At 39.1% G+C, this 144,179-nt stretch overlaps 2 protein-coding genes across 2 annotated transcripts; one reads left to right on the top strand and one right to left on the bottom strand.

The window, feature by feature from the left end:
• Positions 1-102,546: 102,546 nt before the first annotated feature.
• On the top strand, positions 102,547-131,659 carry BOD1L1 (biorientation of chromosomes in cell division 1 like 1). The gene is made up of 29 exons (XM_053458291.1): positions 102,547-102,710; positions 103,887-104,011; positions 106,613-106,803; positions 107,499-108,110; positions 108,550-108,699; positions 108,956-109,122; positions 109,910-110,024; positions 110,414-110,531; positions 110,721-110,793; positions 111,354-117,528; positions 117,917-117,984; positions 118,402-118,444; positions 119,733-119,770; positions 119,949-120,003; positions 120,376-120,431; positions 120,637-120,688; positions 121,155-121,216; positions 122,265-122,310; positions 125,897-125,943; positions 126,198-126,270; positions 126,678-126,742; positions 127,515-127,599; positions 127,693-127,739; positions 128,672-128,702; positions 129,118-129,164; positions 129,285-129,363; positions 129,502-129,646; positions 130,544-130,675; positions 131,517-131,659. The coding sequence occupies exons 1-29, from the start codon at positions 102,594-102,596 to the stop codon at positions 131,635-131,637; spliced, it is 9,135 nt and encodes a 3,044-aa protein (XP_053314266.1). The 5' UTR covers positions 102,547-102,593; the 3' UTR covers positions 131,638-131,659.
• Positions 131,660-134,196: 2,537 nt separating this feature from the next.
• LOC128476939 (uncharacterized) lies at positions 134,197-142,254 on the bottom strand. Its single transcript, XM_053458040.1, has 8 exons — positions 142,062-142,254; positions 140,698-140,799; positions 140,235-140,309; positions 139,203-139,226; positions 137,266-137,463; positions 136,538-136,795; positions 135,676-135,704; positions 134,197-134,610 (listed from the first exon to the last, which is right to left on the bottom strand). The coding sequence occupies exons 1-7, from the start codon at positions 142,252-142,254 to the stop codon at positions 135,694-135,696; spliced, it is 861 nt and encodes a 286-aa protein (XP_053314015.1). The 3' UTR covers positions 134,197-134,610; positions 135,676-135,693.
• Between the last annotated feature and the right edge of the window lie 1,925 nt (positions 142,255-144,179).

Here is a 144,179-nt window from a genome sequence, read left to right as displayed (position 1 = left end):
TGTTTTCTGTCCAGGAAAGACTCTTTCAGTTCCTGTTTCACCCATGTGTCTGTGAATACATTAATGTTAGACAGATTGCTTTGATATATAACAGTGTTTTTATTTTACTGCCCGGAGTTTGGCCTGGAGGCTGCAGGAGTCCCAGCCAATAACTGGAACCTCTGGGGTTGGGTTTGCTGTTTTGGCTCCACCCACACCCTGTCCCAGTTTGATCAGTCCCTGTGCTCAGCCAGCTCTGCCTCTCAACATGGCGCCATTGCTCTCTTCCCCAGTAAGGACAGAGGTGTGATACTTCCAGGACACCAGACCAGGGAGATTCCCAAGTATGATCATTTTTGTGACAATTACTGCCTTGTACCCACCCAACGGCTGCATCCTGACTCATACCCTCAACATTTTAGGTTGCCAAATCTTGGCACTATTGTATCACTTGTGGGCATAATTGGAGGTGGGCGGGGACGGTCAGAAGTGGGCAGGGGTTGGGTTAGAGGCAGGGAGGGACCACAGACTTATCTTAGTAACTTGTATCACATTGACGTAGGACACTATGATATCTATGATGTCATAGCTTCTATGCACCACAAGGAGCACTTAATAGCTTTTACAGAGTAAGGGGAAACTTCTTCTCAAACACAAGACAAACTCTCAAACTACATAAGGCTCTTAGAGCGTGTGAAAAATGGGCAGTACGGATGGGCACAACAATTATTTTTCATTATACTAAATCATCAATTTGTGACATTTACACAAGTTACATATAAAGTCTGGAAAATGCCCCATCCACTAGCCACACCTGTAACAACACCTCTTAAAATGAAAGTGTCTCTCTGGCTATTTGCGATTTTGGGAGGTAAAGGAATCTGAACACTTGGGGGCTATAGATTCTAAATTCCTCCTCACATCAGCTCTTGACACATAAGTGAACATTATGATCGCTTTGCAAGGAATCCCGTACACTTCTTTCATTTAGGAAGTAAAAGAAAACTTTCCCTAAATCGGCCACTTCCTGCCGCCGTTTACTAAACACAAGACCCTTTTAGACATTTCTTTCTATAAAGAGATCATTTACTGCACTTCATAATGCGTTCATTCACAGCAGGTGTCTCTCAATTTACAGTTTTTCTTTGAATGATTTCTAGAACAATTCCAGAATACTAACTACTAAAATAAAACCATAGAAATTTAAAAATTACCAAATTTAATTTTAAGTTCCTAATTTAGTTTCAATGTTAATATGCCAATTAAATAGCTTTCAAATGTATTAAAGACATACCTCCATTAGTCCAATGTATCATTCTGAAACGTAACATTTTATTTAAAAACAGAGCCATCCAAAGACGTACAGAGATCTACATTGTCCTTAGAGAGCCTGAACAAAGCAAATCTGTTTTTTTTTTCTAGAACCAGAATGTCATCCTGACCCCAATTTCTTTAGCAAAGTAAATTTAATTCCATTTGCCCGAGAGCAGATGTCTGGGAGGATCCTTGGAAAGACACTTAGCCTAAATTATAATCCAAATATTACCTTTTCAATTTTTTTTCTATAATTACAGTTTATTTTTTAATAAAATACAGCCACAGATAGGAAAGCAACACATATATCACAGTTTATACACCCTGACGAAAATATGACCGCTATAAATTTGCAGTCATTACATTTTTAAGAATTTAAAAGATCATACAAAGTATTATGACAAACTTTGCAAAGAACGATGAACCCATTTGATTATCGCAATAAAACGAAGTATATATCTACTGTATATGATACTATATTGTTACTAGAATGTCAGGCGGTGAATATCTGGAATAAAAAGCATTCCCATGTTTCACCTATGGGACTCTTATAGTATTATGTATGACTTCAAGGTGCGGTCTGCGTGAGATTTCCCGGTGGGCCGGCTGGTCCGTGGGCCGGCAGACCATCATTCAAAGCGACTGCACAGCTGCTGCTTTGAACTTCGCATCTGGGCGAAGTGTAAGACCGATTGGTAAATAGGTTGATACCTACGGATTTCCGCTCCCGTTAACCCCTGCAATGCTGCGTAGATAACAGGAGCGGAAATCCGTGGGTTGATGCCAGAGAAGGCTCCTGCAGGCAACCAATAGAGTTGCTCGTACGGCTCCTATGGAGCACCGGAAGGTCATGTGATGCTGGCATAGAAGCCCCAGAGGAAGCGCCAGCAGCAGCGGAGGTTGTCTGCGCAGATCGCACAGATGTCCACTGGCTGCTAGAGAGGAGGATCCAGGTCCCCTGCAGCGCTGCAGGGGATCTGGATCTTAGTCTAGTAGTCAGACCTCTATTTGATCTAATCTGATTATAAGACAACGTTGAATACACAGGAGGACGAGGAATATTTTTCAGAGCATTGGCTCTGAAGAAAACCTCATCTTATAATCGAGCAAATACGTTATTTGTAGGGGTAATATTTTACCTATACATTGTGCTAACCATTTGGCTAGGAAATGAATGAGTGAAAGCTAATTTATAATTAACTACTCCCATTACCTGTATGCTTGTTTATGACAGCACACAGCTCAAAACAAGAAACATGGCCACTGGGCAGAAAGCTGTGAGTGAAAGTCCTGGATTACAGTTTGGGTCAATGTGCATGGGCACACAATGGAATGAACTAGGAAACTGCACCATGCAGATAGGGGCATAACTAGAAACCAGAGGGCCCAGTGCAAACAATATGACGTCATTTCCGGCGCTCAGCAGTGAAGCAGTGTGCACCGTGGCAGAGCAGGGAGATTCTCGCCACAGGACTGCTGGAAGGTAAGTGAAGTATAAAGGGGGGGAGATAGGGTAGATAATGAGAAGGTAGGGAGACGAAGAGTAGATAATGAGCAGTGGTGTCGGCAGGGGGGCAGCATTTCAAACTTCGCCCCAGGCGGCACTATGTCTTGGGCCGGCCCTGGCTGGCACCATTCAGCTCAGGGGACCTGCTCCAGATGGCTGCGACACTAACAATGGTAGAGTGTTGGCAAGGTTGGTATGTTTCTTAGTGTTGGTCAGCCGCTTAAATGTCAGCCAGACTTCAAATCTCTACCACTGACAAACCCACATGAGTATGCCCTAATATATATAAGATAATGGGGCAAAAAATTACCCAAGATCCTAAACTATCAGAAGAAGTCATGCTTCACCTGGAAGCTGCAGATGACTTATGAAGTGCGAAGCACATATGAACCCATGGCCCTTTTCAGATATCCAGTAATCTTCTTGTCACATAACAATAATGATGAGTTATATAAGAAATTCAGTTAAATGTGTAATTGTGTATAAGGAGCTTGTGATGATTCACTAACAGTGGAAATATCTAGTGATAAATGATAAGGAACATGTTAAGGAACCTGGCAGCCTAATCTACCAGATGGTAAAAAAAATTACATTTACTCTTTTAGAGTAAAAATTAGATGTTTCATGATTCAATATTTGTAAAGTCAAAACAAAAAAAATATCTATCTATCTTTCTATCTATCTATCTATCTATCTATCTATCTATCTATCTATATACAAACAATACAACATATTTACATCTTTCTTTCTAATTGATACATACTTATTTTACCCTCTAGATGTGGGTGATATATACAAAATAATTTACTACGAATGTAAGTACCGTAACTAAGAAATAAACAGTTTTATTTTATTTTGGAATTATGGGGCTTTTTCAAGCAGAGACATAAACAGTAACTTAAAACCATATTGTAATTATATAAACAGTATGTATAGCCTTTAGATGTAGCATATTATAGAATTGCATTTTGCTTAATTTGACACGTCATGATTTTCATAAGGTCCGCTATTAGAACCATATGGTTACCATCATTACTGAGTCACGACAACAGAATCTTTCTGATTGGCTGTGATAAAGTTAGTAGCTGAAGAATCTCAGAGTCAGTTCATTCAGAAAGATTCCAGGTATGGCTACATAATAACTACATATTACATACATTTGCTTCTTATAGGGGTTAATTTATTAACATTCAAACTATCAACCGCGTGTCATTTGAAACCCAGAGGAATCACCTTGATTACATTACATTACATTTATTTATAAAGTGCTGGCAGATTCCGTAGCGCTGTTACAATCAGTAGGACAAATTAGAATCACACACAATACCAAACTGGTACAAAAGAGAAGAGGGCCCTACTTTTGCATAAGTGAATCTTGGATATTTGTAAACACTTGAGTTATTCTGTGTTTTCAATTTTTGCAACTAGCCCATGTTTTCTTGAAATGTAGGTACTAGGGTACGGTGGAGTAGGTCTACTATTAGGCAATAGATGTCCCAGTGCACCTCTGTTTAATAAAACCATTGCAGAGGGTGCGTAACTGGTTAATTTACACTATAGAGGTCTGAGTCTACCCAGCACAGCCTCCATATCCATAGTAGCTTTTTCCATCTGAGAGGGAGCACTAGAACATGGGTGGGAGGCCGTATAAGGCTGTGTTTCTGCTTCCCCTGGGTGGTAAAGAGAATTTGTTCACAGCATAGATCAATTTGCAGTTCAGGTAAGAGGGTGGAGGAGGGTGTATGAATGAATATGTGATTGAGTGAATGAATTAGTGTCTGAATGAGGGAGTATTTGTGAATGAGTACCTGTGAATGATTGAATTAATATTTGTGAATAAGTGAATGAATGAATATGTGTATGATAGCATGGATGTGTAAGTGGGGGTGGGGAGCATGGCATAGGCAAAGCCTGTTTCCTCTGCTTTCAACATCGATTGAGACAATGAAGCTATGGGCCGGAACTCTAATACTAAGCAATCCTGCAGCTAAGTTCACAATGTGGTGCAATCACCATGGAAACCAATGACGTACACATTTATAACATCACACACCTCACCAAGGAGAAGCAGTTCCATCCATCACATTAGGGGTGAGTTAATTAAATGTTTGACAAAATATGGCAGGCTAATTTTTAAGTTGATCATTTTGTATGGCCTGCAAATTATGTTATAAATATCCAAATGGCCCTTGGTTATCTTTGTGACACCATATAACCACTTTGTACATTTTGAATGAAATAATAAAACTATTTATTGGTTTCCACAAATGTAAGTGTGCTTATTCCATTATATGTATAAATATTTGGAAGTTTAACGTTCCATTTCTTGCATTGAACCTTATCTCCCATTTATGTGCCCATTTCTATTCCATTCTTCTTCAGTGAGATATCTTGCTGAAATATTTTTTACTGTTGATGATCCCTCTGCATTCAACCATTCTATCCAGCTATGAATACATTCTCCTAGAACTGTATGCTTTCATTTATATTGAACCCTACTGTGTACCATGGTTACATTTCGGGAAAAAAAATCATAGAGTGCCAGAAAATGAAGTTGACATGATAATTTAATCATCAAATCATTTTGATTCCCAGTTCACACTAATAATATTTCATGCAAGCAAGTTTTTGAATATTCCCCCTTGGTGATCCTTCTTTCATTATGTATTTCAAAAAAATGCAAATACATTACTTTGTCATCACATTTATGTCTAAGAACATGCTGATGCAGCCAAAAAAAATATGTATAGACAAATCCATGGATGCTGTCCCCTAACAATCCATGAAATAGCTTTTCCATTATAATGATGATGTTCTATGTCTATAAATGCAGTGGCATAATATGGTAATTACCCAGATTTAGAACATTGCCAGAGAACTGCTTTTTACGAACGTACCCTCCTAACATGCATGCAGGTCAGTATGTACAGCCACTTTATTTAGCAGTAGAACACCCAAATTGTGTCCCATTGGTAATCATCACAATCAGCTGTCATACTAGAGAACTCTAAGGGAACTGTTGGGTACTTCACCCCATTGCTGCAATGTTTCTATTCCTTTTATCCCCATGATTGGTAGATAAAAGTCCCTCTAGTCCCTCCCCAAGTCTATGTCTTTTTTCCAACCAACCAAAGACCAACCTCTAAGAAGATCTACAGCTGCTCAGCTCTCAAAAAGGGAAAGGGGAGCTGTGTGCAGTGGTGTATGTAGGGTGGACACATCACGAGGGTGGCCCTGCAAGTGCAATATATGTACATTCAAGCCCATTGCTATAAAGCAGATCTCCCCTCTGTCAGAAGGAGCAAGCGACTCCTTCCTAGCAGATACAACATAGCAGTGCATGCACCGAGTCCTATTACACCGAGAGCCCTCTAAATGCTGAACTTTTGTTTGGCCACCCCTTTTTGAACACTACAGCACATTTTTAATGATATCCCATTGAGTCGTTTAGAAATGTTTTCACTTTATGCTAATGTATTTATGTCTGTACTAAGAATATGTTTAGACTGTAACATTTAGATATAAAAATCATGTAAACCTTGATTTCATTTATCTGGTAAGAATCATACATATCATATGCTACATATCTGGTTTCAAAAGAGGATTACTCTGTACATTGCCTGGAGGAGGCAAATTGGTAAATAATGAGAGCTCATAATTAACCATGCGATCCTCTTTTTGTTTTGGGAGCAGATGTTACCGATTACATGATGCTTGTCAAACATTAACTAGACAGACTACCAACCCCATAACCTTGTAACAAGCGTCACAGTCAGTTTGTAAAATGATGCAGCACAATAATCAGCAGGTGTTTTTAATGAAACAGAAATTATTTTAGATTTTTATAGAGCCAGCAGATTCTGTAGCCATGCACACGAATACCCTGACCCATCAAGGCATGGACTCCACTAGACCTCTGAAGATGTTAGCAGCAGATCCTTTAAGTCCTGTAGGTTGCGAGGTGCAGCCTCCATGGATGCATCCTGGTGCCGTGTGTTCTCCAGGCAAGCGACGCACCCAACCATCCACGTGATGTTAAATATAACGTATTCATCGGTCTGGCTTCTTTCATCACTGCCTTCTCCCATTGCTCCGTGGTCCAGTTCTTATGCTCACGTGCCTATTGTAGGCGCTTTTGGCAGTGGACAGGGGTCAGCATGGGCACCCTGACTGGTCTGCGGCTACGCAACCCTATATGCACAGACAATATGTTCATTTGCTGCCTAATATATTCCACCCACTGACAGGTGCCATGATAAGATTATCACTGTGTATACATTGGATTGTTATACACTGGGCTGTCTTACAATTTGGGGGGGCTCCAGGCATTGGTATATTCTGCCTAGACAGATACGAATTGGGACCCACATTTCTGTGCGACTGTTTCATCTCTGGATATCCCTCCTTTCTAGGAGTGCAGAGTGTGTATCACAGTGATCCTCGGCCCTAAAAGTGGTAATATTTAGATAAAATAGCAAGATCAAGCAGATAATGTGTCAGTAAATGAAAACGTGTAAACAACTAAACACCCAATAATTTGGTGAAAACATAACGCTAAAATGACTGGCCCTGGTCATACGCGATGAGACTGCATCTCAATTAATAAAGAATGTAAAGTGTTGCCGGATGGTCAACAGCCAATGAGGATGAATCTAGAAACATATTTCTTTACCTTCATCAGGCAGAAGCTGTGCTGATTATACCAACATTGTTATAAAACGCAACTAAGACAATTCAAATTTTATTAACCCCTTAAGGACAATGGGTGGTCCCTAATCCCATTGAAAACAATGCATTTTGAGCCCGTACATGTACGGGCTTTGTCATTAAGGGGTTAAAAGTAATATACCCGTCACAGCTTGTTGGCTTGATAATGACACTGGCTACATCTGTTGTCCATAAATAAATGAAACATTTGTTTTTTAATGCTCCGATTATGGGTAAAGATTCAATTCAGCAAACATGGCTATAGTGCATAGTGGGTGTGAAGCACATCGGGCTTTATGAACGTATCAAGTGGACCATTGTTTGGAGTATTAGGAAGCGAGAACAAGTAGATAATGCAGGTTTCCATACATTGCGTAAATTACAGGCACTACTGAATGTAATTAAACGGATCAAATATCCATGCTAATACTATACTACAGAGTATATCATATTTGCTTCAGATGAAAGCAAATTTGTATGTAGGATCTAATTATGCGTCTAGTATAATTAAACATAGTATCTTATAATGCAAGAATCCAATATATCAGTGTATTGTATATCACTTTTATGATTATATTGAACTGGCATATACCGGTATATCGAATTGTTACATAGGAGAAATCATTATATAATTGCTACATACTGATGTTTTTATTTAAGCTGTACACGGTGTACAGTAGATATCTACTGAAGTTAAACAAAGGAATAATTAAAGGCAAATTGTTACTGCCACAGCTTTGGACATAACTACATTACTTATGTATAATACTCATATTTTCCTTTTTTTTTTAGAATATTTACAGAGAGGGTACGCAAGTACAAAATAATATTATCCTTCTGAAAAGTTTTACATGAACATGTACTTTAAAATGTATTATTCAAGAATTTGTATTCTACCCATGAAAAGTTTAAAAACTTTGCATCTAAGTATCAGCGTTATCTGATCAATTTCCTTTTCTAACGTTCTCCACATGCTCCTCACTCAACTTTAACTAAGCCTGCCCAACTAAGTTTGCTGGATTGTTTAATCACTGTATATTATGAAGCACCATCTCTAGCAAATGGATCCAGCATCCAGGGCAGAGCTAGCCCTGTATAATGTATAATTCAGTATGTGAGAAGACATTGAAGAAACCTCATTAATTATACATTATACCGTGTCAGCCAAGCTTCCCCTGCGGCAGAAGCACACAAGTTGACTTTTAATATAGTGAAGACAAGGAGCTGAAACACAACTCTCCCCTTAGAGAATAGACCCCAGAGCCTCACTGACTTCTTGCATGGTCTGTTTTTATACAGTGTTTCCCGGTGGACGGTTTTTGCACCTCACAGTTGACTCACAGAGAAAGCTATAAGACAGGAATTTATTGCATTTTGCTTGGTGGCATAACATTTTTTATTAAGTTTGATTGCGTTAGTTCTTGCTATTCTTTTCAGAGCTAGTACCTAGGTTATTTTACTTGCATACTAATTTATTAATAATTTAGAACTCATTTCTTAATTGTTTTCTTAATTATTAGAATCTCTGGTCAGGCCTCACCTATAGTAATGTGTACAGTTCTGGAGACCCCCATCTCCAGAAGGATATTGATACATTGGAGAGAGTTCAGAGGAGACTACAAAAATGGTAAGTAGTTTGCACGACAAAAATTATCAGGAAAGATTAAAGGATCTTAATATGTATAGTTTGGAGGAAAGGAAAGAGAGAGAGGATGTAGTAGAAACATTGGCATTAAACAAGCTTAAACGGTGTTGCTGTAATGCCTCCATTTTGAGGCATTCAGCAACACTGAGATCAGTGGGCCCGTGACGTCACCATCAGGGGAACCATCCAATTCCAACAAAATGTAAAAGAAAAGTCCAAAAATAAAAAATGTTTTATTTATTATTATTTAAGTGCTAAAATTATCGCTGTATCCTGACATAGAAAGAGTTAAAATACTAGCATTTCAAATATCTACTAAATTGAATTGCCTAGGTTCAAAGATGTCTGAAATAGGGCATAGATGCAGGCTGACCAGATGTCAAAATGGAAAAAAAAGTATAGCCTTTTAGCATGCATGGGTGGTATCACTGTACTCGGGAGATGTTGCGGAACAAATATTGAGGTATTATTCGACAGTGACATATACCAAGGGCTGTAAATTCATACCTAAAGTGCAATGTGTGTAAAAATAAAACACAAAACATGACTACCACAAACTTTGACAGAGGCTGATGGTAGAATTTGTCCATGTAAAGAGTTAAAATACTACCATTTGAAATACCCTGGGGTGTCTAGCTTTCAAAAATATATGGTTTGATGGGGTTAATTGCATTGTCTGGCTTAAAAGATGTCCTAAATAGCACATGTCCAGGTTTTTTTAAGAATGCTACTTTTTGCACAATAACCTGCAATAGCTTTTGTAGCTGAGTAAAAGGTTTTTCAAAAAAAAGTGAGAAAAAGTGCTTTTGTTTCCATTTATTTTTATAGGAAATTAGATGATATAATCAAAAAAGGTATCTTCTTTTCTTCTTGTTCTGAAAAACAAAAAAACAATATATAACTTGTGTGTGTACAGTAACTGAGAGAGGAGAAAATTACAGCTAAACATTAGCACCGCAAAAGTATTAAAACAGCCTTGGTCACGGAGGATACAATAAATAAAAAAAACAGCCTGGTCCTTAAGGGGTTAAGGGATTTAATAAGGTGCAGGAATCATGCTTCTTTGAAAGGAGGAGCAATGTTAGAACAAGAGGTCATAGTCTAAAACTAGAGGGTCAGATGCTTAGGTGTGACATAAGGAAGTTCTACGAGAGAGTAGATAAGTTGTACTACTTAGAAAGTAGTAGATAGATGGAACAGTCTCCCGCAGAAGTAGTGGAGGCTAATACAGTGAGGAAATTGAAGCCAGCATGGGAAAGACATAAAGCTATCTTCACTTTAGGACCTGACCAAGGACTGATCGCCCATTTTCTTTGTTTCTGTTACCTGTGCCAGGATGCTTATGGTCTTTTCTTTAGAGATCTACACAAATAGATGGATAGTACATGTACCTGCTGGCTCTGGGGAGGCAAAATGCATACATTTGGTTTCATCAATCTTGAACAGGTTGTATAATTAATACCCTCGAATTTAACACTTTAAAGTTCACTGTGCTAGAAGGGTCAAGACTTCTAAAGTTCTTCTCCCGTGGGATGCCTGTTAGAAGACAGGTCAGGGCAACCTCTATTACATATATAATCTGGAATTTAGTGATTACCGTATTTGCTCGATTATAAAACGAGGTTTTTTCCAGAGCAAATGCTCTGAAAAATAACCCTCGTCTTATAATCAGGGTCGTCTTATATTCAGACCTCAAATAGGTCTGATTATGAGACTAAGATTCAGATCCCCCGCAGCGATGCAGGGGACCTGGATCCTCCTGTGTTAACCCCCCCCAACTTACCGGTGCTTCTGAGTCCCCGGTGCTTAGTCTGGGCTGCGTGTAGAGCTCTACGCGATACAATCGCGTAGAGCTCTACACGCTTCCCGGACTAAGCACTGGGGACCCAGATGCAGGGGACCTGGATCCTCCTGTGTTAACCCCCGACCCAATTTACCGGTGCATCTGAGTCCCCGGTGCTTAGTCCGGGCTGTGTGTAGAGCTCTACGCGATATAATCGCGTAGAGCTCTACACGATACAATCGCGTAGCGCTCTACACGATACAATCGCGTAGCGCTCTACACGATACAATCGCGTAGAGCTCTACACGATACAATCGCGTAGAACTCTACACGCTGCCCGGACCTGCGTCCTCCTGTGTTATGCCCCCTCCAACTTACCGGTGCTTCTGAGTCCCCAGTGCTTAGTCCGGGCAGCGTGTAGAGCTCTACGCGATTCGCGTGGAGCTCTACATGCTGCCCGGACTAAGCACCTGGGGCTCAGATGCAGGGGACCTGGACCCTCCCGTGTTATGCGCCCCCCCCAACTCAGAAGCACCGGTAAGTTTAGAGGAGGGAGAGGGAGTGTTAAATGGGGGGTGTAAGGCATTTCTAGAGGCAGAGTGCTCTGTGAAATGCCTTTTAACCCCTTTAATGCCACTCTGCCTCCTGAAATGCCTTAAACCTCCCTATATGCCACTCTTCCCCATAATATGCCTTTTAACCCTCTAAGTGCCAGAGTGGCATATAGGGTTAAAAGGCATATCATGGGGCACAGTGGCATATAGGGTTAAAAGGCATATCATGGGGCACAGTGGCATTTAGAGGGTTAAAAGGCATATCATGGGGCACAGTGGCATATAGGGGATATAAGGCACTTCTGGGGCAGATGTGCATAACTGGGGGGGCAGGTTGGAAAATAGAAGGAAATAAAACCGAAATATTTTTCTCAAGCATAGCTTTTATTAAAAAAATTGTTTAAATGAATTAACATTTACTGGTAAAACTTTTTTCCTATAGGGTCGTCTTATATTCAGGCTTTTTCTTTTTTTCCTAAATTAATATTAAGATTTGGGGGTCGTCTTATAATCAGGGTCGTCTTATAATCGAGCAAATACGGTATATGGGTTTAGCTCTAAACGAGAATAATATGAGCCACCTGTCTATAATAAAATGTAACAACTTTCCTGCACAAAGTCACAATTTCACGTGACAGGAGGTGAGTATTATCCCTCTCTTTTATCCACCCATGGTACTAAATTTGTTGTCACATATTTTTTCAAGCGTAACTTCAGATGGAATGATGCCCATCTTTTTTTGTATTGGTATTCAATTGTAAAATATCCATCATTATCATATAAATCGGTTAATTATGTTACATAGTTTCCTTTAAACAACAGCTTCTTGTTATTTCTTCTTGTTTTTTTAAATCAGATTTGCAAAGAAAAAAGAATATTTCTATTGGAGCAGGGACTTCGTGGAGTTGATGCTTTCTGATTGTTGGGTAGAATAATAGATATAGTAACCCCCTCCGTTGAAATGTTTGTATTTTTACTGTGAAAATGAGCAATTTTAGTCTTGTGAATGGTTAGAATATTATTACGCAAATAATATAGATTCCCTGAAATTATGATAGTATTTTTTCTAAAATGAATTTACTGAAGCAGAAGAGATGACTTTAACTGCTATTCAGACTTTCCCCACTGGGTGGCAGACAAAATCTCAACGTAAGACCCATCCATGTTCTCTAGTATCGTTACAAACACAAAGAAAGAGAATATTTTAAATGTATCCTATAATTTATTAAAAATATTTTTGTAATTACCTGCTTATATTATGCCAAATGTCTGCTTGCTTTCTGTTAATAATTACATTATCAATTTGTTCTAGTTAGCCTGGACCCGATTTTCCCTTTAATCTGGAATGATTATTAACAGGCCCGGACTGGCCATCTGGCACACCGGGCAAATGCCTAGTTAGCCACTGCACAACATTACTCTATACACACCCGATGTGCCGCTTCAATGGCAGATTAGTTGCTACAGTGTGTGGCCACCAGCTGGATACGCCAGACTGCACATGAGCGTAAAAACATAATGTGCGGCCTGTCATATCCAGGCACCGGCCATTCTTAAATCTTTAGGCAGCTGCTGCCTTAAAGTGCCAGAACTGCCTCATTATCCCCAATCTGGCCCTGATTATTAAAGTGCATCGTGCAGGGCTGCAGTGACTTTATCACAACGGTAACTTATACATTTTCAACAGTAATCCCTTTATCGAGCCACTGCCGCTCATCCCTCATTTACAGTCGGGCAATGCATTGGAAGTGGCTTCATTAAGCTTGAACAACCTGAAAAATAAGAGTTTGTGCCAAAGTGCTGACTGTCACAATATTGTGTAAAAGACCAACTGAATAAAAATACTAAATGTTTGAAGAAAAAAAAAACTGCTAGTACTATGTCTGCATGAATCAAAGAAACCCAAAATGATGACATCCTCATTTTTGTTGAAATTCTCTATTAAAGCTACTGAGAAAACTTCCCCACGACACGGAGCTCTGCTCCTAAGCGCTTTCATCAAGCCCATATTCTGTTCTCCATTTCTGTTGATATTAATGAGACTAAAGTCGGTACCAGTCGCTGAAGCTGGGGGTTGTTTAGCAGAGAGTAAGCTTGCAGTAACTCGTGAGTTACCCATGATCTTTAGTGTTGGTAAGATCAGAGTTTAGAAGCACAAAATTGTGTTTATCCACAGTCAGTTTTGATTTATGTTCAATTTCTCTTTTTTGAGGGAAAAATATATAATTTACATTTGCATAAATGTTAGTAAACCATGCCTATCTGGCAAATGGTTTGTCTGTTAATAGATGAAAAGACATACAGTGTACTCACACAAAGCATAATGGTTTAATCGTTAGTTGTGGAGCTCAGATAATAGATCACCTGTTAAAGGGCAGGTCTGGTGATCTTACTTTCCTGAAAGAGAACTAAATCATTATTATCAATACATTTTGTATAATAGGTTTTAACGCAAAGTGTCATGGTCTACACATGTTTTCCTGATATTCATGAAGAATGGTAAGGGAATCCCATGACACCTGTCATGCACTGGCAGCCAACCTCTGCATTATTTTAGTGTTATACCTTCAGCCCACCAGTAGGTGTCGCAACTATCGCATCTCTATTACCATCAAATAAATGCTTAACCACACCCATTACCCTGATGGAATTACCATTCCTCCAATTAAAGGCACATGGGGACGCATGATAATAATCATTAGAGATCTTCATTTACATAGTTGGATTTATAGTTATGAGATATTTTGTGTTTTTTCATACATACATTTGATGTGCTACATATTCATATCTGAAACTGTCATCTTTCTATAGGGTAGAGTGGAGACAAGTCAGGATATTACATGTACATTCTAGACAGGTGTGATGAGCATCTACAGGAAGTGATACTAGGGACCATTTAAACAGGAAACCACAAGGGTAACTGTTATTATAATTAATTAGGGACTGAATTCTATTTAATTACTCATGCTTACCTTGCCAGTCTAAGTGCTTATACTAGGTAGCTGTTTACTGATGCTGATGCCAGATCCCCAGTTAGCTCCTGAAATCTGTACCCAGGTAATATCGATAGGCGCGTGGATTTGCAAAATTATCTAAACTTTGATATAATTCCTTAGATGCAAAATATAGTCTTGTCTACGTTACGTTTAACAATAATTTCATTATTAATACAATTCTGCCAAATGGTGGCACAACCAGATATTAGGGGACAATAACTTTTTCACATTGGTGATATAGGTTTTGATAACTCTTTACCTTCAATAAATAAAATCATTACTTAAAAGCTGCCTTTTATGTTGACTCACATTGTCTTTGTTTTATATTAAAATTAGTTGGATGATCTGAAACATTTAAATGTTTTAAATAATTAGCAATAGAAGAAATCTGCAAGGGGGAAATACTTTTTCACAGCACTGTATTTGCATCCTATATATTATTATTATTATTATCATCTTGTATTTATATACCGACAACAATTTACACAGCGCTTAATACAATACATATATTCAAGGGGTATGACAAGACGAGAATTGACAGACTAAGACAAACCGATACATTAGGTGGAGAGAGCCCGGCTCGCAAGCTGACAATCTTGAGGTAATAGGGTTACAAACATAAGGCACAGAGAAAGGGTGAGAGGTAGTGTGGTGTTTGTATCGATGACAAGGAAGTTCTAGCAGTTAAGATGGTGCGGCTTCTCTGAAGAAGGGGGTTTTGAGATGTTTCTTGAATGTTGGGAGGGAGGGTGAATGCTGAAGGTTCGGTGAAAGTAGATTCCAGAGATATGGGGCAGCTCGAGTGAAATCTTGTAGACGGGAAAAGGAAGAGGTGATGAGTGAGGAGGAGAGCCTTAGCCCATGGGAGGAACGTAGGGATCGAGTAGGAGAGTATTTGCTTATGAGGGCAGAAATGTATGGAGGGGCAGTGTTATGGAGGGCCTTATATGTTAGTACCAGAATTTTAAATTTAATTCTAAAGGTAAAGGGAGCCATCATGTCTACTCATCGAACAGATGATTTAAATGAAACATTAAGTTAATGCCACTGTTTTCATTAATTATGTTAATCTCTTTTTACACATAAGGGACAGTAAGGGATAACATTTAAGCCTTCACACCCAGGCCTTCCAAGAACGTCAGATAATCGCTCAAAACAAGATCAATAATACATCAGAGTTCCTGAATTTGTTTACAGATAACATATATTTTCTACAGGCTTAGAAAACGTGCAAGCTTTGATAATATGCCAGCTACTAAAAGACCTAAATACCCAATAATCCCGTAGAAAATATGTCACGCCATCCGCTCGGTTTTATTTTGAAAAACACATAATATGTGGATATAGGAGAGAGAGAATACATATGCAACATTACTGTTCTATTGGTAGCATTTAATGTCATAAACAGAACGTTTTAGTATTTATAGACGGAGGCTATCACAGCTGCGATCAATTAAAATTCCCTTGGCATTGGCTGTAATTACTATAATTACTACCCCCGACATGCTTCTTTGATACATTTTATTCTGTAACATCATAAATTGCATAATTCCAAACGATATACCAAAATAAATCACATTTATTTAACAAACAAAGTGTTTCTCGTGCTCATATGAGATTTCTGAAAACCAACAACCATTCAGATGTGAGATGTGTTTTGTTACAGGATTGCCAGCGAAAAAGGGAAGACGGCCACGAGAGAATAAACAGAATCCATTTTGGAAGCGACCTGCATCTGCAGGGAAGCTACTGCCAGCGCGATTCAGTTTGCCTCAGTAACAGTCCTCGTTTTTCATTTACAGGAACATTTTACTTCTAGCCACATGGTGCCAGCGTCCTACATTACCATACTAACAGGAGAAAATGTTCAATAAACTATAGCTATTTCCTGTAGATAGTTTAATAATTTAGGACGGTTTGGTATAGGGCCAGGTTTGGACAGGATAGATTGGCCATATTTGTAAAGGAAGGTTCTAATTATGGAACAAAAAAGGAATGTTCCTTCTGATTGCTCTATGTTTAGCAACAAAATTAACCTCTATGGTCCCGATTACCTGTAGAACAAGTAGATACTAATCTGCTGAGACTTATCACAATATTATAATGAACGACAATAACATATAGACGTTTCACTTATATATTGGGTTACCGGAATATAGAATACTGTAGAGCTCTGGGCAGATACCAGTGAGTATATAGTGATAAGTATATATATTTATATATATATAGATATAGATATATATATACATATATCTATATCTATATATATATATATATATATATATATATATATATGCATTTATTTAAATAGTTATCAACTTGATAATATTGGAAAACCAAAAAACCCTTCTGAAGAGATTGACCTATTGCCTTATTAGTTGTTAAACTTGTTTTCGAGGCAGCCAACCACTGACTGTTGGTGTTCTCTTACAGTCATAAGTATCCATAGTTTGGGGCATATTAGTGAAGGGATTGGGTCTTGCAATTGACTAATAAGGATTGACAAGTTATATAGTCGCTCATTATTGTTACATTTTAGTGACAGCAGCAACAAAAGTTTAGCTATAAAATCTTAATGGGTACATCTCTGTAGAAGACTTTATATACTTTTTCAGAATTAGATATTACCCTAAAAAACCATTTTTTTTTAAATTTAAAAAATCTCTTCTGACACTACTAATAGTTCATTGATCCATGAACTATTAGTAATACTTCCTGACATGACAGTGGTGTATTTTGGGGTAAATATTCTATGTTTAGAGAACATGTATAAATCAATCTGATATTATATATCAGCATAGAGAAGTGTTTTAACTTGTAGTTTTGGGTGTCACATATTCAAATAGGATAATTATAACATTCCCTATCCCATAAAATGTTGTTTCTAAAAGTACAATTTGCTATGTGATGCATATGTCTTATGTCCTGTTTGCCCAGTGTACAGTGCTGCGAAATATGATGGCGTTATCCCAATAATAAAAATAATAATAATAATAATAAACTCCACAACTACTCTCTAGATTTCTCTAACATCCAATTATTAGGGATTTTTCCCAATTCTTTCAAGAACTCATGTTAAAAAAGATTTAATAAGAAGTAATATTAATATTTAATTAATTTAAAAATGGAACATTGTTATAAATTTAAGGCATACTTGCATGAACCATATTCCCCTTTTTTGTGGGCCCCATGGATCAAGCTGTGTCTATTAGCCCCAAATATGTCCATTTCCACAAACCCCTGTTATATTCTTTTTATCAACATTTCTTTGAGTAGGTCAGGGGGCACATGTAGCATTTGTATGTAACGATGCATATCATGTAAATCAGTTATTTTTCAATAGCTTCAAATTGTTATCTAAGCATTATGTACAATGCAATCCTCATTCAATTTTAGAGGTGGGGGGGATTTGTCATCCCCTAATGACCTAGACCACGATTCCTCTGTTTGATGTACCTACATAATAACTATTAGTGCTAATATGTAAAAAAACCCTATACTTAAATAGCAAAAAGTGCACATTTTTGCTTAGGATTTCTTTACGTAGTAGATATCCTTGCTAAACAATGAACCAATTAATGCTTGGCAGCATAAGTAATATCTCAGATACATAGAGAGCCATATTATTTTTTTACATTTACCCTGTATTGTATCTTTTTAAAACTACTGGCTTAAGGGGTATACATACACATTTTTTTTACTTGTAGTGGTAATATTGGTGTACTTTTTTTTAAAAAAAATATATTTTCCATTTTATCTTTTTTTGCAGTGTTCCCGGTGCAATATGGATAGAGGATGATGTTACAGTAATATAATGAGCTCTCTACAAACTTTATGTATTTATTAATTTTCCTTTTTTATTCATATTTTCATTTTATTTATTTATTTACGTTTTTCCATTTCCCCTTCTGATCTCCCCTGCACTGTGTGTGCTCAGCCAGCAGAGGGAGCAATCAGAGATCCCAGCAGGGTCAAGACAAACCTGAAAGACTGATGGGTCTTTTCTCTCATCCAAATACCTTCTGATGGTGTTAGCATTGACATCTACTGGAAGGAAATGCCCAATCATGCGGTCAGGCATTCATATTGTAGCAGTGTACAGGTGCGCATTATGGATGCAGTTACACCCAATCTCTGGGCAGATCTTTATCATTGGGAAAAGAAAAAATGTCGGTGCGCTAAGCTAGTCTCAGGCTCAAATAATACAAATGTGTAATTCGAGGCCTACCAAACAGGTGTAAGCATGCTGCAAGAAACAGTGTATTGGCTGTACAATGTATACAAGAAACAAAAACTGTCTGCGCTTCTTACCCTAATAAAGTTGGCAACAAATATATAAACATAATATAAATGAGAGGTTTTGGTTATATGAATTGGCCAAAGCATAATTAAGCTCACCCGCCACGTCAAGGCACACTCTCAATAGGGTGAGAACCTACTCTCACCTCCTACATAGTGGGCACACAAAGCAGTTTATACTGCTACCAAAACCAAAACAAAAGATCTTTATCATTAGACAGCCTGATCTCTCATGGAGCAGTACTGGTGCTGCAAAAGTCATGATGTACAGGTACTTCCTAAGGGAGATCCTGCCACCTTCCTATGGATGTATCATTATGGCAATAAGGGCTTTAAGGGTAATTAAACAGCTGCTGGGAGAAGTCCTAAATTCTAATTAACAAATGATAATTCTTGGAGAAATATTTTAGGCTGTTCTTAAATATGAAATACATTAGTAAGCTGTATTATTTAATTGCAACAATAACATCTGATGTGCATTTCAATTAGTATTAACAGTGGGTGAAGAATGCAACTTTTAATCAGAGGATTAACAAGACCATTGCAGAGAAACTACAAACCATATGATATTTTCCTTTGCAAACATTTTATGAGGATTTGCGATAGAAGATTGAGTTTCAGCTTATGATTAAATAAATAAGACATATTGGAATGACAAAATGGGTAAATAGAATAGTATATAAAATGAAATGCAAATTGGATTTAGGAAAACACTTTCATATAGACCTCCTGTCAAACCTTATCACACTGCTTCAAATTCCCACTGTGATTCTAGCTTTCAGACCTATTACATGTTGCTACTCAAGGGCATTGATGTTTTTTTTCCCTTTCTCTGGAAATGCATTTGCATTTAAATGATTTGAAATAATCATAAAAGCCAAGTGCTATGAAGTTTGAAATTAGTTACTGTCTATAAATTGCGATGCCATTAAGAAATGATTTTGAGGAGCTTCTGTCTTGTATGCGCGCAGATTAAAATTTTACAAAATGTACACCTTGTTACAAAACTGTAGAGAGAGAACTGACTCACAGTAAAATTGATTAATTTGTCTGGTAGCGCCTAAAATACACTATGGCTATTTGTTTAGGAAAAAAAAGAACGTGAAAACAGATTGTAAGGTTTCGGCATACTAGAGAAGGTTATGCTGTGCACTGGCGCACCAACAGTTAACTATTGTGCATTGGATTGTATAATATCTGAAGATGGCAAATTCAGAGATAACATTCTCTGCATCACTAATAAATTGGCACTAATGGTATATTGCTACCAATGCATGGGTTTTACATTGCTTCAATGCGACTGATTGAACAGAAATCATAATATTTGGCTTGTATAATATATTATGTATTCCATCATTAAGCACATCTGTGTCTTTTTTACCGTTTGTGTTATTCAGATGTTTTCTAGTATTTGTAGTGTTTTTTATTGGTCCCCTACAATAAAATTTACCTAATCATGTTTGCAAATGAAGGTAAGCAGGTAATGCGACAATGCATCTCACCAAAATTATAATACTAAAATGTGCAAAGATAGAATTTTCCTGCTCTAAAAATAAGTGAAATGATTTCCCTGCTCCAAATATAAGTGCAATAATGACTGAATAAATAATTAATAAATTAATGGATTAATCAATACAATATACAAATGTATCCATCTAAATAAGATAAGCAACATATACGTGATATAAATAACTAAGTCAATAAATATAGAAACAGATAAGTGCATAAGTATGTAAATAGATAAATAATATATAAATCAATAAAAAATATTCCATCAAACTCTGGGTATCTCCCCTAAAGCAATCCAGTTCAAAAAGGTAGCATCAAAAGAAATGTCTTGCACTAAATGAGGTATAAATATGAAGTGCACTAGGGTTGCAGGGCTGTATAGCTAGAGGGATTAGTATCAGAAAAAGGGAGATGGTTATGGCAAATCACAGATTTCTGGTCGGACTTCACCTAGAGTATTATGTATAGTTCTAGACACCCCATCTCCAGAAGGACATTGACATTCTGTAGAGAGTTCAGAGGAGGGCGACTAAAATGGGGAATGGTTTGCAGGAAAAAATAATCAGTAAAGACTACAGGATCTTAACCCCTTCATGCCCCGTGACGTACCAGGTATGTTATGCCAGGTGGGCTTATTGGTTCTGTGACATACCTGGTACGTCATGCCCCAAAAATGCCTACACCTCGTCACAATCGTGATCGCGGGAGCACTGCTGCCCCTGTCTGCACTGAACTGGAAGTCAAGGGGGCTTCCAGGTCAATTGCTGTGAGTTCAGGATCTGCTGTAGTTCAAACCAATTAAAAGTAGGCTGATGGTGATCAGATCAATCCTGACCAATAGGAGTGATCTGATCACAATGGCAGACACTGAATGACCCTGCCCTTGAAAAAGAGAGGGGTAATCTAAGGTAATAACCCCCCCACAAAATTATTAATAAAAAATGTGATACATAATTATTACCTGGCATTTTAGGTCAATAATTATTGATCGGTCTTACTGGTTGATGTCAGTGGCCTAAACTTGTCACCTACAAGTGATCTGTTAGCTATACATATAAAAAATTTACAATATATATGTAACCTAATAAAATGCTATGTGACTACTGATTAATGACCTTTTTGGTAACTAATCATTGATCACTCTCACTTCAATAGCCAGTGACCTAACACTATACAGTACTGTAACCTAACGTCTCACCGTACCTATAACTATCCACCAATAGGATACTAGTGTAACCCCCTTATGCTATCAGCTAACTCCTAACCTAACCCCTAGGTATTTTCACTAGTTTTATCAGGTTAAATTGACATTTGGGACCACAACTGGTCCCAATTAAGTGACCTGTCAAAATTCCACATTTAAAACTGAAATGTTGCCCCTAGTATAATGCTTTGGGGTGTCAACTTCCAAAAAAATATATACTTTTGTTCAGCAGTTTTTCTTTTTCTGGTTGCTATTGGGGCACAACTCACAGCATTTCACATTTTTAAAAAATCATGTTTAGAAACAGCCATGTGCATCAATCATATTTAACCTTGTAAGTGCCAAAATAAATAAAAATACCAGGCATATGAGGTGTTTCCAAAAACAGGAAACCATGAAAATGTTGCCTTTTTTCCTAATTTCCCCTAATTTCACCCACATTTTTAGATATTTTTCATACTAAATGTATATGTATATAATTATTATTTCAACCTACTACTGAAAAAAACAATGAGTTAGTGGACAATCACAGTTGAATAAAACACAAAAACTGCTCTGGTCATTTAGCGCAAACATGGTAAAAAAAACCCTGGTCCGGAAGGGGTTAATATGTCTAGCTCACAGTAGAGTGACCATGTGTCCTAGATAGCCCGGGCATTTTGAGGCACTGTCCTGGGTCTCAGACACCTTCATTCTTTGAAAATGTAGCATCCTGGAATGTGCTTGGTCAGTGTGCACAGGGATGAATAAGCTTTTGTTAGGCAGCAAGCGGATGTTGTGTCAGCAGGTATAATAGAGAATGAGTGACACAGTGCAGGAAGTCCTAGTCTAGTAGTACTGCCGATGGTTGGCTGGTTGGCACTAGGCAGCTAAGCCTCCGGTTGGCTGGTTGGCAGGTAGCAGAGCTGCATTGAACCACCTATGCTGAGTCAGCCCCTGTGTTCTGGAGCCAAAGTGTTACTCCAGTAAATGTCCCAGTATATCGCTAAACGTATAACAATACACAAATATTGATTAGCCTGTCTTTGGAATTCAAATTGTACTTTTGGTATGCCTGCCAACTTACCTGTTTTTGGATTATATTAGTATTATATTTTCGATATCTGTTACTTATTCATTAATACGCATTAAAATATTTATGGTTAGTAATTTATACATGTTTTTTATTATTGCTTCTTGTTTTCTTTTTCTCACAAGATCTCTAACATGTACATTATAGAAGTACAACCTTTTTAAGTAGCCAGTGATTGGTTGAGCAATAATTGAAAAATGCGCTGGCGGATACGTTTTTGCCAGTCTCAAGCATTAACTGTGAAAATAAGTGAGAAGGTAAGGGTCCCTAAATGGCAGTGCAGTTGTTTTGGTATTGCTTGATATTTACAAATTAGAAATAGTGTGCAAAATATGTTAATGAACTTTTACTACCTAGATTCTTTTTTGTACCTCTTTTAATATTTTTCTTTTTCTTTGGATGTATGAGAGAGCAAGTAAAGGAAAAATGAATTGTTCTTAAGGATGCATTATTCTTTTTAAAAAAAGTCTGAAGAGGTATTTTGACAGTCTTTCTAGGATTTATACACTAATCTTCAAGATTGAAAAGATATCCTTTGTCAGCCAATTCTTCTTCTACTACTCTTCCAGAAAGCTCAAAAGGCTTAGTTACTGTTAGATATGTGTTTTAGTATCCCACATAATTTGGGACAGAACTACCAGACCCATTAGGAAACACCATAATTCTTTTACCACTCATACCAGGTGAAGCCTTTTCTATACTGCAATAAAAGTCTGCCCCAAACAACCATATAAAACTTTTTTTTTTTTATATTTTCCTTGTGTCTTTGGTTATCTGGAAGGCTACTTCGATTTCCTATTACTCCAATTTGTCTTCGTCACCTCTCCCATCTGCACAGTAGGGCAAGTTCATCTATTATACCTAGGTCAGTAATAAAGGCTGACTACTGAATATTCAAATGCATTATTACCCTGCCCAATAATTGACTTAAACAAAGGAATGTATGGCCACATAAAAATCACCTTCTAATAAAAGTAATAAGCATTTCCAGTAAATATATAAATATATTTAATATAAAAATGACCTTAACAATAAATTAAGGACTGTTACTCACACAATAGTTACTTAGAAACTTTAAACTTAGTTTTCAGCCACTTGAATACAACCATGGAATAATTTTATCATGCCTGAAACTCATTTCTTCTCACAAAGCAAAGAGGGCAAGAAGTTAACAGGAGTGCAGGTTGATATAAAGATTGTTATATGAATTATTCTCAGAAATATGAATGACTAACACCTTTGCTGATCCCAGTTGCTACAAATACAGAAATCATTTCTTTAATATTTTAATACAATTTTTCATTCTGCACTATAAGCTTGAGACAGAGGGATATGGTCTATGGTCTGTGGTCTAGGTTTGTATTCATGTCTCAAAATGTATATTATGTGCCAACTGTGCATATCAACTACCGTATTTGCTCGATTATAAGACGACCCTGATTATAAGACTTAGGAAAAAAAAGAAAAAGCCTGAATATAAGACGACCCCAAAGGAAAAAAGTTTTACCAGTAAACGTTAATTCATGTAAACTATTTTTTTAATAAAAGCTATGATTGAGAAAAATATTTTTTTTGTTTTTATTTCTTGTATTTTCCAACCTGTCCCCCAGTTACGCACATCTGCCCCCAGGCTTGCCACTCCAATATGGCACTGTGGCCCATGATATGCCTTTTAACCCTCTATATGCCACTGTGCCCCATGGTATGCCTTTTGACCCCCTATGTGCCACTCTGCCTCCAGAAATGCCTTATACCCCTATATCCCATTCTGGCATTTAGGGGGTTAAATGCATATTATGGGGCAGAGTGGCATATAGGGAGGTATAAGGCATTTCAGGAGGCAGAGTGGCATTAAGGGAGTTAAAAGGCATTGTATAGAGCACTCTGCCTCCAGAAATTCCTTATACCCCTATATGCCACTCTGGCATTTAGGAGGTTAAAAGGCATATTATGGGGAAGAGTGGCATATAGGGAGGTATAAGGCATTTCAGGAGGCAGAGTGCTCTATTAAATGCCCCCTTAACGCCACTCCAGAAATGCCCTATGCTCCCATTTAACACACACACACACCCTATACCCCCATTTAACTAACACACACACACACTCTCTCTCTCCCCCCCCTTCCCCCTCTCTCACCCCTCTCTCCCCTCTCAGCCCTCTCTTACCGGTGCTTCCAGCCGGGGCAGCGGGTTGACGTCGCCTTCCGCTGCAGCCGGAAGGAGGAGGAGTTGGCAGCGGGGGTTTGTATGCGTCCGTCGCGTATGCTTCCCCCGGCTGTCAGAGATCATAGTTCCCCGCACCGGTGCGGCACCAGTGCAGGGAACTCTGATCTCTGACAGTCGGGGAAGGTCTACGCGACGGACGCAGACAACCCCCGCTGCTAGCCACACCTCCTTCCGGCTGCAGCGGACGTTGTCTACACGGATCGCGTAGACGTCAACCCGCTGCCCCGGCAATACAGCAGGAAGCACCGGTAAGTGTGTGTATGATGGGGGGGGGGTGAGACAGGAGGATCCAGGTCCCCTGCAGCGGTGCGGGGGATCTGGATCTTAGTCTCCTAATCAGACCTCTATTTGAGGTCTGATTAGAAGATGACCCCGATTAGAAGACGAGGGGTATTTTTCAGAGCATTTGCTCTGAAAAAAACCTCGTCTTATAATCGAGCAAATACGGTATTTGCCTGTTAAATGCTTGCATACGTTGATTAACAACGAGTATATTCTCGAGTAGAAAACTTTCCTCTCATCTTCTTCTGACTCCTAAAGTGGGTGACCCACAAGAATTAATGGCAATAAGGCATCATGTGCCCCATATGATATAATTAATGTTCCCACACATATATGTTAGTTATTCAGGAGCCTCAGGATTATTCTGTGAAACCCGACAAAGTGGAAATGTCACTGTGCACACCTGTCACTCAAAGTGAATGCAGTATACTCTGTAAATATAGTATATATTTGGCCTCATGAAGTTTCATATCAGTATCTTCCCAAAGAAGGTTCTGGGCATGCTTTTCGCTGAAAGCGTCCCCAGTGTGAACTGTTTTCACGGCTGAAAATTGTGTGAGTATTGTCAACCCAGGATGTTATTTACTTATCCGCTAAAAACACAGATCTTTCCGGCTGTGATAATTAGAAACATCTTCAACGATCTTCTATGCAATGCATTTAGTCTTCTGGCACAGCATTCTAGGTGTTTAACAGAAGCTGATGCAGCTCTTTTAGATGATGATGTATTGATAAAATCAGAGATGGGAAGCATTGGAGGTTACAGGTTACAACGTGTGCGTTGATGTTATGGCTTGACTGCAGTTTTGATACCTTTTTCTCTACTTTTGAAGCCTTACCCGAATCTCTACTGCATTACTGCTGCTTTGTCTGCTCCCAGCAGAGTTACACAGCTCACCATGGTTACCTCGGGAACTCCTTGGACCAGCCCATTTTCCAGCCCACAGCCAGCCATTTAAACTGCAAGGTGCACTTCCTCTTTGCTTCCTGCTACCATACACATTCCATTGTTCCTGAGTTCCTGTGTATGATCCAGCTTCGTCTGACTACCCTCCTGGCTCCTGATTCCTGGCATTCGTACCCTTACTTTGTTGACTTCCGTATTCCTGACTCCGGCTTGTCTGACTACCCGCTTTGGTTTTTGCCTCTGGCTTGTTTACTGGTTTACAATTTTGGATCACGATTTCATACTTTATATTCCTGTCTCTGGTTCATGTCCCTAACATCTGACAGAAGAACTCAGATACTCTAACCAAAGTTACTCTATTGTCTGTAAGTCATAGAATGAGGGGTAGCAGTATAGTTAGAAATTTGGTTTGGTAAAGACTTGAAAAAGTCATTACTATTGAAAACCAGCAGAAAGTAAAACCTGCTGATATACTGGAAAGGGACCTGGTGATGGCAACGGTGGCTGCATCTGGTTTAATAGCATTGTTTAAGGATGATCCTTGGAGCCCACCTTGTTTGTGGATAGATATTCTATGAAATCAGTCATTTATTGCTAATATACCTGAATACAAACAAATCGTTATATCTTCAACAGCCACTTTGTACAACTTTACAGAAATTAAATATTCTTTGTGTTTCAACTAAAAAAACAGAAGCTCTGATGGAATGTGAATGTTACTCTTTTCTTAATTCTAATATAATTATGGTTTTGGTATGTACAAGGATAATAAACTTTCAAGACTATGTCGACAAAATGACGAGCTTGTCTTTCCTACATCTGAAGCTGAACCCTTAGGCTGTCAGTGTTTTAAACCTTTTTTTACGATAGTTGTTTAGTTATCTGTCCATGATTAAGATGGACAGATTTTTATACTGATTGAATAAAATAAATGAATAAAATAAATGAAGTTTGAGGTTTAAACCAATGGCTTGGGTAAACCCGTCTTGCAAAGTAGCTTGGAGAGTTTTTCCCATATCTCCATTGTCTAGCAATGAGCTACATACTTTATTATTCCTTTACCCTACTTGCTGGTGGTCTTGATGTGTTGGTTTACATCTGAAATACATGGGCTCACATTTACTCTCACACACACACACTCTCACTCTCTCAAGCTCGCATTCTTGTTCACTCTCTGTCATGCTCTCTAAATGTTTCCCTACCTTCTCTGCCAAATACTTTTGCGTCTGCCTTCCACTTCCGCTTATGCATCTTCTTCTTCTTCATATTCTATCTTTCATCCGCATCTCCCGGAGATAACCCAGCGGGAACTTTCTCACCAAAATGGCGTCTCTCTCCGATGCTCTAACTGGGGGAGAGGACGTCACCAAAATCTGCTTCATTCTGCCCTATGTTGAACTTGGCAATATGGCAGCGCTTCAAAGTTGTATGTGACTTTGAAAAAAGATAATAACTTATGCTTGTATTGTTGCCCTTTATGTATCGTTTCAGGAACTATATACTTTTAGTTATTTATCTGGACACCTTATACCACATTGACCATGCCATTTACTTTTTTGCTTTTTTATAAAAAAATAAAATACAATTTTGTGTTATTACCAATTTTTTGTACAAGTTTACAAAAATATTAAATCTCCACATATTTACTAAACATATTTTTTAAATATGTTTTAAACTCTCCAAACCTCTCCTTCCTTCCCACATTCAAAGTTTTCATTGACACTTTGCTACTCTTTCATGTTACATGGTAATACATGGAACTAATGAATTTTTTTATTCACAGGAACAATTTATGAATATCGGAACAAAATAACAAATTTACAGAAATTTTTTTTAAAGAAGCAACATAATTTTATTAAAAGAAAAAAAGTAATCTTATGGTTTACAACTTGACTTACGTTTTTCAAAAAATATATGATATAGGGTGTATTGTGGTTTCAAATAAGATGGCAGCCTACAACAATGAAATATTATATTAAACACAATGTTTGTAAATAACTATGCGAAAGTGGAAATAAATATATGTTCAGTGAAACATGTAATAAATCGTAATCAATAATGCAAATTAGACATGGTTTAAAAAACTGCAAAGAAATAAAAATGTATTTAATGGATAAATCTTTTTCATCTTTTTATATACATGATAGGTTACAATCAATGCAACCCTCTAGTATAGAGATAGATATACTGTAATAATAAGTATATTTCTATATTTACTACCAATTAAGATGTCCTGCAGATGCTATTGTACTTAATGTAATCCAATGACCCCTTTTAGTCCTATTAGATCCCTTTTTTATTTTAAACCATATTTTAAATGCAATGAATTTGCTCTCAGTGTTTCCATCTACTCAGAAGTAAAGAAAGGATGTTTCAATTAAAGCATGTGTTTGTAGAAGAATAGTAAAACTGCAATTTAATATTTAGCTTTTCTTTGATTTTCAACATTTTAGTCTTGTTGCTGGCATTTATGTATCGTGTCTGTTGTGGTAATTGGTAGACTTAGTTGACAGCATCTTTGTAGAAACTGTACAGAACGACATCAGTCAGAATAAAATAACGATGCTTGCTTACAGCTAATTACTTGTGTTAGGTGGAACAGCATACCATATCTTAGAAGTGTTGTAAAAGGTTGTCACTGTCTAGTGTTTCATTGCTTTTAGCTGTCAGCGACATGTATATTTTTTGTTTAGTTGGGGAATTAATTAAATGTTTTACTAAACTAAAATCTACGCTATGGGGCTCGAAAGACAACCTGACGTGTATATACTGTGACAAAACCTGTAGTATTAAGGCAATAAATCTCAAAGTCAGTGATCTTAAGCACAGTCCTCTAAGGCAATAAGGCTCAGGAACACCGACTTGTAGCAAACAGTGATTCATTTTCAACTGAAACACCCCAAAACAAAATCATAAAAGAAACAAACCTAATTCCCAACTGGAGCCTCTGTAACTATACTATGCTGGCCCAGACTGACCAGCTAACTAGACTAACTAGCCAGACCCAGCTAAGACAGGCTCTGGAAAACCTCCTACAGACAGCATACACAGGTCCAGGCAGGGTTGGTCTTCTTCAGGGCCTGTCCTTGCCCTGGCAGCACATGGAAATGTCCTCTTTCCACAACAGTCTCACTGATCATCAGGCTCCAGGGGCTTTTAATGCCCAGCACCTGTGCCTGATGCAGGCCCCATAGGAACCCCGGACTGGATCCTGCAGACCTCTAGCCTCTTGTAAAAGCCGGCATAGATCTTTCACTGAAAGGGGGAACGGAGCATTGGCCCACCCTGCTCTCCAATTGCTCCACCCGAGGGACCAATATGCATGACTTGTATAGCACCTGTGCCCAAATGCCAACCAAATCATCTCCCTGGGGTGTACAGCCTCACAAAACAAATTACTAGTAGGGGGAATTCACTAGAAGTCTACTTAAATGATAATTAGGAGTCAATACATGATACTAAGTTGAGGTCAGATGAGGCTTGTAATCTCGACATTGCTTCAAGTATCACGTGACCACCTACAATGGCAGCCTCGGGGTCTGTGGATAAAGGAGGTTTATTGGAAGAAAATGAAACAAACCTAGGTTTTGTATCACAAAATACTATAAAGAAAAGTCACCACAAGAGTGTAGGATTGTCTAACCTTGAACTACTAGCTGTTGTTAAACCCATAAATATAAATACTAATGCTACAAGTGCAGCACTTAGAAGAGGCCTTGAGTCCCAGAAGGACATCACCATACTACTCCAGTTGTCTATTCTCAAACCCCTGCTGGTCAACAAATTATCAGGGACTCCTTGGGGGATGCATAAAACCCAGGCAGTCACATCGCTGCCTATTAGCATAAAATGCATAACTACATAAGATGCATAACTACAAGAGACATGGAAGTGTTTTTGCATAAACAACATGTCTTGGTTACTTGTGGGGAAAAAACAGGTTTAGAAAATACATCACAAGTGCAAATTTCCGGAGGTTTCACAAAAGTATTCATTAACACAACATGGAGCGCTGGTTTATGACATCATCTCAAGCAAATCTAGACCTTGAGATGCAACTCATGACAATTGTTTCCTACTGATAAAAGGGTGCTACAGCTGACCAGGCCTCAGGGAAAGGCAGGTAATTAAACCAACATCAGTCAATTGCCCCTCTGACCCCACACCACTCTAAATCAGCCCCCTCTAATCTGCTCTTAAATAGAAACATAGAATTTCACAGCAGATAAGAACCATAAGGCCCACCTAGACTGCCCATTTTTGCCGATATATATAAGATTCATTCCTTAATCATTCCTGGTCTCATCTCACATTAAGGATAGCTTTATGCCTGTGCCATGCATGTTTAAATTCCCACATTGTATTAGCCTCTACCACTTCTGCTGGAAAGCTGTTCCATTCACGCATTCTCACATAATTACAACTACTACAAATACAACTACTACTGTGCAAGTTATGGAGTTACCACTGCGGGACCCTGTAACATTACGTTACTTGACCCTGCTCACCTTTTCACTCCCAGAGCCTTCTGGTCCAGTGTTAGGGGTCATGCTGGGCCAATCTTGCTTCAGGAATCTGGACTGACTTTCAGCCATTGCCCTACATCAGTAAAACAGCTGAAAGCAAATTACAAAGAGAATACTAACAAAAAGTGTAATTAATGCTAATGTCTGCATTGTGCGATTCAACTTTGTTTTAAATTAGGATTTAAAAGTCATGTCCCTTTGGCAACAGTAGATCTAAAATCTGACACGCGCAGATGTTTTACCTTATATTTATAGCCACGCAATATTTTTATACTTCACTAAAATGCTGATCTTCATTGTGCTATAAAAAGGAGTTCAAGATTTACTACATATGTGTTCTTTTCCGCCCGCCTATTGCCAAAGTTTCCCTTTGTGTTCCCTGTCATTGATACATGTAGTTTTCTATTGTTACTTAAATTGACTTTGGGATGCACTAAATTTGGTCTGGTTTTAATGTAATTCTATTTCTTTTCAAGTCTCTTCAAATGTACTTTTTGTTGAAAGAGGAATAATCTTTAGAGCCAAAAATGGAAGACACACCTCAGCAGGCGCTCCACTTAAAATCCAGATGGTATCTTTTCCTCCTCTCAGTACGGATCACATACAGTACTCTGACAAGTAAAGCTTTGTTCCCTTTGCCTTAATGCAGCAGCTTCGAAAACCCTCTTTTTTATACTGTATATATATATATATATATATATATATTTATTTTAAATTTAAGAGAACATCTTGCTTGCACTTCTGTTGACATTTGCTAGAATTTACCCACCCTCGGGATTTTATTTTTGTTAAGAGATATGAAAGTGTAGTGCTTTTGACATAATTGAAACATCTTTTTTATTTATCTATTGAATCATCAAAACGCCTTTCTCCTCTTCAAAACAGCATGGAAGCAATTTAAAGTTTGAATATTAATGTAATCCAAACTATACATAAGTAGGACACATACTGTGTTATTACATTTCTTATTTATCTACGGGTTTTGGATTAAATCTGCCGTTCTTTAGAATAAAATGCTGGGGCTGAGATTTGTATGTATAATGATGATTTTATGAAACTACAAATGAATTTTAAACAGGCTAAGTAGTATAGCACCAAAAAGTTTACTATTTGCTCCCAACTTATTCGGGTGTTTTACTTGAATATCTGTGTTGACTCTTAAATAAACTCAGGCTCCCTACGTAGTGATTTTCCATAGGTTTGGCATAGGTTGGGGATTGTGTTTATGGACAATTGTTGAAGGCTTCAGTTAAAATATATAAACCCTCCAACTTGGCAAGTGATTTGAGTCAAACATTAAAGAATATGAAATTCATGAGGGAAACGTAAACCTGAGCAACTGTGAGGACTTTCGAGATCTGGAACCCAAAATCCAATTGTGGTCAGAAAGGCAATAGGATAGTGCACGCAGCAAGGTTCCTGACCGTTAAACAAAGAGGATCAAAAATACAAAAGATCAATCAGAACACGCAGAATAATAAAATCTGGTAGTTTATCTACTGTCTATATTTGTACCTAAGTTTCCTCCTGAGATATTTAAACATTAATAAATGAGTTTGTCTTCATAATTCACATTTTTTAATAATAATAGTCGTAGGGTGTTATGGGCTCATGGGTTCCATTAGAGTTTCTGGTCACAGGGCAAATACTGGAGAAAGTTATATTAAACTCATATACAGAATTGGTGATGAAGACTTAATGCCTACATCAGTCATATTTCCTTACGGTAATTGCTATGGTCCAACAGTTGACTGAGGTGAATGGGTTAGAAGATGAATGGTGGTAGATGATGACACAAGTAATGGATGGAAGAAGAGGTCACATGAATAAGGAATACATTCTTGCATATCTTCCCTACGGCCAGTGGAGTGATATCAAGAGACATGGTGAAGATAATGAAACACAAACAGAAAATGTTACAATGATGGTATCTTTACATATTGATGGCATTGTGCATGTGTCAGGATTCCACCCTGTTAGCCCTGAATCTGTATTTATGTATAGGTGTCATATCAGTTGTAGCCTGTCAGATTACAATACCGTGTTTGGTAACGACCTAACCAGCTGCATCTGCTCACCTGGATCCAACCCTCCCCCTATAAATACCTGCTTATTCCCCCATTCTGTTCCACCATTCTGTGCCTTTGCATTGCAGTTTATCTGGCCCTGTTCTGCTAGCAGTATTCTGATTTGGATTACCCTGTTGTGACCTGGCTTGCTTCCAACTTCATTCCTTGGCTCCTGATTTGGCTCTTCCACTGCCTGTGTTGACCCGACTTTCTGACTCTCCTCTTGGATTCCGATTTTGGCTTTGATATCGTCCTTCTGGTTCTGACCCGGCCTGTCTGACTATGTCAGCCTTGCCTAAGGGCTTCCAGCTGTGTGCCCTGTCTGAGGGCTTCCAGCCGTGTGTCCAGCCGTGTGCCCTGTTTGTGGACTTTCAGCTGTGTTCCAGAAAGCGGGCCCCTCCAGTCCAGCTACTGCATACTATCTTGTGCCAGACTAGGGGCTTTCGTGCTGTACATCTGCCTTTGCGCCTGTGCTCTGTTTGGTCATGTCTACAGCCTGTACTTACCTGTCTTGCCAGCTTCTTCAATATAGACCTGCTGTGTTTCATTTTGTCTGTCTGTACCTTCATTCTGTTAATGATGCATCGTGGGATACAAACTGAGCCTCTGGTATCCCCTGCAACTGGGCTCCTACCTGACCTGCTTACCTGAACCCTGACACCATGTGGTCAACTGGAGGGCACTTTGAAATACCATTTGTTTTGTATGTGTGCAAAGCAGCCACAGAATGTATTAATGTATGAGCAGATACACAGAAACCAAATAGATCAACACATTAACAGTAGCAGAGTTGTGTAGCATGAACACTCATAGACTTGCTTTTTCTCTGGTCTTTGCTTGTCAGTGATCATTGCTTGTCTTTATTTACATTTATGTCACAATTATTGGGGCCAAGCCTTACAATGTAAATAAATGTCTCTACATGACTCATAGACATGACACGCAGCCCTGTATATGTAGCCTCACTCCACCAGAACATACAGAAAAATCTGAATAGACACTTTCAAAATGGGAAAAAAATATAAAAAATCATAAATAACAGAGTCTGACATTTTGTCTATAAATTAATATGGTCTTCATCAAGGAATAGAGAGGCAGCTTTTTTTCCTTGTTGGAGAAAGTGATTTTTTAATAGTTCTTTGTGTCTAAATTAGTGAAAGATTTCCTAATATCCAATAGTGTACTACAAGTGAACCAAGAAAAAAAATATTATCTGTCTTGCATAGTCAATCTGTTTTTTTATGTTTTTTTTTAAATGAAAAGCAAAATAAGCAGCTATAATGTTGAAATCCCTATGTCTGTGGCTTCTATCAGGTAGTGAATTAGTTTTAAAAAGAATAGGCTCTATCTGCAGAATTACAGAGGCTTTATTTATTTGACTCAATGCAATTTGCACAAATCCATTATAGCCACAAAGCAAGTCCAGAATTTAGAGTACCATATGAATAGAAAATACTTTGTCTCCAAAAGATTGTTAATAATACTACACTATGCACCAAAAAATATTTATAGGGATGCAAAGTTGAATATGATTCAACTTGAATATGAGATATGCTATCCCATCACTTTTTGGTCTATTCAGTAACAAATTGAGAGGTCAGTCAAGTTAAATTAATCTCACTAGACTTGAGTGAGGTTACAGGCAAAACAGCTTGCATATTTAGCGAGTGCATACAACTTTAAACTTTTGCAAGTTTAAGGCGAGGGCATACAAGGTAAAGCAAATTAAATTAAAACATACATATCTACTCATGAAAAATTTAGTGCAAACATCAATCTCCCCCAACAATTAATAATAATAACCTGGTGGGTATAGTGCCCAAGTGTAACTCCCTCAACCCCTTGCCTTGCGGGATGATGGGGATATTATTAAAACTAAGTAAAACATTCTCCTACTTATTCTCATGTCTCTCACAAAGAGGAGGGGAGGGCAACACTTTTTGTGTACCACAAAGGTGAAAAGTTTATTTTTCTGGGCCCATCCAGCAATGCCATCAATTCCTAATTTTTAGCTCCAGGAAAAGGAAAAAAAACCAATAAAAGAGGCTGTCTGACAAAATGAAAAAAAAAAATTTATAAAATGAATCCAATCCCATAGACTTGCTTTGGGACCCCATGCTATATGGGGCTTGTTCAAGTCAATGGAGAAATGCAGCATCCAAACACTGGAGGCCACTGGTGCACAGGAGTGTATATACACGCTTCCGCAGAGCCAGCGGCCATGTTATGAGCTGCCATTGTATGTGGAATGGATTCATTTTATTTTGTTTGTGTCATTTTCTCTCTTTTTTTTGTAGGACATCTCTTTTTCTTGTTTTGTATTTTGGATGTCCTCTTTGCCTGTGAGAATGCAAGGACATTGTTTGACAGTGCTGGACTTTTCCAGGTGTAGGAGAAACTGCTTGTGGTTGGCTAGTCCCACTAGCTGCGGAGTTATTTTTCACAACATAACACACACATGGCAACACCTGTAGTAAACTTATTTAGGTGTCATATTTTGACTATGGTCTGTCTCTAACAATCAAGTTTCTTTTTCTATATTCTCAAAATGTATTTTAAATCTTTTACCCATCCAAACATGCTGCAATATGTAAAGGTCATTCTGGTGAAACATAAGCCATCACCTGCTAAATATAGACAATTATCTCACTTTGTATTTGCATCTGCAAAATAAGTTATTTTGACATTCTCAAGAGTATTGTGACCTTGTAAAGGATAGACATTATGTACCTGTCACAATATTGAGACATGTAATCAGATTAGGCAGGCATTTTAGCAATTAAAGGCATAATACTGCGGAGATGACAATTGATAAACTCTGATGTGTTTCTCACTGCCTTTGATTTTTTATTTTTCATTAATTTCTTTTAAAACAATCTAACAGTAGATGTTGTGCATTTAGATGTCTTATTACCTTGAGCATGGAAAACAACTTAGCCTCTTAGAGGCAGGCAGTACCGAAACCATGTTTTTTAATTCTATCAGGACAATGTCAAAATCATTACTGTGAGGATACCATCAAACACTGTTCTACTAATAGGAAATGTTGATAAGAAAATTTGTTTAATAGATCATCTCAAGATTAAAAGGCACAGAGACATAACATAAAATTGATTCTTGCCAATATATGACTAGAAAGAGTCCCCACTCTAAGTTTCTAAGGTCTGCATTAGACTTGTACACGGCAAGCAAAATCGTTTCCGACAAAGCATTCTTTTCCTTTTTGCCGTGTTTCTGGGCAACAAAGTATGTTTCGTGACCATTCGCGACTGACGAAGTTCGGAGGCCTTTTTTGATTCGTATAACTACATTCGAGGGGCGTTCCCAAAGTTGCAGACTAAATTCTGCATTGAAGGACCACCACACCAGCAACAGCAACTGTACACCGATGGATACACACATCCAGCAACATGCTATGTGACTGAATTTCTCCCAAAGTTGAACCATTTTGATTTAATTGATTCCTCAGAGCAAGCAAAGTGATAAAGCTGCAGCAGCAGTAGAGCACTGGGAAAACACTGGCAGGTCCAGCACCATGGTACTGAACAATAAATCACCCCCCAAATTAGAAAAATATTTAAAGAATTGTTCACTCAGAGTAAGGAAGGAGATTGATCCACAGCAGCAGAGGCAGGGCAGAGGGCATGCATGGGCAGACAGATACATCCAACCATATGGTACAAGACCCCAAATATTAGAAAAAAGAAGGACAAAAATTGACCCCCCCAGAGTAAGGAGAGACATTGAACTGCAATAGCAGATGCAGGACATGGCAGACACTGTCAGACAGATGTATCCAAATTGTATAGGAATGTACAAGACCAAATTTCCCCTAATCCTTAAATAAAAATTGATTCCCCAGTGTAAGGAAGGAGACTTAGTGACCGCAGCAGGGGCAGGACAGGGCAAGAAGCAGGACAAGCTCTGCCAGACACACACATCCAGATTTTACAGGATTACATTTCCCAAATATTAGAAAAAAAAGAAGAATGGATTCCTCAGAGTAAAGAAGGAGATTGAGCCGCAATAGAGGCCGGATACGGCACAGAGCAAACGTGGCAAACAAATTACCAAATCTTAACAAAATTTCACAGGGTTTGTCATCGTTTTCATTTGTTTTATCAGGGGCCTTTCTCATTATCAGTGATTTGCACGAATACACAAAATTGCCAAACACACAAATCTAGTCTCCATGATCTTCTCTAAAAAGAAATCAGTAAGTTATATAACTAGTAAGAGGAGGCTCAGTCAAGCCATAACCATGTTGCCTAACAGGATGATGAGACACTAATAGTGTAGTTTTTGGGCGCTAGATAAATGAACGTTTAACAAGCAACTTAAATTATTTGAACAAAGGTATCCCACTAAGCTACATCAACTCAATAACAAAAATGTAGATGAGGTTAAAAACAAAAATCACATCTGACAGAATCAAATAAGGGCATATTTAATAACCACCAATTCCATATTAAAATAATATCCCAGAATATAACAGTCCAAGATTTAAGTTCAATATAACCCTGGATTTAAAAGGTTTACGGGAACCATGTATCCACCGAGGTGCACACCAAAAGGTCTATCTGGTCAGAAAATACCACCATAAATTAATTCACTTGTTATACCCTTCATGTTTGCTATATCTTTGAGAATAACCAATTAAACCGGCTACAATAAGTGGTCAGATCCCCAACAGCTAGAGACCTAAGGGATTAATATTAGGCATTAGTAATTAAAAACGCCAAACATCGTACAAAGAAGGTCTTGTGCTAACGGTGAGAAATATTAATAGAAAAATTAACAAAAGCAACAGCTGAAGGTTAAACATTTGAAGAGTTCACCAGCTACTGCTTTTCATTTTAGAAATTACTGTGGGACACTTATGCGGTTAATGTTTTCATTTTGTAAACTACTTTTTAATTACATTTCAAAGCAATCATACCAACAGATTGTAGGTCAGATGAATGTATCACAAGAATGGTTTGTAATGCTTAACTAAAACGTCATTTCTGGCAAGCATTGTTAATGCAAAGCTATCAATTTCATTTTCTTTTATATCATAACTATAAAGTTCAGCTTGTAGGTATATGAACTATATCTTAGTAAAAAAAATACTGCATCAAATAATAAAAAGCTCTAAAAAATGCAGAACAAAGAGACGTCGTGATTATTATTTTTTTTAGCTTTTCAATTTTAGACGTAGGATAATAGCCGTGTTCTCAATGCATCTGTGGCACTGTATATCTTGATTTTGATATCATTTATATGCAAAGTTAAAGAGGCAGCTTGTGATATTTCTTCTCAAGAGAGTTTCATACCGATGTATCATAGCAACAGCTAACAATTAGAGGTATATGAGAGTCTCGTTCGGTCCATGACTCATCCAAACAGAGGCTCAATGACGCTCATAAGCAAGATGAATCCCAAAAAAGTACCAGCGTTATTTTTAATTTATGTGTACGCGTTTTGTTCTAGTTGATATCGTACAGTCATGCTTATTAATGTGCAAATGTGAGAATATTATTCTTTGTTCTATAAACTGAAGAGGAAAGTGTACGTGTTACAAATAAAATAGATAGCGGTGTATAGGTTCTGGAGTAAAGTTTACACAATATCAACTTAGAAACCATCTAATAGGACCATTTCTTCATCATAAGAGGTTGTGTGTAGATAGTTGGTTACTCTATCATAGTTAGTATAGGCATGGACAGTTGGCAGGCTAAGTATTGTGGTTAAAACCAGTAGTATCTGAATCTGGCTCTTATGTGTGGAAATGATAACTGCTGTATAGTTCAGGTTTTTGCCACAAGACAAGATGGGCTGGGGTATCCTTTCATAAATGAGCATTTTTCAGAGCATTTGCTCTGAAGAAACCTCGCCTCATAATCAGGCAAATACAGTACTTTTATATTTTGGGTTTACAGAATCCCTCATTCAAAATGACAGGACATCACTTTGACTTCCTTATGAGGTTTTTTGCTGAGTTTTTATGTTTTGTTCTTGTTTTAAAGAAAAAAATCTGTAAGGCAGAGATCTGAAAGAAATCTGTAAGGCAACAGCCCAGAACAGTCAGAAGCTGGACAAACGATCAGGAGAAACTGGAGCAACCAAGAGAGATCAGGGACTAGGAGATCAGAGGCCAAATTAGAAAGTAAAAGAAAAGCTGAGGAACAAGCCGGGTCTGTTCCTTTTAAATCAAAATTACCGGACAGGATTAAAGTCACAGGAATAGCCAGGTCCATTTACCATAGGTCAAAAGTGGATATGCAGATAATCACCAAGACCTAACAGCAATCAAGCGTGAAGTGGAACTGAACCACTAATGGGCCTAGTTTCTAAACTATTTGAACTGGCACGGGGAGACAGGAACGTATCGTGGGTCACGTGACGTCATATAACCCCCAGAGGGAAAGCTGCAGCAGCGATGAGAGGTAAGCGGTCGGCGGGATGTATGCATATGTGTTTGTGTATATATATATATGTGTGTGTACTTCTGTGTGTGTGAGCATGGATGTGTACTTGTATGTGTGTGTGAGCATGGATGTGGAAGGGCAAAGAAGGCACAGACCAGTTGTGTGGGGCAATTAAGGTACAGACCAGCTGTTGAATTTGGGGGGGCCCGGGGCAATTTTTCATCCCATGGTTTCTAGTTAAGCCCCTGTATGGGTCACCTGCTTTTATATACATATGCACTTGACTCTCCTTCAGGAGAATATTTGTTAATTGCGAGTGTAAATGCTTTAGTGCATTTGAGAGTTAGATTTTTTTTTAGCTGCTGACAAATTGCAAGCACTTGAACTTTAGCGAATATACCAAATTAAATGTTCTAATTTACCTTTGTGTATGTCCAGGTCTGCAATCATACATGCTTAACATCTGGGCCATCATGTCCCTCCCATCAGCTCCCCATGTCCATTCCACTGTCCCACCCATTGCATCACCCATCACTCCGCCTTACGATAATCCCATAGGCACATCATACACTCATGCACATCCTAACTCAAATCCATACACACTATGCGGATATATACACTAATGCTAATGCCACTCAGTAACACACACAACACAATACACACACACTAACAATACATTCTTATATACATCCACACACTATCGAACACCATACACTATCACACACCCACTAACACATACTAACATACACGCATACGGCAACCTTCTTTCGTAAACTAACATATTTAATTATACATGCATACACACACACAATCTACTTGTCGGCTCAGGAGGTGGTAGGCCGGTGCCAGCTTTTCTGCTCCCTCAAGATCCTCAAATGTTAGTGTGAATGCTGGGAAATGACATCATATTCCAGTGCTCAGACTCAGTGCTCTGTGCCTTCACAGAATGGTTTGTCAGACAGGGGGAGCTGGAGAGAGCAGGCATTACCAATTGTACTCCTCAGGTAGTGGCTCTTGCTATATTTAAATAAGGTGGTTTTATTGGTACAACTGCTATATTGTTTAATTGGCTATTTGTGTGGCAGTGACTGTGTTTTGATATGATTGTACCTAGCTCCTGTGTGGTATGAAATGTATCACAATGTATTGATTGTGTGTGGCGTGTGAGTGATGCCACATGCCAAATCGTGTGCCATGATACCCATCTCATGCCCTTGACAAATATTGTGCATTGGTATTTTCTGTGTATTGAATCTTCTCTGCATAAGAAGATGTTATTTTTTTTGAGTGTGGATAGAATTAGCATATAAATTGCTTAGATTAGATGTGTGCCCCATTGAAGATCTCCAAGGACTTGTATAAAGTTTTGATTTCCCTGTAATTCTAAGTTCTTCATAAATAGCCCAGCTAACACATTTGAACATTTATACACAATGCACCAAAATTGAATTTTAAGGTGCTTTATTTCTGTGCCTTGTGTGGAATCGGTTATTCAAATGGCCAGAACACAAATTTAACAAATAACTTAATAGTAAACTCTTGCATCGTGGATCATCTACAGACAATTTAGATAATTAAAATTAATTGGCCTTTTCATTTGGCTACAATCCCATAAAATGCTCAAAAAACCAGCATAACACAAGATATTTCTTACAAGATTTGTCCCTACCCCAAATATCAGACTCCAAGCTTTAACCCCTTCTTGACATGCTAGGTAAGTCACAAACATTGGGCCTATAGGTTAAGAACAAAGATCTAGTCACGTAACATGTAATCAGGCTCTGAAACCATCCTCCATGGGTCCTTCTTTACATTAAGCTACATAGGAACATCTCATTAGACATTATTTTGTTATTTCTTTACTGCTACCTGATGATCTTAATGAGACGTTACATGGTTTAACCAGTATCACAGTCTATGTTTGTAAATCTTGACGTCAAATTTGTGAGAAATATCATGCAGGATGATATTATGTTTTGGAAACACTGATTTCTGTTTTGAAGGAAACAATTATCTGTTTTATCATTTTACTAGATTGTTGGATTAACAGTTTCAAGAACATATTGCAAACTTTAAAATGCAAAAAAAAATATCATTTTTTTTAGGGATGCCTCCAGTTCAGCTGTCAGTGTAAGGTAAATTTGCATACATTTGCATAACAGATGTACTGTAAGATTCTTATCACAGACAATCGTTGCATATTAATGATGGAAGCCACAGTATAATTCGCATAAATGCTGTCTACGGGGTATTGGAGCTGCACTGCAATTTGCAAAAGACAAAGACAAGCAAAAGTGAACAGATGCCCAGCAAACATCACAATGAATCATAGTTTAATACATGTTTATTGAATACGTTGTTGTATGATTTCTAGTTTTATTGTAAATATTTCTCCCATAATTATTCTTATGCAATTTTTTAAAAACATCAACCATACACATGCCATGCAGCTTTGGGCAATAAGTGTGCCTTTCTATAAGGAAATACTCCCTTAGGGTAGTTGTTCTAATGCTGGGTCAAGTAGCTAACAATTTATTTACAATACACTAGGCTTTGTCAGTCACACAATCTGAAAGAGTCTCACCAAGGGAAGAAATTAGAATTTTTAATGGTACTGTCACCGCAGGTAGCAGAACTCGATTCAGTCATTTACAGTACCTGTAGCTAATTCCCGTACTGCAGTACGTGGCTCAGGCCTGGCCCTTGCTGGTCACCATTCACCGAGCCATCAACCCAGCAGTTTTCCACTTCATCTGGGGCTCCAAAATGAACAGAGTAAAGTGTGCAGTGATGTACAAGGAACCCGGAAAGGGAGTGTCACGTTCTGCCCTGGCTGCGGAGCTGCATTTCTGTCTTGCTTTAGTTTCTCTGCTTTGCTTTGATCCATTCCTGGATTTCCTTTTGCTTTGTTCTATTTTCCATTCCTTGCTTCTGCTCCGGCTCTTTGCTTCAGCTCTGCTTCCTTTATTAGGTGTGCCCCACCTGTGTTCTGTTTGTCTCAGTCTGCAGTCTTCAGTCTAAGGTATGTCTCTGTGCTGTGTTTGGTTTACATGTGTGGTTTGTTTTGTATCTTGTCTGCAGGGATTAGCGTTAGGACCCACCGTCATTGGAGTACTTTGGCGTAGTGGTGGGCTAAGCATACTATGGCCATATCATGTGACGAAATCTCCAATAGTTATCTTGTAGTCCTAGGCTAGTTTCTGTATTCATGTTTGTGTGTCTTTTATGTACCTTTGCCCTTCTTCCTTGAATCATCTGAGGATTCCGGTTCCTCTCTCCTCTCCCCATGTCCCTGTTAATATGTCCTATCCTTGCTTATAGGAGAAGCGTCCGAGGGTTCCGGCTCCTCACTCCTTCCCCTGTGTTCCTTGCCTTCTTCCCTGTCCTTTGTTGTGCCCTGTACCATGTATGTCTTGTCAGGTTATGTTTATTCCTTGTCTTGTGCCTGTTTATACTTTACGCTATTCATGTCATGTTTCTAGCCACTTCTCATGTATATCCTATATCATGTTTCTTTCCTGGTCTCCCTTTCCCTTGTTGTGTTATGTGTCTGCTACATTAACCCTTTGCCTAGCTTTCATTCTCCCAGCCTGCAGCATCCTGCTCGTGATCCATGTGCTATGCTTCATGCCTGCTCCAGGGTGCCTGCAGGATTCGTTTTGTCTTGGACTACATCTGCTGCCATATCAGGGCGCTGGTGTTTGGCTGCACTAACCTAGGTGCTCAACGCCTGGGCGAGTGTGGTCACCCTGCAACCAGGCCCTGCCCCAGACTCCACTGCTGCATCGTGACTCCTGCAAACAACCATCGGGCGCGCTGGGTCCTTCCGGTCACCAGCTTGGACCCAGTCCGTGACACATGGCCGCAGGTAAACGGCCAGGAGTTCGCGGAGTGGAGTTTGCAGCGTCAGCCCTTCCAGTGGGCCTCCGTACCCGTCAGCCCTTCCGGTGGGCCTCCGTACCCGTCAGCCCTTCCGGTGGGCCTCCGTACCCGTCAGCCCTTCCGGTGGGCCTCCGTACCCGTCAGCCCTTCCGGTGGGCCTCCGTACCCGTCAGCCCTTCCGGTGGGCCTCCGTACCCGTCTGCCCTTCCGGTGGGCCTCCGTACCCGTCTGCCCTTCCGGTGGGCCTCCGTATCAGTCAGCCCTTCCAGTGGGCCTCCGTACCCGCTTGCCTGAGCCTGTTCCTGCCTGAGCCTGTATGCCTGTTCCTGCCTGAGCCTGTGTCTGTTCCCGTACCCGTGCCTTAGCCGGTACGCATGCATGATTCACTACCTGAGCTTATGCCGGTACCCTTGCATGAACCAGTACATGTGCCTGGCCCGGTGGTACTCTGTTCTCGTGTGCCCCGCAAGAGGGCTTCTAGCCATGTCGTGTGCCCCGCAAGAGGGCTTCTAGTCGTGTGCCCCGCAAGAGGGCTTCTAGTCGTGTGCCCCGCAAGAGGGCTTCTAGTCGTGTGCCCCGCAAGAGGGCTTCTAGCCATGCCGTGTGCCCTGGAAGAGGGCTTCTAGTCGTGTGCCCCGCAAGAGGGCTTCTCCTTGTTCCAGTACCTGCCTTGTTCCAGAACCTGCCTTGTTCCAGAACCTGCCTTGTTCCAGAACCTGCCGTGTACCCTGAAAGAGGGTTTCCTGAGTTGCGGCCAGCGCCCCACTGTGGACTCCCAGGATGAGTGCCTGCATCCAGGCTACCCTGGTAGCGTACCCTGCAAGTGGGCAACCTGCCGTGTGCCCTGCAAGTGGGCAACCTGTTGTCTGAACCTGAACCCGTACCCATGCCTGAACTCGTGCCTTTCGTGTCTGCCCAGCAAGTGGGCTACCTGTCATGTCTGCCCAGCAAGTGGGCTATCTGTCATGTCTGCCCAGCAAGTGGGTTACCTGCCGTGTCTGCCTTGTCAAGTGGCTTATCTACTTTGCCTTCGTCTGGACCTAAATGTCAGCTAGAGACTACTTCCTCAATCCTGTTCAGACATTCTGATTCCTGTTTTTGGAGGAGATTGGTCTACTAGCGGCAGTGCTGGTCATCGAAGGACTCCTACGTTTTTCAGACTCCGTATGCTGGTTCCTGGGTTGATTTGTTTCTTCAGTTCTTCCGTTAGAGAGTGGGCCTTCCTTCTGTTGATGTTTCTGTTCGCGTCCAGAGGCCGCTCTTTCGGAGGGGGATTGTGTCACGTTCTGCCCTGGCTGCGGAGCTGCATTTCTGTCTTGCTTTAGTTTCTCTGCTTTGCTTTGATCCATTCCTGGATTTCCTTTTGCTTTGTTCTATTTTCCATTCCTTGCTTCTGCTCCGGCTCTTTGCTTCAGCTCTGCTTCCTTTATTAGGTGTGCCCCACCTGTGTTCTGTTTGTCTCAGTCTGCAGTCTTCAGTCTAAGGTATGTCTCTGTGCTGTGTTTGGTTTACATGTGTGGTTTGTTTTGTATCTTGTCTGCAGGGATTAGCGTTAGGACCCACCGTCATTGGAGTACTTTGGCGTAGTGGTGGGCTAAGCATACTATGGCCATATCATGTGACGAAATCTCCAATAGTTATCTTGTAGTCCTAGGCTAGTTTCTGTATTCATGTTTGTGTGTCTTTTATGTACCTTTGCCCTTCTTCCTTGAATCATCTGAGGATTCCGGTTCCTCTCTCCTCTCCCCATGTCCCTGTTAATATGTCCTATCCTTGCTTATAGGAGAAGCGTCCGAGGGTTCCGGCTCCTCACTCCTTCCCCTGTGTTCCTTGCCTTCTTCCCTGTCCTTTGTTGTGCCCTGTACCATGTATGTCTTGTCAGGTTATGTTTATTCCTTGTCTTGTGCCTGTTTATACTTTACGCTATTCATGTCATGTTTCTAGCCACTTCTCATGTATATCCTATATCATGTTTCTTTCCTGGTCTCCCTTTCCCTTGTTGTGTTATGTGTCTGCTACATTAACCCTTTGCCTAGCTTTCATTCTCCCAGCCTGCAGCATCCTGCTCGTGATCCATGTGCTATGCTTCATGCCTGCTCCAGGGTGCCTGCAGGATTCGTTTTGTCTTGGACTACATCTGCTGCCATATCAGGGCGCTGGTGTTTGGCTGCACTAACCTAGGTGCTCAACGCCTGGGCGAGTGTGGTCACCCTGCAACCAGGCCCTGCCCCAGACTCCACTGCTGCATCGTGACTCCTGCAAACAACCATCGGGCGCGCTGGGTCCTTCCGGTCACCAGCTTGGACCCAGTCCGTGACAGGGAGGCAAAGCCATGCCTGACATCCCTACCATGTTGAGGGCTTTCTTTGTGTGCAACTGCGTGCACCCCGTGTGATCCACAAGCTCATCAGAGCCAAAGACACTATCTAGAACATCCCAGGGCTCCCTGATGCCAGAGCCAGGACTGTTTGGGCTTATAGGCATCGCGCTGGCTAACCAACAGGCATAAAGACATTGCATGGATGGCCATTCAGGGAGGCCTCCCCTAAGGACATTTATGCATGCCAGGGGGCTGTGCAGATATAGACACTGCCCACAGTGTGGAGGAGGAGACTTCCCTTGACTTGTTCTGGCAGTGCCCGCTTGCACAGGCTTTGTTCAGAGCCCTGGAGCTGGATCTCAAGGACTCTATCGAGAGAAAGTACCAGTCCTACCACTCTGTACTTTACAGACTTTTTCCAGGAACACACACAGAGAGCGCCATCGACGATGCTTGGCGTTTCATGTGCTGTGTAAAGGACGCTCTATGGTTTCCAGGAACTGCCTGGTGTTGAAGAGGGAGCAGGTCACAGTCCGCGACTGCCGCAGGCTCATCCACAGCCTGCTGAGAGACTACTCTCTCAAGGACAGTCTAGAGGCTGAAGACTAGCCCCTTTTCCCTCAACCCCCTATCTCTCTAAAATTTTCATTGGTTTATCTAGTGCTCTTAACTGCAAAATGACATATTTGAGGGAAGTGGCAGATCTGCTATAGTATCACTTCAAGATTCGATTTAAATAAACTGTTTCTAGATCTGTTTTCAGTTCTTTGCTTTATAAATGGTACAAGGTAATCGTACCACATCCACGAGCAACACATAAATATATTGCAAGATGTTATATTGAGCATGTGCCTAGATTACCATATTTTTAGGTTCAAGGGCAGATGCATAGAGGAGAGGCTTTCAACCCATTTGCTTCATATCTCACTTTTTTGGGGGGGGGGTTTGTCAATGCCTTTCATACAAAACTTTTTAACAGATGTAAAGAATATTTTTAAGCACAGATGTTGTGATGGTCTTCTTAACAATTTAATACAACTAGTGATTGGAGACAATAAAAGTAAGGAAACTTAATTGGCTATTGACGCTTCAAATGATAGCATATGACAATTTAAAAAATAAACTTGTGGGAATGTTTTCCAAAATGAACCAACAGAGCGCACCAATAGGTAATGATTGAGCCAAAGGAATTAAGTATTATGACTCTGGCATTTCTATCCTCCTTACCATCTGCTACTTCTAGGCATCATGCCATGCAATTAACATCTTTAATTCTTAGCCTTTATGAAAAATTGTTATTTAACCCCTTAAAGACTAAGGCTGTTTTTTTCAATTTGTATACCTGACTGAATTATAAAAGTAATTATATAGTACTTTTTGTGAAATTTCATCCCTGCTAGACATTCCACTTTCAACTGTAAGTGGTATTATTGCAAAGTGTTAGGAACAGCAGCAACTCAGCCATGAAGCAGAAGACCATATAAAGTCACAGAGTGGGTGCTGAGGCACATGGTGCAAACACTCTACTGATTCCATAGCTGAAGAGTTCCAAACTTCCACTGGCATTAATTTCAGCACAAGCACTGCACAGTGGGATCTTCGTGGAATGGGTTTCTCTGACCGAGTAGCTGCATGCAAGCCGCAATCACCAAGTACAATGGCAAGCGTGGAGCAGTGGAAACGTGTTCTGTGGAGTGACCAATCACGCTTCTCTGGCAGTCTGAAGGGGGAGTCTGGGTTTGGAGGATGCCAGGAGAACTGTCTGTCTGTTTTCCAGGGGTTGGGCCCCTTACTTCAAGTGAAGGGAAATATTCATGCTTCAGCATACCAAGACATTTTGGGAAGTGCTTGGACAAGGCTATTTTCTATTGCTATTCTGGAACCCCAGGGTCAGATGCCTGGATATGAATGTCAAGTGCCAGGATATGAATAAAGTCAGATAGCTTAACTCGTCCCCTATAAAAGCACACAAAGTATTCTGTATTTTCTTAGCTTTATTAGGAAAGTCACAGAAATAAAGGCACTTGTTGATTGTGTAGTGTTGGGAAAAGTGCTTCTCTAGAAGAAGGTGCATTGGTATGGGTGGAAGTGCTTTTGCAAGGGGAAAGTAAAAATGCATTGCCTTGCTAGGGAGAAGAAAATGAGAACCTGTACTCACATAGGCTGCTGAGATAGAATTATTATTATTATCTTTTATTTTTATAGCGCCAACAGTTTAAGCAGCGCTTAATACAATACATAAATCTACTGTTTCGGTAGAGTGAAGGTCAAGGAGGGAATTAGAGGAGAGGAAGTTAGTAAGGCAATTGTACACAATCCGTTCAAGCTGGATAGAATGTCCAGGGCAGAGATTCAGGGGAACAGGAAAGCACTCAGGACAAACCAACTACAGAAAAGATGCAGGGGAGGAGGAATAGCCCAATCTCAGCTATGAGAATTGGAAAGTTGCCAGGGCAACCAGCCACTTACTGGGCTTCTTACTGAGAAAGGGAAACAACAAAGTAAATAAACTTGTTCCATGACAATTCCAGCATGACTATGTCCTAGTGCACAAACCAAGGTCCATAAAGACATGGTTGGATGAGTTTTGTGTGGAAGGACTTGACTGGCCCGCACAGAAGCCTAACCTCAATCCCATGGAACACGTTTGGAATGAACTGGAGCAGAGATTGCGGCCTTCTCATCCAACATCAGTGCCTGACCTCACATCCATGCTCTACTAGAAGAAAGGACAAAAAATCCCACAAAATTTTGCTATGGTGATTTTAACACTTTTTATTTAACCATTTTACTACCAATCTGTGCCAAATATACAGTAATTACAGTTTTTCAGTAGAATTATTTCCTAGGATATGTGCAAGTACAGAACCAAGTTTTGATGGGTTTTTGGCAACAACCCCAATTACAGCAATACCCCACATGCACAGGTATGTCATGACTGGGAAATTGCCAAGACCGCCATTCCCTTAGATAAAGACAGAGGCAACACTGGGTTTTAAAATGGCCAACGTGTTTATTACACAATAATAACCATACTAGTTTGCTCCAAATAGCAATAACTAACAATAAATAACAATAAATGGTCAGGACATCAGCACTGACCTGCCATGATGGCAGGCTTGACTCAGAAGGGGGGTGTCTGTTTTAGACATACTTGTCTGCTTGTCATCATTGGTAAGACATGCCAGTGGTCCCAATCACAGTAGTGGCGACCAGGCACTCCTAGGGACACCATCACCTATCGCCTGCACCTGGGTTTGCTGCCTCAAGACCAGTCCCCGCGCTAGATAACATTCTTAACCCTGCCACCACCTTTATGTGTGATCCCGTGATGCATCATAGGCTCCTCAACACTTACCAGGCCTGCTTCAGCCAGCAGGAACCGAAACTCCTCACACACCCTCAGTACCAAATAATATAGAAAGTTAAGCACCCGATAGTAAGACACAGGTCCACAAAGTACCTGCTCCCCCAATGGCACCCCAACAAGTGACAGCATTCCAGATGGATGAGAAGCAGGTGAAATAGGGACTCCACATCCATTTTTGTGGGCAACCAGTAAACCTAGCCCACTGCCCTGTCAAAGGTGGTATACAAGACCAGCACTCCTTAGCACTGATCCCATCATTCACTGATCCACCCTTTGGGTAAGAAAATGTAACGCATTAGCCAGTATTTTTCCAGGAACCTTTTTAGGGACTACACCCAAAAAAGAGATCATAGGTTATCCACAGGAAGTACACTGAAGGGGCTGGCCATCCAAGCCAAAGCAACTTCTTTTTTCAATTCATCCGATACTACCATGAGGAATTCTAAAGCAGACCACAAGTTCTTGAGCCGTAATCCTGAAGGCCGGAGCTGAAACCACCTACTCAACAAATACACCACCTCTGTCCTCATAACACCTCAACCATGGAACCATCCAGTTTACAACCACCAGAACCTTACCCACTTACAGTTGCGAGACACCAGCCTCTGTCTGAAAGTATTGTACTTGATTCCTACCTGGGACCATGACCTGGAACCACAATTCAGTGTCCATATGGTCCCATATAACCGCTGGCTGACAAGCCATGCACTGTCTGAACTGCTCATCGTAGCATTACCATGCCATGCTGCCGAACACCCTATTGGCCTTATGAAAAAATTCCAAATAACAAAACAAAGCCGTGCATTGATCAGGGCATTTCTTGCCAAAGACAGGATAGAAAAAGGCTACACCCAGCTGGCGAACGTCCGCAAGATAACTCAATAGCACCACTTCTCCTCCTCCTTTTTGGAATCATCCTCCTTGGATGCCCTAGCCAGGCTTAATTTCTCAAGGGGCATCAAAGAGAATATCTCAACATACTCCCCCTTTATTATATTTGTCCTCACTTCGGGTTTAAAATGCGCACCAAAAGGCCCCTCAAAGTAACATACAGTTCACATAGCACATGGGGGAAGAATTACCAGATTTGGAAAAAATAGCAAAACGCTACCTGTACTTATTGCCCCATAACATGCAGAAAAAAAGCTAAAACACATTGGGTATTTCTAATCTCAGGACAAATAGTAGAATCTATTTAGCAGGTTTGTTCATTAGCTTTTATAGATGAGTAAAAGATTTTTCAAGTAAAAGTCAAAAAACTTATTTTTTCTACATTTTTCACCATATTTTATACCTTTTTTATAGTAAATGATATGATACAATCCTGAAAAAAACAATATATAACTTGTAGGGGTTCAGTAAACGGGAAAGAAGCTAAACACGAGCACCGCAGAAATGTTAAAACAGCCATGGTCACGAAGTGGGTAATTAATGTATAAAACTGGAAAATGTAGCATCTGAGAAAAGTGACAGATCTGCTTTAAGTATCACACTTGTCTTGTGCCGTTTTGTTTTGGAGTATTTTATTATTATTATTATTTATCCATTTTAATAGATTAACAATCACTACAACAACAAAAAAACTGCTACGTCTACTCTGGGTATATCTGCTCTCTTGACTGTGGGCAGTTTTTAGCACCGTAACATACCATGTCACATACAACATGCAATCTAATATAGTAACATTACCCCCTGCAGAAGGAATTGCCAAAGCCTGTGAAAACACATAATAGATTTTATTAAGGGGTTTCGTGCTGAAAATATTATGGCATATTCTTGTTCATATATATCATTCTGTTTTGGAAAAGTGTCACAACTAATCTTCATAAACAAGCTATTTTCTTTCAGCCTGGATCTTTATAAGGAAGCAGCTTAAGAATCTGTTGCTAGGAAACTTCACGGCCATTGATGGTCTTACAAATTCACAATTTATATTACTCAGAAAGAGGCATTTTGTAGAATATGTTGACTGTTGCTATAATAGAAAAAATAATATGGGTATGTGAGATTGTGTTTTAAATTTTAAGAATTAAGTTGTTTTTAATTCTTACAGTAGCCACCGCAAGCCATCTTGAGCTGAGTATTTTCTATGGACTTTACTCTTCTTATTCTTGGTTCATTATGTAATATTTTCAAGGAATAGATAAATATTTATATCACTAGTAAATAGTGTGAAAAACACCATACAAGTTGTCAGGAAAAACATGTATTTTAACAATATAAAACATTGTTCTTGTATTTTACATTATGTATACTAGCTTTAGCAATATATATATATATATATATATATATATATATATATATATATATATATACATATATATATATATATACTGACAAACCCTGTAGCATCTTAACCCCTTAAGGACAATGGGTGGTCCCTAAACCCATTGAATACAATGCATTTTCAACCCGTACATGTACGGGCTTTGTCATTAAGGGGTTAATGCTTTAGCATGCCAAGACATTTTGGACAATGCTATGCTTCCAACTTTGTGGGAACAGTCCGGGGAAAGTCCTTTTCTATTCCAGCATGACTGTGTCCCAGTGCACAAAGCAAGGTTTGGCGTGGAATAATAGAAGATTAGAAACATAAAGGTAAATAAATGTCACATTTACCCAAAAGAAAAAGAATATCCTTTACTTTTTCCATTGACTTTTTTTTCTTTATATGAACAAATACAATGTCACCCTCACATATATAATGGTTATCTACATAGTCCTTATGTCCCTGTGGCTGGCTGAAGTTAAATCAACATTTTAAAATGTACATAAAAATCATATTTGTCCTTGGATTCAATTTTTGAAGCCACAGGAGAAGAAAGATATTTATTGTTACCAAAAATTCAGTACAAGAAAAATGACTTGCCCTTAGTTTAGATTAACTTTATCCCCTTATTTTGAGACTTTAATCTTCTGAAAAGCCAGTGGGATTTATAAACACTAAGTGAGGATTGTATAAAATAGCACAAGTTTCCAATTTCTTTTTCATTTCCAGTATAAATGCAATTTCCAGTAAAATTGAAAAAAAGGTATATTGTGAATGGCATTTCAGTCAGGGGATATTTTTCAGAGTAGCAAAACCTCCATTTGTAATAAAGGTAGTGATTACTGATCCATTATAATTCATTATACCAAGGCACATCAAAGGATATGGATGTTTCAGATGTGTTTATACACTTGGCCAGCATATGACCACTAACATGTACAGTTTGAACATGGTCAAGAATTGGCAGTGCTGTCACCAGGCTCCTTCACAGGACTTCACTAAGCACCTGGCACATCGGCAGCCTTTTTTTTTATAGATGATCCTATTTCGAGTTGTCACTGAGTTTATTTAGCTAACGTGTACTGCACGTGTACAAGCGTTGCTCAACTATCATATTATTTTTTCTTATCCACACCTTATTTCTCATGTTGTGCAATTGAGGACCATAGGGCCCTGGTGTGAAAATTGTCCCAGGAACCCCCAACTTCAACAACTTGTCTGTGCCTACTTTGCCCCTTCCCCCCTTCCAACATACACTCTGGCACACATATGTATACAAACTTACAACCAACACAACACACATACACACTTATTCTAACACACACTCCATCTCAACCCATGTGAGGAGAAGTGGAGTCCGGTATCCAGGGTAAAGCAGACTGACCCGGGAGGGGTTAAACAACAAAGTCCAGAGAGCACCGTATATATAATCGTGCTCTAAATCCATGGAACAAGCCGGGGTCAGGGGCACCAAAATAGTAGCAAAATCCGTTAAACAGGAACTCACAAAACAGGGACTCTGAGTAAATACACCACGCAAGGAACTGCAGGGTAAGCTGGTTTTTAAATGTTCCCAGGCTGGGTGATGACATCGGAAGCGTGCACAGCTGACAGCCTCCGGCGGCAGAGAAAAGGGGTTAGGTGTTGCGCCCGTCAGTCTCGGCTTCAGCTTGCACACAGTGGAGGACCGGCATGCGGGTACTCCAGTGAGTGGCTGCGGGTCGGGTGCTGACACCCTACTTAAACATACATGCTCACACACAAACGCCCTCACATCCTTGATCACACACACAATTACATATCCATGCTCACACACCCACTGTAAGGAGGAACTTTGTGTGGGTAATCGGTCTTTGTGTCTTTCCATTTAAAGAGCTTATGTGGTCACAACGAATACTACAGTCCATAATGCTGCATATACTTCTCCTCCCTCAAACCAATTACTAGGATATCAGTTTAAGGTCCAACCGAGTAACTATACCTCTTTTGGCGCGATAAATGTTATTGCTCATAGAAAATAAACCATTAAACAAAGCAATGCACACATTAAACATGCTGTCTTTATGCAGAAAGCTGCTACTCAAGGCAACGCAAATCTTTTAAACATTTGATGATTTGTTGAAGATGGCAATCTGTGAATAAGGTCTCCAATACGTTTTAATCCTTATACTAAAAATGATGCAATTATGGATTCCTTTTCTTCTAGAAATAAACAATCTGCCATTACAGCACTGTTTGGGTTCACCGTTATCCTCTCATAAAATCATGGGGGTGTGTAGAATTCAGGGTTTGTTATTCTACTAATATGTGTTGGCAGTATGTCAAATTTCCAATGTGGAAATCACAGCATCTATAAAAAAAGAAATAGCTTAAAAGAAGCAGCCTCATTAGTACGGCTCTGTGTGAAATGGGCTACAAACTGCTGGCGTTATAAAAGTTTAACACGTTTTCCACAGTTTATTTGAAAGCTAAATCTACCGGCAAAATAAATGTAAAGAATATACAAAAATAATACATTAAATCAAATTCCTTTGTTTTACCCGATTATGCTGACAGCAAGGGAAACGGTAAGCAGATGGAAGAATAATTTATTGTTTATGAATTAAATCACATGATCCTCTGTCAATGATAAATTATTAGAATATTGAATGCATGAATATAGATGTAATTGTATTAAAACGACGTTAATTTTTGGAGCAGAACCCTCTTTACCTATTGTATTGGTTTGCCTTAACCTGCCAATTCTATTTTATCATACCCATACTTGCCAACATTTGAAAAATATTTCCAGGGACACTTTGCAGCACAGCTATCAATTACTTACTTGAAAATTTACTGCACCCACTTCCCTAAAGTGGGAACATAATTAGCATAATTCAGCTCTGCCTAGTTAATATGGTGCCGATTATATCGCCAAGTTCACAAACGTACTTGCCTTTGCATTAGCAGGACTTGCCATTGCATCCGCATAATTTTCTCCTGCACCCAGCACACTCTCAGGACTTGCCATGGCACCCACAGGAATTATAGTTACATGGTTAGATAGGCTGAAAAAAGACATGCGTCCATCAAGTTCAGCCTTTCCCATATCTGTTTATTTCTTGCTGTTGATCCAAAAGAAGGCAAAAAAACCCCAGTTGTGGTTCTTTCCAATTTTGCACAAATTAGGGAAAAAAAATCCTTCTTTACCCCAGAATGGCAGTCAGATCTCTCCTTGGATCAAGAAGCTGTTTCCCCATAATTTAAAAATTATATCCCTGAATATTATGTTTTTGGAATTATTCAGCCAATTACTGATTAAATGTACAGACTCTGATAAAACTACCTCTGCAGGCAGGGAATTCCACATCCTTATTGTCCTTACTGTAAAAAAACCTTTCCTCTGCCTTAGACGAAATCTCTTTTCTTCCAGTCTAAACGCATGACCACGTGTCCTATGCATAGTCCTGTTTATGAACAGATTTCCACACAATGGTTTGTATTGGCCCCGAATATATTTATATAATGCTATCATATCCCCTCTGAGGCGACGTTTCTCTAAACTAAACAGATTTAAACTAATTAACCTTTCTTCATAACTAAAGTGATCCATTCCTTTTATTAATTTTGTAGCCCGCCTCTGCACCTTTTCCAGTGCTATAATATCCTTCTTTAGAATAGGTGCCCAAAATTGCACAGAATATTCAAGGTGCGGCCTTACCATTTTTTAAAAAAAGGGCAAAATTGTATTCTTATCCCGCGAATTGATGCCCCTTTTTATACACGACAATACCTTACTGGCCTTAGCAACTGCTGACTGACATTGCACATTGTCTCCTAGTTTGTTGTCTATACTAATTCCCAAATCCTTCTCATTTGTTCACTTCTCATCCATAATTCACTACCATTTAGGGTGTAAGTTGCTTGTACATTCCTTACCCCGAAATGCATAACTTTGCATTTATCTACGTTAAATTTCATCTGCCATTTGTGTGCCCAGTCCCCCAGTCTATCTAATCCCTTTGCAGCGCTGTAATATCCCGCTCGCACTGTATTACTTTACAGAGTTTAGTGTCATTTGCAAACACGGACACATGACTTTCAACGCCTATTGCAAGGTCATTTTTAAATATGTTGAATAAAATTGGTCCCAGAACAGAACCCTGAGGGACACCACTTACCACTTTTGTCCAGCTTGAAGATTTACCATCTATTACTAAGCCAATGTTCAACCCAAGAACAAGAATTTGCATCTAGACCAATTTCTTTCAGTTTGAATACTAACCTATTGTGTGGAACCGTGTCAAACACCTTGGCAAAATCCAAGTAGATTACATCCACTGCCACACCCTGATCGACACTTCTACTTACTTCTTCGTAGAATGCAATTAAATTATTTTGACATGACCTATGTTTCATAAAACCATGCTGATTTTAGCTAATAATACTGTTCTTCCCAATGAATTCCTGAATATTATCCCTTAATAAGCCTTCAAATACCTTCCCAACCACAGAAGTTAAACTCACAGGTCTATAATTTTCAGGCACAGAGTTTGAACCCTTTTTGAAAATAGGAACCACATCTGCCTTCCTCCAATCCTCCGGTACAATTCCTGAAAGAAAAGAATCACTTATTTCCAGACTCATCTCCTTAAGTACTTGTGGGTGAATACCGTCAGGCCCAGGAGCTTTGTTGACATTAACTTTCTTTAGTTGCTGCAGCGCCTTGTCCTGACTCATCCAATCACAATTTGTCTGCAGTAGTCATTTGCATTTCCATTGGCATAGGTCCACTTTCCTTTTATTTATTTATTTATTTATTTATTTTTTTTAGAATTTATGTACTTAAAGAATTTTTCCCATACCTGGGAACTTTGGACTTGGACTTGGGTCACTACAGAGAAACTCCAGGTCACAGGAGCGGCTCGAGGCATACTTCGCTCCTGGCCTGTTTCCCATTCAACAATTGTTTCCCGTGAGATTGGCCACAATGTCAGCGCGACTGCCCTCTGATGTCAGTAGGGCCGCCCGCGACAGAAGTGGGGCCGCCCGAACCTATCTGAATGCCCCCAGGGCAGGCTCCGGGTAGCCTGCTTTAGTTTGCAGTGCTGCCGAATGCCTCAACATGGAGGTATTATAGCAACACCATTTAAGTGAAGAAAGCACGTCATCGTTTTCGTGACATGCCCGGCACGTCATTGGGTTTAATAGGAAGCTTTCTGCGTTTTAAGGAGATGTTTAGTTTATGTGGTTAGCAGATCAATCGTCTTTGATTTTTTTTTATCAGAGAGGCAGAGTGGCATATAGGGGGTATAATGCATTTCTGGGCATATGTGCATAACTGGGGGCAGGTTGGCAAATAAAAGCTGCGACCCCTGTAGTAGAGCACTGTTCCCGCTCCCGCTGATTTTGTGAACAGTACTGCCCGCTCCCACAACATGTGTGTCCAATCCCGCCCTCTCCTGCCACACATGTGGTCAATCCCGATGCAGTCCTCTACCCTGTAGTTATGCCAGTGCTGTCGGTTTTGTTGGACGAGGGGGGTACCTGTGCTGTTGACCAGATAGTTGGTGGAGGTTATTTGGGTTTGGGTTATGGTGTGCTTGGATGGGGGTCAAAGCATGGGTAACCACTACCTTCAAACATAGGGTTTATAGGTTTGTAAACTGCAAGCTCAGTATTCTGTTCCATAAACACAGGCATTTTCACAAGGTAATGAAAATTAGTATATCAGTACAATTAGTAAATTTTATCTCATGTAAGTTTGCACCTTTTTATGAGCACAGAGAATTGTAAATTGCTGACTTTTTATATCAATACAAAAGTTAACAGAAAAGCTCTCAAGTAAAATCCATTCCAGATATCTGTGCTGACCATGGGGTGTAGATTAAAAATTCAATAGCTTGGTTGATTAATGTCTTTGCTAAAGTTTGCAAAACATTATACGTCTTAATTTCAATTACTAAATAATTAGCTTCAGAGCATAAATAATTAAACGTTCTCCCAGGCAAGAACATGAATTGAAACTGCGTTGGCATAAAATGTAATCCCATGTCACCTATAACAGTAATCACTTTGGTATATAGCTGCTTTTGCTAAAACTGTTTTCCATAGCTCATTCTTCCTTTACATATATTTGAATTATAATCAACCATCAACCATCATTCTACCGCACAGATTTTAATATGACAATTCAATGCTCAATATTGTTATATATATATTTTAATGACATCATATGGTACAAAAAATTGGCTTTGAAAGCAGATAAGAAGATAAGATGGACTCTTTCTGGACCTGCTTCTGCTTGAAGAAGGCTGCACATGGTATCCTGTGCTTACTGTTTTTTTCTGGCCGTGGAAGCACCTGCAGCATGGGATCATGAAGTTCATGTAAGATTGACTGTTCTTGACATGTGCTCTTCTCCACTTTTAGCAGGACTCCCTTACACTGAACCGCTTCCATGTTCTGCTGCACTAAGAATAGTGCAGCACACCTAAATCAGGGGCTGTGTATGTCCTTAATGTTTAGTTGCTGCTCAGTCACTTTCCCAGGATCAGCCATGAACAGGCATGTCACAAATGTTCTCCCTGCCTGATCCTGGTTTAAAAGGTAAGTAAGCTCTAAGAAGGTGCCACCTCTGCTTATATACCTTCTTGATACAAAGTTGTAACTATAACCAATGAATACGAGGGACACAAAGCATTCCTGCATAGACCAGCAGTCATATACCCCTTCCCCATTGGCCCAAGGGGGCCATTACTGGCTTCGGCGAAAGAAAACAAGGATTTAAGGACATTTCAACTGGAAAGAGAGGCAAAACATAAGATTAATGCCCCCTTATACTCAGGATAAAAGTGGCATATAGGCAGAGTGGCATACAGGGGGTCAGGAGACATTTCTGGGAGGCAGAGTGGCATATAGGCAGTGGCGTCTCCAGCTTTCATATTTAGGGGGGGCACATGGGGGGCCAGGGAACAAAATAGGGGGGCCAATTATAAAACGGTACATATAATATATATATATATATATATATATATGCGTTAGACGTGCATTTTTAACGACATCATATGTACTTATCTCTTTGAAGTGATTAAAATATGATTTTAAAATAACAGCTGAACTGGCAGCAGAGGCGTATCTACTGAAAATAGCGCCTATGGCAAGCACTGAAATTGTGCCCCTGTCCAAATATCTAAAACCCATTTACTAGCCCCTGCTGCCCATATATATATATAAATATTAGTCCCTACTGCCGATAGCGGGTATAGATCAACACACAAACCCAGATCAATTGAAATTCACTTGTGATCTCAGCACTGAAGGTATATATCAAATAAACAGAATCAGACATACAAGTCCTGTATCTGCAGGTATTCAATAATAATATATGAAACGTAGCATCGCAGGTATAGATCAACTGAATAAGACATATTAACCCTGTATTTGCAGGTACACATAAATAATGTATGGAAACATAGCATAGCAGATATGGATCTACAGAATAACACAAAAACCCAGCTTTGCAGGTAAAGATCAATTGGAATTCACATAAAAACACGGCATTAAAGGTATATTTAAAACCCCCTAAATTACAGGGATAGATCACAGGTTGCACACCCCAAAGCCAGCCCTGGCGTCCACAGTGCCCACATAGAACCTGGCCAGCAGCCAGATTACACACATAAGATTTGCAATCTGTGTCCCCAAATAGCCCAGCACAAGTCAACTTTGTCCCCAAACAGTCCAGCCAGTGCCATCTTTGTCCCATATACACCCTGCCTGTGCCATCTTGGTCCCCAAGGCTCAAACCTCCTGCTAGTGCCATCTTTGCCCTTCCACAATTATACATCTATGATACACAAACACTTTTACAGTCACTCACTAATTCACACTTTAATTCAGATAACTCATCCACACATTAACTCATGCACTCCCTCATTCACTCAATGCATCCACACATTAACTCATGCTCTCCCTCATTCAGACAATTCATCCACACATTAACTCATGCTCTCCCTCATTCACTCAATGCATCCACACATTAACTCATGCTCTCCCTCATTCACTCAATGCATCCACACATTAACTCATGCTCTCCCTCATTCAGACAATTCATCCACACATTAACTCATGCTCTCCCTCATTCACTCAATGCATCCACACATTAACTCATGCTCTTCCTCATTCACTCAATGCATCCACACATTAACTCATGCTCTCCCTCATTCACTCAATGCATCCACACATTAACTCATGCTCTCCCTCATTCAGACAATTCATCCACACATTAACTCATGCTCTCTCTCATTCACTCAATGCATCTACACATTAATGCACACTCTTTACTTATATCTACCCCCTCCCCTATCACTTTTTAACCCCCTCCCTCATCACTTTTTAACTCCCTCCCTCATCACTTTTTAACCCCCTCCCTCATTCATCACTTTTTAACCCCCTCCCTCATTCATCGCTTTTTAAACCCCTCCCTCATTCATCGCTTTTTAACCCCCTCCCTCATTCATCACTTTTTAACCCCCTCCGTCATTCATCACTTTTTAACTCCCTCCCTCATCACTTTTTAACTCCCTCCCTCATCACTTTTTAACTCCCTCCCTCATCACTTTTTAACTCCCTCCCTTATCACTTTCTAACCCCCCTCTCTCACCTTGAAGTCCAGCGACGGGAGCACGATGCTGCTGTCTTCCTGCACCGCTCGCTGGTGCCCGCTGCTTCACTGCTGAGCGCCGTAATATGACGTCATATTTCGGCGCCCACCAGTGAAGCAGCGGACACCAGCGAGCGGCTTTAAAGCGCTGTCTTCTTTTTTTTGATGCGGGGGAGAACGAGGGGCGCCGAGCGGTTGCTAGGCGCCCCTCTCTCTCCTCCGCATCAGTGTTTAAAAGCCGCTCGCTGGTGCCGGCATTTCATGCAGAGCGCCGCAATATGCCGGCATATTGCGGCGCTCTGCATGAAATGCCGGCACCGGGACGGGAGTAGAGGGACATTTATTTTACTAATCACATTGTGATTAGAAAGCTGGGCTCCATTGACTTGCATGGTTGAATGCAGTACCTGTATCCATGTAGAAAAAATGGAGTGTGCTAATAGTTTTGTTGTTTCACTAGCAGAGTTGCAATCACGTAGAGACTGCAGCTAGTTCACACAAGCCTTAAGAATGTTCTTTAATATGTGGGTACATTTTCTAACATTGTATGTCTCTCTGTTGATGGAATAATTCATGTAAGCTCAAGCACTTACATTAAAACTATAAAAAATAAACAGTACCAGTGCAGACCAAACAAAAAAATACACTCAATGAATGAAAGGGGTTTCCTAATTAGTAAAGTTCAGAAGAACAGTTCCGGACAACTCGCTAGGAGAGGATGCAAGTGTTAAGCAAACGATTGTCTGCCTTTTTAGAAACGATTGCTACTTTATAGACCAGACAGTATGAGCCAAACTGTCGCTGAAGTGTATTCCCAGAATTACCAAACTTATTTGCATTATTGTCAATTAATGTGAAGTGAATACACAGAAATCTCTTTTTTTTTTTTTTTTTTTTTTTTTTACTAAACCCAAAGTAACAAAACTAAACTAGTGTATTAGTACTGAATTTGCCACATTCCTCTGCAAATAATACTATAAATGGAAACTACCTTAACAATATTAGGATTTTTTGGAAACAAAACATTGTAAATTCAGCAAAGCATCTGAAATCATTTTCCCTTTTTACTATATTTTTGAATTTTTTCTATAAAACTAAAATAAGAAACAAAAAAAATGGAAAAGGAAAAATGTTCTCAAATACAATGAGTCTCTATAGGTTTTTGTATTAATTTATTTATGAAGAATGCAGAAAAAAACAAGCACACAAGAATATTTATAAAGTATTTTACCAGGAAGAATACATTTGAGATTTCTCTTGTTTTCAAATACGTCCTGAGTTCACAAACATTGCTGGGGAGATCATTCTACTCAGGAAGGGCGTGAATGGTGGAGGGTGCATCTGGATTCCAGCGATATCCAGCTTAACTCTTTTAACATGTCACAGTGGTGGGTTATGTAATTACTTTGCAGCACAAAGCAGCAGAATGAGTTAAACAATATTGTTTATGAAGGAGGGTTTGCATCGCAGATGCATATACTACACCGTCAAATTCAATAACTGGCATTAGCCTTTGTTGTACTATGTGTTTCCTTACTGTGGGGCTTAGGCCGGATTTGTTTTTGGAGGACAAAAGATAGATTGGGATCTAGCCGCATACTTTGATATCTGAAAGAACTGACTTTTATCTTTGTAACAGGAAACGTGAAAACTGTAGGTCTTCGGTCATCGTTGCTCTTATTCTGAGCCTGCTACTGGTGAGAAGCAGCTCCTGTTGTCTGAGAATATATAGCGCCTCTGCAGAAAGTTTCCCGTAAAACAGGTTTCAAAGAAGGATCCAACACGCCAGTGATAATGAAGAATGGGAAAGCTGGGAAAACACACTATTGGGGAAAGCTGGGACTTTTTATGGGTAGCGAGAACAATGTTATTGCAGGGAATAGACACAGAAAACAAACTGAATTGCCTGCCAGTATCTCTAGCGTCACGTAGCTGGGGCGTTTGGACACACAGTACAGAAAGGTAACCAATAAGAATGGGGCAGCACATTGGGGAGATGGAGACCTTCAGAATACAATAACCTACAGATACATAGTTGTGAGGAGGTAGTGTGCGAGCGACCAGTCAGGAAACAGCACACCTTTAATAGTATATGTGTTATATGTGCTGGCAGGCTGGTGTTTGAAAACCTTTTGTGCCACCATTATCTCACTAGACTAAAATTCTGGGATGGATCATTATTTTTTCTATTTTCTTCTTATCATTTCTACTATAACTTATAGGTTCCTAATATAGTTTAAGGATGGATACTTAAGTGGTTCCACTATTCCCTACAATGTACCTTCTATCTACACTATTCTCAATAATTGTATGATCACACACATCCTCCTGCCAAGAGTCCCTTAAGGATTATTTCTGGCCCCTCTTGGTGCTGTAGCTCACAAGAGGATGACGGATGGAATAATGACTTCTCCATTAGAAGTCCTTGTGGTTGCTCGTCAATCTGGCTGCAGCAGAGCAGGTAAATCCAAAGGGGCTGCACTGCATAAACTCCTAATAATAATAATAACTTGCACCCAAAGAGAAAACCAAACAATGCATTGGATATCCAGGAATTACCCAGAATGCCAACAAAGGGTTGTTTCCCAGGCAAGTTTTTTTTACAACTTTCTGACACATTTTGTGACAATTTTGGAGAATGCGCCCAACATTATTGAAACTTACAGATCTACTCTTACGCTTATCTGATGAAGAAAAATAAAAGTAAATAAAAGATAATGTCTGCAAGCCACTTAACACTGATTTACAGTTAGTGGCAAAGTGTAAGAAAAATATTTTTCTTTATATACTATTTAACGGATAGTATCTAATCATGTAAAAACAAAGTTAACATGGGGAAATAATTATATGATTACAAATAGTTAGTACTGCTATTTTACGAAGGTGCAAAATGTACTTTTCCCAGAGAAGGTGCCGTTAGAATTGTTATGATAGATACAGCAACACAGCCCCGAGAATTAATGGTGGATAACAATACTTCAGTGATATATTCTGATTGCAAAGTATGACCCCATAGCAGGTGGCTTTCAATAGAAATACATTTTGTTCATAGCTGATTAGTAAGTGGTTTTCTCATTTGATCATTATGTTGTTATGGAGTAGAAAATATTACTTATTTCTATTAAAAGGAAACAGATAAACCAGTACTAGATGACTCAAGGCATCACAATACAATTTTATACTGTTCTCTTATTTTATTTTTAATTGTGTTCAGATGTTAAAGAAGTTGAAGACCTAATCTGCAATTGTGTATTTAAATTGTCTGTTAAACCTAGAGGAAAGGGGGCATGGACTATCTAGGTATAAAAGTATCAAATAATATAGATAATATATGCTCTCAAAACATACCAGGCAAGATACAAGAAATAATAGCTGATCTTAAGAACTGGAATACCTTAAGTTTGTTCTCACATCTCATAAAAATGTCTTAGCTTTGGGAGCTACTGTACCCATTACAAACACTCCCTTTAGTATTAAAGCGTTCAGCTGATAAGGTGCCTCAGTCTCACTTGAGGAAATGTTTATGGCAGAAAAAAACTGATTACCATATTTTGAAAAAACCAAAGCACAGTCTGGGTTTAAATCTCCCACATCTTAGGAAATGTAACTGAGCCTCTCGCATCCGCCATGCTATTGACTGGCTTTTGGACTCTATCTTCTGAAAACATTATTACTGCAGTGGCATGCAAAACTATGGATCAAAATACATGACTCTTTATGACTAAATTGTTTCACCTTTTTAGAATGGATTGGGTGGATGCTAGTTTGGCCAGGGAGAGAGGTGTTCAAAGGTGGGGGGAATAGTAACATGTCACCACCTGGTATGGATAACAAAGCCTACAGGGTCTACTCCTGATTTGGAAACAAGATATTAAATAATTAAGCATAGGCACAATAAGTACAGGCTGCCCCAAGCAATGTGCAAAGAAGTGAAACAGCGGAGGGGGGTGTGTGAAAACAGTAACGGCTGGTGATCTGTGAGCAAAAAAACTCAGTGGGAGACAGTTGTCTTGAGTTTTGTTTTTCTGTTTTTGTTCTTCTTATCTTTCTGCCTTAATTTTGGTCTGTTGGGTTTCTTGGGTTCTAGGAAGTTTTTGTTCTTCTGTTTTTTGTTTTCTTATCGTTCAGAGATTGCATGTATCACTGAAGGGATACAGAGTTAGCAGGATAGAAATACTTAAACCCTATCAGGATCAAGGAAAAATAGGAAAATAGGAAAAACTTAAGATGTTACACATTGTTCCTTGGTCACCACAAGCACTCCATAACACACATTACTACATTGTGTTGAATTAGATGGATTGTAGTGGAGAGAAGTGTTGATTGACATACGTATATGTATGGCTGATACGAGGAATTACTGGCAACTTGTTTTCTAAAGAATTTTGTTTTTCTCTTAATTTTACCCTTTTTGGTAAAATGTGTTGTTTTATTTTTAACAAAGTTGTTCAATTTTAATCAGCAATTAAAATAAATAAGTTCATCTTCATTAAATTGGAAAATGTAATCTTTTAACAGATTAATGTAAAAAAAATAACGTAATTAAAAGACATTCCCATCCATGGAATCTCTCTGGCTTTGTCCCAGAGCCACAGGCTAAAGCCCTAATTCCTGGAACAGTTTCTTCTTTCTTCACACACTGGAAACTGTGTTGGGCTGTGCCCACTCCGTGCCTACTTTCCAGCCAGGCTGTCCAATCCCTTCCCAAAAGCACTCACCTGAAGAGGAAGAGCTCCAGGTAGTCTACATTGGGAAGCTCACAGATACATTAGTTCCTTTCAGTCATGATGGAAGTAGATTTTGGAAGAATATGCCTTATGTTTACATTTTAATTTTGTTTATATTTTTTTTTCACCAAGTGTTTGGAGTATTTTGTTTGCTTGATTTGTAAGAAACAGTTCTTGTCTTACATTTACATTACTTAAAGGGAAATTTTACTGTCCGAAGCAGCCTCATAAACAAAGAATGCATACTAAAGGACTTGGTAAGTTATATGATGTTTATTATTTACCTGTGAAGACAGAAGTTGCTCAACTTTAAGAGAAGCTGCAGCTCCAGAGCTGCAAGGCACACACCCCTCTGGGGCCTGTTTTTATTCTACTCTTGGCTGCATGAAACCACTAAGTTTCATGAAAGCAGGGCAGCAAAAATCAGTGGTAGGGCTTCCTGTGCAGGTGGGCAAGGGGTCTCTTTAGAACTCTTGGGACTCTTGCATGAGCCTTGAGGTGGCAGGTGGTGAGTATAGTACGTTTGCACAGTAGCAAGCAGGAGATGCGTTTGGGTAAACAGATCCCCTGCAAGACATGGAGCAGGGGGGGAGAAAAGTAGAAAATGCATAGAAGGCAATTCTTTGAGAAAATTATAATTCAAATAATTATAATTATAATTCAAATTCGCATTAATAACGTGCGTATGATGCCTTGAGTGTGCCTTTCTGTGCTCTTTTATGGCTTGTCCAAACATAAGTTAATACACCCCATGTAGTTGGTATAGGGGACGAGAGTTTTTTGGAACAAACTTGTTCACATGTTCCAATGAGCAGGCTTTGGTAAAAAGTAGCAATAGGAGTTGGAAATGTAATTGATGATTTAAACCAGGCCGTGCAGTTGCTGCAACAAAATTGTGAATTAGGTGTGCTAAGTAGACTATTACAGAAGACAGCTTGGATTGGGGAAGCCGGTTTGGTCTCATACAGATAAGTAAACACTAATGGGAATCTGTCAGGAAAACTACCTACACTGCAAGAATTTGTCAACCAAGTGCATGGGTTTGACATGTAATAAATTGGAAAGATGGATGACTGAGGGTTGTTATTTACAACTGCCTTATGCTTGTTTTTGCTCTGACAGAGACTCAATCTATCTGGGGTTGAAATGCTAGCCGTTACAAATTGCCTAACATTTCGCATGCTTTTACCACTTTTACGCAAGATGAATGATCTAGGTTAATCTCTTGGTGTTGCGTTTTAAAATAGTTTTATTTTAATGCATCATGTCTTATCATTGCCCCAGCCCCCCCTTACCCCAAACACAAATACCCCCTTATTTACTCAGATATTTATTTTTCACCTTAATTTTTTTTTTCTACAGAATTCATAAAACATTACATAGCTCTATATAGAATTATGCAACAAGAATAACGTGTAATACAATGATACCATATAATATATCTATTAGAACATTGAACAAAATGAGTTAAAATGAAGACTATGATGTTGTTGGTGATATTTGCTAAAATAAAAAATAACATAGTATAACTGCTGCAATACACGTGTTACGGAATTTCCTGCTATCATGACATACATATACAAAATGAACATTATTGGTAATATAGCCGTCCTGCTTCAGTTGAATCACAAACCTTTGTACCATATTTGCTCGATTATAAGACGAGGTTTTTTCCAGAGCAAATGCTCTAAAAAATACCCTTTGTCTTATAATCGGGGTCGTCTTATAATCAGACCTCAACTAGGTCTGACTATGAGACTAAGATCCAGATCCCCCGCAGTGATGCAGGGGACCTGGATCCTCCTGTCCCCCCCCCCAACTTACCGGTACTTCTGAGTCCCCGGTGCGTGGTCTGGGCAGCATGTAGAGCTCTACTCGATTTGCGTAGAGCTCTATACGCTGCCCGGACTAAGCACTAAGGTAATTGCAGAAATTCTTTGGTCTTCCTCAATCTCTTTTCCTTGTCTGCTGCAGAGGCCTTTCTCTATGAACCGCAATAGTGGTTATCATATCTCAGATCACTTCAGAACTAAACTTATTCATAATATCTTTAAAAAGCTTAACCAAAATGCCAATTTATAATAAAGAAGTGCAAAGATGAGGAATGGAAAAATAAAAATCTCAAGGGTTCCGTGGACCTCAAGTTACTTCTGCTGTGAGGCTGTTTCACGTACCCATCACTCCCTCTGTAATTTATATCTTCCTTTCACACATTAAGACTTTATTTCATTAAATAAATGTACAAATGTCAGTGGTCCTGTGGACCTCAAGCTTCTTCTGCTGGAAGGCTGTTCCACATAGCCACAGAGTACAAGAGTTGGGCAACAAATTTTGTCTGAAGGGGGAGGAAACGCAAGAATTAATGACCCAAAATCAAATACCGAAATGATTTTGGTCCTCGTGTCTATATTTACAGAACTGTGGCAATAATGTGACCAAAGGCTACAAATTTCAGTTATAGTTGAAACAGAACAATATTTTTGAGCAATGGTTATTGTGGTTTTCAATTTATATTTAAATCAAGATATATCACAGTGAAAATGTCCAAATAAAATAAAACAAAATCAATACATTAACAACAAAATGATTTGGGTAAGTAATGTATATGGGCACGTTACATAAAACATTAAGGCTGTGAATGGGCATGCTGCATTATTCATTATTACAATTATAAAATGAATGAACACAGTTCAATAAATTACTACCCCTACCCAATTATTGTGAATGTCAATATGAATAGTTATAAATGTGCATTATAAAAAGATAAGCCCTTAATTTACATTTTAATCAGTATATAACCTTTTACAGAAAAAATAATTTTCTTTTAAATCTTAGCCCTCTCAGATAAAAAAAAATATGAAACATAATTATACGTTATTATATAATTATATTAATCAGAAGAATTAACTAATCAAGTCTGTATGGCTGCAGATACCCCAATTTACAATGAATAAGCAATTCATTAATTTAAGTAATCACTTTATAAAAAGTAATTTTGAAGACGCTGAGTTTTTTGAATGTGTCTAAATTAAATTGCCTTGTGCTTGATTAGAGAGAAGGTCACATTCACTCCAGGAATGAAGCATCGTGGACCATCATGAAAAATCTTTCTGGTAATGTTTCAAAACATTTTGATATTTCTTTCAACTTTATTGTCAGCATTGGTTCAAAACTGAATAAATTAATTGCAGTCATTTTTTTCTGTTATGACTGCCTGGATGATTTTTTTTTAAAATAACTTCTTTTGAAAATATGTTTACTAGACTACCCAAATGGCATTGTTAACAATGTTGGATGTATAAGCATTTTATGAATAATTTAACAGATCATAGAAAACTACAGTAGTTTATCCCCTTAATGACAAAGCACGTACATCTACGGGCTCAAAATGCATTGCTTTCAATGGGTTTGGGACCGCCCATTGTCCTTAAGGGGTTCAATTTTTGCTCAGACTTTGATGTTGAATGTTGTAGTTCAAATTTAGTCATCTTGGCCACCATTAAAAGGCTTGGTGAGCTCTAGAGGGTATTTGAATGATTCTGAGTTGAATCTTTTAGTGCAGGATCTTATTTCAATGGAATCTCATTTCAATACCAATCATTTTTATCCCTTTCCTCTATTAGAACTAAACTCCCTCAGCTTCCTATATCACAGTTCCATTATCTACATTATCTATACATTATCAATTATCTTCCATTAATCAAGGGCAATTGATTAGCATCACCTTTCTGCTAGTTATCTTAATTTCTATGGATGCAGTAAAAGTATACTTAGTTCTTCATGCACGGCTTCTCCATTTAGGCTTTATTTTTTTTTAAATAAATCATGACATGTAATTTGTCATGTGTTGTTGTGGAGGTGCTAAGGAACAAATGATTCTTAGTCCTCATATGTAAAACCATAGAATTCAAAGATGGTGTACTATCTTTTTCACACGACTGCATATATATATATGTGAGGAAGGTCCAAAAAAGGCTGATGAAGAGGGATAAAATGCAACCTCCATTAGATTGACTCAACCCAGCTCTTCACATTTATTTCTCTAAAATTTTAAGTATTTAATGATTTTATTACCTCTGAGCATTTATAAAAGCCTATTTCCTACATATAAACAAGAATCTGAATTTAGAAAATTGTTTATAACCTGGGAATTGTTGATTTTCTGGCATACATACTTACATTTTTCTTCTCTATAGCCTATGGTCTTCCTGAAACGCTGAGCAATAACTTTAGGGGGCCCTGTTTCATCAAGCAATCCAACAATCCATTTTGAAACCTGGAGCAACAGATCCCTAGACATACACTGGTTAAAGTTTGTTTGACATCTTAGATGGGCTGAAAGTTGGAAGTAATTTAAAGTCATCCATCTCAGTCAACACCTAAAATTAAAGCTGAAATGGTTCATCCCGAGGGGGAATCAAGCTGTTTGCAACCGGTCAAAAGAATGTAATAGACTATTTCACAGTGCAAATTTAGAAACTCTGTAGAAACTAGATAGAATAACTGCAATTGAAAGGGTATCATCAGGAATTGATTTTACTTTTAGATATTTTATACAGGGTCGCTTGTGTGTGCTTTTTTTTTTATTATCAAGTTGTATCCAATAACATAAAGAAATGAATAATTTACAGAGGTCACAAAGTACTTTTCCATTAGTGGCTGTTTACAGTACAAGAAAGAATTGCTGGCAAAAATCCTAAGTATTCTTGACAAGGTCAATGCGCCTTTATTTTTTCCTGGGTGCCACCACTTAACCCATTCAAGGACTTGGTAATGTGTTGTATTTGGTTCACCTCAATCCTCATCCAGTACAAAATATTTTGTCAGGCTTTCCTACGTTTTTTAATGGATTTTTGAGATAACTATTTAGGGCAATATGACCCATTAAACAAACACATTAAAATTTGATAATACTCGGAACACATAGTGTTATTATGCATGGATAACTCTAACTTCACAGCTTTTAATCAGACAGTGATTCACTAAACAAACTATAAATAGGAGCCTCTAATAAATGTGTGGCTTTTAACTATGAGTGTACTTTACATTCTGTATGAATACACTAAATAAAGAATGAAAGGTTATGGGAATATATAACGAAATAAAAATCTTGTCAGTTAATCATCATTATTGTAAAATAATATTACCTTTCTTGGCGCATGCTCGAAATACTGAATTGTGGGCGAATCCCAGCACATCAACATCCTGACCATTTCGTGTCGAACTAAAAAATTCTTTTGAGCAGGTTGGCACTACTTGGAGCACACACAATCAAGAAATCAAAGCCAATAAAAAAGAAAAGTAACCTACCTTTGTAGAATCATTGGTAGGTGTATTCCAAACCACACCAAATTGATGATACCCAGAGCAAATATATTGCTACAGTGTAGTATTAAACAAATACTCTCCAGTTGAGTGGGCTGCCCTCTTTTACAGTTCAATACACTAAATAATATAATGTAACCTCATTTGCTGTGCAAACTAAACCTTGTTGCCAAGTCCCACGATCCCGTCTTTTCATCTTGATTCCGTACTACACCCTCTGTAGAGTATTCTAGAAGGACTGATCATCTATATATAATGTATATATATATATATATATATATATATATATATATATATATATATATATTGGAAGATCTTCTAAAGTAACATGAGATTCAGTTACTCACTAGCGATATTGGGGATTAGAAGGAGGCAGTATGTTCATTCTTCATTAGTGGTTCAGGTTCTCCTTACCTAGGATCTATACATTGTTCATTGAGGACATTCAGATTTTAGATAGGTTAGGTAGGTGTACAACTTTATATGTATTTATCATAATAATAGCCCTTTTGGCACACATTTATATAGAAAGGATACATTTATTTTATATTAAAGTTAACTTTTTACTTTCTTATTCTACAATAAAGTTTGAACCTTGCTTACTGATTAAAATAAGTTAAGATAAATTATAAGTCATTAAATGAACAAACCAATGAACAAAAGGCATTTACATTTTACACTAAGCATTAAAAACAACAACCACCAAGAACCTTCAGTAGCCACTCCTGGCTACAGCTTAGCCCCAACCATAGAAAGATGAGCACAGTGGTCAACACTGTATTCTTCATTAACTTCTGGCTAGCTGCAAGCAAACTATAGCTAGGTTTTTAGATAAATCCAACACTTAAGTGAGATCTCCCTCCAGCATGCACTCACGCTGCCACGGGAGGGAAGCATGACCCTTTTAGCTTACAAGAAATGCTGATTCACCAACAAGGCACCTCATATTTCCAACGATACAATTGTAACAGAGTTATATTTCGTGTTAAACCATCTACATGCCACTGACTTGGCCATGGGGATGCATACTTCCAACGTCTGAAATATGCCCAAAAACCTTGCCCCCTTGAAGGGCCTTCAGCTTTTCCTGGTGCTAACGGAATACCAAAGCCAGCCATCATTGACTGCAGAAACAGCTCCTATATGATGGAAAGGACAAACCTGACTTCCCTGATCTCTGCTCTGGAAACACCTCCTACATGGCGGAAAGGATACACCTGACTTCCCTCAACCTTCCACCACTCAATATCCTTGTGGTCCCACCCCATTACTGGGCAAATTGCTATTCACTGACAAAATTGCTTGTCATAACAAAGCCCTATCCCTCATCTACATGGTACGCCTCCTCGATACTGTCCATGTCACAAAACAACCCAGAACAATGTGTTTTTCTCCAATGTTGATTTGTTTTTAGCCAGTATAACAAGGGCTTAAAGACAATTTGTAAACATCCTTGGTATTAAATGTGTCTCTTCCTACTCTTTTTTGGATTCATCAGCTATGCCGACTTTATCCAAATTAAAATTTTCCAATGTCAACAAGGAGAATTTATCAACTCTATATTTATCATATTCTATATTCATATCTTTTCCCACAGTTTCGATCCCAAAGAGGCACCCAAGGGCCCTTCAAAACATACACATACTTCTCCTTTGGCCATATGGTCCACCACACCTGTCCCTGAGCCACTGCCTCAGCCCTGAAACTATGAAACTGATACCGTCAAGACCGTTGATGCAGCCAAAACTTCCACTGCGTGGAAGGCAGGACAGACCTGTGCTCATGGCCCCAATCATAGGCTGCCCTATAGATCCCAACCCAGATGGAACTCAAAAGAGAAAATCCCACTGCGCAATGGAAGACGGACCCATTGTTAACAAACCTGGGAAGAAATGGCTGAAAGGGTATAGAAAAAAGAAAGGGGTTGCTTCTTATTAAATGTATCTTTTATATATATATATATATATATATATGCTTTTTTTACTACTTGTATTACCCTAAATCTTTACACCAACTGTCTCTAACTCCTAAAGCCACTCATGTTCTCATGGTATATAGTAGATTACAGAGGTTCACTTTCTTAGGTTTATAGCCATTGATTTTGTACCTGGCTAAATAATCCATTAGCTGTAAATATTTATAGCCTTCCGTACATTGTACAGTTCAACTTTCCAAAACACCCTGCAGTTCAGCTATTTATTAGCACTACCCCAGGAATCTTAGTTATCATTCAAATTCTCTTTCTCCAATTAGTCTTTCAGGCCACCATGGTTAGGCGTACACATAACCGCTAATTTACTGTTGTTGATGTGGTACTCAGGAGCATATATTTACTTAATGTGAATGACTCCAAGTACTTAATTCATGTGTAATTACAGAATCTTTCTTTCAGTTTAGATTAGATATTAAAGGCAATTTCTCCCTCACAGCACGAGGCTGTGGAATTTCTGCTGATATCGTAAAAATACATCTTTATGCTGTAAAGAAAACAACCCTTAATTAACATTTTAATTATAAGAAAACAAAAATAGTTATTTACGTCGAAAAAAGTATTATCAACATAAATGTATGGTAATGTACTTCAAATATATATATCTTAAACAGAGCAAAGAGCAATAATAATTCACACAACTAAGTCACACTAACAAATGAGCATAAATTGTCCTTGTTAGCAACCTAAAGCATGGATCTAGCTCTATTCATCAACAGATCTATCGAAGCTTTTTTGGTTGCCACACGCAGGGCTGGATTAAGGGCGGAGTACACAGAGCAATTGCCCCAGTGTCCTGATGGGCCCTGCACCATTTCCTTAAGGGCCCTGGCATGTTGATGCCTGGCCCACGAAGCGTAGCTACGATCAGGTCCTGCAACGTCCTCGCCCTCCCTCACTCCCATTGTGTGCCCGGCAATGGCATCACTTCCTGGCTCACAGTGAGGGAGCACAGTCATGCTACAACAGGAAAGGGCCTTGCCAAACTGTTGCCACGAAGTTGGAAGTATACAGTTGGCTAAAATGCCTTTGTATAGAAACATAAAACCATAGAATTTGATGGCAGATGAGAACCATTTGGCCTATCTAGTCTCCCCATTTTTCCTGATCAGTCTTTGGTCAGGTTCTATAGTGCGGAAAACTTTATGTCTATCCCATGCCTGTTTGAATTCCCTCACTGTATTAGCCTCCACTACTTGTGGGAGACTGTTCCAATTATCTACTACTCTCTTACTAAAGCAGAACTTGTTTTAGACAATGACCACTTGTTCTAACATTGCTTCTCCTTTCAAATAAGCTTGCCTCCGGTACTTTGTTAAATCCCTTTAAATCCAAGCTGTACATATTAAGATCTTTTATTTTTTCCTGATAATTTCTGTCCTGCGAATCACTTACCATTTTTATAGCTCTCCTCAGAACTTTCTCCAGTGTGTCAATATCGTTCAGGAGATGGGTTCTCCAGAACTTTATACAATACTCTATGTAAGTCTGACCAGAGTTCTGTGACATAATCACCTCCCTCTCCCTGCTACTAATGACTCTCTCTCTATGCAACCCAGCATACTGCTGCTTTTTAAATGCTTTATTGCATTGTCTTTACCTTTAAGTCATCAGAAAAAATACTCCTAAGTCTCTCTCTTCAGTTGTCACTGACAGAACAGTGCCTCCAATGGCATCCAAAGTGCATTAATTTATATTTTATTATTATCTGCCATTTCTTCTAACTTATTTAAATAATTGGCAATTTGAGTTGCCCCCACCACAGATTGTCTACCCCATGCCCCCCAACTGTCCCGATTTGGGCGACACAGTCCCGATTTTGTCTCTGTCCCGCTGTCCCACCTATCCCTACCTCTATCCCGCTTTGCAGGGGTGGAGGAAGGGTAAGGCGAGAGAGGCATTCACCTCGGGTGCAGCTGTGAGGGGGCACACAACCGCCCGATCAGCACCTGCAGCCTACAGAACTAGTTCGAAGTACACAATCTCCCTCTAGTTGACTCAACATTAGGGAGCGCAAGGTCTGACAGGCCTCGCTTCACTGCAAATTATGACGTCATCCCCGCACTCTGCATTAATAGCTGGCGCATAGTGATGAGGGAGCAGTAAAACGAGGTCTGAAGTGACAGACCTCACATTCCCATCGCAGGATGGAGGCTGAAGAAAGAAGGATGGAAGATGAGATAAGACATGGGGAGAAAGGGGTGTAAGGGCAGTGTATGTGTATATATGTGTGTGTTTGTAAGCTTGTGTGTGTATGGGCAGGTGTGTGTGTATAAGGTGTAAGTGAGCAGCATAGGTATTTTTAAGCTGGTTTGTAAGGGCAGTGTATGTGTATAAGTGTGTGTAAATGCAGGTGTGTGTAAGGGCAGTGTGTGTATATGTGTGTAAAGGCAGGCATGTGTAAGGGCAGTGGATGTGTATATGTGTGTGTAAGGGCAGTTTATGTGTATATGTGTATGTAAGGGCAGTGTATGTGTAAAGTGTGTAAAGGATGTGTATATGTGTGTGTAAAGGCAGGTGTGCGTGTAAAGGCAGGTGTGTGTAAGGGCAATGTATGTGCATATGTGTGTTTATGGGCAGGTGTAAGAAAGGGCAGTGTACGTGTATATGTGTAAAGCCAGTTTATGTATATATGTGCGTGTATATGTGTGTTTATGGGCAGGTGTGTGTAAAGGCAGTGTATGGGCAGTCTGCTGCTGTGGACTACTAGTTCACAGCTAGCATCTGCAGCTGTACTGTTGACTGCACTTCCCATGATCCTTAGCCAGCATCATGGAAGCAGTATGTCTGTTTGAGCCTCATGTGAACTGTAGTTAACAGGAGATGATGTGACAGGTGGTAGTTGTGAATTACAACTCCCATGATGCCTAGTCATGGTGGAAACCTGGCTGGCTGAGCATCTTGGTAATTGTAGTTCAAAGCTAACATTTACATCTACTGTTAGCTGAACTTCCCATGATGCTCAGTCAGCATCATGGAAGTAATGTGTCTGGCTGAGCCTCATGGGAATCTAATTCAATGTGTTGGTTATTTTTAATATGCATGACTGTGCTGACAAAAATGAAGATTATTATCCATCCACCACCAAACTTTACAGTAGGCACTTTGCATTCTGGTAGGTAGAGTTTTGCTGACATCTGCCAAACTCAGATTTGTCCATCATACTTAAAGATAGTGAAGCCTGATCTATAACTCCAGAGAACAGCTTTCCACTGTCCAATGATGGCTTTATACCACTCAAGCTGACATTACGCAGTGATCTTCAACTTATGTGCAGCTGCTTGACCATGGAAACCCATTTCATGAAGCACTGTGTGACGGACTCGTCCCTTCAGGCACACCGCTGTGGATATTATACGGCCCAACCGCTGTTCGCCTGGAACCCGGTTTCTATGTTATACCCCTTTTTCGTATTGCCCCGACCCAGAAGCTGCCCTCTGCCGCCCACACCGCCAGGCCCAGTACCAGAACATACAGGTTTTACTTTTGAAACTGCTGGGCGGCTAGAATAGCCTCCTGCCCCACTATGCTGTCTGTGAACCAGACAGGATTATCTCCATAGGATGCCCAGCCAGGGCTCCTGCCTGACGATAGGTGGAAGATATCAGAGGTGGGGGTCTGTTTGAGGCTAATCCCTTTATCTCCCCTATTGTTCCTGGGAGACCTGAATCCCCCAGCTAAAGGGGGCGGTTATGTTACTTAGATTTCTCATTCTGTGTGTTGATGTGATTATGTGGATATATATATATACCTGTGCCTGAGTCTTGGCTAGTGACTGGAGAACCGGGGAAAGTGTGTGGTGTCCCAGGCTAAGGGAGCACAAGTCAGCAGAGGTAGTTGGTCGGACTATCCAGCTCCGTGACACACTGGATGTTGCAGTTTGGAACTCTGTATTGAGGGATGCTGCAGGACAGGTGATTTTTGCATACTACATGCTTTAGCACTCACCAGCCTTCCTTTTTAAGCATGTATGGCCTGCCGTTTTGAGGCTAAGCTGTTTTTACTTCTAGATGTTTTTACTTCTCAAGAATAATACATGAACTGGGGCAGATCTAGCCTTGTGGAAAATGTAGCATTCTATGACAGTGCCACGTTCAATTGGTTGATGCCAGAGGAGGCCCTTTAACTTCTGACGGCGAAACTACGGATTTCCACTTCCGTCAACCCCTGCGATGCTGCATAGATAAGGTAGCCTACATGGGGAAGGGACCAGGGAGATTAGTAAACGAAGATTAACATGAAGATTTTTCGTTGTGTGTCTTCGTCTATGTTTTGCCGCCGCCATGTGCGTATGTTTGGTATTCGGGCTGAACAACGGAAACGCACCATTCGTGTTCGTTTTCATGTTAGCCCGAATACGAATTCACAAGTCTACTTAGTACATACTTATATTAATTCATTACTTAAAGTTTGCAGAGGACCAAGGGTCTTCTACAAAAATGAATTTATGCAGTTTTATAAACTCTCAATGAGGATTTAGGGGCCTTCTAAAAGAACATACCTCCCAATCATTCTCAGTTGTCATGCGATTCATTTTACAAAGTGGCTTGTAAAAAGGACTTTCTGGTGGTGATTATAGTCATACCTGGGAATTTTTCCTGGAGACTCCACTCCCCGCCCATTTCCCCCTTCAACATCAGTGTGGAAACGTCAGCGGGAACGTCTGAGACGTCAGCAAGGGGGGCTTCAGGTAGTGAGAGCCATGAAGTTCCCAAGTATAGTGCCCCAGCGAATTTCCAGTTCTGTGATTTATATAGAGGCCTCTGTAATAATACATCCACCCATACTTGAGCATGGTCTGAGAAGACATTGTCAATATGGGCCTTCAGATTTTGAGGTTCTAAATCATGAGATACTAAAATGTTGTCTAATCTAGAAACAGAGTCATGCAGGCTGGAATAAAAAGTGTTTTGTCTTTTAACCTGTTTTTTTAGTCTCCATATATCTGTCGATCGTAAATGGTCTAACAAAAATTATTAAATTGATATTGAGAGTAACCAGTTCTGGGAAGAAGCAACTTTAATCAACAAATCAGGAAGAAGTATTTAAATCAGGTTAGCTTAGTGCTAATTATGATTTGGAAACTGCAGGGCATAAACATTTTACGCAGCAGTTTTTAGCAAATGTGATAATGTAGATCATACATTTTTTTCCAGCAAATTATTTTTGAGAGTCTATATACATGGAGAATTTGTCAGCTGTTTCCACAATTTTTTACCGGTTTTGCCTTGATCTGGTCTATGGAAAGCCATCTTTTAATGAAGTGCCTGGCTAACTTCTTTTTCAATCAGCGGGATAACTAACATTTTAGTTCCAAGTCATTAATGAATACATGCACCTTTGCCCCTTTTGACCAGTGTACCTTCTATCCACCGTTCCTGAAGTGCAAGTGACATACTCATTAAAAGCTGTTTTAATAAAAAGTTTTAATAAAAAGTTTAATACAATCTTGAAAAGTATTCTTTGCAATACATTGCTCCTGAACACTAATGAAGAACTAATATGTCTTTCTGCAGTAAAATGAAATTATATTTAATGGCTTGTGCACTGCATTATGTGTTTATTTATACCGCTTATCTCCTACCGAGCTTTCTTTTAAGAAACAAATAACTATAATCATAAAAAGAGCTATTTTATTCAGACATAGTAGGAAAAATGTTTATAACGATTTATTGAAGATATAGCTACAGTATATATTTTTTTGTCTTTTTTATTTGTACAAATGTTAACGACCAATGTTAATGCTAATGACAGGAAAGACTAGGAAATTCACTGCTGTTAGTAGCAATCACAGAAGTTTAATGATCATGTTTTTATCTGTCTCCGCATAAATCTGATTGCTGGTTTGTGTACTGTGCACAGTTAGTGGTTCTCATTGAAAAAAGATTTATCACCTGTAGATATTTTTTTTGTATCATCCCTTTCGGGTTTACATTTCGTCCTTGGAATCAATAGCCTCTTTACTAAACAAAAGCAGAAGACAATTACTATAATCATTTTGTACTGAAGGAAAATGTGAATAATAGATAATTGGATAGCAATCCTGTAGCTGCTTAGAAAAAGTTGCAGGAAAGGCAACTTTGTTCTGGTTCCATGGAAAGACAACACAGCTTTACACCCCAACCTAATCACATTTACCCCATCAAGCAAATCATAAATAACATATATCAGAATACGGTATGTAACATCAATCAATTCACAGACAGAGGGATGCAGCAGGAACTGGAAACATTTTAACTTAAAACCAGGGATTGTGTCTCTGGCAGTAAGATAGAACATAACAAAGAAGACACAGTTTTCCAATGCTGCCACCTACTGGTCAGGATGTTAATGGGTATAGCACATATAAGTGTAGTCTCGTCTATGATAAAGTACTTTGTAAGAATTTAAATATGCTTTAAATAGTCTGGGAAAAATTAAGGCACTTATCTTTTGGAGAATCACACCGCCCCCCTTCCATCATTCTGTTTTGGGGGGATTTTTTGGCTCTTGTTGATTGAGTGGGAGAGCTTCTTGTGCATGAGCACCGGGGGTCTTATTAGAAAGACGTGTGCTTATCCGAACACATCTCCAACAAACCAAAAAGCTGGAAAGAGAGGCAAATACACAAGGGGTGGGGGGTTCAGTCTGCCGAATCCCCCATGCACTAGCAAGGAGACAATCAGCTATCAGGTGCATTTGATACAGTTTTAAAATTGAATGCCACTGCCGCTGACCCTATTAATGCATTTTGAACAAAGTGACCATTAAATACTAGAACTCCTTGCCTCGTTAAAGGATAAAAAAAAATGGGGCAGCATGTTCAAAGTAACAGTGCTACGATCAGTGGCCCTATTATTATACTGATCCCTAAGGTACCCCACTAGTAACAAGTCCTGCCTCTGAATATATACCGTTCACTACAACCTTCTGCTTCCTATCACTCAATCGTAGAAACATAGAAAGTGACAGCAGATAAGAACCATTAGGCCCATCCAGTCTGCCCAACCTCTGAGTACTTTCCTTAGTACCTGCCCTTATCCTATATTGCCTTATCCATTCTACTATTTTGACATCTAAACCCAAAGACTGGCCCTTCAGGTATTAATAATTTTATATTTTATCACAAAGCGATTTTTGAAATTACTTCCTAAAGGTTTTCACCAAGTGGTTGTTATATTGTTGTCACCAAGTGGTTGTCCTTATGAAAACCACGATTAGGAAGTAAAGATTTCCTGAATTAAGTCATCTGTCATTTTGTCAGTGTCAGGCTCCTGGCCCAACTCCTACATTCCAGGGGAATCCTCTGGCTACCCTTCGCACTGCATCGGCCTGGGTCCGCGACGATCCGTTGCAGGCCGCATCCCTGGCCTGGAGTAAGACACACCTCCTGAATTTCGAGTGTGCGTCTGGCTACAAGTAAGGGTGCGTGTCTTGAGGATGGTGATGCAGCGCTATTGGTCAATGCAGGGAGGGGGAGTGAGAAAAGTGGGAGAATCATCCCCATTTCCCATATGGTCTTTCAGTGGGGGAGGAGTCTAGGGAAGTAGTAAGAGGAGGAGTTCCTGCATCCCCTATAAAAGCCCCAAACACCATACCTTTAGTGCTTGCTTGTTGCATGCTGTGTGGTTTACCTTGTGAACTCCTACAAGTTGTTCCCTTAAAGCTACAGTCCCTTTTGTATCCCTATTTACCATTTGACCTCCTGGCTTCTAATCTTGGCTTGTTCCTGGACTTTGTGATACTCTATTGCCCCAACCTTGGCTAAGTACCTTGACTTTGTGTTACTATTTTACCCTGACTTCGGCTACCACTTGGACTCTGCTTTCTACGTTACCTATGCTACCTTGGTGTGTTTTGCTTCATTAAACCACTCCCTGCTTTTGAACCCCAGGATAGTTTGTGGCTTTTCTTTTTGGCATTCCTGCGCTACGCTCCACTGACCCAACCACGACAGTCAGCTTCAGATTGTGTAACCCTGAAAATCTGCACGCTCTGAGACTCAAGGCCATTTTTTCAGAGAGTTGCTCATTTTAAAACAATATATTTTAATAGAAAATTATCAGAAACTGGCAAAGAATGTCTCCAAAGCTACGATTATTTTTTTCCCAATGTTAAATATGATTTTTATCGATCTCCAATATCAGCACGTAGCTTTCTAGAAACTAGAAATTGAGTTCCACCTAATTCCAAGAGACTAATCTTAAAATCAATCATAGCTGAGGTTTAAATAAATAAAGATATTTCACTGGGACTGCTGTGCCTAATGAGAAGCAATTATATGGAGTCAAATAAAGCCTGTTCTCTACATGGGCCAAATGAGATTGGTTAAGCAAACAAAATAACCATCAGACTTTAAGTAGGAGCATTATCGGTGCTTTTTCATGCCATTAATATGAAAATGAGCAATCATTGCTTCTCTTAATGAAGGGTCAGAGTGAAGGAGTCCAAAGCAGCAAGAAGGAATCTTAAGTACCAATTGCAATCTGCACAGGTTGATGAAAATGTAATGACTTTAGCACATATGTATGGTTTTTATGATGCTATGCATTCCTAATAAATCCTCATAACCGTTATTGGTTATGTTTTAGTCTTATTTCCGTAAAGTATTAAACCTAAATAGCTGGAACCTTGTGATTCTATTATTCAAACTATGACATATTGAATATAATATAATATTTAACTTCATTTAACGTAACATAATGACTAAAATGTAATGTGCTACTCAGATACAAATTTAGATTCAGTCTATAGCGTTAATAACCCTTACAGATCGCAAAACCACCCTGCAAAGGTGTACACGATATGACCAAAAGTACGGCATGCCATCTTCACAAACATCAGAAAGTCAAAGTAAGGTGCACGCCGCAACATCACAATAGTTGTTTGCGCATACTCAGATGGCCATCTCATCCAATTTCATGTAAGAATTAAAGGGACACTTTCTAATCTTCACCCTGTACCCTAATTAGATAGATAGGAGGGTCCTGGATTATAAAGGGATATTTAAACTCTCAGTTTAGAATCTATTGTTGCCTGTGATAGTGCCTTTGTACTAGCGGTTTGCATTTATTTTCCGATGCGTTATTGCATTATCTGCTTACCCTTCAAAAATAATCACTCCTAAATCCCTCTTTTTTCATAAAAATCCCAAGGCAGACTATGCTGTTTTGGGATTTTTACATTTGTCAACATTAAACTGCAGCTGCTAAACTTTCAACCATTCTTCCAATTTACTTAAGTCATTTGCCATTTGACTTGTTCCACCTGAAAGATCTATCCTGTTGCAGACCTTTGTATCATCTGTAAAAAGACATACTTTAACATTAGGATCTTCTGTAATATCACTAATAAAAATATTAAAAAGTACAGGTCCCAGTACTGATCCCAAGGTACCCAATTAGTAACAAATAAGTACAAGACTCGGACTGGGTGCGTCCCTACAGGGGAGGTATGGGGATGCTCAATACCACCCCAATGCTATTATATTACCCAATGGCACACAGGGCAGGAGGAAGTAATTACCATTCCCCATTGATTAATTGGTGGTCTTTGGGACCCCAGTTGTATTTGTTTAAAATTATTGTAAGGGGTATGTTTATTGTGAGCTTCGTGCCCTTGCCTGCAAAATGTGAAGTGAATATACAACTTGCTTAACTAGTGTGAGCATGCGAGTACGTGTGACTGAATTTGTGTCTGGTCAGTTGAGTTACCCTTTACACTAGCGAGAAATGTCAATTTAAACAGGATGCAGCTGAAAATATGGGCTAAATTTAAAGTGATTAAAAAGTGATCTGTGGCTTGTCATTTCTAAAGATATATACTCACTGGCCGCTTTATTAGGTACACCTTGATGGTACCGGGTTAGACCCCCTTTTGCCTTCAGAACCGCCTTCATTCTTCGTGGCATACTTATTACATGTCAGGCAGGAGGAAAAAAAGACAAAGTCAAATAACCGGATCGGAATTTCGGGGGGAGAGAGCAGCGAAGTCCGTAAAACAAGCCAATAGGTCGAGATAGGAGAAGTCAGGAACCGCGATAAACAAGCCACAGGTCAGAAACAGGAATCAAACACAAACTGCAACGATAACTAAATAGCTCAGTCAGGCACAATAACTGAGTACTGAGTGAAGCTCAGTGTCAGTTTTTAAATCCACCGCTTGGTGTCGCCCCACCCCCGTGAGTGATGCCGTTGACGCGCGCAGTAGCGCAGGAACGGGAGAGTCCAAGAGGAGATCCTCAAAAACGTATATTATGGGAAACGGCAAATGCAGAAGAGTAGTCGAGGCAATCCAAAGGTCAAGTCAGAGAGTCCAAGGACGAGAGCCAAAAGGTCAAAACCATGAATACACTCAAAGTGAAGCTTTAGCAGAGAGGGTAAAGGTAACAGCAACAAGGTACGTAGCTCAATTAACCAGCAATTGAATGAAGGGAATGCAGGTCTTTTATAGTGGTAGCAGGTGTAGACCACTCCCTCTCACACCTGGTTTCCTCCCCCTTGTATCTCAGAGAGAGAGGTGCTGTGAGAACGCTCCACCTCTATTCCCAGTGAGCTCCTCCTCCTGTGTTGTAACACCTCTGGGTGTGAGACCACGTCCCCTCATAACCAGAAGTGTGCGCATGCTTTTCAAGCAAGGCGGAATCCTGGCCGAGGATGTGGCCTTCCACGTGGACATGTGGTCGTTCCATGAGGGGCGCGTAGAACGTGAGCTGCCCCACGCGGCGAGGAATCCCAGGTTGATGTAGGTGCAGGTTTCTGACCCTGTGTCAGGGAACTGGGTCCATACAGACGACTGTAATGACCCAGCGCGCCCATAGATGGAGTTCAGGAGGTATTGGACCAAGGAGGACAGAGCAAGGAACAGGGAGACCGAGCAAGGAACATAACCATACAAGACATACATGATACAGGGCACAACAAAGGTCAGGGAACAAGGCAAGGAACACAGGGGAAGGAGTGAGGAGCCGGAATCCTCGGACGCTTCTCCTTTAAGCAAGGATAGGACATCTCAACTGGGACAAAGGGAGAGGAGAGAGGAACCAGAATCCTCAGATGATTCAGGGAAGAAGGGCAAAGGTACATACGAGACAGACAAACATGAATACAGGAACTAGCCTAGGACTAAAAGATAACAATTGGAGATTCTGTCACATCTTATGGCCATTGTATGCTTAGCCCACCACTACGCCAAAGTACTCCAATGACGGTGGGTCCTAACGCTAAGCCCTGCATACGAAAGTACTGATAAACTAAACATTGAATCCAAACACAGAACCGAGAAGGACATACCTTTAGACTGCAGACTGAGACAAACAGAACAAACGGGTAGGACACACCTTATAAAGGAAACAGAACTGAAGCTAAGAGCAGACTGGATTCAAGGAATCAGAGGTTCAGGGCAGCATACGGAAATCCAGGAGTGGACCACAGCAAAACAGGGGAACTGAGGCAAGGCAGGGAAAAACAGATATGCAGCTCCGCAGCCTGGATGGACCCTGACACTAAAAGGTGGTGGAAACATTCCTCAAAGATTTTAGTATATATGGACATGATGACATCACACAGTTGCTACAAATTTGTCAGCTGCACATCCATGATGCAAATCTTTTGTTCCACCACATCCCAAAGGTGCTCTATTGGATTGAGATCTGGTGACTGTGGAGGCCATTGGAGTACAGGGAACAAATTTTCATGTTCAAGAAACCAGTTTGAGATGATGTGAGCTTTGTGACATGGTGCATTATCCTGCTGGAAGTAGCCCTTAGAAGATGGGTACACTGTGGTCATAAAGGGATGGACATGGTCAGCAACAATACTCAGGTAGGCTGTCACGTTTAAATGATGCTCAACTGGTACTAAGGTGCCCAAAGTGTGCCATGAAAATATCCCCCACACCATTACACCACCACGACCAGCCTGAACCGTTGATACAAGGCAGGATGCTTTCATGTTGTTTACGCCAAAGTTTGACCCTGCCATCTGAATGTCATAGCTGGAATAGAGACTCATCAGAACAGACAACTTTCTTCAAGTCTTTCATTGTCCAATTTTGGTGATTCTGTGCGAATTGTAGCCTCAGTTTCCTGTCCTTAGCTTACAGGAGTCGCACCAAGTGTGGTCTTCTGTTTCTTCAGGGTTCAACGTGTTGTGCATTCAGAGATGATATTCTGCATACCTTGGTTGTAACAATTGGTTATTTGAGTCATGGTTGTTGCCTTTCTGTTATCTCGAACCAGTCTGCCCATCCTCCTCTGACCTCTGACATCAACAAGGCATTTTCCACACAACTGCCCTCACTGGATATTGTCTCTGCCCAGTAGATCAGCAGTTTCTGAAATACTCAAACCAGCCTGCCTGGCACCAACAACCATGCCACGTTCAAAGTCAATAAAATTCTTCCCCATTTTGATGTTCAGTTTGAACTTCAGCAAGTTGTCTTGACCACATCTACATGGCTAAGTGAATTGAGTTGCTGTCATGTGAATGGCTGATTAGCTATTTGTGTTAACAAGCAATTGAACAGGTGTACCTGTAATAAAGTGGCCAGTGAGTGTATAATCAGAAATCTCTGGAATTGGAAGAATCTCTTTACAGAGTTATTAAGTTGATTTCTTGAAAAATAAACCCATGCGTGTACATCATCAGTTCTAGTTTATGTTTATCCCTTTAGACGTCTCCAAAGGTCCTAGTTTTGTGTCAGCTGAACATCTAAAGATTGTTTTAGTGAATAACAAATGGTTCAATTCAAGCTTTGCCCCAGGAACCTCACACAGTATACACGTAAAAATAATTGGTTTCTGTACAACAATTGAGAATTTCTGGTGTCGAAATTGGGTTTTCCTGGAATTACAATGAAACACAATAAAAGTGTTACTGCATTTCCTATTATGTGAGAAGATTGAGTTTATTAACGCCTCTCGCTTAATATTTTTCTCTATTTTTGCAGCTTTCAGAGTTTTGCGATTTCACAAAAAGCAATCAGTAAAGCCCACTGCAATCTATTAAATTTTACACCAGATTCTTATTGAACTTTAAAGAAAGGCTTTGAACACGGCATACTAATTAACGGTTGTCCTGCAAAGTGAGTTGCAAGCACCGTACTTTTTTTTTTTATATCACACTTTATTGAAATGCTCAGACAATGCTTGAATAAAGCAGGGAAATCTTGATATTACCAGTTGATTGAGTTGACATGCATGGTGAAGCGTGAATAAGTTCTAATGGGGTAGATAAACAATGTAACGAGAATATAAAAACAATAGTACTGAAAGTAAAGTTCTTCCAGATTAGAGGTAGTAATAGCTACATTTTTCAAGGATCAATGAAGAAATGTATGTGGCAGAGCCCAGCTATTGCTCACGAGTATTGGGTGTGCACATTAGTTTATTACCAAGATACGGACAGCTGGTTTGGGAATAAACCCATTTATGACCCATTATCATACCTGAGAACTTGCCAGATTTCACATGGAGTCTTCAGGGTAGTATCTTACATTTCTGGGAAGGGCAGGTAATGCCCCTCCAGGTTTAAGCCTACTCTCACCTACTCCCTGTCCCTCCAAAGTCTAAATAGGGCTTGGCTAACCATGCCCTGATTAGGGCCACATCACCAGGAGAGGGAGATCTCCAGACGGTTAGCCCTGGGAAGTTCCCAAGTTGCTACCCTGTTGGACAAGCTAATATTTGCCTGCGTGAAGTAAGGAGTTGCTTATGAGAAAATCGACGTAACAGTTCCTACAGCTTTGAAACTAGGGGAGATAATTCATTGTGATACCTGCACAGTTGGGATTTCTGGCAATACACATTCAGCATTCTTAGAATCGTGCAAATTGCAAATAACATTACTGAATGAACATGAAAATAAAGAGGAGGAATGCTTCCAGCACCTTGTAGGAAGTATGCCACGAAGAATGAAGGCGGTTCTGAAGGCAAAAGGGGGTCCAACCCGATACTAGCAAGATGTACCTAATAAAGTGGCCAGTGAGTGTATATATATATACAGTGGATATAAAAAGTCTACACACCCCTGTTAAAATGCCAGGTTCTTGTGATTTTAAAGAATGTGTCAAAGCTACATCATGTCAGAAGTTTTTCCACCTTTAATGTAACCTATAACGTGAACAATTCAATTGCAAAACAAGCTGAAATCTTTATGTGGCAAGATTTGCCCACTCTTCTTTGTTCTCCACATCTGTCAGTTTGCGAGGACATCTCCTGTGCACAGCCCTCTTCAGATCACCCCACAGATGTTCAATTGGATTCAGGTCTGGGCTCTGGCTGGGCCATTTCAAAACGTAAATCTTCTTCTGGTGAAGCCATGCTTTTGTCGATTTGGATGTGTGCTTTAGGTCGTTGTCCTGCTGAAAGGTGAAGGTTTTGTGCCAAAATTGCCTGGTATTTGGAACTGTTCATAATTCCCTCCACTCTGACTAAGGCCCCGGTTCCAGCTGAAGAAAAACAGTCCCAAAGCTGCCGCCACCACCATGCTTCACTGTGGGTATGGTGTTCTTTGGGTGATGTGCAGTGTTGTTTTTGCGCCAAACATACCTTTTGGAATTATGGCCAAAAAGTTCAACCTTGGTTTCATCAGACCATAACACATTTTCCCACGTGCTTTTGGGGGACTTGACATTTGTTTTTGCAAACTTCAGCCAGGCTTGGATGTTTTTCTGGAGGCTTCCGTCTTGCGACCCTACCCCATAGCCCATTCGACTTATACAAGTTTAACACCCTGGTTTTAACATACAGAAGAATATATATAAAAAAACCTGTCATATATTGAGCCTGAAGACATAGTGGCCAGTTATTCCAGTTTATAGTGGAATGTCCTCTAAATTAAATTTTATGTTGGCAGAATTCCACTCTTTCCCAGAAATTCTTCCTGGTGTTATTGATGTACATTTTATGGCCGTTTAATCTAATGAAGCAATTCAAAGGGCTGATATTTAAATCCAGAGGTAGAATACTTTAATAGGAAGAAAAAGCATTCATCAAGTTTAATGTGACTTTTTTTGCTTTAACTGCTTTAACGTGGTATCTGCTGTAACAAACATGCCAATTAGCCACTGTATTTTGATTAATAGAGGGCTCAAAGTGCTCAAATATGTATAGTCTTATCAAATTCATTGAAATATCTGGTCACCCAACTGGAAGGTCTCGAAAACATAAATATAAGAAGTTATTTCCACCTTAGTGCATTTCCTTAGCCAATTACATGAAACTGACGTAAATTATCATATTACCACAATGGCTTCTTTGGAGAAATAACAGACACAGAACACTCATGTCAAACTAGCCCAACCTAGATAAATTAAGAGTGAAGTATTCCCAGAGATTAAAAAGTGCCGAAACAATGTGCAATTATAAACAATCTTTATTAAATGAATAATTAGCCCTTCATTATGCCCATTCATTAATTATCTCCAGTGACAGCTTTAACATTGCCTTGCCTATTTAATTATCTCCATAGTGAATTTCAAGGCAAGCGTCCATCTGTTTCCAGAAGAGGGAATGTTTTCTAGAAAACATCTTCTCTTCTAGAACACAAAAAAAAGCAGGCACGGAAAATGGTATTACTAAATTATTAAGAGTCACATAGCTAAAAATGTTATTCAAAAGGTTAACTCTGCGGCATAATCAGAGATGCAGTCAGAAGTGGCATAATATTCATCAGTATTCATTAAACATAAATGACGGCAGCTACCTCTGCTTGAAACCAGATATTTCCCTTGGTTCTTATAGATATAAGAATTTTCAGCCTCCTTGTCAGAGGTGCCCTTTCTATTGCCATGAGGCAAGGCTGTCTTATAAATGGATTTCCTTAAATATCTGCAGTATCAAGAAGATTATGCAATCCCCTGTAGAATGCAGCATCAATTTTCATCCCAAATTACATTTTCAGAAAAATTGATTCCAACATATTTGTTCATTGCGAGAAACAGAAGGCTCATAGGAAACAGAAAATGTCATGCTACAATATGATTCCCACATTTGGCGAATGCTATACAGGGAAAAATAATAGCATATAAAAACAGCTATTAGCAATAAAAAAAACTGCAGTAAAAAGAAAAGTTGATTTGTTTAGTTTTCATCCTTCTTTTCATTGAATAGCCTCTAGTCTTTTATATTGTGACAACAGAAATATAATATTCCAAGGGATACTTTTCCCCCCCATGTACATCGTATCCAGATCACACCACACTAGAAGGTGTGAATACTTATTTCAATAGTTACATACATAGTTACATAGTTCATAAGGTTGAAAAAAGACCTAAGTCCATCAAGTTCAACCCTTCTTCCTAACCTTCCTATTCTTGATCCAAAAGAAGTAAAAAAAAAACCCTAATTAAGCTACTTCGAATTCTGCCATCAGGGGGAAAAAATCCTTCTTGACTCCAAGAGGCAATCGGATTTCTCCTTGGATCAAGAAGCTCTAAAATATTAATTCTATTTACAGCCCTGTATGTCATGCCTTTCTAAGAAAATATCCAGGCCCCTTTTGAAGGCATCTAATGTATTGGATAAACACCACCTCCCTTGGCAGTGAATTCCATACCTTTATTGCCCTCACTGTAAAGAATCCCTTCCTTTGTCGTCTATGAACCTCTTGTTCTTTGTACATTTCTGTTAATGAACAGGTCACTGAAGAGCTCTTTATATTGGCCCTGCATATATTTATATAATGTTATCTACCTTCATTTGGGGTGTATTGATGGCTTTGGTCAGCAGGGCGCAGAATGTCTTCTCAGCAACTGTAATTTGGATGTCATTAACCTTTTACTGGGGTCAGGGCACTGCTGCAGCGCCCACTTTTCTGGGCTACAACTCCCAACAGCGTCAGCATTAGACGTGTGCATTTGGATTTTTATAAATTTTTTGTACCCCCAATGAAACAAACAAAAACGAACGGGAAACCTCAGAATATTTATAATTTATTTGTTTTTCCTCACCGTGTTCTTTCTATCCTTTTCTTAATAACATGGAGTATCAAGCTGTAATTGATTATAGGTGAGTTGGGGAGGGAAGAAAGAAGTAAGAGGGAGTGAAAGAAGAAAGATGGTTAAGAAATAAAGGAAAAATGAGAGAATGAATAAAGAGAGGCAGATAAAGAAAGGAAAGAGAGGAGGAAAGAGAGAAGGAATGAAAGAAGGAAAGAAAAAATGGCAATGGAAATAAGTGCAGGTGATACATATAACACAGAAATCAATTGTTTTGCCCTAGATTTCTCTCCATGGATAAAATCTTTTGTTCATCATTGTATCCCTGAAAGTGAGTGGAATATACCAATACAGAACCATGGTTTTCCCAGGGAGAAATTATAAAACTGATTTTATTACATGAAATAGATAAGGGTAATCCAACATTACATTCAATATCTGTAAACAAAACATTTCATATATCAAACCTGTTTGAAAGGATGTTTTATTCTACGATACATTATTAATCTTTTTCCTGCAGAAAGGCTCAAAAGGTTTAAAGTCACTCTCATGCTCATTATTCTATTAAAATGATTCTTAGCTATGAAGCCATTTAGCACATACGCTGCTGATGATTTAAATGAAAACAGCGCGATATTTTCATAATTATTTAATGTATTATTAATTATTGAATTTAATTTGCAGAGGCAGATAGCCAGTCAAAATATTACTTAATGTGAAGATATTACATTTTAATGACACAAATTCCTTTACTCATATATATATATATATAGAAAAAAATGATTAGCTGTGATTAGCTATAATGAACTTCTTTTGTGGCAACAACATCAATTAGAAGTTATTCCTTGATCTTAATGGAAGCACAATGGTTAGGATGGGGAAATAGCATACATTGCAGTTCTTTTTAAATCCGAATACCTTTTTTTAATAAAATAATTTCAGATATTAAACAGCATATTCTACGTGAAGTCTAATGAATGTATTATATAAAGGCATAATAACATTCTCCATTGTTGAATTCACCCCTATTTAATTCATACCAATGTTTTGTTTGCTTTGACAACTTTTACCTAATACTAAGTTTGGAGTCATCAGGGCCGGCCTTGGGGGTGTGCGACCTGTGCGGCCGCACAGGGCGCCATGGCAACAGGGGCGCCGTCCGGGACTTAAATTAAAACATTGTTGTTTTTTTTTGTAACTTTATTTAACATCCTCCATGTTAAATAAAGTTTTTCAACTTTATTTAACATGGAGGATGTTAAATAAAGTTAAACAAAAAAAAAAACAACCAGTGTTTTCATTTAAGTCCCAGGCAGGGGCGCCGAGTGGTTGCTCGTGAAGTTTTCAGGAACTGCTCGGCAGTGAAGCGTGCACCGCGGCAGAGCAGGAAGACGGACGCCTCCCGCTCCCACCGCAGGACTCCGGCAACAAGGTAAGGAAGGATAGGGGGTAGATAGTGATAAGGGGCAGGGGGGGTAGATAGTGAGAAGAGGCAGGGGAGGGCAGATAGTGAGAAGGGGCAGAGGTGGTAGATAGTGAGAAGGGGCAGAGGGGGAGATTTTTTTCCTTTCTTTTTTTTGGGATGGGGGGGCGCCAGAGAAGTAGTCCGCACAGGGCGCTAGAACACTTAAGGCCGGCTCTGGGAGTCATTAAGTGCCCTCAAATCTTTATTGTTGCATGTGCATTTTAATTCCCAAATGCATGACTTTACAATTATCATTGTAGAATTTCACATGAAATGTATGTGACCATTTCCCTGTTTAATTAACTTTGCAATAAATGCACATCTCAAGCTGAATTTGTCCCCATAAAAACTTGATTGTTGACTGTATTATTTAATACATTTCAAAAAAGTATTTAAGATATGCATCTTAAAGATATATGCATTGGCTTGATTTGGGAACAATTTACTATCCTTTTAAAGATGATTTATTTGCTGTAACTCGTTTCCACATAAAACTATTCTTTAGTTATTTTGAAATGCAGGATTATAAAAAGAATATAAAAGGTTTTTGGTTTTAGACATTTATAGTCCAGAGTATATATTATTTCACAACTAGGGGATACAAAAAACAGATAGTAAAGGATCGTCTGTGCCTTTGTATCTGTAAGGAAAACATGCTGGGTTCCCAATCATCACAGATGATTTGCACTTTTAATAAAAGTCTCTTCTCTCACATTTTGTACCTGTCTCTATGTCATATTAACTTGTGTTAACAAAAGAGAAATACATTTTTCAGGACAAGAAATATTACTGCAAATATCCTAACAACGCCTTCAAATCCCAATTACATTTATCTTTTTTGTGAAGGGAACAAATATTAACGGCTAGATTTTATTGCATGAAATTGTAACGCTAAGGCAGTGAACTCAATTTCAGCAAGAATGCATAGGTATTCAGTATCCTGGATAAAATATAATACATATATATATATATATATATATATATATATATATATATATATATATATATATATATATATGACTTTAATAGCTCCCGCTATTCCACCAGGCATTCCGGCCCAATAACAGGGTGACCTCATGAGCAAAGTGTCCTAGGGCATGTATACATGTAATGTGGGGTGAATAGCACATGTAAAGCATGATGTGGGGAGTATGAACCATATTTTCTTTCCATTGCAATGTAGAGGAGGATTATTAATCAATTACTTAGAGTCTATGGTTATAGCTTTATGGGCATATATAAAAAAATGTTGTCCCATATGACAGGAGGAAAAACAAATTACAATTGAGGTGCAAAAGGCACCTCCCAAGGTTCTAAAAATGTAGATATAGGTAACATAAATACCATGCACACTCAAGATTAAATAGGAAACATCTAACCTTGATTGAGTATGCCAATGTTTGGGCCACACTGGGCCTTCATCAGTTGGCAAACTGAACAAATATTAGATTTTTGATATTTAATCTTTAGTGTGCATGGTATTTATGTTACCTGTATCTGTCAACTCTTGGAGCAGTATGGTTCTATGCATTTTTCATTGAACTACTAGTGATTTATATTTGGAACTACATTCAGCCCAACAAAACCTCAATAGAGCCAGATCAGTATATCAAGATCTAGCAAAGGGTTGCAGATTTTAAACCTGGCTTACTCAATAACAAGGTTCATGTGCCTGCCTGCACATAGATAACTTTGTAACCAATATCTCTACAGCAGGTAACAGCATCAAAGCCATTTCATGCATACCTGCAGCATTATACGAGACAATACGTTTTAGTTAGATTTATAATTGCAGCAGAACATATGTAAAAAGTGTTATCTAGTATAGACTCTGTACAAAAAGTCCTAGAAACTTAAGGAGTGAAAGGAAGGCAGGAGAGCTCAAGAAATGAGCTCAAGAAAAGAAACTGAGTAATTATTCAAGAAATGATGAGGTGCATCTATGCAAAACTAATACTGTCCATAACACCAATACGAGAACTATAATACAAATTCGAAATTCGAAACCTCATATCCGTTTCTATTATTAAACAAATCACAGGCAAAAAAAAATCTATTATAAAACAACCTACTTCGTTAGTTTTACATTAAATTTACATGATATGTTGAATGAATATTGGATGCTAATTGTGTAGAAAGGTGTAACTACACAAGACAACTTAATAGCTTTTAATAACTGTGCTAGAACCTGTGCATAACCAAAAACATCTCCATGTCTTTAATGCTTTCGTGGTTTGGTAGAGGCTCCAGAACTTTTTGTCACAAAATATAATGGATCATAATGGAACTAAACTGCTTATGAGGCTTCTGTAGACTGCAGATACAAAAAGATAGGAAGGGAATATGGAACCATGAATAGTGGCGCTTACCTTAGGGTTTAGCCTAACTAATCTCTAAGGTTTTCAAAAGGTTTTTTGTAAAAGCAAGAGAAAAAATGGAAGCAGCATGTAGTTGTAAGGACCCTGTTCCTGACTATGCATTTCTCCTAGTGGCAACTAAAATATAGACAGCTTTGGAGGGAGGTTGCCTAGAGTAAAGCTAACTAACATTCCCCAATACCTCTGTGTTTAACTAAAGTCTTTGTGTGAATTGTGCTTTTATATTTAGAAAAGTCTGTGTTAGCGTCATTAATGCCTGAAGAAGGGACCTAACAACTTGGTCTCGAAAGTTCGCAATTAAACTCTCAGTTAGCCAATAAATGGTATCATTTTAACTATACTTTTCTCATAACATTTTGTTAGTAGGTCAATCTTGCAGACTCGCCACAGGTTCTTGTTATCTAGTATTTCTGTGGTTGTACTTCTTGCTGGACTCTAGCTACATGGACTGCTCCCCTGCTAGTAATCTGCCATTATCTCAGATGACTCTTATCCACAGTCCTATTTAATGCAAGTTACCCCCTTATGCCCCTGTGTGGTCTGACTGCTATAGGCAGTGTTTCCCATTATTTTGATCTCTTCTTGTGACCTGGTGTGGTATATCGACATTCCTGACTTCTCCAATCCTGACCTTGGCTAGTTCCTTATTTTGCCTGATTCATGCCTGTATTAACTTTTAGCCTGATTCCCGACATTCTGTTTCTCCCTGTTCCTGAACCCGGCTTGTCTAACTTCATTCTACTATGTCTTGGTTATGGGACAATCTGAGGGGCCAGGTGGATCATCAAGTATGGCTGCTCGAAGCCAAGGGCTCAACCTTATGGTTGGAGGGTGAAAAACTCCCAATTTTGGTCTCAAGGTGTACATTCCTTTGCCTAGATATCACCGGGTAGAAGTGAAAACAGAGAGAAGATTGGCTTAATTGTAGTATAAATAATGTTTCCACACAATTATGTATTTATGTATAGATAATAAACCAAGCATTCCATGCACATACCATTACAGCTATTCATAATCTTTATTACCTTTTGGGAAAATCACATTTTTCGAGCAACTTTTTTTTCCCCAGAAAATAGCTGTTTCAGTAAATCTTGTAAAATAATCAAGTAATATACAGCTGAGCTTGTGTAAATATTTTTTTCAAATATTGGCACATCATAAAATGTATGAATGTGATGGAAACTAAGTGTCTTGGATAGTTCATTTGGGTGGAAGATGAAAGACTTACAAGAAACGGTATAACAATTTATTAAATAGCATGGTTTGATGCACTGAAATAAGGCATCCACCATTTTGCCAATCACTACAATCAAAATGTATATTTAATTGGAAATGTTATCTATTATGCAGATCTAATTGGAAAGAAAACAAGGCAAATGGTGCCATCTGCTGGAAACGGTGAATGAACTTACACCAAAATGAATGAACACATTTGAAAAAGAAGGGCAATGAGAAAGGAAGAAAAATCAGGTATTTCTCTTGAACCCAAAAAGTTGATCAACTGATCAATACGAGTACAAATGTCCAATTGTTTCAGCGTTTTAATCTTTTGTGGAGGTCAGTTAACTAAGAGAGAAATTCAATTTTCATTCGTAATGAAGTAATTAGGTATTTAATTTATCTAACAATTTGCCCAAATTGCTTGACATCTAATCTTTTAAAACCCATGGTCCAATCACAATTTGTTAGTGTCTGGAACTCATTTAAGGCTTCCAGTTTCTTCATTGGTAGAAAGAAATAGATTTATATTTGCTATAATTAATTGGAAAAAGATTAGTGACTAGATTTGTGTACAGTTTCACTTTCGTAGAAAGTCTCGGGAAAGCAAGGCCAATGTGGGACAGTGCCACATTGTAACAAACAAACAGCATCTTCACGTCTTGGCACTTGTTACTAGAAGTAGGTGGTCTCACCCAGTCCAATGACAACTGTTCTCCATCCATCTACCCCTGCCACATCTTTCCTACCCTCACCCCTGCTGACAGTCTATACTTAATCAATGTTAGAGATATGCTATGTGGCTGGTCCATCTCATAATTCAGCAATTTTGCTTGTTTGTTTCTGTAGGTCAAGTTGTTATGTTATGCACAACTTCTATCCTTTAACTAATTGTGCAGTACCACCAAACATGATGCCATTATAAGTCAATAAATAATAAAACATAAAATGCTTGGTTGACGCTGCTAGTGCTCCTGTAGCCAGACTAACTATCCCTGGTGATCTTCAGAAAGAATATTGTAATACTGATTATATGGGAAAACTGTGAACAGGTTGTGGACCTCAGGGGCAACCTCAAAATCTTTGACTTGGCTAATCCATTCCCACAGTACAGCTTGGAGACAGCATTCTACCCATATCAACCCCGTTTTGCCTGTAATGGCGGTATAACCATCTCCTATGCAAAGAAAACACTTGAAATTTTACACACAGATGAACAAATTCTACAAAGCAATCAAATCCGAGATGCGTTGGAGATTAAGGCTTTTTCAGGTTTTTTTCTCATACACTGAATTTAATAGTGTTTGTATGATTTTGATCATTTTTATCATCAAAGGTTCATTTGTTAGATTGCTATAAAATGTTATAGGCCCACGCTAGTCCATGTAAACAATGAATCTCCTGTGTTTTCTGCATACTGTCCATTGCTTGCATGGGACGCCAAGTTTGCATGTTCTGACCACTGGGTTACTCCTTGGTACTGTGCGTACTGGTAGGGTAAGAAAGACTCATTGCCTCCATGAACGTAGGGCCTTAACCCCTGGACAGTAATGAATATTGTTGTTGAAATGTAGGGTGCTTCCATGATAAGGGTCTAACTCTGCAACACCATGTTCCACACTCGCTCGATTCCTTCTCTGGTCCTCTGAAAATGTAAATTGTTATATTAACCCGACATAGCTAGGGATAACACTGATAGCAAGATAGCATATGGTTAATTACTATGTTTTAATAAACAAACAGATTGTGTGTGTGATAATTGTAAATACTTGTATTGCTTTAATGAACAGATTGTTATATACTTAAGTGTTACTTGATAAAAAGGTTGCCGTATACAGTGTTTCCTGTAAACACTTTAGTCTAAAAATAATAAAAATATTGCCGTGTTTTGTCAAAACAGTGGAATCATTATTGGACTGCTGTGTATGATGTTTTGTAAATATCATTTTGTAAATAGTAACTTCGAAGGTGTTAGATTACCTGTAGAGTTGGCTTGTAAACTCCAGCAAGTTCCAGGAAGATAATAAAACCTGTATCCCCTTCCCAAAAAAAAAGAAGAAAGAGGGCTAGTCTAAAGGAAGAGTCTAATTATTTCTTACCTCGCAGGAAGCCTTTAACTGGCAAAACACATCGGACATTTTCAGCTAACTTAACTCAGACGCACATCCAAAATGACACAAAATACTATTCTACTGCCCAACACATCAAAATCAAGTTCGAATAAAATACCATTATTTTATTATTCTAATACTAAATCAGCCACCAGTTATATATATATATTTTGGTAATAATTATTATTATAGCCACAGGTGAAGTCCTTAAAATCCTATTTTTTTTAATTTATTTTATATATTTCTTTTATGTTGGACCGTATGTAGCATCTGGTTCTCTTTCCATTATACAACAGCAAATTCCTAAATGTGTTTAGAAATCTTTTTTTGCCTATTCTTGTATTCATAACTGAAGCAGAACCATAAACAATACAAACAGACTTTTCCATGGACATATACTTAAAGTGAATCTGTCATTCACCCCAAATATTTTACTATTATGTACACAAAGTAAACATTTGTAACATACCTTGTAGATCTTGAAGTAAAGACACACACATATATATGCGTCAAGATATGTGTTAAGTTTATTGTAAAGTTGCTGGTTGTTGTTGATTGGTTCAGGCAGCCTCTGCAGGGATGGGTGAGAAGAAAGAAATTGATTAGATAATACCAGCCTAGATAGCTTATGTTATTACTTGTAGCTTTTTTTATGTAAATTGTGAAAGTAAAAATTATTATGCAAGCACAAAAATCTGATATATGTAGTTATAATAAATGAATTTAATTATGAGAAAATGGTAACGGTTTTTATTTTTTAAAAAACTCTGAGAAAATCTAAAAGATAAATCATGCAACCAGCCATAGTGATAACCCAGAGCTATAGTTCCAAAAGATAATGACAAGGTAAAGTATTACTTACTGGAGATTTTAATCATGCCCCTGAGAATGGTTGGTTCTAAATAGAGATTTCATTTCCTTCCTTTCACAAGTCACTTTAAAAAGCCGCAAAGTTTTAGCTTTCGCTGTGACACAGATTGGCGGTGACAAGGATGCCTCTGTTTAATTTCAGTGTGAGAACCAGGAAGCAAGACCTCTTAGTAATTTCAGTTTTGTTCCAGAAATCACTTAAAAACTTATTGAAAAAAAGTATTATAGGTGTCAGCACTGAGGCCATTACATGCCAGATAGAATAATAGATGTCTTTGCAGAGCTACGGGTCTGTTGTCTGGTCACCGATGTTATCAGTGCCAAGTATTCAGCTCGTCAAAGCTATTTCCTTAAGAATTATCACGTCTCATTGACTTGTTTAAAATGTCTTTTTCTTCTTGTGGAACAAAAGGGATTCATTTACTGCGGCCTGCTTTTTGATTGGTTGTTTAATTATAACAATAAATTGATCTGTACATTCCTATAGAAACATTTATATTGAAATGGTTTAGTAAATGATAGTCCAGGGCTCGACAAACCAGGGTGCCAGGTTGCTATGGTGACTAGAAACCATGTCCTAGCTCCTAGGGTTTTGCAGGACAAGGGAGTAAAAACTAGCCAGGGCCACCATTGTGAATCCGGCGCTCTATGCTTTCCTGCGGTAAAGCGTGTGTGTGTGTGCTATAGTGTCAGAGTCAGTCAGTATAGAGCAGCAGGAAATGCTAGAAGAATGCTTGGTTTTATAGCAATAGGTATTAGCAGTAGCAGGGCCGGCCCTACAATGGGCTACAATTGCCCCAGGCGGCACTTTTGAAGGTGCTGCACTTTGCCGCCCCAAGTGCTTTTTTTTTTTGAAGCGGAGGAGAGAGAGAGGGGCGCCGAGTGGTTTTTGCTTACCTGCTCGGCGCCCCTCTCTCTCTCTCTCTCCTCTGAGGCGAGTTTCCCTGTTCGGTCTCGGTGCCGGCTTGTAATGCTGAGCGCCGGAAGTGACGTCAATTTCCGGCGCTCAGCATTACAAACTGGCACCGTGGCAGAGCAGGGAGACTCGCCGCAGGACTGTTTAAAGGTAAGTACCGGGGGGGGGTAAATAATGGCGTCGGCGAAGTTTAAAATGGCATTTTAAAACGGCATTTTAAACTTCGCCCCAGGCGGCATTAAGTCTTGGGCCGGCCCTGAGCAGTAGAAAGAGGGAAGGGCTCATGCCGTTGTACAGATCACTGGTGAGACCTCACTTGGAGTATTGTGTACAGTATTGTCTCCGGAAGGATATAGATACTTTGGAGAGAGTTCAGAGAAGGGCTACTGAATTGGTTCATAGATTACAGGATAAAACTTCCCAGGAAAGGTTAAAGGATCTTAAAATGTATAGCTTGGAAGAAAGATGAGACGGGGGATTTGACAGAAATATTTAAATACATAAAAGGAATCAACATGATAAAGGAGAGGTGTATATAGCAACTAAAACCACAACATGAGGACATTGTCTTAAATTAGAGCACTATAAAGAAATAAAGCCAATATTAGGACGCATGCATGAGAGGCATAAGGCTGTCTTACATATAAGATAAGGTCAGGAACTAAGGAAAGTATTCAAAAATTGAGAAGACTAGATGGGCCGAAGGATTCTTGTCAGCTGACACATTCTATGATTTTAAAGTGTTAGATTGTATAGTGTTAGCCAGTGTGTCTGTGAGTGTATGTTGTTGGTGTTAGCATGTATTAGTGTGGTGTTAGCATGTATTAGTGTGTGGTGTTAGCATGTATTAGTGTGTGGTGTTAGCATGTATTAGTGTATAGTGTTAGCATGCATGTTCAGAACTGTTAGAGTGTGTCTGTTACTGTGTTACCATTAAAAATGGCTTGTTTTATGTTTTATTGCCCCCAATCGACATCCTTTAACTGCAGAGAGGTTAATATATGAAAATAAAAACATTATTGGGGAAGAAAAAAAGGTTGTCTCATCATTTTTTGGCTGGCTCGTAGATACAAAAGAAATTTGCCGACAGTACTATAGTCAGTAAGATTCTTTAGGACTTTCATGAGTACATGATTTTTCAAATTCATTTTCTTTATGATGGATGACACTGAACAATGACATATAATATGGTGATTGCTCTGTTAAACATAAATCTGAATGTTATCTAGCACAGTAAAACACTTAACACGGAAAAGGTTACGATAGGTCTAGTTCAGTAAGACAAAGTAAGCGAGGAAGCAATGAAAAATACATATTACACCCACATTGTGCCTAATGAAATTCCCCTAGTCTTCATGGAGCATAGCTGCCAACAATTCTGTATTTTCTGTCACATAAAATCAAGATTTGTACAATGAACACACATCCATCTCAAGAGGTTGAGGAAATCAAAAGATGTGAAATCTTGACCTTACCAAACTTTATAAAATCACAAAAAATATATATACAGATTGATTACAAATGAAAATAGACACACACGTTTTAAACTTGAACTGACATAATATCAATATGTAAGACATGGGTGGTTTTCACAGTAATAAATAGACACTGTTTACTTGCCCACACTAATGGTCCAGCTCCTTACAATCAGGTTCAGCTGTTCCCATTTTTGGTACATGATGGTTCTAAAGGAATGTTCTACTGAAAACATATTATTTCCCAGACCTCTAGATTCTCTCACAAAATGCAGAGCACTCTTAACAGCTTAGGAGCCTTACTCTCCCACGTTCCAATATTTCAGAGAGAAATAAAGAGGGGCCCTTACATTAGAGATAAAAATATCTAGCACTGATATTATGATGATTATTTCTGTTTTAAGTTTAGATTTATGTCACATTCCCATGAATACTGCACTGCATGTGTTCTGACGTTTCATGGTGCTCCCTGAAGTGTTCGCCAAGCCAGCGCTGGAGCTGACTGGGGGTAAGATCACGTGCGAGGAAATGTCTCCAGCCAAACACATCTCCTCCACAGAAAATAGCTGGGGGGCAAAATGCATTTGAAGGATGCTGCTGAATTCCCCAAACCATTTGCAAGGGGGACCCCACATAAACTTAAAAGGACTTCAACAATATCACATACTTTAAAGGGCATAAAATGGATGGAATGCCCCTTTAAGAGGACGCAAGCTGAGTTGGTTTACAATATGTGCATCATGTAGTTTTTGTAATGTTTGGTAAAATTGGTTTGGGGGCTAGACACCTATTCTATGCTGGTCAGCGGGGGCGGAATTTCGGCTAGATTGCTTGTTAGGTGCACTCCCAGAGGGTCCTAGGGAGCATTAATTTACTTTCTCCAGAATAATAAAGATAATAGCTTTGGGGCATCCTGCTCCTGGGATCTATTCGGGGCACCCTTTCAATCAGCAGCTTATCTTGCAACAGGCTGACCCCCAACACTTTGGGTAACCACTTAGAGACCAGTTTAAACAAGGAAGGAGTTTTTTCACTTTTTGGCACTTTCAATGCAAGTTATTGTGTCGGCTCCTGTTTTCCAAGTCCTCTACATGATCTTGCAGAACTGTTATTATTTTTTTCATGAGATTGTGTCGCTTTTTTGGTGCTGCCCAATTCATCCTCTATGTCAAAGACCTTCGTCTCCAGTGTGATTATTCTCTGATTTTGGGAGGCCAACTTATCTATGGATGCTGAACGTTTTTCTAGTTTGGTGTCCAGAAGGGGGATTGTGCCCTGCGTTGTCAACATGGCAACTGGTGCTCATTGCCTTTGGGAGTCTGACAATTGTTTCAGGTTTGTGGCGATAACTTCTTGGGAGTTTGTTTTTGCGGCTGTGGCCAGTCACCTCAAGGTCTTGTTGGGATTTTGCATGTACTGTATTCCTCCATAGGGAGTTTGCTTGCCTCTAGTACCTTAATGTTTAGCATTTAGAAGAGAAAAGTGTGGAGAGCAGAAGAAGTGAACAGAAGGGCAAGACGAAAGAGGAGGAGAGGCGGAAGGAAGCAGTCCTGCTGTGATTCTGGTTCTTTCACTGATTTTCGCTGTAATTGAACACAGCAAATTGGAAATAAAATGATCAACATGAGTGCAAATATCCAGTTGAAGCTGTATAACTTCTATGCACAGCACAGCATTCCTTCTTCTCTATATGAGCAGTTGGCAATTATTGAATATATTTTATATTCCACCTAACCAACATGCGGTGTGTCTATGAGGCAGAAATATATGTGTATCAAAGTTCTTAGGGAAAGGATGATAGTTTACTGGAGTGTGGGTTTTGGGAGTTACCCAAAGAGGTTTGTCCAAATCTGTGGAAGGAAAAGCCTTGTCAAATTTGACAAGGCAAGTAACTGATCATATGCAAACTTTATTTTATTAATTTTTTCATTGTTGCTTACAGGAGGCACTCTAAGAGGAAGAGGCCATCCGGAGCCCATCCCCATGCCATTATGGAAATGGAGCTTGATCTGATCTGTACCTGCTGGGAAATCAGTGTTATGCTGATTGGCAATGGCAAATTAACTATATACTTCCATTGTAGCTTAAACCTTAACTTATTTGCAAGCCTTAACAGTGGAGTACAACAACATATTATCTTTCACTATGTTCAGTAAAAGATCACGAAGAGTAGAAACCAAATAAGGTAGGTTGAGGATTCAACTAGAGGACCCCTATGATCCAGTCAAGTACACCATGCATCAATGCAGCCACATCAGAGAGGTTTACTCCCAAATTATGTTTGGTTTACTGTAATTGGTAGATGCATTAAGATGAAAAGTTGACCCAGACCTGGAGATTTATTTTTAGCTAGATTAGCAATGGCTGATTTTACTTCCTCCTGCTGAAATGGCACATTGAGCACCTGACGATCATTATTCCGTTTAGGTAAACACCGATTAGAAGATCAAAATCATCTGATCCTGCTTTATAAAGTGTGCGAAAGTAATCAATAAATGTCTTGCCAATAACATCTGCATGTTTCTGGTCTACCCTCTATGGTATGTATTTTAGGAATTGTATGCCTAAGCAGAAAAAGCTTACCCTATAACAATCAAACTATTAAGTAGCGGACAATGTTGCGAATGCGCTTTAGCAAGCACAGGGTGTGTGCAGGCGAACAAATCTCTTGGAAGGCTAGGAACTGGTGTGCGGGGAAAGAGGAAAATGCATAGGGGGGGGATTCCACGGAGTCCCTCCATACACTTGCAAGGGGGAGAAAACAAGGGGTCGCACATTCTGAGCTCATCAGTGGATGTAAAAAAGACTGAAATGGTTCCCAAAAATGGACCGCCCCCACAAAAAAGGCACGCTTGTTGGCCAAGCCTCACCATAATGAGAGTTGTAGTTAATGCAATAGCATTACTGCTACCTGCCAGATAGACTTAAAATTATAAGTGATCTAAATAGAATCAGATGCATTTTGCCAGCAAGTACTTTTAGCCTATTTGTAGGGTTTTTTTGGCTGAATCTTTTGCCCCGCAATAGTGTTTAATTTCTTTGGAATAATCTAAAGAGAACATTAAAAAATTCATTTCTAAAAATGTGATCCACTCAGGAGAGTGACTCCATGCTGGTAGCAGAGCTGGACTGGCCACCTGGCACACTGGGCAGGTGACTGGTACGGCTGCGTATTTACGGATCCTGTTGCTCCTGTGTATGCGCAGCCATCAACCAGTTATACATGGAAGCACGCTGGGTGCATAGAAAATATAACATGTGGCTGCATGAACATCATTTGGCCTTAAAGTGCCACTATGGTGGAAGCCAACCTTACATACTGGTAGATGATGTTTACACAGCACTGTCCACATAAAACGATTTACACTACTAGGAACACATAAAATGAGATTATTATATGGCATATAATATGATTGTTGGTCCGTATTTTCCACAGAATCTCATTTTTAAATATATCGGGTCCTGATGTATCTTATGTATTTCTCTTTCGTTGTAAGCATGCGGTAATGACACCGCCGCTCCGGCAGGTGGCGCGCCTCTCCGAAGCTTCCTTCTCTTTCTTGCCCAGGGTCTGCTCTTGTTTTGTATTGAACGGTTTCCCACAATCCCCTGGTTCTTCCGGGTTAGGGTTCAGAGGCCGGGTTTGTTTTGGGTGATGTACCAACGACTAGCCAGAGGCTGGTTCGGAGCCGTTTGCTGTGTCTGAGTGGTTTGTGGGCTGGAAGACCATGGCGAACTTACCGCCCGGAGACCCCAAGCTCGTATCCCAGATAGTTAATCACCTGAAGAGCCAGGGGCTGTTTGACCAATTTCGCAGAGACTGTCTGGCAGATGTGGACACAAAGGTGATGGAGGGGGAGAGAGGCGGAGGGCTGAATTGTGAATAGAAACGGGGGAATAGAAGGGAGGACAGGACGTCCTGTAACGGAGTCACACCGGAGTAGGGTGAGGGATAACTATTACCTGAGGTAATGATAGATGTGCAAAGGCTTTGGCAGAAAATAACCCGTTCGTAGTATAAGTGATCCGGAAAGGACAAGATGTTTGAAACCCCAAATATGATCCTTTAAGACTCCTCACAGTGTGCAGTTATTGTGCCTTTATAAGGATGTAATGGTTTTTGTGGATTCAGATGAAGGCAGCTCTGTGTGGATCTGGCCAGGATCTGTTATAAACCCCCTGATTATTCCTCCCCAACCCTATTGCTCCTGTTTATTTGAATCTGCCTGTGCTGGTTTCTGAACCCATAAGCTGCTGGCCCATTTGTATACAGTTCCATTTAATCTTTAGTAGCTTTACTTTATTTGTATTGGAGACTGTGGGTAGTAGGTACATGCATGTAAACATATGCTTTTATGTATCAACCCGAGGACTACCGTAGTAAAGTGGTGCTCTGCGGTGTCAGAGATCTAGATACAGAGTGTGAATTACAGTTTGGACTGTTTCTCTGTGTGTCTTGTGATACGTTACTGTCTCTTTAAGAAATACAGTATGGTTTTTATATGGAAACTATGGAATCTACCTAAAGGTGTCCACAAAAGGCAGCGGCGTTCCTTTGAATTTACGGCAAAGTTAAAGATCTGGTTTAAAAGTTTTTTTTTTTTTTTTTTTTTTTGTAACTTGTATCATATATGGGAAAGTGGATCTGTGAAGAGGCGTCAGGCATTTATCATTCATCAGACTTTATAGTCTAATTTTGTACTCTGCTTTTCATCAAACCCCTTGATAGATAACTAGTAGTCATCATAACGGCGATTAATTCCCTTTAATACTGAAACACTTGTAATTAAGTTACATATGAAAGAAGACAGAGAACGCATTTCCAGCTAACTTCCTGAACAATTTCTTACCTGACCTTTCATAGTCTGACCTTTGCAGCTGTACGATTCCTTTTTTTTGTCCTTTTCAGTAATTCAGTATTCTATAAAATCTTCATTTGTTTCTTTTTTTTTATTTTTATTTTTTTTACTGTTGTCTGCGCCGGTTCCGTCCGTCCTCACGTGTGCTCTTCTAACTTTCAGCCAGCGTACCAAAATCTACGGCAGCGAGTTGACAATTTTGTAGCCAACCACCTGGCAAACCACACATGGAGTCCTCATCTAAACAAGAACCAGTTACGGAATAACATCAGACAGCAGGTGTTGAAGTGAGTCGGCGTATTTAATATTTGAGTGAAATAGTATATTTATCGCATTAATAATGAACTATTTGACAATGTACATGACAATGGTTTGACGATCTGGCATTTTAAATTTTAATGGCCAATTTTATTCTGCAGAATGCAGGTGTTTGTGTTCATATATTGTCTTGCCAAATACTCAGATGCCCTGCTTACTGTCCCGTATAATAGAATTGCAAATGGTACACTGAGATGTCGTTTTGTTAAAAAACAAAAATCAATTATTGTAAGGGGACATTGCTTTTACTATTGTAATTTTATGACGACGTGTGGACGTAACCCTGCAATGTGTGTTTTCAATCCATGCACATTAATAATTGGTGGAGTCACCTTTATCTGTATCGACAACTGAAACATTAACAATATAAAATCCATGTCACTTTGCAATAACTTATTTTAAAACATGGAAACTCAAAATATCATACAGAAACAAATTTCAGTGTAGTGTTAGGGAATTCTGGCTTATTGGTGAGGGTTTGATAACGCCTGCTGCTACCTATTCTTAGTGTAGGGTTTTTCATCACACCTCCCCCCCCACCTTACTTATTTGATATAAGCAAATAGTGTTTCTTATATGGAGCTAAATCTCTTTAAATATATAACTTACCAGGGACCAAAAGGCGCTCCTATACGGAGACCGTCCTGTCGTTGGAGTGGGCTTAGCATAATATGGTGTCTAACTCTCCAATTTTGTTATCTTGGGAAGGTGTTTTAAGAAGACTTAATAAAAATAGTATATATATATTATGTATTATACACACAGACAAAAAAAGGAAATGCGCCCTTTCTGAATCTAAATCACAAGTATAGACTAAACACAGTGTGGTTAGGCTAATAACAAAAACGATGATAATCTTTCATGCCTAAATTAAACATACCCATTAAGCTCGGCCATATTCCGAGGATGTCTGGTGTGAACGGCTCGATCGTTCCACAACATTTCTAATGGGTTAAGGTCTGGGTTCTGACTGGGCCGCTCTGCCATTCTGTAGTAGAGGGCGCAACAAACCCCGGGCTCCAGGTCGCCATGCGGACTAGAAACCACTTCTTGGTGCCCAGGGTCACATAATGTATTTTCCTTTCATAGGAAAGCATAGTGTGCTGGCAGAACATAGGCAGTAGTGTGGCATGTTGGAGGGGGAGTAGTGTGTGTATACTTATAGTCAGTCTGTGAGAGCGTGTGTATATATACACTGTAGTATCGTTGTTATAGTTAGTGTTAGAGAGTGTGGTGTTAGCATGTGTACATATATATGTGTTAGCATTGTGTGTTACTATAGTTTCGAAGCGTGTGTCTGTTTCTGTACAGTGTTAGTGTGTAAATGTATGTTCATGACAAGGCTTTACAAACCCTGGATGCCAGGTTGGGTAATATGTGAAAATAGAAACGTATTGGGGGGGCTGATTCCCGGATCAAAACCAAATTTGTCGACCCTGCTGTAGTAGATTTACTTTGCTGTTTAGGGTCATTGTCTTGCTGCATCACCCAACTTGTGCCGAGGTTCAGCTGGCTGCCATCCTGACATTTTGTATGATGCTTTTATAAACTTGGGAATTAATTGCCCCCACGATTATGACAAGCGGTCCAGGCCCCAAAGCAACCCCATGATGCATCCTGCACTCTATTTCACCTTTGGGATTATATTTTCATGTGGGTATGCGGTACCTTTTTTACACTATATGTAGTGCTGAATGTTTCTCCTAAGCAATTCAGCCTTAGTTTCATCCGTCCACAGAACATTTTCCCAGCGGCGTTGTCAAGGTGCTCTTTGGCAAACTTCAATTACGCAACAATGTATTTTGTAGAGCAGCGTTTTTCCCTCCATGGCTTCCTGGCAGGCACTCCGTGCCGGTTTAATGTTCACCAATTCCATGGTTACATGCTAACACCACACTCTTATACATACACACACTATCCAACAACATACTCACGTACACACTGACTAACAATAAACATATACATATATGTACACTATACTCACGGAATCTGACACCACAAAACAGACATGCAAACTCTGGCACTATACATTTACGCTCTGACACCACAGTACACACACAAATACGGACTCAAGCAATATATGTATGTATATATGTGTGTGTGTGTATATATGTATGTGTGTGTATATATGTATGTGTGTGTATGTATGTGTGTATATATATATATATATATATATATATATATATATATATATATATGTGTGTGTGTTTCTGAAATAGTCAATATAACATTCCCCAGCTGTTGCAGTTTTTGTTATGTTGATCTATCAGTCAGCAGACCTTGTCTCTTAAAATCTCTATTTAATCTAGGGAAAGCAGAGATACAAACGCTCTTTGGGTGCATTGCATTGATGGTGTCTTGTTTTTTTAATTTGTTTTTTTCTGAACGTGTTAATAAGCAAATCATAAGCATTTTTTTTTATTATCTATATGGCAGATGGCTGTGACGTAAGAACCTGAAGTTGCCTTTGTTGGTTAACAGAGTTGTCTTTTTGTCAGGCAAAATTGTGTAGAAATATGCTTTTTAACAGAGGATGTAATATATTTTTTCTTTTTCTTTAACCCCTTCAGGTCTGGAATGCTAGAATCTGGTATTGATCGTATCATTTCACAGGTCGTGGATCCAAAGATCAACCATATTTTTAGACCACAGGTAGAAAAAGTTGTTCATGAGTTTTTGGCCAACTTAAATGGCAAAGATGATGTCAAGGTAAATTCAGACCAAACTGAAGAGAGATATGAGTCGTCCGTTTCTGTCGCAGGTAGGCTCTATGAAAAAAAAAAAAAAAAATACCTTATTTTTCAAAAGTATGTTATGTACTATGGTAGTGATTTGTGTACTGGCCCAAAATAGATATTCTAAAATGGTCTATGTGCTTGTGCGCTTTCCACCTTTTTTTTTTCTCTTCTTTCTCTTTTCTTTTGATTTTTCACATCTGTGCGACAGCGCCATTCAGCAACCCCTCTCCTCCCTGCAGCCCATCTTCCTTGCACTATGGGGTCTATTCATTAAAAAGAGGGTTGCGATTTCAACTCCCTCTCTTCTCTATTCATTGCTAAAGACAAATGCTTGCAGGTTCCTGCAGCTGGAAGGACTAAGCAGTCCCCATTCTCCCACACACTGCTCTGTTTGACTTGGTCAGCACCACCATAAATTCTCCCTGTGACAAGGCTTTCCTATGTATAGACATGGAGTTAATGCTTGGGTAGGAAGCCTAATCTGGTCAGACTTGAATGTGCATATTGTTACTTTTTAATATATTTTTTTTGTCGGCGTCAAAGTTTAGACTTACAGCAGCGAACAATGTTTGTCATTTTATTGATGCACCTAGTGGAACTGATTTTATTTTTATTAGTGTGGTTGGGGTATTATTAATCAAGGTAATTTCTGTGTTATCTTATGTACCCATACCGATTGTGTCTTAATTGTGCAAATGTTATCTCTTGTCTTTTAAAGGTTCTGCACCTACAGCTGGACCAAGTACCAGTGTAGCAAGCGATGCAATGTCTATTTTGGAAACCATAAGCTCTTTGAATCAAGGAGCGACCACTGCCCGAGCATTAACTGAAACTTCAAACCATAAAAACACTGACAAAACAGGCAAAAAACTCCATACACAGCAAAGTGTGGACTCCAGCTTAGAGAGAGATCATGGTTTAGAGGACTCTCATGAGGTTGAAAACCGAATTTCAGATATGTCAGCAGAAGGCACAGAGATGGCTCTGAGGCAGGAAGGTTTCAATGGAACTTGCCCTCCACCTGAAGACGTTCAAATTTCCGCTAATGATGTAATCGGCTCATCTGAGAGCAGAGGTGCAACATTCGACGGTGACGAGCAAAGCGTTGAAGCAACAGATATAAGTGAAAAGAAAACAGAGGCTGCTGAAAAAGCAGAGACCGTGGAAGAAAAGAGAGAATCGCGACCAGAGAAAAAGAATGAATATTCCAGAAAAAGTGATGATGGCACAAAATATATGAAAGAACGAGACCAGGAACCAGAAACCATAAAACATGCAGCCCCAGAAAAGAGTAAAAATAAAAAGAAAACAGCTGATGTTTCAAAAGAAGGTATTTCTTTATCAACCAAGATAACTCGCTGCTTTTGTTATTTTAGAACAGATTTTTTTCTCTGTTTCAAGATACGTGACAAGTGTTTGGCTGATTGTGTGTATTTATTTGTAGCTTGCTTCTAACTGGTGCAGAAATCAGGAGAAAAGTAATAGTTTTGTATGACTTTCTTATGAACGAAACAGTAATTGTGGCCTGTTAATACAATTGACATATCTTATTCTTGCCACTATTACAAATTATTATTATTATTAAAATGTAAAGGGTAAAGTTTCTTTATTCTGAGAAACTTAATCGCTTGTTCAGCATCTGTTAACTTGGAGGCCCCTGTCTCCCTTGAGTTACTTAGTGGAACTTCATCTTCATTTTTTCAATGTTTTTTTTTATTTTTTATTATTTTTTATGTTTTGTAGTAACTATCTAATTGTTCCCCTTGCAGAGAGTGCTTCAGTGGATTCTGATATGGATGCTTTCTCGGATATCACTGTCAGCTCTGTCCACACTAGTGACCTGTCTTCATTCGATGAGGAAAGTGAAGAGGACGATGCGGTGTCTGAGAGCACAGAGGAAGGAGAAATTACTTCTGATGGTAAGAGAAATACATTCTAAGCCTTTATAATTTGTTTTATTTGCTTGTGCTTCATCACAATTCAGTGTTAGTGTTGATTTGCATTCTAAAATATAATATATAGTATTGAAGCATTGCTCGAATCACCCTGTGCAGTGGGTTATGTTTAAAACTTTAGTCTAGTGTTGTCAGTATTGTATGCAATATTTATTATCCCTTTTTATTTTATCTTAATCTATGTTCCTAATATTAATACATTCATGCTATCTATTTTTAGATGAAGACAAAGTGGAGAGCCAGAGCAATGCCAAATCTGCGTCTGATCAGAGTGAGACAAAGCCGAAATCAACACGTCACGCTTATATACATAAACCGTACCTGTATTCTAAATATTATAGCGATTCTGATGATGAATTGACGGTAGAGCAACGTCGTCAGTCAGTTGTGAGTTGTTTTTTTTTTTTTTTTTTTTTTTTTTTAAGCAGTTTAAGGTTATCTCCCACCATACTTATACTGATTGATAGGAAATGTACTTAACCAAGCCACACTCCAGTTTAATGGGCACTGTATGTGCTGCCTGTAAATCATGCTGGAGAAGACAGGAGTCAAGGGACAACCCTTCAAAACGTTTTTACGCTTTCTTCCGCCTATACTTCTATTTCTTGATTATCTTTCCTAAGTCATCCTACTAACAATCTAAATATGCCACATACAGTTCTCTTTTTAAAGCCAATAACAGTAATATACATAAAGCTTTTATCCATTTGTTTTGTCAAGCTGACTGCCTATTGACTGAATAGGCATGACATAATTTTGAAACTGTTATGGACAATAGAGCTCTGTTATGTAATATAAACTAGATTCTTTTTCATGTAGTTATTAGCATTTTGGTTTCCCTGGCTATTGCACATTTGATTCCCCATTTGGAGCTTTCAGTTGTGATATTTTTGTTAATTTTCACTGTTCTCCCTTATTGTAATAGCTACAGAGTCTCCAACTGCCTCATATTCGATTTAAAGAGTGTTGGCAGCAGTGAGCTTACTATTACATTCTAATCCTTTGCAATGTTTTCATGATAAAATGCCATACGTTATTAGATTAAATGCCAAATTTGTTGCCCCAGCTAAAGATACTGGGTTCTATAATTCACTGGTATCTTAATTGACTCATGCCGGTGACTTTTAGTGTATTTTGTCAATGTGTTTGCTTGTGACCCAGCTTCTGTTTTCAGGCTAAAGCAAAAGAGGAGCGTTTTTTGAGAAGGCAAGTGAAGAGGGAGAGGCTGGAAGAGAAACGCAGACTGAAAGCTCTTGAGAAAAATAAGACTTCAAAACCTAAGTCTCAAGGTAAAGAGTCTGTAAACTGAACAATATGCATAATTTCACATGATGCTGTCCTCTGTCAAAGGAGTAATGCATTGCTTCTTGAACTTGTCCCTGGCATACTCTCCTTGGTATGGTATAAAAGCCTTCGCAAGATGCTTGAGTGCTAGCATCAACGTGTCGGGGACCTTTATATACTGAAACTAATTGAGAATGTTGTTCAAATAAAAAAAAAATGCTTAATTTATTACAGTAGCAATGTGTTTCCTAGACCTATTTTAGTTCTGTGACCTATAGCACTTGGAGAATTCTTTGCCACTTAATTTATCCAATTTTTTTCTGTTTGAGTTTATGTATATATTGGTATATTAATGGATATGTATGGTATGTATTTTTGTTACGTGGCATACCAGGAGTGGAACACAAATCTTCAAAGAGCCCAAAGGCTGCAAGTATAAAGGAGGTGCTGAAGGAACAGATGTTTCTAGAAAAGAAAGTAGCAATGAGCAAGAAACTAAAGAGGCACATGCGGTATGTTCAGTGTTATCAATGTTTTTGTACAAATATTTAAATAGATTTGAATGTTTCAGTAAGTTGCCTATATCTCTTTTTAGCGAGACTTTTTTTGTTTGTCTTTTCCAATTTAAGTCTCTACTTCCTTTTTAATTGCTTTCTTTTGTAAACGTTCCGTAAGGCTTTTTTCTCTTCTTCTTCCCTCAGGGCTGATAAGAATAATTTCAAGCAAAAAGATGACCTAGATGAGGACTCCAAAGACTCACAGAGAACAAACGAGGTTGTCTGCTTTATTTTATTCTATTCCTTCTGACAAGCTAATGCCACAAAAAGAAATGGGCTGTTTGCACATCTCTATTTAATAGGCAATATAAAAAAGTATAGTTTTTCATTTAATGTAATAGAAATTCTCTGTAGATTATTTTTTGTTTTATTTCTAAAAACCCCGCAGATTCTATAGCACTATTACAATGGATGGTGAAGAGGATTAAAAATTGAGATATAGTGGTACAGAAGCAGAAGGGAACCTCACCCTTGCAAGCTTAGTGTATAAAACATGCCAAAGATAATTAAAGGAGTTTAGTGTGCCTGACAACCCCACTAAAAATGAAGTCCCCCACGAATTTACAGAAGGGGCCGCTTAGGCATCATATACATTATGTGTAATGTGCCTTTAGAGGATTAAATGTAGTTATATGTGTAACTCCAGCATTTCGCAATACGCATCCATGCAACTGTTTGTAAGTGTGTGTATTTTGAATATTATTTGCTGGGTATTATGTGCTTTAGTTGGATTGTATCCTACATTACAATTAACCAGCAAATTGTATCTCTTTGCAGTCCTGTGAAAAAATGATTCCATCCATAAAGGAAACCAAGCATAATCCAACGAAGAATGATGTTAAGCCGTCCAGAAATCTAGGAGAAGATTCAAGCTTAGAAAAGGAACATAAACGGAAAACCCCCTTACAGATTGAGAGGTCACAACATGATGATGTGCGAGAATCAAGAAAAGTCTCGGAAAGGTCCGAAACCAACTCTGATGACCAAGAGAAAAATAAAAATGTGTCTAAACCAGATAAGCATGCAAAGAAAGAAAGTGGTGAGGCTGAAGCACAAAACACAAAAATCAATCCAAAGAAAGAGCCAAAACTGCATAAGAATGGGCGTGAAAGAACTTACTCAGAGGATCATTCATCCTCAAAGCATAAGTACAAGACCGATAATGTACATAAAGCTAGTGAGGAATCTGACCTACATAGGCTCAAGAAAAATTCAAAAGAAGATGATAATTTGCGAAAGCGAAGTCAGAGTAAATCCAGTTCTGAAGAAAGGTCAGATCGAAAAAGCAAGCACAAAAGTGATGGAAAGTCTTCTGTGTACGGTAAAGAGGAGAAAATCCCTTCCGCTGAGCATAAGACTGATGGAAACTCACACAAAGATGGCTTTAAACGTGAGCGGCATCAGTCTACAGACAAAACAAAGTCTGACCACAGGTATAAACGGTCTCTTAGTGATCCCAGGCCACGAAGAGATTCTCAGGGCTCTTCGAGGGAACATAGTGTTTCTCAAAAGAAGTCAAAGAATGATGTAGATTCAGCCAACTCGGATAATTCAAAGCAGGAGGACAGCTCACACAAAGACAAAAGAATAAGGCAAATCTCAGAGGACAGAGCTTCGACCAAGGCAATCGCTAAAAGTAGCAGTAGCAGATCTTTAAAAGCAGGTGACCCAGAGGAAACGAGCCAAAAGTCTGAAAAAGATAAAAGTTCTTTGGGCAGTCATATGGAAAAACACCGTAAATCAAAGTCTGTAGATAAAGACAGAGAGGATAGGATTGAGACTGTTGCCCAGTCCTCAAATAGTGTAGCCAAAGAAAGCAGTCATAAGTCTAAACATTCAAGTGAAAAAGGCAGAGAGAGATCACGGAGTGAACACAGGGAACATTCCTCTTCCAAGAAATCCTTAGGAGAAAAAAGTAGCAACTTAAAGCACAGCCATAAGGATGCAAAACGGAAGGAAGATAACAGTAAGCAGCAAGAGAAGCCTGGAAAGCAATCTGATGAGAAGAGGTTACAGGAACGAGGAAGCAGTCTAGATACCAAGTCAAATAAAAAGGCCACTGGGGAGATGAAAGGTGAAAGCTCCAGAGCAGCTGGAACTAAAAAATCATCAAAGCCTGAAAGTGAAAATGATGGAGCTAGTGCAGGAGAACTAGCCAAGGTCAGCACAAGTTTCATTCCAACAGAAGCTAAAGACCCGTCATGCAATTCTAATACAGGGCGACCGGATGAGAATTCAAAGTCTGGAAGAACAGTCAGTGAGACAAAGGAAGCGACGGAGCCAGCGGTCACGGACTTTATGACAGAATCGTATGAAACCAGTAAAGGACTTTCTTTAAAATCCAAATCTAAAAATATGCCCAGTTCTACCAGGACGAGCAACGCTAGTAGGAATATATCTCCTATTATACCTACTTTAGATTTCCATGAAACAAAGGATCTTATTACATTGAAACTGCATTCTGCGGTGAACAGTGCGGCGAGTATGTCATGTTCTGGCACCACAGCTGAGGGATCCAATGACCGTGTGTGTAATTCCAGGAGCTCTTCAAGGAAAAATAGGAGTCTGGAAAACAGATCTGCTGTCCCTCAGACCAGTGGAAATGAAAATCTTTCCTCTGAACAGAGAGATACATTTCTGGAAACAAATGTTGGTGAACATTCAAAGATGTCTCGTGCTGCAGCGGTATCTGAAATAACTGGTTCAAGTGATGCAGAGATATCTACAAGTGACGCAGCTGGCGAAGAAGGAAAGAATGTTGCAGAACAGACGGCTATATCTGCCAGCTCAAGCTTCACGCCAAACACTTCTCTGACATTGTCAGAATTGGACAATACAGTTAGTGGAAATGATGTTGAGGAGGATTCTGTAATGGACACACTACCAGTTGCAACAGAAAGCAATAGGATGAGTATTGCAGATGAAAATGCTTCACACTGTGGTGTAGAAGACAACAGATTTAATATCGTGTGTACTGAAAGCAATGCAGAGAGCAGTGTTACGCAGACTAATGTTGGAGAGACAAGACAACGGTCCAATCAGCATTCAGAAATGGGGCCAAACACCACCTCTTTTAGGGGTAGAAATCACATGGAGTGTGAAGGTGCTTCAACCTCATCAAGACCCAGAGAGAATGCTGCAACATCGTCTGACAGTTGTGTGGGTACAGACGGCGCAGATAATTCTAGAAAGGGGATTGTTTTAACATTTCCAAGTTATGGAGAAAATACTCACTCTACTTCTGCTGAAGCTGATGTTTCATCAGAAGATGCAGATGCTACAGTGTTATCCGAAAACAGCTTTGAAGATGCAACGACTACTTCTTCTTATAGTACAAATGACCATGGCGATCATTTTTCAGAAGGAGCCAGGGAGAACGCAGCAACTTCTTCTCAGGGTGCAACTGAAGCTTCGACAGAGGATGAGGCGCCTGTCGGAAATGTTACAATGAAAGCAGCCACATCATCTGTTGCCAATAGATCATCTTCAGATACACAGGAAAATGCAGCCACTTCATCGGAAAACACCGAACCCAATATGAGTGTAACTTCTGAAAATGTTATTGCGCACGCAGCAACCTCTTCGGACAGCACGGCAGAACATGAGACTCCTTCTAAAGCTTTTCAGAATGGCATTACAAATGCAGCAACCTCCTCAGACAGTGTAGCAGAAAGGGATGGTGTCCAAAGAGTATCTATGCTTCCAGTCACCTCCTCATACAACACAGAAGAAAGCAATGATGCTGCTCCAAGAGCGTCTGAAAATGTTACTACGCATGCTGCCACGTCTTCTAGTAGTATGATTAATAGTAGTGGAGAACTGAACGCTGAGGGTTCCTTGGTTTCTTCTGAAAATGACAATGAAAATTCCGCTGCTTCATCTAGTAGTGCTATGGACAGCTGCATGTCCGAGAACTCTAGAGTTTGGCTTAAAAATCCAGTAGAACGGGATGAGAATGCAGCAAGTTCTTCAAGCACTGTACATAGAAACTATCGAAATGAGCATAAAAATAACAATTTTAGCCACGTTGAGGACAGCAAGAATGCACGGGCTACGTCAAGCACACAAGTTGATGGTGCGTTTGGTGATCGATTTATGGAGATCATATCTTCGGGTACATTGAAGGAATATTCCGTGAACTCTTCTGATATTCCAATGGACAGCAGCACAGAAGCATCTGATTCGGTGGATCGGCTGCACTGCTCGAGTAGTGGCACATCGCAAAGCCGTGATTTTGAAAAAGATGTTAGCCTGGAAAAAGCAAAAGAAAATAACACGGCATCATCCAGCAGTGCCTTAGATATTGGGGTAGATGTCGTCTGCCAAGGTCCTGTAGTTCATAACCAGAATGGTGGGGAGGAAGCTGCTTCATCCTCCTCCAGTTCTTACATGGAGAATAGCGCGTTACACAGAGATAATACACCAAGTTCTGAAAATCCAGAAACTTCAGCATCTTCAAGTATTGCAATGAATAGCAGTAGTGAACAAGTGGATGTTTCAGTCACATGTCCAGGGAACAGTAATGATAATGCAGCAACATCGTCCTCTAGTAATTCTGATAATAGAGCAAGCGATGTCTGTGAAACCAAACAAAATAATGTGCAAGCTTCGACCTCCTCAAATATTGCCATGGACAGCAGCACAGGAGAGGACATGGATGTGGAGTTCGCAACAGACATGGAACGTGGGGCAAGTACAGCAACATGCTCGAGCTCTTTAAATATTGTCGGTATGGAACCAAAGAGTGAACTGTCAGAAAGAGACATTGGCATATCGGCGTCTTCAAGCTCTGCAGCTGATGGCTGCTCTAAAGAGGAAACAGATGTTATCATTTGTAAAGAGCGGCTTAGTGAAAATGCAGCCACGTCCAGCGACATGATGGACAGCAGCACTGAAAACAGTTTTACACTTTCTAACAGCGCTATTTGTGCGACCACATCGACCAGTAATACAGGGGTAGGAGGTGCAGACAAAACGATGGATCGTGGCTTTAATATATGCTGCGAAATTAATAGTGAAGCCACAGCAGCGTCCTCCAGCAGCGTCACAGATGACAACTCAAATAATGGCGGACACGATGCAACGTCTTCAAATTATGTGATGGGAAGTAGCACTGGTATAGAAAATCTGTCTCTGACATACCTAGACAAGAATGAGGAGGCGGCCAGCTCTTCGGGTCTAATCAGTGTTATGAAACTGCCCGGCTCGGGAACAGACGAGCCCATTGGAAGCCAAGCTGTTGAGCATGCTACAACCTCAAGCATGGAAAGGACTAACAAGTCTGTTAACAGTTTTAGCGCTGCAGACAGAGAGGAAGATGACAATAGTGAAAGGGACTGTAGTAGTGTTGAGGCAGCAGCAGAGTCCAGTCTTGCGGTCTCTCAAAAGGGCATATGTGTCATAGTTACATCAGAGCAAGGAGTCCTCTCAGGGCAGAGTATTTATAATAATAATAATGAACCTGTAATAAACTCCAATGATATCCACAATATGGAGTATGAAAGAACTGATGAAAAGGAGGATGCTGTCAGTAGTGCCAGCTCAGAAGAACAAAAGTTCTGCTGCAATAGTTCTAGACAGGACCGTGTAGCACCTAGAGATGGGGAAACCGATAGTGCCGTGACCAGTGTAGGCAGTGAGGTGGGGGAGTCCTTGAGCACGAATGATAATTGTGAGGCATTTAGCCATGTGACCTTTGGAGATGTGGATATGGGAAGCAGACCTGTAAGCTGTCCTGAAGATTCTGCGGTTTCTTTTTCCAGTGGTGGAAACATAAATGACAATCAGATGTCTGAAGCTAACTTGGATACCAGAGTGACAGAACACTCAGACAGCGGCCCTTCTTTTGAAGCTGGAAATTGTGAAACGGGAGCAAGTGCAGATTGCGAAACGGAAAGACCAACTAACAAAGCCATCATTGAAGAAGGCGAAGGGACTGTTACCAGTACTGGAATCACAGAGGAAAATTACAGTGAAAAAATGAGACGAGGAAATCAAGATGGTGAAACGTCCTACTCTGGTACAGAGACTGAACAAGGTAATGTTATGACCAGACAAGAAACTAGAAGCCTTGGTGTAGTAGTAGATGACGAGAGTGCCATCACAAGTACTGGCGCTAAAGAAGACGAGGAAGAAGGTGAGGGATTTGTTACTAGCACTGGAACAGCAAGTGAAGACTCTTCATTCTCCACTGGGACAGAAGACAATTCCAATAGTGCTGTAATGCAAGATCAAGAGAATGTTACAGCTTACGCTGAGGTTGTACAGGAAGAAATCAATCTTGAACAAGTGAGTGCTGAAGATACCACTGAAAGTGTGAGAATGACTGGTGTTCAAGAACACTTACAGAATGTGGAAGACATTAAATGCACAGAAGAAATGGACTTAACTTGTGTGTCAGGGGAAAACACAACAGGTGAATCCGATACCCTATCTAACAAATGTGAAATAAATACAATGCAAATGCCCAGTATGGATACCGGTGGTTCTGAGCATGGTGAGAAGGTTGAAGAAGAGGCAAGGAATGAGGTGGCAAACACTGTGGATGAAACGTTGGTGGACCTTCAACAAACAGAGGCTCCTTTGACTGTTGTGACTAATGAAAGAAACCTGTCTGTGGAATCTGATTCAGTAAACGACGCTTCCTGTTCTGAAAGTAATGTTTTGAATCCAGGAGGTGGTGACACAGACAGCTTTAAATGCTCAGTTTCAGATAACGATGGTGTAGATGACGCAAGAGAATTGGACAATAACAATAATGAAGATCCTCGGTCAATGTCAGAGCAAGAAAACCCTCTGACCACTTTAGAATCCAGTTCAGTCCAACCAGTGAGTGAGGCCAGCGCCAACGATCCCCTCTCTCACAGTGTGTGTGGTGATATTGGCACAGCAGAGCCTGAAAATCTACCCAAAAGTGAACTTTCTGAAGATGGAAACATGGCTCCTGTTCCAGGTTGGTTATATATATATCTAAGTGTGTAATATTAAAATGTGTTTGTAGTCTACATATCTACATAGTCGCAAAGTTACTTAAAGGGGAAGTCCCTTTTTTTTTTTTTTTTTTTTTTTAATCGCTAACATGGCAATAATACAAAAAACAAAAACCTACACCTTAAAATAATTTTAAATTGTGCATTGAGGAAACTTTCCTTCTTGATGCCAGAATTCTCGCTAATTAACTAGAACTCTAGTTTTCCACTTTTCACGTATGGGTTCCTGGTCCTTTTTATAAAAAAACAAAAATCAATAATATATATATAATATATTATATTGAAGGCAAGCCTGGGGGTTTACAAAACTTTGGACCAGCAAACTTCTTTAATGTGTCTGTATAATTTCAGAACCTGTCAATACTGCGAAGGAAAAAGAGGAACAGTCAAGCCTTGAGGAAAATGAAGAGACTGAGATGGTAAAAAATAAAAATTGTTTTGTTTGATAAAGGATGGATCCTTCAAGTTTTATGTTATCTTGCTTATGTGTATATAGCTGATGTAATGTCATAATATCATTGATATATTTTAAATCTAGAATCAAGGAAGCCTTTTTATTTTGGGTTTTATTTTCATTTTCTTTTCTCAATTTGAGCTTAAATATCCCTGTTTTTAAAAACAAATGCTGTAGTTGAACTTTTTTTTTTATAATAGCAAAAAGAAAAATGATCTTGTCGACCAGACATCTGTTAATGATTTTTAATTTAAGAGTATTAAGATGCTTTGTCTTTATTTTTGCCAGTATTAAGCTGTTAGAACAGCTATATGTAACAACCTAAAATGCAGGATAAAGAGGGCTGTGTTTAAAAACTGATATTTTTGTTTTTGCATTAAAGTGTAAAACTGCTGAAACTGTTGCTGAAGATCTCCTCCCTAAAGGTATGTTTAGTTAAAGATAATCTGATGCATGTAAAGATTATTTGTGCATATTATGTCTTGTGAATATAGATAGACAGACAGACAGACAGACATACATACATACATACATACATACTTACCTCGGTATGTTTGTTTTTTTGTCCCCCCCCCCCGCTTCCAGATTAATGTCTTGTTACCTATATAAATTGGGCTAGCTAGAAAATGGGAATAACAGTAGTTTTTCAACAGGCTGCGTGCCAACAATCCTTCAGTTTTTATGGCAGTCACCCACAGATGCGCCCAGGGAAAGGGTGACTGAGACCCACAGCGCATCCGCCAAGCGCCCTTGACTCGAACAAATATTCAGGCTTCGCACTCCCAAGAATAATTATAAAGTGCTTTAATACGGTATATAGTAAAGTGCTCGTATCTACGCATAATAGGTGGGAGATTAAAGCGTTTTATCTTTCTTATTGGCGCGTGAAGCCTTAATATTTATTTGTTAGGCTAGAAAATGTTGATGTTTTTCCAGACATCGTTATGTCTGTGTTGCTAGATAGACCCCCAGGAGCCTGCATGTGTTTTTCTACCCGGAAGCCCATTCTATTTCTTATCTTTAAAAATCCAATATACCTGTTATTGTAATGGGCATGGACAGTTCTTGTCTGTGCAAATGTCACTTTAATTGCACTTTGCAAGATGCAATCGTATGTCACTATTTACGGGACCGGACAAGGTAAACTATTTAAATGGGAAAACTTGCGACATTGTTGCATATAATATAATCTACTTGACATTTTTAAAGTAAAATTGGTGGGTAAGATGGGAATATAGAGCAGCACTCAAATTTTTAGTTAGATGGGGCGAGTAGACCAAAGTAACATTAGTTGTAAATCTGCAAAGCAATCCAAGATCTTGAAAGTATCCTACCAAATACCGAAAGATCTAAGGCTTTGGGTTTTCATACACCTAAGTGTAAAGGGGGCTAATTCCCGTACACCCTTGTATCCTTTGTATAGGTGCTGTTTTTCAAGTAGGACAAATATAAAGTTCCTTTTCCTCCTAAATGCTCGTTTCTAAAGGCCTAAAATATGCGATGCATTACTCCCGACCTATCTCCCCTTTGCATAGTGCTGAGGAATCTGATGGGGCTATATAAATCAATACGTACCACTCAGGGTTAACCGAATTGACCCCTTAAGAAGGACTACCTTTTGAAAACTGAATTCAGCTCAGATTGTCATGGAATGTGTAATGTCATGAGATCTGTGAACGTAGCTGTTAATCCTCTCTAAATTCTCTTTAACAGCTGATGCTGAAGCTGCTCCTTCGCACACAGATGTACAGGTAAACCAGTGGGAGTTTATCTATTTGTTGCCTTTAAACCCCTAATTAGATTAGTTTATTGTTAATGGATGGGGCACATTTAGTTTCTCTAACTCAAAAACAATTTGCATTATTAAATAAGTTTTAAGTATGTCATTTATTATACTAAATTTCACGCCATGTTTTCTCTGTGTTTTAGGGTGAAACCTGCAAAGAAGATAATACGGACACAGATTTGGCAGTAGCCTCGAACGGTAATTAAGCTTCCATCGCCAATATTTCACTAGCCTTTTTTCTGTACATCAAGCTATTACTCTCCTTCAGATACAACCTTTTTTGTCGATGCGTCATGTCCCAATTCTTATTTTCAGGCACAAGCAAATTGCTGGCCTAATTGACCAATTTCCCTGCAACCATGCAGTTTATCAGCTCATGGAAAAAGGGACGGCTTAGACATTAAACATTAGGGATTCTTATGCTTTCAAGAGAAAAGAGCAGAATACATTCTATGAATGAATGAATTTACATTCCAACACTGTATTCAGCATTCTGCATTGTTTCTTTGTTTGCTTTTTGTAACTATATGTTCTATTTATAGTCATCCATGAAACCCTTTTCTATCTCAGCAGGTGGTTTTCCAGCAACCACAGATGTTGAAACGTCTCTTGTGAAGACTAAGGAGGTACATTTTTCTCATTTCTCTGCTATATGGTCGTATGGGATGTAGTGTATAAATTACTACTTTGGAACTGAGTGTCCAACTTATTAGTAGAATTTTCACATAAATGTATAAACGTCACTTCAGAGGTTTTTATAAAGTGAATGTAGGATATTTTAAATGTATATGTATATATCATTACTTTTTTTTTTTCTCTCTCTCTCTGTAGGAAGAAACACTTGACTTTGTAGAGGAGGATGCCTCCAGGAATCTGAATACAGGTACTTTCTGTTGCTTGTTGTGTTCAGAAACACACTAATTTGACATCAGATATGAAATGTTTGGATCATCTGTCTGCCCATTTAGTCCTACCTGCCTATACTGGAATGAATGCCCATCACCCTCAGTTTTACTGGAGATTGTATGTTTTTCCAAAGAGTTTGCTAAGTTAAGAGGTCACCTTACATGACATGCACTGTGAAATCACAGTGATGGTCGAGCCTTTTTATTTCTCATGAAAGTTATAAAAATACTATAAAAAGCTGGTTTAATTCTATAGCAAAGCCGGTCTGAATGATATTCATGGTACTGGGGTTTTTCATCCTCTGATCTGTACAACAAACGAGATTGATCATAAATTGGCAAACAAAATTTTCATTTTTACCATGCTGTCCTATACATGGTTTGGTCATAATCTATTTGGTATTATCTTATTAAATGCTATACCTGGAAATTGTCCTGTACCAGGTGAAAGAACATTACCCCAAATTGCAGAACCATGTGAATCCCCCACCGCACAAGTACAAGAGGTATGTATGTTAATGCATTCTTTTCTTCCATCCAAAGTTCATGCACCATTCATTCATTCATTCCATTCCAATACGATTACATAACACTGTGCATAGTTGGACAACTTGACTTACACCCCAATGGCAATAAAAATGGTTTATGAAACGTCAACCCCAGATAAAGTTTAGCTTTGTAGTATGAAACGGAAAAGCCAGTGGAAGAAGAATGATCCTTTATTGTAAAATACAGGGCTGCATATAGTAATGCAGTCTAGCACTGACAAAAACTAGTAATGAAGCTTGATATTTCCAAAAACCTGGTTTTGTTTAATTTTGCTTCAAAATGCTAATCTGCACACTTGGAAGCAGCCATTGTTATCAGTAGTGAAATGTTGGGTGAATTCCCTGTTCAGACACCACACGGTGCAGGTTCTCTGGCAATGCTCATTTAACACGTTCATCCATAGACTTTTGTTGGTCTTACTGCCCGGCTGCGTGAGTAAGACAGAGCCTGGTTTATCGCAGGCAGTATGATAGTCTGAGTTTGTTTAGTATATGTTGGGCTCTGATAACCTGTGTTAGGAATCTCTCTGGACAAACCGTCTGGAGGTTGACTGGTGACCGATGCACATGCTGCAACTGCGCATAATATGATAGGAGTTTCTCTTACTTGTGTTTTCAAATGATCGTCAAAGTAATGCTGGAGACAAATATTACACGTTAATTACATAAATTGTAATGAAAAAGAATGATACAATAGTAATATATCTTAACTCAGTCTGGGTTAAAAAAAAGTAATCAAAAAAATAAAAAAAATATATGTATATATTTCTATTGTGATTTGTGAGTACTCCTATTTAGTAACTTGTGATTATTGAATCCTGCCCAGTCTGTTTATCCCCTTGCCATTCTTTATATTGTGCACAGAAATTAAACTATATATATATATATATATATATATATATATTTTATGTTTCAAATATTAGTTTTAGTTGACAGTAGTCCTTCCATATACCATATATATTTATATGCATGCATGGAAAAAAATAAGAAACTTGTTTCATTACAGATTGAGAGAACAGAGGAGGCATGTCTACCCGAAAGGACAGAATCAGGTATTTAATTTTACACTCAATGAATATTTCCTGTGAATCCTTCTCCTCGTTATAGAGCTGCCTCAATAATTAGGTCCTGTATGTTACTTTCTGTATACTGTACTTTCTGAAGATTGTAAAAAAACAAATGGTTAATATATTTATAAGTAGATGTTTATAATTTACACTTTTTAAAACAACTTGAATTCAAAGCTTTCCAAATACCAGCAGGCTTTATTAGCTGTAAATGCTTGATACAAATAACCATTGAAATAGAAAAGGCAAATGTGGAACCATAGATGCCCGTACAGTATATCTTGGGGAAAGTTCAAAACCCATTAAAAAGAGTTTCACTGACTTCATTATGAGATTTATAGGGAGAGTTGTCCACAGAGCCGAGGTTTCAGCTCCCTTACTTCACTATACATCCAGAAGGACTAATTTCTGCTCATTTATTTATTTTTTTCTGTGGAATGTCAGTGTTCATTTGTATTTTCATATACTTCGATTCCATTCCTCTGAGATATTATAAATTTACATGTATTTGCATTCGTCACCACTGGACCAGGGCGCCCACGCTGTGGATACACATCTACGATCTCATTTTCTTTCACAATTCCCCATGTGGGTCATCTTTGTACAAAGGAAAAGAAAAAGCCAAGAGCCACCAGAACCTTAAACATAACCTACACCACGAGTGTTCTTCTGTATTTAACACTTCCCTCCAGTGGCGACTCTAGAAACAATATATAGGGGGGGCACACAAGATACCACAGTCAAACTGGGGGGGCATTAATAATTTCCACCATTAAATCATACCACTGAAAAAACACATATATATATATATATTGCCAAGAGTAATGTGCTATGGAATGATACTTTTGTTATTGGACAATACAATACTTGATCATTTAACATGGGAAGCCTGAAGCCACAATTTAGTGCGACTAATCCTTGAAATCCTTTAAACAACACAATACCTTAACTTTTGCACTAAATGATTTCAGGGCCTAATATTAGACCCTGCTGCAGATATATATAAATATTAGATCCTACTGCTGATATATATATATTAGCCCCTATTGCCCATTAATATTAGTCCCTGCTGACTATATCTATATATATATATATATATATATATATATATATATATATATATATATATATATATATATATAAATATTGGACCCTGCTGCCAATAGCAGGTATAGATCAACACATTAACACACAAACCCAGCTTTGCATGTATAGATCAATTTAAATTCACTTGTGATCTCAGCACTGAAGGTATATATCAAATAAACAGAATCAGACATATAAATCCTGTATTTGCAGGTATACGATAATAATATATGAAACGTAGCATCGCAGGTATAGATCAAATTAATACCTGCAATGCTGTTTCCATGTATTTATCAACTGAACAACACATACAAACCCTGTATTTGCAGGTATACATAAATAATGTATGGAAACATAGCATAGCAGATGTGGATCTACAGAATAACACAGAAACCCAGCTTTGCAGGCACAGATCAAGTGGAATTCACATAAAAACACAGCATTAAAGGTATATTTAAAACCCCCTAAATTACAGGCATAGATCACAGGTTGCACACCCCAAAGCAAGCCCTGGCGTCCACACTGTCCACATAGAACCTGGCCAGCACCCAGATAACACACATACGATTTGCCATCTTTGTCCCATATACACCCGGCCTGTGCCATCTCGGTCCCCAAGGCTCAAACATCCTGCTAGTGCAATCTTTGCCTTTTCACAATTATACATCTATGATACACACAATCACATTAACTCATGCTCTCCCTCATTCAGTCAATTCATCCACACATTAACTCATGCTCTCCCTCATTCAGACAATTCATCCATTTTAAGAAACTACGCCCCTTGGAGCTTCAAATGAGGGGCTACATGTATTTCTAGGACAAAAGTTGAGTGCACAAATAATGATGGAATATGTCGCTTTGGCTAGAAAATGTTTTTTCTATCCATAGCGACATGTTCATTTGTGTCTAGCACACTCCAGGTTTGTACTAGAAACACATCCAGCCCCTCATTTGATGCGCCAAGGGGTGTAGTTTTTGCAAATGTGTACTTTTTGTGCCATAATTTAACTTCCTACATGAGCAGTAATGCCACGTCAAGGCTTCAACCCTAATTACTGATCATTCACACGCCTTTCATATCTCCATTCACTCGCAGAAGCACACACCATTCTTTCCCCTTACAATCCCAAAGAAATGATGGTAAAGGGAGAAAAAAAATCACTTTTACAGCAAAAATAAGTTTTGCAGTAAAAATGCAAGGTGCTCCAGGGATGAGATGGTTACTCACGTACCGCACAGGCTAAATGGCTGATTTTAATATTTGCAGTTCATCAGGATTTCAAAAATTGCCTCCCTCTACCGTTGGCTAAATTTAACCCCATGATCAAAGGGATCATGGGATTAAAAATGAGTATCGGCCGTTTTTAAAAAGGGAATGTGACTTTTTATAGCTATATGATCGCTGTGGTAACATTGGCTGCCACAGTGATCATTTAGCTAGAATACTTAAACTTTTTTATATTTTATTAAGTTTAACTACTTTATGTTTAAATCATTTTTTTTACAAGCTATATACCGTTGGAAAGGTGAGATAATTACCTTTCCAACGGTATATGTTGGAGGTCTGTAGCTGCTCAGATGCCTGAGATACCGGCATCTAAGCAGCATGCCCCCATACCGCTTTAACTGGCAATTGTCAGTTATTAATAAAGTTGCGCGGTGACGTCATCGCGTCATTGCGCATGCCGTCACCGGCCGGATCGGGTGACCCCGGTGATGCCCTTCAGTGTGAGGGGAAGATCGCCGGGGTAGGTGGTTATGGGGGTCCACAGACCTCCATCAAGGTAAGATAGTGCTAGTGACTACATGGTGCCGTCGTTAGCACCCGACTGGGACTGCTAGCGACGGCACCATGCCGTTGTTAGCAGTCAATGGGACTGTCCTGGGTGGCTCCAAATTCGGCAGGGGGGGCAAGGAATATCCTAGGGGGGGCAATTGCCCCCCCTGTAGCGACGCCACTGCTTCCCTCATACATGTGTATGAATGTATTACCACCCTGCTGTGTGGGGAGTCTATGCGAGCTGAGTGAGTTGGTTATATGCCAATTGGTAACCACATCCTCCAGCGGTTTATCAGAGCTCCATGGGTGGTCTGTTATCCGGGCGTCTCACCTCTCTGCACCAGCTATTGTAGTGTTTACACCTTAGCCACAGTCCCCCATATTTACATATAGGCCCGATGTGTGGGAGATCTCCTCCATAGTCTAGTATAAGTAATATAAGATGGGGGCGCTGTATAGACTTCAATGTCTAGGCCAATGCTAGTTTCATTGCCGGTAGGAAGTGTATTACTGACTCTTTTTAAAGGAGGATGCCCTTCCTCAAAGAGGATGGCTTTCTCAAAAGAGAAGGGCAGCCCAAGCCCTAGAACTTTACATAGTACCCGGCAAGACCACCATGTGTGGACCGTATCCCTCCTTTTGTCAACCCCCCACCTCCAGCAAAAAGAACTCTATAAAACTCATGTATTTGGTGTTTTGCAGATAATGTCCCTGGGAATGAGCTTTCGGATCAGGATGCAGAGCCACAGGCAAGTTAAACTTAGCGTTCCCATTTGTATTCAGTTTAAGTATTTTGGTTATTTTAAAAGATGATCTAGAAGAGTTGTTTGTGTTTGTACAAGTATATTTTATACACTAATTCCAGCATACATTTTTCTGGGGAGGAGGTCTTCGGAACACTTTTGTTTATAATTTCTGTTATCCCCCCCCCCCCCAAGTCTAGAATTCAGAAAGTAGTTCAATGTTAACTTTTTTCTGAGTGTTCTATTTCTCACTTTATTAGGTTTCAGAAGAAACTGCGGAATCTGCTCCGGTAGAAAAGAAAAAATCAAGAGGTCGCAAAAGTCTTGCAAAAGGTCTGTGAAACAGTATGTAACTGCTCTTACGGTTTGTGTGGATAACCAAAGTAGGCCCGTAACAAGAAAATTTGGTAACAATTATATAATGAAGTGAAAAGGAATATGGCTTTTTATGAGTGAATGAATTGCATATCACTCTTACAGTACGCCTAAAGGGACACTCATAGGCACTTTCGTTCCACTCGCTAGCATTTTAACCTGGATATGCCTGGCGGTGTTTGATCGCAAACCTACCTGTAAGAAAGCGAGCATCAATGCCTGCGCATGCCCGAGACGGGCTGCAGCTTAGAGTATGGTGAACAAGCAATCGTTGTAAAACATTTGCCTCACTGATTTATTGGGGGGGATATTGCTTTAATATTGGGATGATGTATATCTTAATATTGAACCTTCCTTTATTGCAGCTGAACCTATCAAAGTGACCAAAGAAACTGAAGAGACGCATGCGTCCTGTATAAAATCAGAAGAGGTACGTGCTTTGTCTTCCTTTAACTCTTTTATACCTGAACATTCTTCTGGTACCTTAAGTAAATAAATGTTTTGTAATGTATACTTTAGTGTTCGCATGTTTCTTGCTTCCTGGTAAGCTAAATATTTTACAGGGATTTTGGTGTTATTCTTCAATTTTTTTGTTTGTTTTGGACTCCTTCATAAAAAATCAGAACAATACAATACAGATTAGCCAGTGCAAACACCCTTTACATTACTGAAGCCAGTCATTGCAGAGCCAAAAGAGCCGAGATAGAAATCTTATGTATCTTTAAGGAAAAAACTTTTTTTTTTGCATAACTTATTTTGTATTAGTTGGTTTTCTATGGGATTTCCCCCTTTTCAACAAAGTGTCACCAGCACATTTTTAGCATAGCATACCATTAACATTAGATAAGAGTCCTCGACAGTGTGAATTAACAGGAAAATTCACCCAAAAATCACATTGACAGCAATAGATTTTTTTAATACATGATCGTCTTGTGTATCCTTTAGAATAAAATTCAATGGATTACCAGTAAAAAAAAAAACAGACGCTCTGTAGAGCGCGCGGCCTTTATGTAAATGTCCTCTCAAACGCTCCTGTTTTTACATAGAATACAATTCTGGAAAAACATTCCTTTACGAATATTGTAGTTATGTTATGACTTTAAAAATAAGCATCCAAAGGCTTTTATGTCACTGGACTAATGTCTGCTTTCCTGCCAACCATACTATGCATTGTAATGTGTATTACCTTCTGATTTCTTTAGGGAAGTGAACCTAAAATTGAAACGGATAAAAGGAAAAGAGGCAGGCCTCCCAAAAAACGTAATCTGTCTGAAAACTCTACTACCGGTTAGTATATCTCCAGTCATTCCTGTATGTTTGTAGAAACACCAAAGCTTCAGATGAGAATTTTTTGGTGAACCTTATTCATCTTCGTTTCAGGCTCGCCGGTGAAGAACAAGTCCGCTCCAGGAGTGAGCAACACAGATGTATGTATTGTGATGGAAAATCAAAAGCTGGGATAATTGCCATTTACCTTTCCAAAAGCCAATTGTGAACGTAGTCAAAAAAGCTCACAGAGCCTGGTGATTTCATTCATCAGCTATTGCTTTTCCCATTCCTCTTATAACCATGTATTTTTTGGTGATCCTATAAAAGCTACTCTTATGCGTAGCTGTAAAACGCAAAGCTTTTAGCACAAGTAGAACAGAAAGTATCAGTTCTTATTTATTTTTTTTCAACCATTGCAATCTTTACTGATTTTATTAATTTTTTTGTAAAAAGAAAAAAGCATTTATGAAATTATTTTCTATCTATTCACACTGGATCTTTTGGCCTATACTGTGGGCTTTCCTTGTTTGTCTTGTTTGACATCAGATAATTAAAATGTTGTGCTGCAAGGGCTAACGGCAAATAGAATAGCTATTTTCTGCCTTGGTGAGAAAAAAAAAAAGTATTACTGCTTTCATAGATTGTAAAAGCTCGTTGAAATCGTGTAGAATAACTTTGTGACAAATCCTACGTTTTATATTCTGTGGAAAAGCACCTTACGTGCGTACCATGAGAAGAATATCGATCCCAGGATTTGTCTGGTTATTCTTTCCCATTACGTTATTTTCCCATTTCTGGGATCTGATTGGTTTTGTCAGCCTTTGAAGAGAATGTGAAAATACATGGTGTACTTTTGTAAATAAATACAAGATTTCACCTAATTTATAGGTGAAAAATGATCTTAAATTAATTTCAAGCTTCTTTGCTGCACATATTTGTGAATGTCCTTAAGACGTATTAAATGATATGTTACCCAACAAAGTGTGTAAACAAAAATTTAGGGTTTTTTTTCTTCATGTTAATCTGCAAAATAAGTTAATAAATAACATTCGGGTTGTATTTTGTAACATAATTATATTTCATTTTGTAGGAACATCATGGAAACACAAGTATGAATAAAGGTTAGTTACAATGTGTAGATGCTGAGGTCTCAGGAAAAAAAACCTAATAATATAAATCCTAGAAATGTGATTTGAAAATGCTGGCCCTGGCAGTCTACCACCTTATTAACTGGCAAGCTACGGGTAGTTTTGACTATGGAATTTAGTTCTGCTAAAAGTAGGTAAAAAGGTTGACTTAACATCGCTTTACATGCAAAGTGCGACCCTTGTCGACTTCCATTAAGGAGCTAAATATTTACTGTGGTTGATTCCTTTTTAGAGGGGGTCAGAAGTAGACTTTTAGCCTAAACCACTGCCGCAAATAAACTAGAAGTGGTAGTAATGTCTCTTTAAAGCCCTTCATAAAAAAAAATAAATGTTTATATACAACAAAGGAAAATGTATTTAAAAAATGCGTTCTCTACTTGTTTTTTAGTGGCATCTGATGAGACAAAGGCAGAGAAGTGCATCCAAAAATCTGATGTAAGGACTAAAGACAATCCATTTTGTGGGTTTCTCTGTTCACAATGGATCAATCCCCCAAATATCCTACATGAGAAAAAAAATAAGTTACAGATCTATTTTTTTATTTTTTTTTTTTAGGTGGGCAACAGTGGAAAATGCGGAGAGACTGTAAAACGAAGAGGGAGACCAAAGCGTTCCCTTAGTACTTCAGAGGCTGGTAAGTTCTTTTTGCAATTAAGCATGAAGATAATGTATAGTAAAATCCAGGAGTTGATACCATAACTCTACTGCAGACTCTCCCTTTAGTGAATATACCACAAGGTCCTTGACTTGCCCTTTCTCCATATCATTTTAGAAAGTTCAGAACCAGAAAAGAAACGCAGAAAATCACAGGCTGATGAAGAGGAGGAAGATGATAAAGAAGAGTCTGAGAACGATGAAGATGCAGATGAGCATAAAGGGGCTACCACAAGAGCAGCATCTCGCTTAGAAGCGCAGAGGTATCCTTAATACATTTCAGATGCGGGGTTCCTTTGCAATCCATCTCATCTGACACTATATCTATTGACCTCATAAACAGGGGGATAAGCCCGGTTCCTGCAATGTCATTCATGCCTCTCCATCTTTTGTTTCTCGATTTGCCACAGCAAATGCATAGATGAAAACGTATTCCCTATCAAGTGATCATGGCAGAAATTAGACAAATTGTTACGTAATTAAAGAATTATTTCCGACAAGGGCATCTAGCAGCACAAAGAATGATTTAATGCTGAATTCAGTTATAAAAGTGTTAAATTCCGCATAGCAGATAAACCGCAGCTGGATGGTGCATGAGGGAAAGGATGGCAGATGTAGACATTGTTTCATTTTGTATTTTAAGAAAAAGGCAAAATTGTGTAGTTTGCCCCCCCCCCTCAATAATAGCTTGATACTGTTGGGTAAATTACTAGAATGCAAGTGATTTATACAGCAAATGCATAGTTTGTTAAGTAGAGCGTACACTTGTTCATATTTGCTTATGGCTCCTTTAATTGAACCCAGAAGGTAACAAACTCCACTTTTATTATTAGCATCTTTTACTTGTATAGCTCCAACAATTTATGCAGGGCTTCTTACAATATGTATATCCAAGGGTACCCAAGCTGAGGCATTAAGTACAGAGGGGAGAGGGTAGGCTAATAAATCAATGGGAAGATCTTATTCCAGTCTTTTTTTTTTTTTTTTTTTTTTTTTTGTTATATAGAGGTTTGGTGGTTTGCTTGAGGTTTTAGTTGAAGGTGGAAGAATATGTTGCAGGCTTTATAATTGCTACTGCTTTGTTAGGTCATTACATCTGCGATCATAGTGAAGCACCAATATCCGATAATTAAGAGTAAATATATATTTCAATGATTTAGGAAACTTCCACCCAAACCAACTACGCGGGCTGCTTCAAAACTGGGCAGTCCTGAGCAATCGTCTTTAAAAGAGAAAAAGCGCAAAGAGAAATCTTCCCATGAGTCCCCATCTAACAGGATGGCAAGTACAAGGTGAGTATAGGTTTAGCATGAGCGCCGTATTTTTTTGCCCAAGGTCAATCATTAATAAAAAGTCACGTTATGTTATCGCTATTTTAAAATCATCTTGGCATCCGTTGAAGTTCAGTAAATGCTGTTGCATTCGGTATCCACTGAAAAAAAAAAGCTGTTGATCAACATAATGTTGAATCGATAATTATAATAAACAGGAAAACTGTCATGATGTTGGAACCCTTCAAAGGGTCTTATTAAGCGATCAGACCTGTCCCTGCAGCTTCCTATGGCAGCTGTAAACCGGTGATAGTGGGGTTGAGCCTGCTTCAGCACACAAGGGGATTCGAGGGGGGGCCCCCATGTATGTCACCATCAAGGGTAATCTCTAGTGACATGAGACCCCCAAAGACCCTAAAAATCTCTCAAATTAAAAAAAAAAACCCTCCCACTAGAATTTTATTTTTTATTTTATAGTCTCCCAACCCAAGAAATATACAAAAAGTGTAGTGTGTAAAGTGATAGTGCTTTTGCCCTCAATAACGCAAACCAAAGCATGTGGGTTATTACTTGACTCGTATGATGTTGCAGAACTTAGACATGTCTTTCAGGAGTGACAACTATCCTGTGGAAGAAATTGCAAAGAAAAAACTGCTTTTTGGCACATTTTAATAAATATTGTTTAATATATGAATGATTTGTCCCTGCCGTTATACAATGTGTAGTACAAAAAGGAATCATGATTTTAAAATGGCGAATAGATCTCCTCCTTGGAGTACAGCTTTAAACCATGGGTAACAGTTTTTACATTTTGTATTTGTATAAATAATTACATATCTGATATGACCAAATTTTACTTTAGATCAAAGACACCACAATCACATGGAACAAAAAGACGGAGAGAGAGAAGTCCTCAAGTGGTACGAACCAGAGGTCAACAAGCATCCGAAGACATGCCAACAAAAAGAATTAAACGGCAGTGATTTGTATTAGTCATGGGGAAAAGTTTATTGGCAAAAAAAAAAAAAACAACCTCACAAATGTAATTTTCTTTATTATTTAGTACTCTTTAAAGACTGTCCATCATTCAAAAGGTGCTTAGGATATGCAAACACCATATAGGATCCTATAGAATTTACCATCGTTATTCCATTTAGCATCCTAAAATAGGGCAGGCTCTAGTGTGAATTTGTAGACTGTACAAAGTAGTATGACATGCTATGGAAAAGTGCTTGTATATAGTTCTGTAACATACATGTATAATCTTTAATATCAGTAATAGTGTCGGTATAGAATTTCCTTTAAACCTCTGCATTTTCTAAAATCTAATAGCCTGTTTAATGTTTTTCTGACCATTGTTAATCCTGTTTGGTATAAGGAGTTAATGTAGAAAGTAAAATATTTATATTACATATTCACACAAACAGTGGTTAATTAAACCTATCGTAAGCTTCGAAGTTGTTGGAGTTTAGATTTTTTAACTTTTGGTTACACACTAAGTAACTTCATAATTTCTTCAGAAAGCCTTGTAAATATACACTATTTCTTTAAAGAAAATCATGTGTGTTTTTTTTTTTTTGTTTTTTTTTTATCAATAAACAGCAGGTTATTAGGCATACAAGAGCGGACAGAGTGAATATATTTATGCTGAGTAACTACCGGTATTATAAGTGCTTCTCTCATTCATTGAAGCGTGGTTTGCATATGTAAATAATTTGAGTACATTCCCCCTCCCCTCAAAATAAATTCTTGTATAGTTTTTGTTCTTATATGGTGTTGTGTGCACATTTTTGGATTACATTATAGAACAAGCTGATTTATTGCAGTAATATCTAATTTTCCAGTGTTATATTCTGTTATATTGTCATATTTGCCAAACCATGCAGATCTTTCTACAACCGCATTATGCATTGCCTTCTGTTTTTATAATTTATAATCTGCTTTATATGTTGTATTTTATTTGTTGCACAGTTCATACTTTGTGAAATACCTTAGTTTCTTATTGATTATTTTCTACATAAATATTGACCTAGTTCCAGAAAGTTTTGCGTGGATGTGTATTGTTTGGTGACATGTTTTGCAATAATCCTACGACCAGGTTCCGATCAAATTTTTTCTCTATATTAAACAAATGGTTTTAAAAGTTGTGGCAGTAATCATCACAAACCCAGCTTTGCATGTATAGATCAATTATAATTCACACGTGAACTTGGCAATGAAGGTATAGATCATATAAACAGAATCAGACATACAAAAACTATCTTCAGGTATAGAACAATAATGTATGGAAACAGCATTGTATGTATAGATCAACAGAACACACAAACCCAGCACTGAGGGTATATATCAACAGAATAACACACAAACCCAGCTTTGCAGGTATAGGTCAACTGGAATTCACTTAAAAACTCAGCATTAAATGTATCAATAAACCCCCCTAAATTACAGGCATACTGTATTTCCCCATGTATAAGACGCATTTTTGCAAAAAATTTGGGGTCTAAAAACTGGGTGCGTCTTATACAGTGGTTGTAGATTTTTTTTTTCTTTTCCCGTAAATAATCATCCACGGGCCCTGCTGCTTACCTCTGTGTTGCTCAGGAGCGTCTCTTGTTCTGTTGAAGTGACACAAGAACCCAGTGGAGTCGCGTGAATGTACATCACATGACTCCGTTCCTGTTCCCCTGGGCAGGACAAGAGAAGTTCACTCAGAGTTCGAGCAACGCAGAGGTAAATGGCGGCCCCCATGGAAGTCTGCAAGCGGCACCAGAAGATCTGCAGTTCAGGTAAGGGTGGGGGAGGGTGTAAGAATGAGTATGCGTGAATGAGGGAATGAATAAGTGTGTGTGTGTGTGAGAGCAAGGATGTGTAAGTGGGGGGGCGGGGCATAGGGAGGCTGAAAGTGATGTGCATGTACTGGCTGCCTGGGCATGATAGGAGTGTGATTGCTAACAATTGCTATCAGCTAACATCAATCACACTTGTATCATGCCCAGGCAACCAGTACAATAACCTTATGTAATACATTTTTTCAAATTTTGGGCCCCAAAATTTAAGGTGCATCGTATACATGGGAGCGTCTTATACATGGGGAAATACGGTAGATCACAGGTTGCATGCCCCAAAGCCAGCCCTGATGTCCACACTGCCCATATAGAACATGGCCAATACCCAAATTAGTTACCATTTTTTACCCCAAACAGCCTGCCCACAAATCAATTGTACATTTATGATACACAGAAACTATTTTTAGTCACTAATTCACACTTTGATTCACATAATTCATTCATTAATGCATTTTCATTAATTCTCAGTCATTCACACAATTCATCCAGTCTTTTATTCTCTCACTCACACAATTCATCCACACATTAATTCACTCATTTCTCACTCTTTTTGTCAATATTCTCACCCCCTTTCTCACTAGCTACCTCTCCTCCTTTTTTGTACTATCTACCCCCTCCCCCCCCTTCTCACTATCATTTTCACAGTTAATGCCAAGTATGATAAATATTGTCCCTGGGCTAAACGTGCTTTAGTGTTCTATTCCCTTTAGATTCACAACAGAAATAGTAATGTCAAAATACACAATGTCTTTACAGCTGCCTGCTCATTCACGCAACTACACTCACTGGACGGTTTATTAGGTACACCTTGCTAGAAACAGGTTGGACCACCTTTTTCCTTCAGAACTGCCTTCATGCTTTATGGCAAGGAGCTGGAAACATTCCTCAGAGGTTTTGGTCCATATGGACATGATGGCATCACGCAGTTGCACATCCATGAGGCAAATCTCCCATTTCACCACATCCTGAAGGTGCTTTATTGGATTGATGTATGGGGACTGTGGATGCCACTGGAGTAGATTGTCATGTTCAAGAAACCAGTCTGTATGATGTGAGCTTTGTGACAATGTGCATTATCCTGCTGGAAGTAGCCATAAGAAGATTGGTACACTGTGGTCATAAAGGGATGGACAAGGTCAGCAACAATACTCAGGTAGGCAGTTGAGTTTAAACAATGCTCAATTGGTACTAAAGGGCCCAAAGTCTGCCAAGAAAATGTCCCCCACACCATTACACCACCACCAGCCTGAACCGTTAATACGAGGCAGGATTGATACTTCCATGTTGTTTACACCAAAGTCTGACCCTGCCATCTGAATGAGACACGCGCGTTTGAATGTCAGGCAAGTGCAAGCCATGATGTTTGTAAGGGCAAGCATTTATATGTGTGTATATATGTGTGTATATATGTGTGTATATATATACACACACACACACTCACTCCCTTTCTCAGTATCGAATATCCCTTTTCTCAACATTCCTTTCTCTATCTCTCTTCCTCATTTCTCCTCCCCTTTCTCCTCCCCCTTTTCCTTCTTAATATAGTGGTCCCATAAAGGAGCACAAGGTTTGTTCATTGATTTGAATCAATTGTTTGCATACAGTGCACTGAAGCAGACGTTCCTGTGAACAGACCTCACATACTCTTCATTCTGGGCCAGTGAGAGCGAGATTCATGGTCTCGTTACCCAGCTCTGCTCCTCCAGCAGCAGGCCCAGCCCCCCCCCCCCCCGATTAAGGTGCCCTAGTCCGCTGCCTAGGCCATTTGATACTAAGTTTGCCACAGGCCAAATACATCTTCTGCATGGCATATAGCTGGGGTGTGGGGTAGGGGGCAAATGTATTTGAGGATTATGAATTATTCCCCCATACATTTGCAAGAAGGAGGGCATGACAATTTAAAGTGAACATAAAGCTTCATGTTCGTATGATCCCCTTAACACCATATGCAGTTTACAATGTGCCCTATACAAACAGTACAATATTTGACCCTTCTGCTAACAACTGAAGACTTGTCTGAGGCTTTATTTGAAAATGCATTTTTAATATATGCCTGCAATATTTAATATAGAAAATTAAATTATATTAATATAATAGCAGATTGATATAACAAATATATATCTAAAACAATAAATAATGTATTAATATTTAATCTTATAATATTGCATGTCTTACCTTGTTCTTCCTCTTCTTTCAGAAGAATGCTGTAGATAAAACAGGTGATGTGTTAGCTCTGATCATTATATTTGCTCAAATATATATGTATGTTGGTCGGGATTGTACTACTGCTATCTCTTCTTTACATTATCTTTATTATTAATTTACATCATCCTGTAGGTGGTACCCAAGTCATGCGTTGCTACAGGTTCCCTGCCTATGGAACAAACTCACCTAAGTGCTAATGTTGTACAAATAACTTAAAAACAGCCCTGTGGTGTGTATAATTGTTTATGTCGTATGTGTTAATGCATTTGTCTCAAAGAACAATCAATGCCATGCTCCAAACAATGATCCTTTGTGACCGAGGAAGGTAGACACATGCCATGAGTCTGATCCAACCAAACATTGGGCTGTCTCAAGAAAGCCTGGTCTCCCCTGCATCAGCAAGAGCCATCAACACTGAAGTTAGTTTTTTTATTTTCCCTCGTCCATAATGTTTCAGAAAATGCTTTGTATTGTGACCCAAAAGATGACACTAGTAGGTTGTTGCTACAGAAACAGGAAAGGCTTCTTAAAAGTTTGTGTTCTTTTGTGTGATTAAACAGTCATGGGAAAGAATAACATGACCAATCTGGTAAGGCATAGCTGCATTGCATACCAGTCTGTGCAATTAATGTTTTATCTAAGTGAAACTGCACATCTAATGTCCCTGACAAATTGGCCACTAAACGGTGACAAGAAAGGCCACCATAAGCAGACTCTTGGGTTGGTTGTGGATTGTATGCGACACAGAAAGCTGGACCCAAGAAGTTATGTTATATGGCTGATCAGGGGTAATAAAGAGCTGTGGGCAGTGCCCTTAACCAAATTTTCTTACCTGTATGGCGATGGGCATTGGACATAACACCCTCTTGGTGGTATCCCAGTTTATCCCAGGCTTCTCGGAGCTTGGCTCTGACATGGTCAATACTAGTTTTATCTATCCACTTCTCCAATATTTTTACTTTTGCCTCGGACCCAGTTGTTTCTTCTTCGCATTCTCTCTCTGAATCTTTGATTCCTAATTCACTCAGAAATCGAGGCCAGTCTTCTTCTGTAATATTGTTTACTACATGTTCCAAAAAGGCATTTACTTCTAAAGCAAAAAAAAAAATACAAAGACACATAAGTGCTTATTTTTTACTGTGGATTTTGTAAAACTACCTGTTAAATCTATGTGGTGAAATGCAATATGCAAAGTGTCTCGCGTACTGTGCATGCACAAGAGCAATAGCAACAATAATCTCTCAGATGCTATAATAACATATATCATCTTCATCTCTATATACTAAACAGAAATATTCATGCACATCATGAGAACAAGAAATGAAGTGGGTAGCTGACGTGATACAAATATCTTATAAAGATATATTGCGTTTCTGTAAAAATCATTTATTCTGTAAATATCATTACACAGATTTATTTTTATCATTGACCTTACAAAATATAGTGCTTGAAGAAAATAAGAGATCTTTAACCCGTTAAACTGAACTTGGCTGTCTTTAAATATTGTGACGCATACATACAGACGCAAAATTTTAACAAATAAACATATAAGTTTCTTACCAAATGTCTGCCACCCTTTCTTAAGTAATTTTGCCAAGGAGTCGTATTCCATATCCTGGAAGGCTTTCCAAAATTCTCCCTTGGCATGATTCCTCTGCGTCATTAATAGAGCAATCATTTTCTCTCGTTTGGGTTTCCCTTCTAATTTGTCACTTTTCAGTTTCTGTTCCATGCGGCATAAATCCATGCATGCTGGAGCTAAAGACGGAGAGGCTTCAAATGAGTGGCTTTGGCGGGGGGCGGGCAGAGGGGGCCATGGCCCTCTAGAACAAGCCCAAAGTAAGGGGGCATAAGGTCTGTTTATATAGATTAATTATTGATATTAATGATGATCGCCAAAATATGACATCATATACGAGCGCTCAGCACTAAAACCATGCACAGTGCGACAGACCAGGTAAGCAGGGGCCTGCACAAACAGAATGCACACGGTGTGGTGGAGCAGGGAGACATGGCCCTGCGCAAACAGACCTCGTTCTCTTACTACAGGAAAGGTAAGTGAAGGGTAGAGTGAGACAGTGAGAAAAAGGAAGATATATAGAGAGAGAACAAGGTGAGATAATGAGAAATAAGATAGAAAGAAAAGGGAGCGATAATGAGAAAGTTAAGAGACCGTGAAAAGGTGAGAGATAATGAGAAAGGGGAGAGATGAGAAGACATATGGGGCAAAGGGGATAGGTAAAGAGAAAGGAAACAAACAGAGGTAAGAAGGAGGAGAGACAGAGAAAGAAGAGGGACTAGGGAGAAATGAGACTAGAGAAATAATGAAAAAGGGAGAGAAAGAGGAGACATGAGATAAAAAGAAAAGGGAGAGAATGAGAAAGGGGAGAGATAAAGAGAAATAGAAGAGATCAGATAAAGAAAATGGAAAGCGATAAAAGGGAAAATGAGGAAGATAAAAGAAAAGGGAAATATAAAGAGAAGGAGACCAAAAAGTAAGGAGAAGAGACCTACAGAAAGGGAAGAGATGGGGAAAAAGGTAAGTGAAAGGATTAAAGACAGGGGAAAGAAAGAAAAATGATAGAGGTAGGGAGAAAAGGGGGAGATAAAGAGAAAGATGATAGGAGATAACAGAAAGGGTAGAGATAGAAAGGACAGGGGATGAGAGTTAATGGGATAGGGGATCAAAAAAGAGGGAGAAAAAAGAGAATGAAAGAGACAGAGAGAAACAAGGAGGCTGAAATAAAGAGAAAGGGAAGAGATAATAAGAAAGGACAGTGATAAATAGTGATAAATACAAAGCGGGGTATATTAAGAAAGTTTGTATGTTAGAGCAAGTATTCCTAAGGACAAGCAAGAGTGTAAATGTGCATTTGTGTGTGTGTGAGCAGGCGTGTGGTTATGGGCAGGCATTTGTAGAGTGTGTGTGTGTATTCTGACAGTATATTCATTATTGTTATTGGTATCTGAGGGCTGGGTAAATCCTATGGATGCAGTCTGGGCAAGTCCTGTGTGGGTGTAATTTGAATTCTGGGGCAAGTCCTTCTGTACATATTAATAGTGATTAAGGTGCCTGAATCCCTAACCAAGTGCAGCAAACACGTTAAGTGTACTTCCCAACCACCTAAACGCAAAATCAATAAGTGAAAACATGTGTTGCGCAAAAGTATATTACAATAAAAAAATAGAGATATTTATCTCTACAAACTTATTTGGGATGACTCATCCATATACATGAAGAATAAGCCTTTTTTTGCATTACATTTATTTATATAGCGCCAGCAGATTCCGTAGCGCTCCACAATCAAAGTCAGTAGGATAATCATAAAATCCCAAACAATAACAAACTATTACAAAAGGAGACGAGGGCCCTGCTTTTGCGAGTTTACAATCTAGTACTTTGTACTCATCCCAAATACGTTTGTAGAGATAAATATCTATATTCGTTAATGTATAAATGAGAAAAGAAATGATAGTGTGTGTGTATTTATACTCACAAGTTAGTGGGCTTTTCTCCAGCTCTAGAGTAAACCGAGAAAAATACTATTAATGTTTTTAACAATCCAATACAAAATCAGCAACATAAGAGCACTGTGAAAATGTGATAAGCCAGATATAACGGCAGGGAAGGAGAGAAATCAACACGTCTCTGCTTTGTGCATTGGGAGGATGTTTATTATCAAATGCACGTGCCTTGGTAAATAGAGTGATATTAATATTAATATTGATATTAAAAAGGTAAAAATAGCTGTAGGTTTGCGCACTATGCTGGGCTCAAAAGATGTGTCTAAAACAGCAGACACATGCAACGGAAGGAGCCTGTGTAACTAAAAGAAAGGTATTACTTGTAGTATTACTATCAAAAGGTATTTTAGGCATGTATATATTGGTATAGGACGTATATTGGCTGCAGTGCGCTAGCTGCCGTATTACATGCTGCGTGCCGGGCTATGATGTTAAATAGTTTGAGCCGGGCCCTCCTCACCTGTCTCTGTAAGTCAATTTGTTATGTTACATGCGACTTGTTATGTCCTGTCTACCAGTTGTACAGCGCTACGGAATTTGATGGCGCTATATAAAACAATAAATAATAATAATAAAATAGTAAGGTCACTATAGAAGCTTTGCCAGTTAGACACAGTGCTCCATCATGGTCCGGTTACAAGGGAGATCAGGGGAGACACAATCTGCAGGCCCTGCTTCAGGCCTGTCTCTGGAGCAACCGTTATCCATTATCCTTTACTTGTTCTCACTAATTCTGGACCACAAGTACCGGAAAGACCACTCCTAGAACCCAGAGGTTTAAAATATGGGAATAGGTGATTGTCTTGTTAGGCCATCTCCTACAAATGGACTCCAAATCTAGGCCAGTCACATCCAGAAGGGTTCCAACAATAAATCTATTTTATTTACAGGGGAGTATGGCAAACTGTTACTGTAAGCGTATCTTAACTTTTACATGTTATTTTTAATATGCATATTAGAAGCATACTGTAATTATTTTGGTTAAAAATATACTATTATTGTACCTCTAACTATGTTTTCCAAAGTGTTGATAATTTCTTCTGTTATTTCCTGAGGATCACCTGTCGGGACAGAAGATTCTACAGAAAACAAAATACACATTAATGCATATAAAAAAAAAAAATTTTCTTCAAATCGAAACCTTCAAATATATATGATAAAGAGGAAGCTTTGATACTGTAGTCTTATGATCGCTACATATACTACTATACTACTATATACTAATATAGCATGAGGAAGAAGACATTGTGATAAATTTGGCAGCAGGGAAGAGTTTAGAGAATCGGCTAATACAATGCTTATACTGTCCTGGAAATCCCAAGGAGGGATCGATTGGAGTGCGGCACATGTAGATCCTGTATTGGCACCGTGGATGATTTCAGTATCCAAATCTTATGCCAAGTTGTACATCATACTTCTATCTCTAGATCTGTTTGAGGACATGCTATATTTATATACATATTTTACCTTCTTCTACAGGCTTTTGAAATGTTTTGAAAAGCTGAACGTTAATGACACATATTCTCTTTTTCAGTTCTTGAAGATTTTTTAAGCATTCTCGGTTGCCTCCTTGGAAAATGAAATAAACATACTTAAATTAAAATAGATTTTTGAAAATGAAATTTAGACATACACAATTTATATATACTTTCTTAAAAAATATACTTGATACAGTATATACCATATAATGTTGCATGAAATAACACTAAAGATGATACCTTTTGCCCTCCTTTCCCTGAATCATCTGAGGATCTCGGTTCCTCTCTCCTCTCCCTATGTCCGAGTTAAGATGTCCTTTCCTTGCTTAAAGGAGAAGCTTCCAAGGATTCTGGCTCCTCACTCCATCCCTTATGTTCCTTGCCTTGTTCCCTTTCCTTAGTTGTGTCCTGTACCAGGTATGTCCTGTCTTCCTGTGTTCCTTGCTCGGTCTCCCTGTTCCTTGCTCTGTCCTCCTTGCTTTGTCCTCCTTGCTTGTTATGTTTCTGCTATATGCTCTGCTTAGCTCTCATACTCCCAGCCTGCAGCATCCTGCACATGATTCTAGAGCTATGTTTCATGCCTGCTCCAGGGTGCCTGCAGGAGTTCTCTTTTGTTCTGGTCAACATTAGCTGCTATGTCAGGGCAGTGGTATGTGGCTCCACAACCCTAGATGCTCACGCTGGTGAGTGCAGTTGCCCTGCACCAGACCCTGTCCAACTCCGCTACTGCACAATAACTCCTGAACTCCATCTTTGGGTGCCCTGGGACATTACTGTCATCTGTATGGACCCAGTCCCTGACAGTACAAAACGGAAACTGACGTGTAACCATAATATCTGTGCGGAGGATCTGTTTTGTATTGCTTTTTAGAAAAAAAATAGGTGTGCTATATTTATTTCCACTTCTGGAAAGCTGCAAGTTACCATATTTTATAGGAGACATTAAATGTTTGAATGTTTTTCATTATTAAGGGTCTTTCTCAAAGCATTCTCCCACAAGAAGGGAAGTGGTAGCCTTGCATAATTGATAGTTAAATCTGTCCCCACAATAACTATAAACAAAGCCAGATTTACTAAAGTACACATGGAGCAATTGCTCGAGGCGCCCACTCAGTGCTCATGGGATAGGCTATAGTTATTAGCTGCAAAAAGCATGTAAGCACTCCCTATCACCCCGACCTACAGAGACCACAAGGGGGGCAGCAAATGGTGGCACTGTTGCAGGCCAGCATAGTCATTCAAAAGAACTCATGTTGTGTAATGACTGTTTTGCACTGAGCCTGCCAGTGAAAGTGCCAATAGAAGCAACCATATGTTAATACAGAAAACATAGGCAAAAGCAACAAATGTTACCATGTTTTTTGTGCAGTGGAGTAACTACTGGGGTTACAGAGGTTGCAAATGCGATGGGGTCCATGCCTCTAGGGGGCCCAGGCAACCCCTGTGACCACTTGTTCCTGTCTCTTCCTACTAGTTCAAAATAGTCTGGAAAGAGCACTTTCGACCAGTCGGGAAGGTCCCTTTCTAAACTATTTTCAACCTGCATGAGTACACAGGAACATATGGGGTTATGTCAAGTGACCCTGCTGTGAAACCAAGGCTGATCGCACTCCTCAATCGGAGGGGGGACCTCACCGAAAGAAAATTTGGCAAAAGTTCACCTTAGGGCAAAATGGCGGTGCTTTTGGTGACAGCCTCTCACCCAATTTGAGGATTTGACATAACTTGGGTCTAACTTCTGCCAAAATGACGGTGATTTTAGTGACATCCTCTCATCTGATCCTCCAATTGGGTGGGAGGATGTCACCGAAAGTGCTGCCATTTTGCCGGAAATTCTCTTTAGGGCGGCGCCCTATTTTACTTGTAATACAACATAGTCAATAGGTTTCCAGCTTCACAAGGTAATTTCAAACACTATCTCAAAAATGAAAAGCAGAAGCTTCAGCTAGACTGGTGTAAAACACATCTCTGATGAAGCTCCTGGAACTTGTATGTTACAGAAACGAATTATCTGACAGTGCTATTTCTGCACCTCTCTTTTTCCATGAATCTTTTAGCAATATTCTGGTTTACTAGAGTACTTCTGCAAAAGAGCGGAGTCACAAGAACAGCCTCTCCCCTGTTCCTCCAATCAGAGGACTGGGTAACCAAGAGGCTGACAGAAGACACGGGGAAAAGCAGACAAAGACTGAGGACAGAAGAAAGAAGACAGAAGAACAAGAACATGCAAAAGAAGAAACTGAGCCGCAGGAAAGGTTGGCAAAGAAGGTAGGGAGACATTGTGAGAGAGGGTCAGAGAGGACTTTCAAGAGTGAGAGCATCAGAAGGTGAGTCAGAAAGTGAGAAAATACCGGCTTTAGCTTTCTAGTAATATCTGGTTTGTGTTTTTTATTCAATTTACTTTACATTAGTGCCAAAAGATAGGAATGTGACAATACTTAAACAGAACAACATGAATCAACTTAATTTTGTAGTAAAAATAAACACATACCAGGAGTTTCCCAGGAAGCTGAATTTGCTGACATCTTGAGCTTCTCAATTTTACTTTGTATCTATATTACAAAAGGTAAACAAACATTGCATCTATCACTACAAACATCGCAAGAATAACATAGACATTTTTATATAAACTACATAAGACAAGTCGGTTTTAATTTTTCCCCTATTTAAAAACGTTCAAACCAAATCTTTCTAAAACGAAAAATGAACTTGTCCTCTAAAGTGAAAGAACAAAGTAGCATATCAAAACTAAAAGCTCAGTTAGTCGTAAGACAGACTTCTTACACTGATGTTGGTAGATCATTTGAATGTTACACACCATACCTGAAGTGAATCAGGGTAACAATTAATCATTTGTGTGTCATGGGGTCATTACATTCATTTTATTAACCACTTCGTCACAATGGCTGAATTAACATTTCTGCAGTGCTCGTGTTTAGCTTTACTTTTCTTCTTTCCTGTTTACTAAACAAGTTATATATTGTTTTTTTGGTTGGACAAGAAGGACTTTCTTTAGATGTCATTATTTTGATTGTGTCATATCATTTACTACAAAAAAGTATAACATTTGGTAAAAAGTTGAGAAAAAAGGACTTTTTCTGACTATTACTTGAAAAATCTTTTACTCGTCTATCAAAGCTAATGAAAAAAACCTGCTAACTAGATTCTACTATTTGTCCTGAGTTTAGAAATACCCAATGTTGTTATGTTTTCTTTCTTTTTTGCACATTATGGGGCAATAATTGCAAGTAACGTTTTGCTATTTCAAAACCATTTTTTCCAAATATGGTCATTCTGCCCCCGTGTGCTATTTCGGGTATCTTTGAAGCTGGCCAATGCAATTTACCCCCCAAAACCATATATTTTTGAAGACTAGACACCTCAGGGAATTTAAATGCTAGTATTTTAACCATTTCCATGTTATAATCCTACCACCAATCTTTGTTAAACTTTGTGGTAGTCATTGTTTGC

The sequence above is a fragment of the Spea bombifrons genome, chromosome 1, assembly GCF_027358695.1.
Source record: "Spea bombifrons isolate aSpeBom1 chromosome 1, aSpeBom1.2.pri, whole genome shotgun sequence".
Classification (NCBI taxonomy): Eukaryota; Metazoa; Chordata; class Amphibia; order Anura; family Pelobatidae; genus Spea; species Spea bombifrons.
This window is presented reverse-complemented; position numbering and strand designations above follow the sequence as displayed.

Excerpts from the sequence above, each read along its gene's own strand:
- BOD1L1 (XM_053458291.1), top strand. The coding sequence starts at position 102,594 with ATGGCGAACTTACCGCCCGGAGACCCCAAGCTCGTATCCCAGATAGTT. Across the intron at positions 102,711-103,886 it reads TGGCAGATGTGGACACAAAG|CCAGCGTACCAAAATCTACG; the intron begins GTGATGGAGGGG and ends TCTAACTTTCAG. Across the intron at positions 126,743-127,514 it reads CCTGTATAAAATCAGAAGAG|GGAAGTGAACCTAAAATTGA; the intron begins GTACGTGCTTTG and ends TGATTTCTTTAG.
- LOC128476939 (XM_053458040.1), bottom strand. The coding sequence starts at position 142,254 with ATGCAGGTTGAAAATAGTTTAGAAAGGGACCTTCCCGACTGGTCGAAA. Across the intron at positions 140,310-140,697 it reads TCAAAAGCCTGTAGAAGAAG|AATCTTCTGTCCCGACAGGT; the intron begins GTAAAATATGTA and ends TGTTTTCTGTAG. Across the intron at positions 136,796-137,265 it reads GAAAGGGTGGCAGACATTTG|AAGTAAATGCCTTTTTGGAA; the intron begins GTAAGAAACTTA and ends TTTTTGCTTTAG.